Genomic DNA, 144,179 nt, shown 5'->3' with positions numbered 1-144,179 from the left:
GACGTGCGGTACCACGCAGATGAAATCTGAGGATGAAACCAAAACTGTAGAAATTATTAATTTTCATTCAGACTTGGTCATCTTGTAACATTACTGCTTATTCTGTGAACCAAGGTAAAAACATAGGAAAAACCTAGAACATCACACAACTCAGGCGAAAGAGAAATTGAAAAAAGAAAACTAATCGGGAAAAAATGATGGTTTGCAAAAATGAGAGAACTTGTATACCTGGGACTGGTATATAAGTACCCCCCACCCCCCTTGGTAACTCATGACAAAGACAGGACTCAATGAACATGGCTCTTTCGCCTTAATTGTGTGATGTTCTAGGCGTTACCAAAAACATAGTGATTGTAATTTGTAAACAAAACAATGTAAAGCGTTTTGAGGATCAGGTGTTCAATTATTTTTATTCAACATTATTTCATTCCAAGGCAAAGCTTTCCTTATTTTATGCAGGCATTCAAGTCAATTAAAGCTTTTAGGAATGGTAGCCTAGGTTAGTGGCAAGAATAAACAGGTCACTTGTGATAAGAATGATTTGATTTGATTGAATCTTTATCTTCGGACTGGGAAAACTTCTTGAAGAGCTTGATCCTGGCAGTTTTGCATACTTGTAGAGGCTTTGAATCACTGACGCAGGCCCGGTCACCGAGATTGGCAGAGTGAAGTGTCCGATTAACATGTGATATGCCAGGCCTATAAGGTATTTGAAGATAAGAGCAATTTCATGTGCTAATATTCAGAAAAAAGTAAATACAGAAGAACGTTTCTGCTACAAGTAGCCTACCCAGCATTCAATAAAAGGCAACTCAGATGAGCTATCAAAGGTGGATAATAAATGCTGCAAGTTACTCAAATAGGCCCTAAATTTTTCCAAAATTTGCTTTCATTTAATAGATTCCCTTGCATTTGATGTGCCCTTGCGCAAGTGCACTCTTATGTTTTGTGGTACAGGGACAGTGTGACATTTTGAGATATTTTGCGTTGCAGTGTACGGGAAGACATTGCAGTGCGGCAGCGGACAGGTTTTTCCTGCTCGTGCCATCACTAGTCAAGGATATTTATAATTACGGTATTGTATATAAATGTTGAAAATGAAATGATACGGTAATTAAACTATCAGAAATGCTATTTAGGCTACACCGAACAATTTTTCAAAAACAAAAAACTTTTATTGATGAGAATAAATTGAATGGCCTATGTGGATTCACAAAGGGCCCAACTCCATTTTTTTTTCATTTCACTTTTTGTGCATTCCGATTTATTTCAATGAAAAGAAATTTAATGTGTGAATTCAAAAGGGTCCTCCAGTTTTTTTTTCATTACACTATTTGTGCTTTCCAATTTCTTTCAATATCTTCTAAATGATAGCCTATGCTTCTTACCAGTATGTTTAAGAATATAATCATTATCGAAGTTTCAACACAAAAGTAAATGACCAAAATAATTAAAACGGTTGTGAAAAAACACTTTGTGGCAATTGGGCCCTTCTTGAATGCACTTATTCAATTGCATCCCACCTGTTATGTGTTAAATACATTTCTGCAGATCATGTTAGGCCTACTAACGTTATCGCATTTTAACTTTCTGCTAGGATAGTAATGGTGTTTTTAGAGATGTTTCAGTGTAGCAAGGGCCCAAATTTGAGATGTTTTAGTTTAATAAGACCTAAATCATCTTTTTAATGGATGAGTACACGCAGTGAACTTTAGCAGCACAAAAAAACTTTACTGAAACGCAAAAGTTTATTATTTGTGGGCCGCCTGAGATGGTGGGCCCGGGGGCCGAGCCCCTCTTGGCCCTCCCCTTAACACAGCACTGATGATGCCCTTCCGCGCCATTGATTGCATTTTTATCCTCGGACTGTTAAATCTTCTAGCAGAGCTTAGGCTATTCCTGGCAGTTTCACATAGCCTACTTGTAGAGGCTTTAGGCTAAATCACTGACGCAGGACCGGTCGCGAAAATTTTTTCCCACGAGATTTCTGTCTCATTTACATATTTTGGTAAAGGTTGTATTAAAACCGTGTGAATGCAACATTTTCTCCTTGGCACGGTTGGCTCAGTGGCTTCATACCCTGCCTAGTGATCGTGAGAACGAGGGTTCGACGCCTGTCGAAGTCAAACTTTTTTTTCTTTACATTAATTTTGCGGTGCACAAGAGCTTTTCAAAAAAAGTAGGGTTAGGGGAAGCTTATATTTTATTATCATTGCAGAATTTCATTAGCAAATAGTTATTTCGCAATCTGAATCAACCAATCTCTCAAAACACTTTCGGAAAATCTTACTTTTAGAGTGACTAAAATCAATGAGACAGAAATCTCGTGGGAAAAAAATTTCGCGGCCCGGTCACCGAGACTGACAGAGTTAAGTTTCCGATTGTTGAAGTCTTGTTTCCGGGGAATTATTCCATCCATTAGATGCCGCAGTCCTTAACGTGCGTTGCTCAAGCGCACACCCGGAGAGTCGAACCAGCGTCGCTTGATGTTGAAGCTTCTTCGTTCCAGAAATCACGCGCTAACCAACTGAGCTATCGGGGCGGATAGCTTTTGTTCTTTGTATACCGGACACTTGTATTATTACTGGATGATGAGCTGATGGATAAGCAATATCGCTATATCTTATCTCAAAACTTAAAAAAAAATTGGCCTTTCAGCAACAAAAGTGCCCCTTTTTCATAATCCTGCACCCCTCCCCCCCAGTCAAAAACCGTTCCGGCGCCCCTGACTATGCCCAAGGTCAATTGCAATGACTTCCTTGTTAGAAAAACTGAGTCACATTCTCACAATTCTACACAGCGCATTTTTGATGTTTCTTTTATTTTTTGTTTTCAACTTTTTTTACTTTTACTGTTAAATAGAAACAACAAACAGGTGTGCGCAAACTTACGATTCCATGCAAAACTATTGCAAGTTTATTCTACTCTTTAGTGAGATAAAAGCTTATTAGCGTTGCTATTGATGCCTACACACAAATATAGTTTTAACCGATCGAAGCTGTTGAATGAATTACTTCTTTAGCAAAAAAAATTTTTACAGCAATTACAAAGGGTCATATGCACCATTTGTATGAAAATTTACTCCTATATTTTCCTGATATTCTCCTTTGTTATTTGTCGAGCTTCTTCGAGTGATATCTTCATATCTGGAGCACAAACAGTAGCCTTTGCTTCTTGCACAAACGATGGATATGACAAGAGTAGCTAGACTAAGAGAGATGAGCACTGCTGCTATTTTTTGCTGATTCTTCCACCAGCATTCATGGTCCATTTCTGCAGGTGTTAAATCAGAACCCGAGCTTGTATTTTCGTTTGGTCGATTGTTTCCAGTTACTTCATCGTTTTCGTCATCTGTGATGTTGTTTCCCAACACTGCTGTTGTATTTTTGTCACGCATTGCTGGAATCGGGGTTGTCATTGTGGTCGGAGATGTGGATGGTTCAGAAGCAATTTCGGGAAAAACTGTAGAAACTTTTGCAACAGCAGTTGTTTGTTCCGTGAACGAATCCGTACCGGGAGTCCGGGAATTTTTAAAAAAATTTAGGGGTTCCTCAAAAAGAGGATTAGGTTGTGTAATCTTGATTGAGTCATCTTGAGGAGATATAACGTCATTCTCCAAAGTTTTAGTTGGATTGGACAAATTTTGTTCCTCTGAAAATGTGTTTGAATCAATATTTTCTGAAAGCAAGACAAAAAATCAACCGTACGGTACACTATGTTAGGATATTCCATATTTAATAAGTAGTCTATCATGAAAAAAATCGATAGGTGTTTGCGGGTAGCTGTTGTTAACTTCCCCACTTTTTCCTTTAGGAAACCTCCTACAAAACAAGTAGCCTTAGGCTACACAGTTTTCAAAACGCCAAAGCTACATTTTTTATATGCTACTTCACTTGTAGTCTTTCAAACATTGGCCAAGGCCAGTTTACCAAGATTGACAAATTAATGTTTTTTCTTGTTAAATTGTTGTTGTCTGTAGTTATTCCATTCAATAAGTAGCCCACCGGTGAATGGGAAAATGTAGTGTAGGCAGTGGCGTAGCTAGGGAATGTGCCGCCCGGGGCGGATTCAGATTTTGCCGCCCTTCAAGAAAAAGCATGTAAAAATGAATTTTTTTTAATTGACTTAAAGTGGAATTATTGTATGTTTTGAACCAGTAGCCTAATTTTAAAAGGGGGGGGGGGGGGTTTTAAGGGCCGACGGGCGAAGCCCGACGGCGTCCTCGCCAAAGACGACACCCAGCGGCGGGGGGTCTGGAGGGCCTCCCCCAGAAATTTTTGAAAAATTACTTTGGATTTGGTGCATTCTGAGAGCATTTTCAACAAAAATGTGAGTATAAATCCTCTAGTATAAATATTCCTGTAAAATGGTGCTGTCCGGTGGCATAGCAAAAGGATAAGATCATGTTTTCTTGGGAATTTTTCGTTAACTTAATAAAGCTAAGTCTCTATGTCTTCTTGTTGCTAATTCCTGGCTGAGATATTTGAATGTTTGGTATTGGCAAAACTCGCTCTTTTAATGGAGTTTCGTTTAAAATTAGGCAAACTTTGTTTTAGAGACATAGAGACTGAAAGCATCATTCTCAATATCGTGACGTCACATGCGTGCCAAAGGGGGGGTTGTAACCCCCAAACCCCTCCTCTCCCTTGGCTACGCCACTGTTTTGAACGTTGCCATTCTGTTTGCTTTAATTTTCCGTTCACTTTTGCATTATCAACAAAAAAAAAACGTCCTGTCTGAAAGTACCGCCCCCCAGACGTGCTGCCCGGGGCAGTCCGCCCCTCCCCTAGCTACGCCACTGAGTGTAGGCTACTTTGGTACTTGTTTTCTCACATCTCCAGAAGTCGCGTGCTTATCCAGCTGATCTATCGAGCTGATAGACATAGCCCATTAAGTCGCAATGTGTTTCATGAGTGCCGTAAAACCTTAGGTGGACAAAAAAACGAAAATAAACTCACAAAGAGGTTTAATGTTCAACAAGTTAAAGAATAAAATTGATTGATCCTTCAAATGTTGTTCATTTTAGTTAAAATAAATGCGCGTCATTTGTTTAAATGCTTTTAATAGGTTGGACAAATAGGCTTAATTCAGCATTCTATGTGACATGAAACTGATGCTGCATATCAACGACAGAAACAAACAAAATTAACAACTCACCTATTGGAGATGAAGTAGGCCTAGTGACTGGTTCGAAAAGAACTTTGGAGGAAATTGAAGTGACTTGTGGTACAGAAGTTGTTTGTTTGTGACCAGGAAGCGATGGGGAGGGTGTCGTTGATTCTAAAAAAGTTATTTTGAAGAATTAGGCTATGGTGGACAAAAGACATCGAATATAACATTAGGCCTATATAGTTATCACAAAAAAGTTTTAGATAGATCACATCGATTGGTAAAAGTTAGATCAGCGTGGTCCAACTTCTTTTCATCGCGGGCCAAAAACATTTTTTTTTATCGTGCGGGCCAATGTTTTTAAATAGCAATTCATAGGCTGATTCATAGTAGCACCTGGACTGGACACGCAGTGACCAACATGAGGCCAAACAGTTGGTACAACAGTTGGCCAACAGTGGGCCAACAGGGTTAGTTACTTGGCTGTTGGCCCACTGTTGGCCAACCGTTGTACCAAATGTTTGGCCTCATGTTGGTCACTGCGTGTCCAGTCCAGGTGCTACTATTTAGAAGTCCATGGCTGATTGCTGGCAAATTATACATAGCCTATGGCATATAGTTACTACTTTCTAAAACCTTTAGGCTACAGCTTGATTCACCCTAAAAGAGGGATCATCTTTAACTTTATCAACTTTAGATTTTAATTTTAGACAATAGCGTTGGTATCCACGAGAATCGTAGTTGTGGCCATGCGAGCGCAAGCGCAAAGAGCCTCGTTTCCAAGTTGATTTCGAGTTTTGATTTTAATGTTGTTCATTGCCGAAAATGTACATTCGCAAATGTAGGCTATGTACTTCCAAACATCGAGTGGCCTACAGGTTCAGAACAGCATCCTTTAAAAGGGTAAACTTCCCCTTTGACACTGACTTTCAAAAGCTTCTAGGATTTTCCATTTTCTTTGGCAGCAAAAATGGATCGTTCTGAAGTTCACATAATTGGAGTTGAAGCTCTGGGGGGCTGTGTAGTGTAGTGTGCATAAGCGTAGCCAGGGGGGGGCGAAAGGGGCCATGGCCCCCCCCCAAATTTTCAAAGTTTGGATTCCGAAGTTGAGCCCTTTGTTGAAAATATAATAAAATTTGTAGAAATTTATAACGTTTTCCCAGACATCTGGCTATTAACACCCCAAGGACTTGTTTTAGACACACAGAAAGACACCAATAAATTTTGCAAATCGTAAATCGCGCAAAATTTACTCGATTTACGTTTCTTTCAACTAATTTGTGAAGCAATTTCAGAATGGCTTACTTTGTTGGGTTTTTGTGTAGCTGAGTTTTTGGTGTTCTCTAATTTTAGCCGCAGATTTTGCCCGTTCGTGTGTAAGAGCTACCTTTAATAAGTTAATAGCTGTTTATCTGCTAATAAATTTCATACAAATATTATCCTAAAAGTGTTTCCAGAAAGCGCTATAATCCATTATTTAAGTGTAATTTTGCAAAAATTTTCAGGAGGAGCATGCCCCCGGACCCCCCTAGAATACGCGTGCCTTCGGCACGCTCTAACCCCCACCAGTTTCATTGCTTCCCCTTGCTCAAGCTACCAAGATACGCCACTGCACATCAGGTGGCGATGTCTTAAATCGAACACTTTGTCGTTCTCTTCAATTCATCAAATATTTGGTCCCCCCCAAATTTTTTTCCTGGCTACGCCACTGGTAGTGTGTACTAACTCTCACGCCCATGGGAAATTTTTTGAACAAAGTGGTATTGTTATGCATCACAAAGGATCATTCACAAAGCTTTTTGTCAATTACAATAACAAAGAAACAAAAATTGAAGTGACACCGGTAGCCTATTGCCAGAGATGTACGTAGGCTATACGCCGCAAATTCTACGCCGCCGTAGACTTGCGGCGTAGACTTTTTGTTTATGCTAACGCTTGCGGCCACATTTTTTTGGATAGTTTGCGCTTGAGGCTACGCCGTAAAGTTTTCGCGGTTTTTTAGCGCATAGCGTCAAGCCGTCAACGCATACTTTTTAATGTATTTTTTTCACTACAACACGCCAATACCTTCCAGTGCTGCAGTTGAAAGAATGTTTGCAATGAGCAAAGACATATTGGAACCAAAACACAGCAAAATGTCAGATGAACACTTTCAAATGCTTGTGTGTTTCTTCGTAGAAATTCAAAATAGAACTTGTTTGTTTCGAGTGGTATATACCGTGTGAATGTTTGGCACCTAGCAAACAAAATTAGTTTACGCTAGTGTATGCGCTGACGCTGACAACTTTTTTTACAAGTTACGTTGACGCATACGGCGTATGGTTTTTCGAACGTTTGCGTTAGCGCTGACGGCGTCAATATTTTTTGTATGCGCGTACATCACTGCATTGCTAGATTAAAGCAAAGCTGACTATCAGTTCGAAGGCCAAAAACATGAAACTTGCGGGCTAAGTTTGGCCCGCGGGCCTGCAGTTGGACCACGCTGAGTTAGATGAACGAAATAGGCTACTTTTTTTTGAACAGACCAAATAAAAAGCTTAAATTATGTAAGTGAAACTAACAAGCGCCGAATGAGCTTTTTATCTGTCACAACATATTTAGTTGACCATCCTAACCTGCAGCGGCGCTTTTATTTGTTTTGTTACGTAGGCTAAACTGTTTGTTTTTAATAGTTTGTCGAATGCAATGTAGCCAGGAATTCATAGAAGTAGTAGTAATTTCAGTAATTCTAAGTTATGAATTCTTGAATGCAGCCTTAAATAGGCTAGTCTTTTGTTTATATTCATCTTTTGTTTATATTGATGTAGGTTATAGCTGAAAAAACTTTGAAATTGTTCTTTAACTTGTAGCCTACTTTGATAAAAATAGATTGCTCAATCAGGCCCAACTTTATACACAAAAAAAACCGCAGCGCTGGTTCGGCTGTCGGGATGTGTTATTCATGCAGCGGCACCTAGTGGATAGAAAATTTCAGACAACAACATAATCGACAATCAGAAACCACACTTTGCCAATATCGGTAACCGGGAGTGCACCAGTAGTTCGAAGCTTCTGCAAGTATGCAAAACTGCCAGGAATAACTTTTCAGAAACTTCCTCCGTCTGAGAATAAATATGACAAACGAAACTGGCTGCTATTGCTAGCCTCATTGCCTTGTGTTAGCCCATTGCTTGAATTCATCTGCAGACAAGGCTATATTTATAAAGTAGCATGATGAATAACTCCTTTCTTTCGCGTTGCTAAAAATAAGCTTGCTGCAAGCCAAAGCAGAAGTTCATCTGCTTACACATCGTCTTATCACATTTATAGGCTACTACGATAAGCTACAAATGTTTGAGTGCACCCTTGTGTGGTAGCCAAACGTTAGAAATAATTGAATACTGTTGAATTTCATTTTAACAAAAGCTTACCTTCTGGACGCACCACAGAGCATATTAATAAATGCACTGTTAATTTTATCATTGCTTTTGCCATTTTGACAATTCAAGAGCGAGACAAAACTGATGTAACTTGTGTTATTTGAATGAATATGTTCATTTTAAAAAGATCAATAAACGACTATGAGTAGGCTACGGTAGTGAAAGAAACAAATGAAGTAGCACTTGACATCCGTGACTTTCATGGTTTGCGATAGTCAAGGGATGTGGTCAACGAGCTTTATGAGAGCCATTGACAATGTGCAACCTCCACAGATAAACACATTTTTGTTTTTACAAAAATAATTTTTCCTAAACTTTTTCTGTTTCGAATTGCAACCTTTTGCAAGAGCAAGATTAATTTGACGTATTGAACTTCATCACAATATGAATTTGTAGAATACAAAGTGGTTTCCGGAAATAGCAAACAAACGAAAAGCAATCAAGGTAGATTCGTATCTGTCAAAAATTAGGCCCAAATTTCATAAAAATTATGGCAAGAACTTTCAGCATGTTTCAAAAACTTCATTGAGATTGAATTTATTTTCGGTTTTTTGTTCAAATAATTATTATGCAAATGTCAAAAAAAATGCAACGGCACCCCCCAAACTATTCAATTGGTCAAAGAACTTTCAGCATGTTTCAAAACTTTATTAAGATTGAACTTAATTTTGATCTTTTGCTCAAATAATCAAAATTACACCAGGCTATTAGGAGCAGTGTAGAATTTTTAATAAGGTGGTCTATGCTTTGTCGCAAAAAACATTTGGGCGCGTTTAATTATATTTGTGCAAGAATTTTTTTGCACCCCCCCGAAAACTAACTTTCCCCAACGCCTATGGATAAGACATAAAGAGGCCTTGTAAATATCGTGTAAAGCTATTTGGGTGGGAGGTTGTTAGAATCGATATTGGTGTTGTGCCTATGTAGGTCAACACCAAGCATCATATTGAAGAAACTCAAAACATATGATCTTTGGAGAGCCCTAAAGTAAAAGGTAGCCTACATATCTAATAAAGATCGCAGTTAATGTTGGGTAGGGGAGGCGTGCGCCCTCCTATATCTAGTCGGTGACTTATAGAAACCGGAGGTGTATTAGTAATCTGCAGAAGATGAGGTTTATTGACCAATCCGAAGCCAAGATTTAACCTAGTTGAGAAAAATTCCACGGAGACAAGTTTGAGACCAGGTTTCTCACAACATGATTTGTCAAAATCGGATTGGGGAAAAATCACAACTTCAAAAGGTGAGTTTTGAAACAAAAGCACTACAAAAGTTTAGTAAATAAGGTTTGAATACAAATTTATAAATGACATTTTTTCAGGTAGGCTGCTTGTCAAATTTAACAAACTGTGCTGCTGCCATCCATATGAAAATTTCGACATCACAGGCAAATGTTGCGAGTTGTGAGCACTTCAACCTTAGTCACTGAGCAGTGTACCAGCACAGTATAAGACTTTATTGGTTTGGTTTGGTTGGTTTTGGTTTTGAATCTTTATCCTCGGACTGACAAAGCCTTGATAGGTTATTCCTGGTACTTGTTCGCATACTTGTAGAGGCACTTGACGCAGGGCCGGTTACCGAGATTGGCAGAGTGAAGTTTTCCGATTGTTGAAGTCTTGTTGCCGAGAAATTATTCCATTCACTAGGTGCCGCTGAATGGAGAGCAGTCCTGAAATGCGTTGCTCAAACGCACACCCCGAGAGTCGAACCAGCGCCGTGTGATCGCTTATCTCAAGCCATCACAAACTTAGATCAATTTCGAATGGATCGAGATTTGGATTATTTCAATTTGTTCACGAACCATGACCAAAAACACTTTTATAATATAGAGAGGGGTTGGTTCAAATTACTCTACTTTCCCCTCCTAAGCATTTACCCGCGAATTTTTTTTCAGCCATGTTAAATCCTGTCTTCTGATTGATCAAAATACCCCATTTGCTGCAGCGACATGCAGATCACAAACCGTAGTGTTTCAGACTAACATTGTGATTTGCATTACCAAGCTTGCATTCGTTTTGATTTTAGGTCAGGTGTGTTGATATCATGGTGACCTACATAGATCGCTATGGTTTATAACTTTATATGATCACAAAAATAAAAAGTGGCAAAAATATAGACTGCGGGGGCCACAGTTTCCCCAATTGCATACTCCCTTTCTCGCATACTCTTACTCCTTACTTACATACTCATACTCCCTTTCTCGCATACTCCCTTTCAACCATTAAATTAAAACTCTATTTCCTCCGTAAGCTATTTTCGATTCAAAACCTATACCTAGTCCACCATTCATGCTCCTTCATGCACTCTTGTAGGCCAAGTGTAACTTGTCCCTAATTGTGAATCCTCTTTGTGAAGCAAAACACAGTAATGATAAATCACGTTATAATCAGTAGCACAATCTATCGCATAAAAGCAAACATGGCGGTGTGGTTCAATCATGCATCATGTAAAATTTTATAATACTTGACATTTTAAAAACACAATTTAAAGCAAGACTTGCATCGACATCTACCTCAACACGAGGTAATTGGCTGGTGTATAGTAAACACATTCAATAAAAACGCTGAATCACAGTTGCAAAGAATAAACAGCTTTATGCCTTGTGAAATCGTGCTTCTGTGTGGCATATTAAACAAGGTGCAGCGCTAAACAAAACACGACTGCTATGCACTTCGTGGTAATAGCAGGAAGTTGAAGGAATAAAATTGCTTTTTACCTTACTGCAATTCAGCAAACTCAGCAACATTCAGAACAAAGGAGGTTAAAGCAGGTCAGGACGTGCTGACACAGCTTTCACATGACACACTGTTTAGCAAATCAGTTTTTATTGATTTGGTACATAAAAATCAACAACATAAAACCAAAGTGAATAAGCGATAATCAAAATGCAATGCTACATGCTGTATCGACATTCGTGCGTAGAAAGCTATCGTTTATGTTGATCGAGATGCACAAAAAACTGACTGCAAATAAAACTACAATTATAAACAGATTCATTTCAGTTGCACAGTAAAAACATTTCTCAGACTCACTGAGCACTCAATATGAAGCACATTAAACAAACGGCGATCGAATGTGACAGCTTTGCCATTGAGGTAAACGGACTTAATTGCAGGATCAGCGTTTAGTATGAACACTTCCGACAAAATCATATCAATTCCCGAAGGTGCTTTATTTACGAACGAATGGAGGGTATTGTTTTTCATAGAGAAATTAACCTTGAGATACATTCCATTTTTATAAGTATTTAAACTGTCCCCGTCATCCCAGTACAAGAACCCATCAGCGAGTCCATCTGAATCAGGGGCAACTGTTAGTGCAGCGGGATTGACTCGGCTCTTCGTGGTAGTTGTGGAAGGAGTTTGTGAGACTAAAATTGAACCACCTCTGACGTGCAGAGGGATGGTGTTAATAGGCGCACTCAGTTCCACCCACTTTCCATTTGATGATAAAAGTTTTCCAAAAGAACCCGCGATTTCGTACCAATTCCCAGCCGGAAAGTAACCGGTTACAACCGCAGATCCCTCGGTTAAAACGGGCGTTATCAGTAAGCCCGTTCCCCACATAAATTGCTGATCTACAGTCAAAGCCACTTTGTCGTTGGGAAAAGTAGAAAATAGTCCTCTGGCCACAGTGCCGCCGTTGATGTGGCTGTCAAAGAAGAGAGAGTAGAGATAAGGCAAGAACGCATAGCGCCACAATAACGCGTTGCGCATATTGGTTTGAGCTTCTGTGGAAAAATCAATCGGAGCCTGAGCCTTCGAGTGGAGGTTGTTGTGGTTGCGACTGAAAGGATAAAAGGATCCCAACTGCATCCACCTGGTACACAACTCTTCGGTTGTGTCTTTTATGAAGCCGCATATGTCTGCTCCTATCATTGGAACACCGAACATGTTGAAATTGATAACAGAAGCGATTGATTGTTTGAGGTCATTCCATGTGCTGGACACATCACCGTTCCAATGGCCTCCGTACATCCCCGCGCTAGGAAAAGTTGAGCGTGATATTATGAACGGTCTTTTGCCTCGAATTCGAGTCAACGCTGCATTAGTTGCTTTCATTTCAAGTAAGCCTGTTAAACTGTGGACGTCATAATGAGTAGCGTTATGGTGAAGAGCAGAAGGGCAAAGAGTCATAGCTGAAAGAGAGTTGCCAGTGATTTTTGGAACATACACTGGATTATCGAACTTGTTCCCACTTGGACAGCCGTGCGTTGAGCCTTGAACAAAGTTGGACGGTTCGTTCATATCTATCCACACACCATCAAAAGGCACTTGAGAATGATACGAACATAGCTGTTTCTCCCAGTACGTTTCTGCAGCAGGATGGGTGAAATCTGGAAAAACTGTTTTGCCTGGCCAAACCTTGCCTTCTATAGGCTTTCCATCGACACTGTCTTTAATAAAAATGTCACTTGCAATACCATCGTCGTAGGGAGCATACGAACCAGATGTTTGAGTATCCGATATACCAGGATCAAGTATCATCATGTAATGTTGACCGAAGCTATGTATATTGTCAACTACTTGCGGAAGATTTTCAAATGAAGAGTGATCGTATGTGAAATCGAGCAGAGATTTCATGTAATCGATGTCGTTCCATTGCACATCCTGCAAAAACAATTAGAAAATATTAATCTTACAAGACGTAAATTACACCAAGGAGAAGCCTTACAACAAAAATTAGTTATTTACTCAAATTTTTATCAACTAGTTACTAGTTTTGTGAACGTACGAAACAATTCACACCTACGCTCTAATGAGCTGATCGAATGAGCAAATGAAGAGATACTCAAAGAGACATATGTACCAAACCTGAGGTATAAAAGCATCTCTCATTCTCTGTGCAATCTCCAATGTTTTGTTTGCGGTTCCATACCCCCAACGGCACAAATGGAATCCCAGAGACCAATAAGGTGGTAAGAAAGGCTTTCCAACAACATCGGTGTATTCTTGCACAACTGATTCAAGGCTGGGCCCGAGAAAAACGTAAAAGTCCATAATTCCTAAAAAATAGAAACTTTCTTTGAGCGTTTATAACGCTGTTACAATTTTTGATCGAGCTCGAATCATAACTATTAAGTATGTTTATAGGTGAATAATTCGTAAACAGTTGTTCGTAAAATTAAATCTTCATAAAACCATTCTTCGTAAATCATTTCTTCGTATATATACATCAATTTTTCGTATAGGTGAATTGTTCGTAAACGGGTGATAGGTCAATGGTTCGTGAACAATTTTTAGTTGTTACTCAGGGGCGCCAGAAGCGGGGGGGGGGGGGGGGCAGGGGGCAATGGTTCCCTTTTAAGGTCATGTAAGCTACTGCACATTTTGCAATATAACAATTTCTGCTATTCGCTTTTACCCTAATTATAATCTTTCATATTTGCCTCAAAATGATAATCACGGCACAAAATTCTGCAACACAGTAGGTTATACAATTTTGGTAAAGAGGTGACTTTCTTCAACCATAAACAGATGAAACCAAGCAACCACACGGCATTTAACATAATATATTAAACTGAACATAAACTACGAACGTTTTCGGCCATACACATGTTAGCCCTTTTCAAGTAACGAAAATAACTGATTTTACATCTACATTGAAATAAATAACTGATCTACACACTAAATTGAAAACAAAATGCATAAGAATGAAACGGCAAAGCAGAGGAGAAAGGCACATGACATGGCGGTTAATTCCGCGAGGCAAACACGCATCATATGATGAATTAAGAAAATACGTTAAGCAAATAAGAAGCACCTGCGGCAAACAACTGCGTATTGAGGCTCTTTATAATAAAGCTGCTAATAAAATCATGCAATCCTAGCTAGACACCATTAACTATACATGGCCCATTTCGTGTTATCTAATTATAATTTCAACAACAGGCCTCGGGAGCCGCTTTATTTTAGTACAGTACATTTTATAAAAAAACATTTGCAACTTTATCGATAGTGTCATTGATCGACGATAATCATCAGCAAGTCAGAATAAAAAAAAAAATTAAGCCTGCAGTTTTCAGGGTGCACATTGGACACAATTCTCTAAATTATAAGTTAGGAATGATAGGTACTATAACCACTACACATTACAAAAAATATCTATGTACAACCTCCAATTGATCTCCAGGTTAAAGCAGGAGCAGGTTGGGTAACAACCTCTTTAGCGTTGCTGTTAAGAAAGAATACACCATGGCTTCTTCCATCCTCTTCAATGCCATAATAGATGGGATGATCACCATAAAGATTTCCTCCTGCTCTTGGAGCTTGATCGCGAGCCCAAAAGACATTTCGCTGCCACTCGGTGCTAATTATTGTATGTTCATGTCGTTCTCCAAGACCATATATATATTTTGATGAGAGTGCTGTAGATATCTAAAAAAGTTGAAAATCCAAGCAGTTAGTGAACAAATGAACATGATTGTGACAATAAATAAAACAGCAATTGTTTATGAATGGCAATGTACTATCAACGACACAATAAGGCTTGTTTAAGCATAAGCAGTTACACATACGATCAAGAATACAACTCAGCACTGTAACATAGCAATGCATCTCAAACATAATTTGTAATCTTTTCTCAGTAGAGTTTCCACCCTTTTTCTTTATGAAATAACTTTTGCAGTAACAAAATTGACAAATAAATCTTGACATAGGATTCAATTTTCTTTCTACCACGAGATTTGTTTTAAAATTGTTGTGAATGCAATTTTAAATTACGACAGACCATACCTGTAGAAATTGGTCAGCAAATATCATGGGAGCGATTGTGGTATTTAAAATAACAACACCAGAATCTTTTCTTGATATGATGATACCAAATCTGTTTGATGCTACTTTGACATCATACAAATTTGAGCTTCTTGATGCTTTTTGTATACTTGGTGTAGAAATGGGAACTTCATAGCGAGATTTATAAGCATCATAAATTTTAAATCGCAACCTTTCTGGAGTTTCCATATATATTTCCAATGACAACTTAGTAATCACAGGTTGAAATGGATGCTTCTGTGCAGCGCTGAGTGCCAAGACCCCACTGTAACCATAGCTGGTGTTCTGAAACAATAAACTAGCATGAAGCATTTTTTACCACGCAAATTGAACAATCATTGAAAAATAAAACATCTGGAAACAACACAAAAATTGTAACAAAACAGTAGAGTAGGGTGGGGTGAAATGAGTATATTTTTTGCATATTTTGGGCTGTGCAATCTTGCTATTGGTGGATCACCTAAATATTTTTTTGGGTTGTTACATTGGGTCTTTGGTGTAACTAATGCTATTGGCTAATTTTCCTAAAATTGAATATTAAAGCTGTAGTAACCATTTTTTTTTGTTCCCCCATATACCCATTTCCCCCAAAAAAGTTAAAGTGAAATGGGTATACAAGCAGTTTCCTGTAGTAAACCTATCATAAACCCTAATATACCTATTTTATGTATTCTAGTGGTTGAAAGGGGTACAACAAAACCAGTAAAAATAAAAATTGAGCTTTAGGAAGAAACAAATTTTTCAGAAGGAAATTTTATACACACAGGAAATTAGCAGTTATGATAACTCAAAATTAACACAAAACATTTGTACAAGACATGCGTACTTGCGTAGCTACAACCTATACCAAAATTAAATCAATATCTTAGTTAATTTTGTCTCCGAGATGATACTTCAATTTTGAAAAAGAAAATTTCGGTATACCAATTTCACCCCACGCTTTTAATAGCTTAAAAATATGTTTTATAAAAGTCACAGAAATTGACTTTCTTGTGTACTGATAACCTATTACAGGTATGTTACATTAGAATAGCAGTGGGTTATACTGGGGTGATTTTTCAAAAACAACAGAACTAGAGTTTAAAAGGTGCCTATGGACATACCTAGAAATGTTAAAAAAATTTTTTTTCATTTCGTGCAAATTCCGGATGGAGTCCGGACTTTATGTGAAAAATACAAAATGGCCGCCATACAAATTGACGAATCTGCAATAAATCTGCTTCCTGTCAAGCTTTTGGGCTGATTTTGGTGTCAAAAGAAGCAGAAAGTTGAGCCTGTTAGTGTAAAAGAATTATAAACACTTAATGTGTATGGGAACTACAAAACAAGGGAAAAAAAGTGCCTTTTGAAGCTTTTTTCAGCTTGTTTTCTGTCAAACTCTTCAAAAATTTTCACATTTTACTTCATTTCAGACTTTTAGATTTGAGTTATTAGAAATTGCATGTTATTAGCTTGAATAATAACATGAATAATAAATTGAACCCCCATCAGTTCCAGAGCAAGCCTCATCCCCAGTCAGCAAAAAGCCTAGAACTAAGGTGAACTACGAACGGTAAAAATATGTACTCCCATCACCAAAAGTAGTATCGACACACAAGCATGCCATGGCAATGTCACAAGAAGTGGATGCTGCCACCAGTCTTTTGGCTAAAGATGATATAACAAAGGCGACTCTCCACTATGACTCAACAACAAGGTCGAGGATCGAGGGTGAGTGGCCCTGTCTAATCTTAAACTTCCTCTCCGATGATACCTCCCACAACAAGATGATTCCTCTTCGACCCGTTCATTTTGCCTACGAAGATCGTCAGCAGATCATCAGCTTGTTTGTTGAGACATTTCGGCGTCTAGCAGTAGCAACTGGTGAAAGGGCTACTGCAGGTGAGCTTTGGGCAAAGATCGATGCTGTAATGACGGACGCCGCGTCAAAGAATTTGATGGTAGAAGGTGAGGTTTCGAAGAGGCTTCAAGCAACACATGTTCCTAAACACATACTGTGCAAGTCACATGTGTGTGAGAAATTGGATGAGTCATGCCTGCATGTCCTAAAATCAGCAGAAGACCAGATCGGTTTATGCCAGATGTTAGAGAAACGAGAACCGAGACTGAAGTCATACCTTCGAGTAGGCAAGTCAATTGTCGCCTCAGTTGTAGTCCCGGCTCTAGTGAAGCTTGTGGCTAGGGGTAGTGATGGCAAGACTACTTCCATGGCAGACGAGTTTAGCCTGGTGTTGGAGGAGAGTGGTACTCACAAATCCTTCTCGCTCTATAAAGACCACAGATTCACAAGATTGGGTCACACTGCTGGTGCGTTGGTTGATTGTGTTCTCCATTTCAAGAAGATGCTATCCAGAACTAGCAAGAATAACCTCCTTGTCAGAGCCTGTTCCCTTTACCTGGAGAATGAGTTCATTGTGGCATCACTAAAAGCATTGTCTCACTTCTGTCACAAGGTGACAATGCCTTACCTTAACATGGTAGAGCGTTGCCAACAATCCGACCTCGTCAGGATCCTTCCTAAACTACATAATGATCTTGAGAGGGCTAATCTTGAAACCCTGTCTGAGTTCCACGTTCCCTGGAAGCATGTGAATGCTGAATCACACAGCCCCACAACAAACCTCGACCACTACTTAATTACTGCTATGGCCAAGCAGAGTGCGCTTGGCCTCAAGATGCAATGCGGAAGAGAGTATTGGGAAGACGAGACAGAGAATAGTGAGAGGAGTACAAGAATCCATGCACTAACTGAAGAAATGAGGGTAAACCTCCCCACAGAGAACTTGCTTGCAGAAAGATACTTAGCCCGATTCGGAAACCTTGCAGGACTGTCAGCAGCACATTCAAATAGATACTTCAATGCAAAACGAATAAGAGATGATCTTATGTTTGCTAAAGATGCACCAATTAACAGTGAGCTTGCATCCCGCAAAGTGATAAAAAAGTTAGATGAAATGGAGATTGCATGGACAGAGACACAGAAAGAATTGATGAAAACTAAACTGAAGGAACGCATGAAAAAGAGCAGGAGGGAGGGAGATTTCCTCAACCACCTGGTGGATCAATGTAAGGTACATGGAGGGCCAATTACAAAAGTAGAAGAGCTCCGAGCTCTTCCAACAGCATCACCATCCACGCTGAAAAAAATCCTCCGGATGGAGATCCAGTACCAACGGATGATTCATCCACGCGACAGCCAGGCAAATCCCAGCCTCTACAAAGTAAACAGCTTGAATGTAGATACCATGCTGCTGAACCTAGCTGTCATTCTTGGAACTGAGGATGAGGATGTTGGGACCATCTTTCCAACAGAAGATGAGGTATATGCCATCTTAACCTCTACTGCTGCAACTTCCTCTGGTGACACAGATCAACCAGTGAAAATGTGTATTGCAGCAGCAATTCCTGAACTCCATAAAGAATACCCTATAGGAACAAATGTGGCTGTGGTGTGGGACGGAGAAAACAATTAACGTCAGTGGTTTTTGGCAAGGGTCTGCCATTTAAACGATGATGGCACTGTAGAATGTGACCACTACCAGCGGGTTAATGATAAGAACAATACCATGTGGAAGAGACCAAAAAGAGATGACATTCAGGATGTAAATCCTGTTCAAATCATCCCTGTCACAGTAGAGACGGAATGGGTGTTCCAAGGTGTGACGACCATTGTGTCCTTGTGTCGTTACTAAAGTGTATAAATGTTTCTCAAATATCTAGTGTATTTCATGACATTTTTATGTGAATTTCATATACCGGTAACAAGTTATGTGTATATAGTGTTGAAATTGTCATTATTATTCTTGGATGCAACCAGTAATCTCAAGTTGCTTCACAAGGTAGATTTAAACGATCTGTCTTAGCCTGATGCTGCGAGTTTGCTGTGGCAATAGTAAGTTGCGCAAGCTTTTGGAACACAGTTCTCTAGTCATGTGCTATCATCATAGCACATGACTAGGGAACTGTGTGCCGAAAGCTTGCGCAATTTACTATTGCCACAGCAAACTCGCAGCATCAGGCTAAGACAGATCGTTTAAATTTACCTTGTGAAGTAAGCTACGATCATGCTGCTAAAAGCGAAACTCAATCAATTGCAATCTCAAGTTGCACCAACAAACGTGAAAAAATTATGAAAAATATTGACCAAAATATAATAGTTTCAAAGTTTTAGAGAACATTCAAGCATGCTGGGCGTTTTGTTGCTCTTTTAAAGTAACAGGCTCAATTTGCTGCTTCTTTTGACACCAAAATCAGCTCAAAAGCTTGACTGGAAGCAGATTTATTGCAGATTTGTCAATTTGTATGGCGGCCATTTTGTATTTTTCACATAAAGTCCGGACTCCACCCGGAATTTAAACAAAATCAAAAAAATTTTTTTGCACGTTTCTAGGTATGTCCATAGGCACCTTTTAAACTCTAGTTCTGTTGTGTTACTTGAAAAAAGTCAAAATCACCCCAGTATAGCCCACTGCTAATTAGAACAGGAAGATCCTTCCCACTGCCTTCCTGCAAAAAGAAAATCAAAAGTTTTTCAAAAATAAAAAATTCAGAAATAATTTTTTTCCAAATATTTTTTACAATACACTATGAAAAATGCAATGATATAAATCAAATTTTTGATTATTAATTGGATAATGCAATGTGGTATTTCATGGCAAAAAGAGATCATTGTCCAATTCTTACAAAAAGTATATTATAATGGAGTAATTTGTACCGCATACCCAATACCCATTTCACCCCACATCACCTTAGCAATGCAATGTTAATATTACATAGGTCTACTGCTAATTTAAAGCAGTTTATAAAGTGATAAAATTACTCTGAATCACTGAATATATAGTTTTGCATGTAAGATATTTTTGAGTATCAGTTTTGAATTTATTAGACTTGATTGCAATTGTTGTTTCAGTAAAACGTTTCATAGAACAAAAAACAAACTTTAAATTGGTTGAGTTGATAAGTCGGATAGTTGGAAGGGTAAAAGCACCATGGAACATCATCATTCGTCTTATCATGTGGTTCATAGCAGCATCCACGGGACTCACAATGTTCTTGAACTTGAGGGACAGTTTCAGGATAGCAATCAATTCTAAAGTAGGAAATAAAATTTTATGATTGGCATATCTCAATATGCAAGTTTGGCATATTGAGATTCTAGCTCCATGAATAGATTATGGGATCTTTATTCTGGGACTGAGCAAGTCTCGTTGAATGCTTAATCATGGCAGTGTCGTGTACTTGTAGGGGCTTACAATTAGAGATGGGCAATTCAGAAAAATTCACTATTCCAGAATTATTCCGGAATACTAAACTGAATCCAGAATCGAATCCAGAATACCGAATCCTATTAACTTCCAGGCTCTAGCAACGCAAAAAGTAGAAAATTTCAGACACAAAAGCTACACAATCAAAGTAGGCCTACCAAAATGTTTGTTGCAATGTAACACATTAAGGAACTCTAAATGACTGCCAGCCAAACGGGAGCAGTGTTTCCAGATGATGGAAGCCGCTTGGCACCAAAAAGTAACTAAAATTTCACCAGATATTTACAACACCCTAAATAAAGCAATTTTGCCTAAAATACAAATAGTTTTTGACATAAGACACTGCCATCACGCATACGCAAACCTCTTGCAAAACGTTTTCTATACGAGCAGTCGAGCAGGGATTATTTGTTAAAAAGATTTAAAAAATTAAAAAAACTTTCTTGAAAAAAATTGAGTGGAGAAAATTTCACCAGATTTCACCAAAAAGTTATGTGGTTTCAAGGTCAAAAGCTTGGCACCAAAGACCTCTAAATTTCACCAGAATTTTTAATTTGATATTTTATTTCCCCATCTGGCAGCGCTGAACGGGAGCGCAGCTTAGTTGCCGTCAAACCCGCACTGGAAAAGCATCGCTCGGAAGATGCTGATGTGGCAGGTATGCTGGGATATTTCAGAGCCAACTCCTTCAGCAGGGGCATCTGTTACACCTACCAGTCAAACTATCGCAGAGCCGCATACGCATGTGGATTGAAAAAAAGCATTGCACGATTGTGCATGTGTACAAAGCGTGAAGAAAATTGCGCGCTTAATTTCTTTGATTGTTCATGCGAGTGAGTGACGTAGGGATGCATGCGCCGTGTGCACAACGCATGCAAAATGTTTTTAAAAGTGCGGACTGCGGAACTGAGGATGGTGTCAGTGCAAAGAAAAAAGTAAGAAAACCACATTTTTTCAGTTCACTGATCTCAAGCTGACAGCTTGCACAAGACTTATGCATATCTTTAATACCGAATCTTATTACCCGGTTTTATTGCCGTTTTGGATTCGGATAGTTTAGGATCCGAATCCTTCTGGATTCGGTATTCTGAATTGCCCATCCCTACTTACAATGCATGATCTACTATTGTTGTGAATTAAAGCTTTAATTAAATGCAAAGCTTACTGGTGTGGTTCTTATTTATACAAGAAGTTCACACAACCATGAACTCAAGATCATGGTACAATATTACACTCCACCTTCATTTTTCTGGACCTGGATATTCGGATTTTGGTTTATCTGGACAAGATCTAAATAAAAATTTAAGGAAGTGGCTATGCTTATGGTGTCGTAGATATAGCCGTTCCATGCCTTTTTTTTAATCTTTACGTCGCATTTACTGCACATGTGTGCTGTTGCTGCGCTTTTTTCTTCTTCCACCTTTTTTTTCAAAGCAATAAATTAACAAATGAAAAAAAGTGCATATATAACTTCTAAATTCAACTGTTTTTGCCAAGGGAATCAGTGGCGCGTGCAATCCTTGTCCGGCTCGTACTCCCAAGGATATGAGTTCGATACCACCAAAAGGTGTTTTTTTTTAAAATTAAATTCTAACCCGAAGTGACTCAATCGCTAGGCTGTGCATTTTTGTGGCCGTCTAGTTTGTTTTTATTTCTGACCATCACAATGAAAAAACAGTATATATATATATATGACAAACATAGCAGAGGTCTAGAAAAAGGTAGAAGCGACAAAACGCGGACGTTATAGCGTGCATGATATCAAAGCAGGACAATCAGTTTAAAATATGGCACGATCAAAACACCTTAATAAAATTTTTATAAATTTAGAAAACAGAGAAAAAAAGGCTAGTGAATTTTTTTCTTTAAAAAAACTCTAAATTTATAAAAATTTTACTAAGGTGTTGGGACCGTGCCATATTTTAAACTGATTGTCCTGCTTTGGTATCATGTACGCTATGACGTACGCGTTTTGTCGCTTCTACCTTTTTCCAGACCTCTGCTGTTTGTCACATACTGTTTTTTCGTTGTGATGGTCAGAAATAAAATCAAATTAAACTGAACGGCCACAAAAATGTGCAGCCTAATGATTGAGTCACTTAAAAAAAAACACCTCCTGGTAGTATCGAACTCATATCCTTGGGAGTTCGAGCCGGACGAAGATCACACGCGCCACTGATTCACTTGGCAAAAACAGTTGAATTTAGAAGTTATATATATATGCACTTTTTTTCATTTATTCATTTTTTGCTTTGAAAAAAAAGGTGGAAGAAAAAAGCGCAGCAACAGCGCGCATGCGCAGTAAAAGCGACGTAAAGATTAAAAAAGGCATGGAACAGCTATATCTACGGCGCCGTAAGCATAGCCAATTCCAAAATTTAAAGTCTGGATTGCTGACAAATCCTCACAAGATTTCATGCTTTAATCAATTTATTAATTCACACTTTGACCAATTAATTGATTTAAAAAAAAAAACATCAAGTTATTCACGTCTGGGTATTGAGGGATGTTCAGCTTGATGTCGGTTAAGGATTGGATTGAGTGCTGAAGAATTCCCTTTAACCTCATGCATCTTTTTGCATTGTGCTTTTGCTCAGAAACCACTAGTAAAAATGCAATTTTTGGTGTTCTTCCCAGCAGTCTGTTATACAGCAACAGATAAACCATTGCCGAAATGTACCAGTTTTTCTAGCATGAAGAAGCCTGGACAATAGTGGACATCCCAGGAAGACATGGGCTGATATTATAAATGATGACAGGAAGCGGTGGCAGATGACCAACACTAGCCCCCTAGCCCTAGATTGTGATGAGTGAAGACTGAGGATGTGCTTTGCCAGACCCTGTCATATACTGACATCCGCAAAATGACAACAGGAAGAAAGTATCAATTTTATTTGGATTACATAAGTACATTTGTGTTATCCAAACTTTTTCGTTATCCGGACTGGTTCCTGCACCAGTTATACCAAAAAAAGGTGCAGTGTATTTATCGTTTGTATATTTTTTACAAGTCAAATATGTTCAAAACTAAAAAAAGTTTGACAGCAAATTGCAGCAATAAAGCAAAATACCGTAATTACCTCCAGTTTGTGTAGACATCACACATAGGTGAAGCATGAACAAAATGACCTACACATATGAGCAGGAAAAACCTAAAAATCATATTCAATTTTCAACACTGTTTCCCTAATGTCATGAAAAGACACATTAGACCTGTAACAAATAAATTTGGCAAAGCTTTTAGTTAAAATTATATATACTGTAGGTATTGTAACAAATATAATTACTCAATAAAACTACTACAGCCTGTTTCACCACAAAAGGGGATCATTAGAAAGTCCTTATTCAAATAGAATCTATTTGATTCGTCGGCCCCAGAGGCTCACACAAAGATGATCAGCTTCAAACAACGTTCTTTTGTTGTTCTCTTTTTTGTTTTTATTTGTGCGTCTTGTTTGCATTGGTAGACACTTTTACGTATTGCACTGCCCGAAAAGGTAACCGCAACCATGCGTGACATACGACATCGTTGACGTTGGTAGCGCTATCATGCGTGACATGACTCAACACGTGATTAACTGGTCGTCTTTATCGAAAGATTTTGATACAAAGAAATTTAACTGCATGCATCGCCACAACCAACATTGCCTAATGGTTAGGGCAGAGGAGTAATAATTCGATTGCATGGGTTCGATTCCCACCCTCTGTTAATACTATTTTTTCTTCTTCAACTGAACTGAGTGCAAGAAGAATCGTAGTGACTGCAAACAATGGAGTTTATGAGAAAAGTTGTGACTAAAACACCAGTAATGTCATATACGATACGCATGGTTGCGGTTGCCTCTTCGGGCAGTGCAATACGTAAAAGTGCCTACCGTTTGCATTAGGTTGGTTGCACGACATCTAAGTGTTGCCAGTTTTAATTTAAACACAACTGGCCTCTGAGTGGCCGCCTATGTAGTGGCTCTGGCCCTGGCACCAGGTCATCTGTGTACTGTGTAGTCCACTATAATCACTCAATCAATCAATGGTTCATTTGCCAGAAACAAGAACATAGTATAGTGATTCCCCCAACCGCGAATTTTTGGTAAAATTACCCCGATCACGAATTTCAAAATAAACAGGCTAATATTTGTTCAAACTCAAAAACTGAAATGGCACAGGCAAGAAGATTGCTATCCCTATTTCTGCACTAAAAATTAGACCAAAACCGCTTTTCAGATTTTAGCAATCAGCAAATGTTTGGCCTAGTCCCAAAACCCTTTCCCTAAAAAAATTAAAACTTTCTGACCGTCTGCACTAACTTTGCTGTTAAATCTCTTCTAGTGAACCTACAATGACCATTGAAAGATTAATGAAATCAGAAAAGAATACTCTACCACCTTGCGGCAAATAAAGTTCGAAACAGCAACCACTACATAGCGATAGCAAGAAGCGCGGTTAGAGCAATTTTACCACTGCGCAATAGCGACCATGCTTTTTTCCAGGGATGCCAGGTTGGCATTTGTAATGCCAAATTTCATAAATTTGAAATTTTTTTATGTTGTTTGGCATGAAAAAAATCCTGTTAGGCATTTTTTCAAAATTGTTTTTCTGAAGAATACGGTACTCTCAAGAATGAAGATAGCTAGGTTGTGCAATAGCAGCAAGTGTAGGCTGAGCTTTTTTGCAGTTTTACCCATTTTTTACCAATTCCATTATTTATTAATGAAGAAACCTTTGATTTTGCTCCGATTTGCCTATTTGGCATTTTTTTTAGGTCATTTGGCATTTTTTGTTTAGTTGTTTGGCATTTTTTCCATAAGTGGACCTGGCAACCCTGCTTTTGTCATATCCGTTTTCTTCTTCGTCGTATGAGCTGTTCTTCCTGACTATATAAATATATCCGTTTTGATCAGGTCATAGAAAAAGTGAGGAAGTTGCATGCATGCACGAATAAATGCTTTGGGAAGAATTGTTTTACAAAGAATTAACTTTACGAAGAATTGTTTACGAAGAAAACGTCGGACACCGTTTTTGATTGATTGCTTGATTTTGATTGATTGTTTTTGATTGATTGATTTTGATTGATTGTTTTTCTTATGCTGTGTTGTTCATTTTAATTTCTTTAATAAATTTCTTTTTTCCACTGTTGCGTTGTGTAGTGGCGTCCGCCCGATAGCTCTGTTGGTTAGCGCGTGACTTCTGGAACGAAGAAGCTTCAAGATCAAGCGGTGCTGGTTCGACTCTCGGGATGTGCGCTTGAGCAACGCACGTCGCACGTTCACGACTTCTCTCCATTCAGCGGCAACTACTGGATGGAATAATTCCCAGCAATTAAGCTCTGCAAGGATTAAGGTCTGCAAGGATTAAGGATTAAGGTCTGCAAGGATTAAGGTCTGCCCAGGATTAAGCTCTGCAAGAAGCTTTCCCAGTCCGAGGATAAACATTCAATCAATCAATTGATGAGTAATGTTAACTCTGCTATTGTGTTCTCAAGTCTTTAAAATCTTTGGATTGATATTTTTTCACTAAATAAATAAAAATTAGGAAAATTGCGGATCCGAGGAAATTTATGCATATTTTCCTACCGACCAACATCGTTTTCGGGATCCATTACGCCAAGGTTTGTTCTTTTTTTCAAATGAAACTATGTGAAAATAATCAGTAGGTATGCAGGAGCTAACCATGTCAAATGGAAGCAAATTTATTACGAAATAAACGTGCAATTGAAAGATTTGTTGTATCCACGAATTTCCCCAACTGCGCATTTGCGCATTAGGGATTTTTCCCCTTCCTCGAAAATGCTTCCCCCATGTGACGCTTTTGTTCCGTCTATCCGAAGTTGATAGAGTTTTCGCCTGAAATAAATTGTTTTGTAAGGTAGACGCAACTAGCTAGAAGTGGATTACCACCAAAATAATATATCTTCAGAATTAAAGAGTGGGTGATGAAAAACATTTCGTGCTTCAAAAAAAAATGCGCGGTTGGGGGAATCACCATACATGTTTAAAAATGCAAGTAAGATACACATTACATAATGCAAAATTTTCACATGTTCCCATAGCCTAATCCCTAATGACAGGAAGACAAAGACAAGGAAACGACCATACGGTCCATTAGTCAATTGCCACTCTACAGAAATGACGATTTTGTCTTTAAAAAAATGTTAAGTTAAAGAAAGACACAACGTTAAAATACAAATAATAAAAAATACACACCAAGAAAAAAGTTGAACAAAGAAGATAACGTAAACACAAAATTCCATGAAACAAGTCGAGATTATTCAAGTTTCAGGTTAAACCTTTTCAATTGCATATGAAACTGATACCGGTACGTTGATTTTCATAACATAGCTTATCATTTATAATGCGCCATAGAGTTGTAAAATGAACGTTTTGATCTATTTTTTGAAACAGTGAAATGATAGTTTTTTCCAACTGCTTGGAACCTCCGACCAGACCACTGGTCCCAGTAGCCAGTGTTGTAGGGGCCTACGCGTCAACGAAATAAATTGACGCCGTCAGCGTCAGCGCGAATTGCCTAAAAACTTTACGGCGTAAAGTAGGCTACTGCGTAAGCTCGCAAAGAAATTGACGACGTCAGCGCTAATTTCTAGCGCTATTTTAGCTAGGGTCTCACAAAAAGGAAATATTTCAACTAAGTTTAGGCTAACAATAGCTATGAATATGCCCGCCCAGGGATATCTAAAGAAGGGGATACGAAGGCTCAGAGCGATTGCTTTATTCTCATGACACTAGAAGGGCGGTAGTTGGTACTGCGTTATACATGCGTTTTTTTTTTTAATTGCAGAAAGGTTTGTAGTGCAGCTGGTACACTCAGCTACACAAGACAGTTAGCAAGTGTTATGTAGAACATATTTAAAGAATACTTGTTTGAAAAGACAGTTGAAAGGTTACCAGTTAGCTGTTTTTTTTAACAAAACCTTTGCAATTGGCTAGGTGTAAAGCAAGTATACGGGTAGATGAATTAACAAGTAATTATGAGCATTCATTGAATATTCATACCTGGTGGTAATAGTGCAATGCAGGTTGTCATAACAAAGTTTATTAAATTAGCCTACTACCGGTGCCAATTGTTATTTTACCATAAACAGAGATTATTTAAGATAAATAGAAGCCCTTCTATTGTCAGACGTAATAACAGCTTTCGTATCCCCTTCTCTAGATATTCCTGGGCCCGCCATGCTGTATCGCTGCGGCCCGCGGAATGTATCAGCGTACAGATGGCCTATAACCAAAAATACTTTTCTTGAGGAGTTAAAGAGCACGAAGGCAAAAAATACTTTCCAGCATGGCCACCTGGAGATGCGGCCTGATTTGTCACATTTTGCAGAGTTTGATTACAGCTAATGCTAGTGTTTGACTGACATTTTCTGAGATTGATTTACTTATTGCTGTCTCCCAATGATATAAAAGCTTTTTGTTGCCTTGGGGAAGCAGTAACAAATGAGAAAAAGTAAGTTGAAAAACAATGAATCAGACTGTGATTGAAAAATTAACAGCCTGATTAAAATCTTCGAAATCAAATTTTCTTTGTTTTTCAACATCTGATAATGTTAAAACCTATTAGCCTATGCCATCTGGGGAAAACAGTAAAGAAAGCGTAAAAATATAATTTTTAGAAAAACATATTTAAAGTGCCTCTGACAGGTAAATAAATTCGCTAAATTTACCTAAGATACCAAAAAGATGACACTAACAAACTTCCCTGACCAACAAATCGTAAAAAATATCAACAGGCTACTAAGTTACACGCTTGCAAACTTTCGTTGACATCGGCGAATCTGGCACTCATTCAATTGCGAAAATAAAAACGGCAACACCGCTGTGAGGTCACAGTAAGCGGGAAGGATACATTCTTTCTATGTGATGACTTGGTAAAGTATGGTACGGCTACTGCAAAACGTGAATGTGTGGGGCTCTGTTGGTTTAAAGCATGTGCAAATTAAGAATTATCGAAATGAAAAAGTGAACTTATTATTACTATCAGGTTTCGATCAAATAGGTTGAGTTTACTTTTATCAAACAGCATCTCAATTCAATTGAAATTGCAGTTTCATAGGGCTACAATTTTCATACTTTTTTATTTGTCCTAATCTGGCTATAGCCATTTGCAGTGTAACAACAGTATTTCACAAACAGTACCTTTAATTTATGATTGAGGCAATGCCTACAAATTGCTGTTTATGTGACATTGTCAGTGACAAAGACCGTGTGCTTTCTTTTCCCACTTTCCCACAAAACAAGGTACTGAGAAGAAAATGGTCAAAGTTTTCTTCAAGTGTTCGAAAGTGGGATGGGCCATACAAAACTAGTCGTATATGTTCACTTCACTGAAGATGATTTTGTTAATAGGCCTACCACTCAAGTAAAAATGCCTACAGGCATATGTTGGAGTGTATACTACAAGGTGATGCTCTCGGAAGCAACAATCGGATTGTGATGCCGTCATGCATTGTTTGGCGAATCCGAAACAATTTTCCAGATCCAGATGACCGTTACACAGGATTTCAATGGCCAACTGAAGGTACATTATGAGAGAGAGAGAGCTTTTATTTATTTTTGAATAGTGATGATGAATTAAATATGAATGATGATTCGTACGATTTCTTCATTTTTCACTTCAAGTATATTTTAGGTTTTGTAGGAACGTATCCAGTACAGTTTTATTAAACTGCAAAAAACAATAAATCTTCGAAAAAAGCAACCGCTTGTACCAACTCCGACCAAACTGTGATCCACCAATTACATCTAAGAAGCGTTTGTTTCATCCGTCGCTAACGACGTCCACTTAAGATGACGTAATACCACCAAAGTCGTCCCAGAGCAGTGAAATATGGAGTTTCGCCTGTGGTGGCGCTGCGGAGCAGTCGTTTTATTAAATTACGCCCTAACCAGTCGAGCTACGAGGTTAAGATTAAAAAGTTCGCTAAGTGTAATTCTGCGCTAGGAAATGCTTTAAAAAGTTATTATACTTGGATCCAACCTGTCAGGGGCACTTTAAACATTCTCTCAAATTTACAAAAATCTGGAAATTTCTGCAAAATGTGACAAATCAGGCCGTACCTGTATCCAGGGCCCACAAGAGGGGGGGACAACCGGTGCATTGCACCGGGGCCCGGTGAGTTCAAGGAGGCCCGACAAAATGTCTAAATTCACGCGATAAAAAGATTGATTTCAACGATTTTGCATAAAACATTGTTTTTATATTAGTTCCGTATGTCAAATGGGGCCCCCTTATGAGTAGCCTAGGGCCTAGGTTATGCCTTTTTTTTTAAATTACAGAATTTTCAACTTTTTGAGTTTAGGGGGGGCCTGACAAAAAGTTTAAATTTGCGTGCTCAAGTCGATTTTGCGTAAAATATTGTTTTTTATATGAATGTTAGTTTTGTATCTTAATGTCATGAACAATAGCAATGCATTCATCCTAAGTTTGCTGCCCTAGTCTCTGCAGATTTCAAGGTCAGAAATGGTATTGTAGCTATGTTAATGTAAAGCTGTAAGCACACAGTCATATGACTCATATGCAATGCTATGTCAGCCATGTCGGATAGTATTGCAATTTTTATCTTCGAAATGGCTGATTTTACCCACTTGTTGCCATGGTTACAATCAGGTGTCGCCAGAGTTAGGAAGGGTTAGAGTTAGGAAAGGTTAGAGTTTTGATTTTTGCCCAGGACTAAAAAAAATATCCAAAATACAAGTTTTTGTTTGCAACAGCTATAAACTTTTCCTCAAATTAGGGCAGAATTTCATATCTGACAACGCTATTGAGGCTATATTTACACTATGTAGTGTTTTAGCTGATCGATAGATGTAGTGGCTGATCGATAAAGATGGACAAGTAATACAAACTCAAGAAGGAATAACCAACAGATGGCAAGAATATGTGTCAGAACTATGATGATGAACGAGACAATATAGAAATTTTACCAGCAAAATCAGAAGTTACAAAAATAATGTAAAATGAAGTTAGAGATGTCATAGAAAGACTCCCAGATGGAAAATCAAGTGGGATAGATGAAATTCCTGCGGAACTTTTGAAACAAGTAGGAGAAACGGGATTGCAGAACATGACTAAATTAATAAACAAGATGTATAATAGTGGTGAAATTCTGGATGACTTCACTAAGAGTATCTTGATCCCAATACCAAAAATAACAAAAACAATGAGATGTGAAGAACACAGGACTATAAGTCTGATTTCACACGCCAGCAAAATTCTGCTACACATTATCAAAAAAGGATAACCCCAATAATACAACAACAAATTGATGAAAATCAAGTGGGATATAAAAAAAGGATCCGGAACAAGAAATGCAATCTTCCTTCTAAGAACAACTGGCGAACGAAGAATAGAAAAAGGAAAACACACTTACATTGCATACATAGATTACAGCAAAGCATTTGACAGGATAAAACATACCAAATTATTGCAATTGCTCGAAAAACTTAATGTCCCGTTCTTGGAAAGAAGACTTATAAAAAACATATATTTTAAACAAACAGCAGCAGTTCGAAGTGGTAGCAGTCTCACAGAATTTTTCCCGATATTTAACGGAGTTCGGCAGGGATGTATACTCTTACCAATATTATTCAATTTGTACAGCGAAGCAATAATCAAGGAAATATTAACAACACTAAACAAAAACGGAGTAAAATTCAATGGTCAAATAGTAAGCAACATACGATACGCAGATGACACTGTCATACTCGCCGACACAGAAGAAAAACTACAAGAAAGCATGGACAAAATCAAAGAAATCAGTAAAAAATACGGAATGAAACTCAATTTGAAGAAAACAAAGACAATGCTCATCGAAAAAAGCAATGGAAATAATAAAATAAAAATTAAGCTGGAAGGAGAACAATTGGATCAGGTCACCACGTACACATACCTAGGGTCCCTCATTACACAAGATGGAAGATGCACCAATGATGTAAAAAGAAAAATCGGTCAAGCAAAAGCGTCATTTTGGAAATGCAAGGAATTTTTAAAAGGAGAAATAAATTTACAATTAAAACTGAGACTTCTATCTTGTTACATTAAACCAGTCATGTCATATGGAAGTGAAAGTTGGACCTACAGCAAAGAAATTCACAAAAAATTAATGCTTTTCAACTCGGGTGCTACAGAAGAATATTAAAAATATCATATAAAAAAACACATTACAAACGAAGCAATTAGGAAAAGAATTGAAGTGCAAGATAGATGGGCAAACGACTTGGCAAAACAAAAGATGAAATTCGCGAGACATATTTTGAGAGGATCGGCAGGACGGCTACATCAATTGGTTATTGAAGGTATGGTGGAAGGAAAGAGGTGCAGGGGAAGAAGGAGACGAACATGGGGAGATGACGTAATACAGTGGGCTGATTTGTCAAGCATCGGAGAAACAAAAAGAGTAGCGGAAGAACGTGACTTGTGGAAGAAAGTGACAGCCAACCTCCGGATCGGAGACGGCACGTGATGATGATGATGAGTGTTTTAGCATTTTACAGCATTTTATCTTTGTGTATAACTAGTGTGTATCTGTAAATTTATATTTGCAATAGTACGTTGTTTGTGAAATAATGGAGTGTTAATACTTTAACCTAATTTATCCCTTGTAAGAACGCGCAAAGCAAATTTTGCTTGTGATTGGTGAGATATCACGCGACATGTCGCGTTGGGGGGCCCGGCAGCAACATCTGCACCGGGGCCCGGCAGGGCTCTTGGAGGCCCTGCCTGTATCTTTAGGTGGCCATGTTTCCGGAAAGCGTATTTTCGCTTTGCATACGATTCCACCGACCGACCAATCAGATTATAGTTCTAGGTGGGGGTTGCTTAAAGCTATTCCAATGCGATGTCCACCCACACTGTCCCAGTGGTTGATTAAAATGTCTGTTTTTGAATTTCGTAAATGTCTGTGTGCATAGGGTTGCTTATTTTAAGTTTGCAAATGTCCTGTAAACACCAGTGTGCGTGCGTTTCATCGTTATTGTGTTTCACGAGCAGTGTTCTCTTTATGCAAGTTTTTGTTGGCAAAATAGATCGGTGTGCCAACTCAATTTATAATAAATTGGCAAAATATTATATATTAATTTAAAGACTTTTTCTGATTGTATTATGAAAATATTTAGCTTTAACTTAGTACTGCAAAATGTGTTTTTTTTAAAAGAAATATGGAACGCTTCACGATTTTGCGTGTCATCCTTGCACAGGGGCCATGCTAACCTTCTCTGTATCGTTCCAATTTTAGTATTGCCTAAGCATGTATTGCCGAAGCAAGTACTGCAAAATGTTGCTAATCAACAAATTCTTGCCACGCTGATATAAGCATCGCAAGTGACAGTTGTTTATAATAAAGGAAAGACGGTTTTATAGAATCTCACAAAAAAGATGAAAAACCAACTCATTGGTTTTTTAGAGTGAACACTGTTCATGAATCACGATTTTTCGGTGATTTCCACAAGCATTTGTTTCATGGTGCCTGGTTTCTTTCTCCTTGTTATTGGAGCCTATTTTTCTCTGATATGTTTGCAAGTCACTATTTGCCTATATTGCGATGTGTCAAACATTTCCTTGTTTACTGAAATTGTTAATTGCAAGATATCTTTTGTGAAGCGAAGTGACAGCACCACTCTTCCTTGGTGATGAATATTCTGATGAAACCGCTCGCCTCGCTGTAAGTACGCAAAACAAGTGGCCTCGTTTATTAGGCATTGTTAAAAAAGTCAAAAGTGTTGTAAAAGGAGCTTGGCCTGGCAGTAGCGTTGTTCGATTAATTTTGTTGCTGCGGTATTCTAACATAAATATGAACAACATGTAACGCTGGATAAGCTACTGGGTACGAAATGCATTCTTTTTTTGCATAAGAGTCAACCTACCTAAAATTTTATTAGTGCGGCCCGCCACAGCTTTCCTTAGTGCCAAAGTGGCCCGCATGCAAAAAAGGTTGGTGACCCCTGGTTTAGCATATATAGGCTAAATCTTTTAACGAGGTCCACTGCAACAAAATCGCTCTTTTCAGGGGCATAGAGCTCTTGAAATAAAATATCTTCAACCTCCGCGATGACATTCATTGATTTTTCGCTTTCTCTGTCTGATCCCTCGTTCTCGATAGGCTACTGCTGGCTGCTGTTCACGATATTAGTGATCATCATTTGGCGAACTTCTTCCGCTTGTATTCCAGGTGGCCATTCCAACCAACGCAAAAGACGGTAATTCGTTTGAATCATAGTGGTTGAATCGCGCTGGCCAAAATACACTGTGAAACTCTCATAGTGAAAAAAGATAACAAAAAATGACGCATAGCGCTTGACGCTTAAAATCGGCAAAATAGTTGACGGTGCTATCACTTCCGTCAATTTAAAAAAAAATGACGACGCTAGCCTCAGCGTCAACAACAAGTTGACGCCGTCAATTTGCTCCCGTATGACCACGTATGACACATCAAATGCTCCCGTATGACCACGAGAGTACGGGAGCATTTGAACTTTAGAGACTTAAAGAAAAGTGCCATCAAAGACCATATTATGGAGTGTTCCTTTTGCACAAATCGAAAATTCTCTGCTGATTCATTTAAAATTTTACGCAAAGGCAAATCCCAATTTGACACAAAAATTCAGGAAGCGCTATTAATCAAACGCTACAACCCAAATTTAAACAAACAATTATTTGCTGGCGGCGCGTCCATTCTACTAAACATTTACTAAGTTAGATGGATCACGTTCCCTGTGGTGCTAATTCGTTTGTAGTCATGTGTGCCTTTTTCTAATGTAATTTTGTTTTCCGCCCGTCTGTTTGTTTTCCACACTATTGCTTTTAACCGCTGCGTATTTCTTGATGCTTACAATTAGTTAGCTAGTTACCTTCAAGAAGTTGAAATTTATTGCATTTTATCAATATTTTCAGATTCCTGATGAGGGCTTAGGTTAAGCCGAAAACGTTTGAATGTTAAACTATTTTGTAAATATGTAAAAAAATATATACTGTTGTAATGCTCAACCCTGTGGTATTGTTGTGTCTTGCCTGTCTTTGGTATAAAAAAAAAACTCTCTCCCGAAACTATATTATCTAGATTAGTTAGAATATCATCACAAACGTATGAAACAGTTAACAAAGTGAAATATTGTGGTCTAAATCCGCAGTGATGTAGTGTGATCAGGTATTTTTTTGTTAGATAGTTGTAGGCTACATTTATTCATACAGGCATTTTTCGAATATTTTGATAAAAGGAGTTGAGCATAGAGTGGAGCCAGAGTTTGCTCGATTTGCAGAAAATGGAGTGGATTAGGAGTTTCATTTTTTACAAAAGTTTTAAAGTGGAGTGGCTTCGGAGTTTGGTTCAGGACCTTTGATTTTAATTAAATCAAATAAGTCCTGTACATTCTAGTTTTGTTTGGAAATGACAAAAAAAAGAAAACTGACCCCAGGATATTTGGCCAAACGGTAGGCCTGACGCCCATAAGTGTGCGCCACAAAAATTATTTGCGTGCTACTAAAGTTGACAAAAGATTTTCGCACCCTTGAGTTGTTTCGCGATATACGCAGGGGATGGAATGATCGAAAGACGTTTTTTCCATCTTCCATCCTGAGATTTTCTTCCATTCTATCTTCACATTTTGTGATCTCCGCGTTGAATATGCCACAAATAAACTAAAAACCATAGGCTAAATTTAAGCTAAAAATTTAACAGCAGTATTTTCCTAAGGATTACGTACCGTTTGAATTATTGTTTGAACGTACCGTTCGATTTATTTCATCCTTGACATTTTCCATCTTCCATCCCAAAATCTGTCTTCCATTCCATTTCATCTTCCATTCCATCTTCTCCCATTCCCCGGTCTATCGCAAGGATTCTATTAACTTTTGATAAAATTTATAGAAAAACATCAAATGAGCATATAAATTAGGCTACTGATGTCTGATCCTGTGTGCCAACATATATAGGCTAGCTCTTAAGTCATAACATAATTTCGTCAATCTCATCAATCGTCGTGTGTTGCGAATTCAGCAAATTCTTCTAAGTGTGTTGCTTCAAAACTTATGTAACATATGATTCCATAAGGAGACGCGATATACGAAAATTTCAAATAGAAATTTCTAGGGGTTCGCCAGGAATATCTAAAGAAGGGGATACGAAGGCTTTTATTACGTCTGACAATAGAAGGGCTTTTGTTTATCGTAAATAATCTGTGTTTATCGTAAAATGACAATTGCCACCGATAGTAGTGTTACGATATAAACCAAACTAGAAACATAACTTGGCTTTAATCAACTTAAATTCGTGCTAAACAAACAAAACAAATATAAGGTTAACTAAATATATCTACGGTAGACATAGTTCTGCACAATTCTATTCTCCTCGTTCTGCCAGTACAACTGCAAGATGAATCAGTGGCAAGGCTAGAGTACAGAACTAGAAAGCGTACAATTACCTAGGGCACACATGATTATGTAAGCGAGTAAACAAGGTGAACTACAGGCAAGCAATCATTACATTCCTCCCCGCTGATTTATGAACATGTTTAGAATTTCAATACTTGTTGTCTCAAGAAAATAGATACATCAATGTTTCACATAAGCACCATATCGGTCAGGTTCTTTTCGTACCCGAGAGGATCTGCGAAGGGCAGAAACCTCAACATCGATCACGGCCGGTTTGTGCGAGTGTTCAACAACCGGATTTTCAGGTGTAGACTTTGGAGATTCAAGTCCGGACTTTGGTGATTCAAGTGCAGGTTGTGAATTTAAATCCAGTAGTTCGGGTGAGGCGGTAACGTTGTTGTCTTCTGCTGGTTTTTCTTTTTGCGGACAAGGAGCAAGGTCTGTAGTCGATACAGTTGATTCTCGGCCATTTGGATATCGAACATGTGCAAAGCTAGGGTTCGCATCGAGCAATTCAACTTCATCTACTAATGGCTCGTCCTTGTTCCTGACAAACCGACGAAGCAGGACAGATCCTGGTTGGAGCAACCAACTAGGTAAACTCTTCCCGAGCATTGGACGTCGTTCAAACCTAAGAAAACGTTCGTGCGGAGTAGCATTTGTGCTGGTGCATAATCATGATCGCGCTGCATGTAGAGCGTCAGGTAGGACTTTTTCCTACCTCTCCTGTGGAAGTTGACGATCATGTAACATTAACTGTACGGTTTGCCAAATAATTTGATTCGTTCTTTCTACTTGTGAATTACCAGTGGGATGATATGGTGTGCTCCTACTGGTAGCCACACCTTTACTTGTAAGGTAGGTTTTTACATCATTGGACATAAAGGCCGAACCTCTATCACTATGTACGTATCCAGGAACGCCAAATAGTACAAAAAGTTCGGATAAACACTTTAACACTGTTGATGAGGATTGGTCTTTGCATGCGAAAGCAAATGGATAACGAGAGTACTCGTCAATAACCATTAAAATGTATGGTTTGACACCTTTTACTGGACCCTTAAAATCGATACTTATTCTTTCCCAGGGACTGGTGGCACGTATTAAATGTTGGTTTTTATCCAAGCTGTGATAGCGAGGCTTCACTTCACAACACGAACGACAGCTTTTGCAAACATTTTTCACATCATCTAGAGAAAACGGCAAGTTTTTTGAACGAGTGAATTGCCAAAGACGAGTAACTCCCGGGTGCCCAAGTTGGCGATGAATGTCTTTTAGATTGGGTTGTTGAGAGTAGCTAGCGATCACTTTGGAGCGAGATAGAGTGTCAGGAGCAACGTTATCGACTCCTGGCCGATGCTCTACACTGTAGTCGAAGCAACCCAATTCTGCTCTCCAAAGTTGAATTTTGGCATTTTTGACTTTACCTTTGCTAGTTGGGTCAAGCATAAATGAAAGAGCTCGTTGATCAGTAATTAATTTAAACTTTTTACCATGAAGATAGTGACACCAACGTCTAACTGCTTCGATTATAGCTAAAGCCTCTTTTTCTACAACAGGGTACGCTCTTTCGCATTTTGAAAGTGTTTTTGAGAAAAAGGCTACCGGTCTCCCCCCTTGGTTTAAAGTTGCAGCTATTGTATGTTCAAATGCATCACAATCAACCTGAAAGGGCAAGTCATCACGAATAAACGATAGACAAGTATTCATAAGTCCTTGTCTTAATGATTCAAAAGCTTGTAACGCCAGTTGAGATAAGGGGAAGGTGTTTCCAGTAATTGCGAGGTTTAGTGGACGTATCTTTTGTGAGAATTGAGGTATCCAACGAGCGTAGTAAGCGAACATCCCAACGACTCTTTGAAGTTCAGTTTTACACTTTGGAACGGGTAAATCCAGTAGTGGTTGCAATCTTGTGGGATCGGGTTTGATTACTCCATGAGAAACCCTGTAGCCAAGTACGTCGATTTCGTATTTGTAAATAAGAGATTTTGAATCGTTAAACGTTAAACCTTCTTCATCAGCAGCTTTCAAGAGAGCTTTGAGCTTATGATCATGATCTTCTTTACTTGTTCCAGCAACTGTGATGTTGTCTAAATATGCATATGTCCCTCGGAGTTTATGCTTACGGATAATATCGTCTATAATTCTTTGAAATGCTGATACTCCATTTGTAACTCCGAAAGGGAGTCTACAGTATTGAAACAGTCTCCCTGCGGCTTCGAATGCAGTGTATTCTTGATCTTCCATGCACAGGGGAACTTGGTAATAAGCTGACTTTAGATCTAATGTGCTGAATATCTTTCCGTGGGCAATGGCATTCACTTGGTCATCAATTCTTGGTAAAGGAAAGGCGTCAAGAAGTGTAAACTTGTTAATGGTGCGAGAGTAATCTATTACCATCCGCTTTTTATGGCGTCCGTCATCTGCGATTAAAACTTGAGCTCTCCAAGGTGAAGTAGGCCTAGAAGGCTCTATAACACCATCAGCCTGGATTTCCTGGCGAATAAAATGCTGATCTTCTGGATTAAAACGTTTAGACTTCGTCACGATTGGTCGGACTCCTGGATCCAGATTCTTGAATAGACGAGGTGCTGTGACTTTAGCCGCTGCAACACTACAGTTTGAAGGTGTTATTATGATATCCTCTTTTTTTACCATTGAATTCAAAAATCACCCGTCGATGCAGCGCCATGAAGTCTTGTCCGAGGATGATGTCTGCACAAAGTTCGCGTCCAACTCCCAGTTGTAAATCATATTCGCGATTAAATAAAGGCATTTTAGCAGCAGTCTTTCCGAGACACTGAAAATTTTGAGTTACGCGAGCTAGTAAAACTGAAAAAGTGGGTCTTGATGGAGGATCCAGCCCAAGCCATTTCGCAACCTTCCAGTCAATGTGGTTATGAGATGCCCCGGAGTCTAGAAGAGCAGTGATGTGTTTTCCGGCTATTTCCACGGAAACTGAAGAAGACGACAAACAGGATGGCACACCGGCTAAAACCGACAATAAATAAGAAGAAACTGTTGAAGCGACAATGCCATCTTCGGATCCAGACGATAAGTGCTGATCTCCCAGTATTGAAGCAGATGTAGATTGTGCTTTGATACGATTGTTTTGTCTTTTTTGTGATTTTAAACAGGCTCTTTCGAAATGACCCCTTTTTCCACATGCTCGGCAAGAAGCGTCCCGAGCAGGACATTCCATCCTTCCGCCCGGGTGCAGTTTTCCGGAGCAAAAGTAGCATTTCCTTAGTGGGATATTGGCATTTCTTGACGATGCAGCGACGGAAGATTGAAGAGTAGTTGAAAGACATTCGGGTTGTTTGTGCGCTTGTTCGAGTAATTCAGCCTTAGCTATAGCATCCTCAAGGGTGAGTGATTTTTCTTCTAGTAGTTTCTGCTTGATAGCTGAAGAAGAGATTCCAGTAATAAATGCATCTCGAGTTAACTCCCTTTTGAAATCTCCTGCGCTGACAGCTCGCCACTGACAATCTCGGGCAAGTGCCTTGAGTGCTCTTGCGTACGATGTGATAGTTTCATCATGCTTCTGTTCCCTGGTGAGTAAAAGGTGACGGGCAAAAGTTTCGTTTTTCTCCTGTAGGCTTTATCGAGTACTTCCTTTGCTGCGTCGAAGGTAGAACAGTCCTCAACAAGGTCGTACACTACAGGTGACAAATAGCAGTGCAGGAATGCTATTTTATCTACTGCTGAGAAATTCTGAGAGCTTTGGTCGCCTTCAGAGGGTTCACGGCTTGGCACAGAACGCTGAACTGCTTCAAGAAAGGCGTTAAACGTTTTCAGCCAATGTCTGTAGTGCTTAGCAGCAAGTGCGTCACTCGGGTCAAGGTCTAGCACTTTCGGTTTCAACAAACGTTCTATCACCAGATAAATAAGTTGATTAAATTGTTACGATATAAACCAAACTAGAAACATAACTTGGCTTTAATTAACTTAAATTCGTGCTAAACAAACAAAACAAATATAAGGTTAACTAAATATATCTACGGTAGACATAGTTCTGCACAATTCTATTCTCCTCGTTCTGCCAGTACAACTGCAAGATAATAATAATAATAATAATGTTATGGTTTTATTTATTGTCGCTCTACAACAGCTAAGGTCTTTTAGCGACAGGGCTTATTTTTAATTTATATCAGGTTTACGATGTTATCACATTATTACCCGACTCATTCTCACTGCGCTATGCAGGATAGAACACAATCAGTACCGTTTTTAAAGTCTTCGGTTTGACCCGACCTGGAATCGATCTCAGATCTACCAGCACCAGAGCCGAAGGCGAAACCACTCGGCCACTGAGCTGGTACAACTGCAAGATGAATCAGTGGCAAGGCTAGAGTACAGAACTAGAAAGTGTACAATTACCTAGGGCACACATGATTATGTAAGCGAGTAAACAAGGTAAACTACAGGCAAGCAATCATTACAAGTAGTTTAATAAATCTTGTTATGATAACTTGCATTGCGCTATTAGCATCAGGCCTGGATCTTCACAGCATGCTCATGGTTGCTTGTTACAGTCAGCTACCAAAGACAGTTAGTAAACATTACATAGAGCATATTTAAAGAATACTTGTTTACAAAGACAGTTGAAAAGTTACCAGTAAGCTGTTTTTTTTTTTAAACAAAGCCTTTGCAGTAGGCTAGATGTAAAGCTTAAGTATATGGGTAGTTAAATTAACAAGCAACCATGTAATATTTACTAACTGTCTTTGGTAGCTGACTGTACCAGTTGCACTACAAAATTTTCTGCAATTTTGAAAAAACCTTGTGTTTCACGCGCTACAAACTACCGCCCTGGTAGTGTCATGAGAATAAGGCAATCGCTGCGAGCCTTCATATCCCCTTCTCTAGATATCCCTGGGGTCCGCGACCGCTTCGAAAGCACCAAAAAGGGTCCACCAAGACAAAAAGGTTGAGAACCACTGTTGTAGAGTGACAATAAGCATTATTACTGTAGGCCTCTTTAGTCTGCATTATTACTGTAGGTCTATTACTTTTATAAGACTGTCATTGACCCAACTTTACTATGTCTCAAAAACGAACTCAACCATGTGTTGTATCGGGTTATAGGCAAATTGTTCGTAAACAATTGTTCGTAAAGCAATTGTTCGTAAGCAATTGTTCGTAAAACAATTGTTTGTAAACTGTTTTTTGTAAAATGAAACCCGTAAAACAATTCTTCGTAAAGCATTTCTTCGTATACATCAAATTTTAACTGCATGCATGAAAAAATGCTTTAGGAAGAATTGTTTTACAAAGAATTAATTTTACGAACAATTGTTTACGAACAATTGCTTACGAACAATTTGTCGGACACCGTTGTATCGTATGTTAAATTTTTTATCAAAGCTTATGCAACCATATACATGTCGCTTTTACATAATCGTGTGCAAACTTGTATCAGATACAAAATAATGCAGTGTTTAGGGCGAACTCTGCACCTTGAGGAAACATTGCAAAATTTAAAATAGAGCTCAATAGTACAATCACCCACAGTTTATTCAGAGAAAAACACTGTTCAAAACATGCGTAAATAAAAAAGTAAATGATTCAACTTCATTTTACACGTCGCTTTCCGTGTAAGTGCAGACGTAGATTTAGTCTACTGTGGAATAAACAAGTAGCCTACCAACAGTAAACTGTTAACCTACACGTTCTAACTATGCAATTGTGAGTTGAATCATAACCACTTTGGACTGTTGGATGTTCAGCCAGAACAACGTTTCAGTTGTTGCTGATAATTGTGTGACTCGGCAATAGACAGCAGTCACGTGTTTGAGAAGAAGTAAAACCAGACACTAGCAGACGTTCTGATCAACCATCCTTGCAGTCGACGAGCGTTTGATGAAAAGGATTTTTTCAGAGAGGAACTCAAGAAACAACGTTCTCCGAGCCAGGTTAGGTGTAAAGAAGTGTTGATCTCTGTTTCGTGTTAGATTCACCACACAGTTGCACGAAAAAAAGGTGAAAATATTCATAAAACGAACATTTACAACGGCCAAGCAATGATAAACAATTCTGAATAGATACTTTTTCCTGATTCATGCAGTCTAGCTGCTGAAGTATAATTTGTCTGCCAGAGTTTGCAAAATACATGAGCGAGGTTATTACAGACAACTTGAAAATCGTACATGACATGTAGCCAATGCAATGAAAAAGTTAAAGGGAACAATTACTTTGTGGAATATACTGAGCCTTGTCAAAATATGTATATAACCTACGTAGAGCTGAGCTGTCAAACGTTGCAAAGCCATAAAATGAATTCATGCGGGCAGAAAGTTGTAGGCTGCTAATTGATATATTTTATCACCTTTGATATAAAGAACCAAAGGAGCACTGCTCAAAGTTGCTGTGTTTAATCACAGAAAACTGCACTTTTTCGAGACTTACACTTTCATGCTTAGGCTACTTTCCATATAATGAAAATGACATCAACACACACAGTAAGTATTACTGCGAAGGCGTAGATAGATTTTTAACACGAGTTTTATGAACAAACTATCAAGTAGTCTTGATGACAAAGAGAGATGTGTACAAAAGCGAAAGAAAAAGAAAACATCTAAAACACTTGAGAAAACAAAACTGCATGACTAGGCTATTTAACAATTTCTTTTGGAGAATAATAAAAATAGAAAGATGATTGGTGAAACACCGTTACAGATGGTTTGTAGGCCTATAAAGTACAAGAATCGTACCAAAGCCCAGACATATTTCAGCACTATTAGGAACGTGAAATCAATGTAACGACAGCTCACATTCTTTTCATGTGTATTAACAAGAGTCAATGTTATTTTTGTAAACATTGCTCGCTTGGTTTGCTTTGTACATTGAAGTTGCAAAAAGACGTCATTTTTTGACGGAGTCAAGTTCCTTCATCAGTTACAGGCTACTTGCCAGTCAATTTCTTCAGTGAGCGTTCAATCGTCAACCGATGTCCTACTCTTGTCACTCCCAGTTCTTGAAGGTCATCTTTACCCAAATCAGGCAAATGGCTTCCTACAATTTCGTTTTCTTCGAATATTTGAGCGTGGACTCCAAGCCCAAGGTCGCTAAGCCACTCACACACGTCATTAACGTTCCACTCCACCACAGGTTTATTTTCATAATCGCTCTTTGTCGCCGCTGTCGCGTGTGCTTGCTTGGTATTTTTGGATGCAGGGCTTTGTATTGTTACATCCACTCTGTCTGGTTTGTGCCTTGAGCCATCAAACGAAGTAGGCAATGATTTGGAAGAAATAAAATTGACTTTGGTTAGCATCATTTTGTTGTCAGGGTTTTGTAGAGAGGTCTTATTTTTCTTCAAGTTATCTAAGTAACTGTTGCCAACGTTATGTTCAGAATTACTTTTCGGATCAAAAGATAGCGATACGCCAGCGTCAGAGCCTTCTTCTGACGACATAGTTGATAAACTCGACACTACCGATAGCGTTTCGTGGTTATTTCGATTGTTGGAGCCAACATCGTCAACTCCAGAGTCGGCAATGCTTACGGCGTCCAATCCGTTCGAGGACACGGAGTTTCGTTTGCTTGGAGAAGCTGAACGGTGGTCTGAAAGCATCAAACAATAACTGCTGACAAACAGATTTGGCTATTATGAAAATGGAAGATATTGTAAAACATAAGATAGCGCATATAAGCGTATATAATAAACCAACAAGCTAGGAGTTATTCAAATTTTTTCTGAGAAGATAAAAAGAAGAACAGGTAACAAAACAATTCACAAATAAAAAATTTTCGTTTACGCGTTTCAATGCTTGTAAATATTTGCTAGTTGAGTCCAACTACCAACAACTAGATTGCTAGTTTAGTAAGCAGCGGTTTATCTTTTTAAGTGGAAACTATTTCCACAGCAGTGGTGGCAATGCTCTGTTTTTCTACTAGCCTACTAACTCAAAGATATGAAGGTGAAACGTATTTTAAAGCAATCCATTGCTCACCTTTAAACCGTGACGGTGAAAGCATCACAGAAGATGACTTCGCAGATTTTGTGTCATCTGAAACAGGAATGTGATAATAAAGCAAAAATGGAAAAAAAATATGCAGGAAACAGTTACAGATCCCATTATTATTATCGTTTGTATACTGTATACTGTATAGGCTGTTAATTGTAGCAGTACATCTTTCAAGGGAATTCCCTACAGCAAGTATCATTCATATACGGCAGTGGTTCTCAACTGGGGGTCCGCGGACCCCTTGGGGTCCGCGAAGCGATTTCAGGGGGTCCGTGAAAGCTTGCGAGTTTGCAGCATGATTGATAAATTACGAAATGTAAAAATTGGTTGGTTGTGCTTTATTTGTGTATTAGGCTACCGTGATTTTCAAACTGTACTTCCCAACGAACCGGTGCGATGTCCTTTGAAAGTTCAAAGGTTTGGTTTCTAACTAAAAAAATATCATATAAATGAATTAATTTTTTAATAAGGCTATGTTCAGCTTAATTTTTTTGAGACAGTAGTCTATTGGTCAATGCTTAACTTAGAAATACAAACGTTGGTCAGCAGTCTATCACCACTCACAGTTTTGCGATGACAAAGATTATAACGAATTAATATTGATTAGAAACGAAAAAAGGAAGAAATTGTTTGTAACGGTCGCAAAATTCTATTGGTTTTTGATAAATTTATAGAAAAACATCAAATCAACATAATTATAGATTATATAGCCTACTGATTTTTGATGTGCCAACATAAAGCTCATAACATAATTTCTCTAATGTCATCAATAGTCATAAGTGTGTCGCGAGTTCACCAAATTCTTTTAAGTCGTTTCGAAACTCATAAAACATTTGATTCCATTATAATTATAGAAAAAGCGATATACCAAAATTTCAGATAAAATTTTTTTGGGGGTCCGCGACCGCTTCGAAGGTACCAAAAGGGGTCCGCCAAAACAAAAAAGTTGAGAACCACTGATATACGGAATAACCTAATAGATCATGCGTCACAAAATCACTTAGACGTCTTAGTGATGGTTTAGCAAGATTTTTTCTTTGAAATGTATAAATTAATCATTTTTGCTACGACTCTGGTGCGTATGGGGAATGTCAATTGTTTGGCAATGTTCTGTTTCATCGTCATCGCTCGATATATTCAGGCATTTCAGCAAACGTCACAGCAAAACAACGTTTGAAGTGACGTTCCAAGCCGCCACGAAAGTTAGTCACGAATCATCAAACCAAGAAATGATCTATGCTCACAATAGACTCAAATGTTTTTATAGACTTGCATAAAATGAAATTAGAAATTTATGCTGAACATATTTTGATTCTTGCATGTTGTTTTTCGCCAATATTTCAATTTCCCGATGCACCAAAGAAAATAATGTTAAACGCCGCTTTTACCACTCATCTTACTAAACAAAAACCCTTTTTAACCCTAACATTAGCATAATTGGCACAAGAAGATGCTTCAAATATTAGCAGATGCTCCTGGGAGCTGAGAATGTTGGACCCGTCATATTTTATTTTATCGGTTGACAAAAACTACCTTTGGCGTCTTATTGGGGAACGAAGAAAAGCCGTAGCCTAATTAGCATCACGTTATATTTCAGCAGCCTCAAATATGTTGAAAAAAGTTCTGTTGATATAGCATTCATTTGGTTAGATCCAACTGCATCGTCAAGAAGCGTGATCAGTCAATAAACAAGTGTAGCTATTTGTTTGTTGATGTTTCATAGGCTTTTTGTTGCTTACTCATGGTAGTTGAAAATTTAGATGAACAAGATGACAAGGAAGTTAATCTTTGTGTCCACCTTTAGTTTTGCCTTTAAATTGTCCTGCTTAAGACACAGCCACATGCCGTTGGGCGGTGTCGAACTGGCCCCCTTTTAAGCGTCGTAAGCCTAACACTCCGCTATGCAGTGGGCATTTAATGGCTGGTCTAGCTTTATCAAAAATTCAGTTGTGACTACTTGATAAAACGTTGGAAAAAATGCAAACTATTGTATTGCGTTACATCATGATTAAAGGAATAGACTGACTTATACTTGTCACAACATTTAATTTTCTACAAGAAAAACAAAACTGATTACATACAGTATATTCAATTATGTTTAAATTCAAAAAAAATTTGGTGTAAAGGAACCTAATTAAAAAGCTCAATTAAAATAAAAATGTAACTTTTTAAGTAAAACTGACTTGAAAAACTTAGAGGAGGAGATGGAATTGTGGTACTGAGCATGATGTCAGGAGGAGGAGGCAATACCATCTCGCTGTAGGTAGAACTTTGATTCGGTTTATATGCTAAAGATGGTGGGGGAGGGAGATTGTGAACACTTGGTGGTGGAGGAGGCGGAAGAAAATGCACCAGCTCTCTATGGTAAACAAAGAAACAAATCAATCTGTTATTTTGAGAAATAAGTTGTCGTTGACATTCCTTTGTTTTTGAATGATTCACATGGCTGGACGAAAACAAAACTACCACCTGCAATAAACGTTACATCACGTTTATGAAAAGTAACGATTGTAAATTTTTGCGAGGTTTAAAACCTGCATCAATAGTTACTAAAATATGTCAAAATATATTTAGCCTGCAGTCGCGAAAACCTCTTAACTCATAACGTAGGCTAATATGGTACACATAGTGCTATATCGAGTAAATGTGATTACATATTGCATTTTCCATTGGAGTACTGTAGTCTGTATGTTGTTGTGTAATATGAAAAAGCAAAAAACGTAGCCACTATATCCGAAAACGATAACCTACAACAAAATTGAGAGAACTGGTTGAAGGCGAACATATGGAGTGAGTTTTTATTGACGCAAAAACTTGTTGTTTTAAATAAATCATTATAAGGCTGCACTATGCCAATAGTTTAGCATACACATGAAGATGACATCTCCAACGTTACCTCATTTCTTCCTGAGTTGGTTTGGAATTGGTTTCGTCAGGCTTGATCTGTACATGTGATTCTGTCCGGCTCTGTTGTTTCAAGCTGGCTTGCTTTGCAGCCAGTGCGATAGACAAAGCCGAATTTCCGCTTTCATTCACCTGTTCGGCAAAAGTTGACTTCATTTATTTTGTGTTGGGTAAAATTTTTCTCAAAACTTACAAACGTAGCATTTGTTCTTTGTGCGTTGATACGATTGAATTATTCATCACGTTCATTGTTATAAGCTGTCAGTCCACACGTTTGTGATGGTGCGTCATTTCACATTTAAAACCTACCATAAACTAATTGTGTTGGATAAACAGGCATATCAAACCAAAGTACTGCAGCTTACTGTGCTGTGAGAGTTCAAATTTCTGTCGGATTGTCGGGCGACAGATGACGATGGTTTTGTGGAAATGTTGTGACTTCCGCAGTCGGAACTGCCACTTGAGCTAAGCCGCCTCTGCCGTTGTTGAGCCTGCACAGCCACAGCTGCTGCAATCCCTGACAAACCGGGTTTATTGGAGCCTCCACTGAATCCTTGCCTGTTGAGAACAAGCAGAGAAAATTAAGAACGTAAAGATACATTCAAGCAGTCAGGAAAGGCACCCAAAACAACTTCACAAATACTCAACTTTTTCGAAAGAGGCAAATGAGCAACCGAATGTTCAAAAAATAGTTTTATTAAACTTCACAAAGTTAACCAGTTTATAGTTCGATTAACAAATGACACTTGGAGCTAACAGAATATAAACTACAGTAACACAAAAGCTTACCCTTGAGATTGAGTGACCGATGGGGATTGGATTCGGGGAGCACGATATGTTTGTGGGGACGTTTTATGGGGATTTTGAGTGTGCGCAGTGTCTTGTTGAGGACGAAGAGATAAGGAAGTGGATGGAGTAGATGGAGCTTGAAAAGATGATGGAGGAGCTTGAGAGTTGGTAGTGAGGCGGCTTGTTTTTCTTGTAGGAGGAGGTGGCGCCCCTTTTCTCGGAGAAGTAGCTAACAATTTAAAAAAAAGTCATACAAATGCGACACTATCATTGGGTGCCAAACATGGCACTTATTTTACTTTCAATGGACCAGTGGTTTTCAGCTTTGAGCAACACTTTTACCTGGCGGCTCTCTTTGCTTCCTTAAAATAATGGAGAATTCTATCCATGTTTAAAAAAACAAAAAAATCAAAAAATGACCTGAGTTCAGTTCAGTTTGTTTTTATTTTTGACCATCACCACGAAAAAATAATATATGACAAACATAGCAGTGGTCTAGAAAAGGTAGAAGCGACAAAACGCGGACGTTATGGAGTGCATGATACCAAAGCATGACAATCAGTTTAAAATATGGCGCGGTCGCAATACCTTAATAAAAATTTTATAAATGTTTTTATAAACCTACAATTACTAGTCTATATAACATTTAAATCAGCACAGTGCTTCTGGGTTACCGTATATGATAACTTATCAGTAAGAACCGGCATTGGCTAGGTCGCAATATTTTTATACATTCATAAACCGCATGGCGTTCTAGAACAAATCTTTAAAATCAGATGACGAGTGACCGCACGAATCGCTTCCGCGTAACGCGAATCTTTGGGAAAAGTACATCAGGATTTTGTCTAGGCTTAACACTGTGGTGTCATATTACATGTATAACCTAGTATTTTTAAACCCTGGTAGTGAAGTTATCATTTAAAAACAGTAAAAATATGACTTATTTCTATCAGGCTATGGGGCTATTCTGTTTGGATAAATCGCAGGAATGTTCATGCACAACAACCCGTACTTTGATCGCTTGCCAAAAGACAAATTTTGTGTTAAGCAAGAAAAAAGCGAACTATCTGGAAGGAAAAAAAGATAACATAATTTATTAGTTAAGGAAGTTAAAAGATGTTGCGGGGACCCTTTGAAACTTCTTCACTAACTTCAAGGAGTGCGCAGACCCCAGTTTGAGAACCAGTGCCATAGACTATACACAAGTGATCATGGACGGGAGAGATAAAATAAATTCAATCCAAAAAAATTAATGCCTTCTTACAAATGCAAAGCCTCTTTTGCACAACATGTCATATCAATCATTGGTTCCATGCAAAGTAGGACTTGCAACGACCCCACTTCACACAAGGCATCATTAATGAGCCTAATTTCGAATGCAGATTAATTGATTAGAAGGTCCACTTATAAGCTCAGTTCGTGACAACAAGAATGGGATTGGAAAGCACGTTTGCTGAACATCGTTGACAAGCCTACTGAATGCAATATAATCAACTGTGAAATTTCCAAGTTTAAATTGGTTTACAAGAGTCCACAAGACTTTCTATGTGAATAAGCATTTAAGTTGCTGAAAAGGCCACACATGTTATTGTATAGGCTACATATAGTGAAAACTCTGAACAAATGTTGAACTCGACTTACAAGACACACTAGCACTGTCAAAACTTCCAGACGTTCCATAAGAGTTTGATGACGTCACTGGAAAAACCGGTGAACGTGACGTAGCACTGACGTTTGCAGTGAATGTGTTGCTCCTTCCTAGAGTCTTGGAGGAGGGGTACGTACTCCCACTGTGGGCTATCTCGTCTACAACCACGCCTGAAAAATATCAATGGAAGATTAGAAATTTTTGAAGTAGTGTTTCTTTTTAAAGTTCAATTTAGGGGCTGTTTGAGGTTTTCTTTTCTGTTTGCTTTTACAATGTCTTAGGCAAGCAGAAAAGTCTGCTTAGCCAATTTTATTGCTTTTGCGACAATTTTACGTAATGTTCAAGTTTAATTGTAAACAAGAATGGTAATATTCAAATTAAATAACACCATTTTCATTTAAACTTGATCGTTAAACATTAAACTAGTTTTCAAATTTCGTAAGTTCTTCACCGACATAGATGTGCTATTCTGATATTTGGTTTTGAACTGCACAAACAGAAAAAGTAGCCAAACTGTATCAACATTTTCAGTAAGTTGAAAATGCTCCTTGTTGTTTTATGATTTTGCTGTAACAAAACTGAACGATTTCCTCCCTAAAAATGTATTTTCTTCCACTAAAAAAGACACTGTCTCAAACACAACTATCTTCACCTAAAATCACTACTTACGTCCATTGAATAACAGCACAGACTTATCCTTCTTCTTCTTTTTGCGAAACATCGTCCCTGCTTAAACCTTTATTTCTCAGCTGTCTTCTGATCTCTGATATAGATTTTCATGCATTCGAGTAAATAACTGCATTGCTATTAGAGTAGCTGATTTTCGTGACTCTTACACAAGTTTCCTGTCAAGAATCGTGACTTGACAATACGGACAAAGTAACTCAGTGGCTTATTACATTTTTTCAATGCTTTTTGACGAATAGCTAATGCAAAAAACTGCATTTTAGAAACGTAGACTTGCCTTAACCCTTTGCTTTTCAACGTTTTTTTGGAAGTTAACTGCTCAAGGGGGGGCCGTTTTTGGATCAAATTCAATCAGCTGTTACGAGTTATCCGCTGATGCTATTTCAACAGAAGTTGCACTGGTGTAAAAACAAATCATTTGTCTATAAGTTTGAAAACTCATTATTTTAAAATTTTATATGTTAAACTTGATATTTCAATTTTTGCAAAGGTACCCAAAAACGACAATTTTGATTTAACTTGCCGCTATTTAATTACCGTGCTAATCCGATTTCATGCAAACTTCTAAATAACAAAGAGCTCGATCGAACGCACGAAGTGTGTGTGCGGTGTGCCGAATCATTGCATTGATTAGAATTTACGACTTGCGAGCAAATCTTATTGTAAGCTACTCACTGATTCTAAAATAGTTACAATCAGAGTAATATTGTTACACGAATTTGAAAAAACAAAACTGCGTTTGTTGTCTTACATTTTTATCCTAAACTAATGCATTCCGAAACTCATGGCTAGCTTCTAGTTTTATGGAACCAAATTTCTCATAAGTAACACCTTAGCCTGCTTGAATAGCTGTTTACATCTTCGTTTGTGTATTTTAGGTCTACAATTGAGTTTGTAGAATGAATATTTTTAGTAGAAAGAAGACAATTGAACAAGTTGTTGAAATAATCTGAAATTTCTAAGTTCAAATTAGGTGCTTTTGAAATTGTGGATTTGTGTCAAGTCGCAACACAAATATCATGCAGGCCACATCATAAGTCATTTCGCTTACGGGTGTTTATAAACATGACTCATAAATTACATCCACAAAAAATACAGCATTTACATCAACAAAGCTAAGTTCGAAGCTCACTTTTTATTGAAGATTGTGTCAATCAATTTGAAAATACATTTTTAGTCAGCCAGCGTCGAAATAATGCAACAGCGAATTGAGGAATATGCGTAAACAAAGGAAATGTGAAATAACCCACAGTCAGCAAATCTACATAAATTTAACGTTTACAAATGTTGAATCAATGTAAAAGAACTGGATTGCTGACTGGGTCCTTATTGTTTGAAGCACTAAAAATACGCGTAAAAGTGACAACGTCAGCAAGGCAGCGATTATGTTTCTGGCCAAAAAAAAACATTTTACTGAGATACAATAAACATAATCATTTTGTGCCAGATTGTGAGAAGACTTCCTAGATTCTTTCCAACCATTTGCATGATTGCAAATTATTTTCTATAACTTTACATTGCTAAAAAATGTCTTCTTTGTTGAAACAACGTGGCTACAATTCTATAAAAAATTCTTAGGCCTACTACATTGAAGTAATGAAATTTTTTTTGTGATTTTGCTGATGACGTTTTACAATATCCGAGAAGTCAAAAATAATAATGATGAATTATTTTACAAAACCGTGGTTTGCAAGTGCTTCACAAAAAATTGTTGGGGGAAAATTTACTATTAGACGTAAAACGTTTGTAAAAGAAAATTGTCGGTTTACGTATTTATAATGTTTATTGCGCTGTTATCGAATTATAAACTGCCTGTAGGCTATTGTCTACCTTTGTGGTTGCCGGCCAGCTTAGAGCAGCATGCAAACTAAGCGTTTATGGTATTTGCATCGTGTTATGATTCTCGAAAATTTCCCACAAGGTCTTTATTTTTATCGTGATATTTTGTGCCTCTTCTGTCCTAAACTTGAAGTTATTGTGCAGCACTATCCACATCGGTTTTTAGACTCAGTCTTCATTGAAAATCTTTTGTGTGGTGCATCATTTCAAGTAGTGTCTTCCCCTAAACTGTTACACAAATCGCCTTGAACCAGGTTGATTATTATGTATCATGTGTGGAATTATTACTGTAGATGTCTGACTAAATTCATGCCAAAGTCGAGCAAATTCTGCTTTCGGGATCCTTGCCGTTATTTACTGTATTTTTTGTTGATAAGTTTAGGCAGCATTTTTCCAAGATAAATGAAGACATCGGTATTGTTCGTCACTTAGATTTAGTTTTCTCAGCATTATTTATTCATTCTTTGATCCACTAGTTTGTCCCACTTTTGGTATAATCGGATCGTTTATAAATGGCGGGTCTTCACAATAGCCGGCCTCTTATACATTGGCGCAACGTATTCAGATGTTGAATCAATGATGAAGAAAGCTGATTTGTTGTTTGTCTTATGTGACGCCTAAATTTATGCCTCGTCTACAGTACAAAATATTTTGTAATGTACATTGTGTACATTGTACATTTTGTTTGTAGGCCTACATTACAAAATATTTTGTAATGTAGATGAGGCATTATCATCTTTATTTTGCGCTCTTTGGAACAAAACACAGTGCACTGTGAAACAAAAATACAGGACATAACAACAAGTAGGCGACATAAAGCAGTGAAGGGACGCCATCGAGTTAGCTGCTACGTGTAAAGGGAGCCTATCTCATAATTTTGAGTGTATCTCACAATTACTGTTTGCAAAAACGCTATTTCTCCGGCTTCTCCCAAAAGCATTTGCAGTGATACATTTCCTCAATTGCAAGTTTTGTCAATGAGAGCATTTCCATAGAACGTTTATTTCGAAACCAGGTTTTCGTGTCTTTATCCAAGAGAAGATTTCTTATTGTAACGTTTTTTATTCGTCAATGAATATTATCTGCTTGAAACAACTGTTTTGAATAGTTTGTGGCCTCCATAGCCTACTATTTTGATCGTGGATTGCTATTCTTCTTTGTAGAGCTGATAACGCAAAAAAGCTTGCTATTATTGTTTCTAATTAACAGCTTTGCGATCACTGGCTTTTCTTTGTAGCATAAGAAATAACGCGCTTTGTATTATTGAGGTCAAACCAAACAAAAGAAAGCAAGAGGATGCTTCTCTCTGCTCGCGCATATCGATACACGAAGCAATTATGAGCTTATGGCTTGTCATCGCAATGTAATCCATTTCACGCTTTGCTGGAAGTTAGCTAGAAATAGCAAAAATTCACCAAAATCTTGAATTTACAAGAAAACTACACAACTTTTAGCATCAAATTTAATATCATCAGATCCGCCTGGCAATTTTAGGAAAAGTCAAGAAAAACCAAGTGCATGGCGTTACTGTGCTTCAAATAATTAAAGGAAATATGAGGGGGGGGCCAAATCTGGCCTCCCTTTGAGGAGCAAAGTGTTAAAGTTGAAATTGTTGACAGAGACGTGCCAACAGCCGCTCCACACGCTTTCTTAAAACTCAATTGAAGCATCGAACTTGGCATCGAAGAGTTTCGTCTTTAACTTCATTCTCGGCTTATTTTATTGATTTAGTTACCAGCTTATTCAAAGGAGAAAACTACCAATTGTCTCATTTTCTCAATTGAACTGTTAATACTGAATTCAAACTCAAATAAAAATTGTTCGTATACTTATACTGTATAAGCCCAGTCAGCAGCATTCAGTAGGCTATAACTATCCCTCGCTACCCGAGTTCAATGCAGAGGCAGTTATATTCAAACTGCAACAACCATGTCTTCTGCTATCGTGACACAAAGAACAGTTGGAAAAACTATCCATTTTGTCAATTTCCAGTAGACCTTGTTAATGCAAAATAATTAACATAATTATAAACAATCACCCAAACAATGTTAAGGTCTGTTTTATGTTGCTATGCAACGATCAATTTTTCATAGCGATTTAGTGTTTTTTGTTTGTGACGCTTTTGTGGGTACAGTATATCCATGCCCTTCGCACATTTACTATAACGCCAACTTGTTATCACTGTTTAAATAATAAAAAGATGATTTACTTGAATTACATGGAAGAGCTGGAGGGATCACGTGAAGGAAACGACGACCTGAAGCAGCTGAAAACGTCTGGGCTTGCTGAGGATGCGATTGACTTGATTGCTCATTACGAGCAAAAATATCCTGCGAAGAAAAACGTTGTTGCTGAAACACGATAACAAATAAAAATTTGCGGGAAATTATACACGAAAATGAGGTAAAAACCCTTTTTTTTTTCGATGTAAAATTAAGAATACTAACCTGGAGTTCTGGAGAGCGCACCCTTCGATTCGTAGGACGGCGGCGAAGGGTAGCAGTTAATTCGTCGATGTTATCGTCACAGTCTTCCACAGCCAGAATGTTGTCAAGTTTGCCTGCATCAAAAACCCGTAACTTAACATTGTACAATGGAAAAGCAACGTGGAGTTGCGTAAGATTGTTATTGAAGCGCGATACAATACGTAGGAATGTGATGAAGGAAGTGTTGATGAAGTCTTACCTATGGCAGATCTTATCGAACCAGTTCGGTGCAGCTGTGAGGAATATGGTTGCTGACCTAAAGATGACGTGATTGATACGTCACTCAGGGAACTTGCTGACCTCATGCTGCCATTCTCAGAAGGTTCTAAAAATAGATAATACATTTTTTTACAGCTCACCGCAGCAGCAGCTTAATAAACATTAATTTGCGGAGGTTGTTACATATGTGAAGATTTAATGGAGTATACACGTCAAAAACAAATGGATCATCATCGTTTGATTGTACACTGCACAGATTAAAAAGTGCATTTTTATTCTTAAAATTACATGCCCATGCATATGATAACAAGTAGGCTACCCAGTAGATAAGCACAAATTATATTTTTATTTGGAGTACTCGGCAGGCGAGAATTTATGGCAAGGATAGCATTATTAGATCTTGAGTATTTGATAGAACTTTATGAAATTGCTTTTAAACTTGTGAGTAGATTCTGCAGTACGTGATAGCGGTAACATCAAAGCAAATAAAATGTAACGTTTCGTTTTGTATAACTTAATGTTAAAAAAATTATGCTCTTTTTCTAAACTAAACCAAACTATATCGTGCATTTTCAAACTGATACCATTGGAAATAAAAGCCAAGCTTAATGTGGTTTTGCTTGATAAGACGACCTGATGGTTTTAAGAGGTAAAATATCCAAACAACAAGGTTTGTTTATTTGCGCTTTAGAAAATATGAGGATTACAAACGAACAAAGCAACTGCACACGCACTACGCAGTCGAACAATGCTAAATGTTTCGTTTTACTGTACTTTATTTTATTATTTCAAAACAACTTTTCTTGCAATTTTCCGCATAAACATAGTATTAGGTATTGATTTTTGGTTATGATAATGACAGTCAGTGTAGAAACCACGCACTTCCAGATTTCTTTGACATTTTTCTAAAAATTCTCAAACTTGGCCTTTTCTTTTTCCCATAAGGACCAGGAACACTTCTGTTACCGGTACCAGACATGATTAACACGATTGTGTGCTACGACTGTTTACGTATTACTGGATATGCTAAAGCGAAAAAGAACTACAGTAACAAGACAAAATATAAAAAACAAACTTATAAAAGTGGAAAAATATATTTTATGACGTTTAAATAAATTTATCAATTATTCGAATAATTATAGTCTACTCATGGTTCTTCTTATATTGCTTAGCCTATACTTTTATATAGTTCCGAAAACAGCTTTACTGTGAAGAATTTCATCTTTAAAAGCTTGTTTCTAAGAGTGATAAATAAAGGAAACAAATCATACTCCATTATTCTTCAAAAACACCACAAAGCTTAAGCATTTTTTAAAACAACGCATTTTCGGTTGTACTTTGTATTAGGCTATACTAATTTTGATGGATAAGCTTTAAACATTTACACGGTTATAAAACTAAGAACGTTAGTTTTATAAACTACAAACAGCTACCTACTACACTAAGGCCACTTTCATTCAATCAACCTATGCTCAGATGATCGTAATTTTCATTCAATTCAACAGAGTGGATCGTTTATTATATACAGTGGGCCTAGGCTTACGTACTGTACGCTTTGTCGTATAGATATAACTTTTAAAATATGCCAATAACAACTTTATAAGCATCAAACTATTGCATGACTTTGAACTAAAATGTTGGCTCTTTGTTGCTTTATTGTTAAACGACATTTAACAAACGCAACCAAAACAGCATCACAATTGCAAACGATTGGTCCGAAGCGTCTTTTATAATTACCGGAAGCCAACATTTAATATAAAATAAATAAAAAAAAAACACGTTAAAACTGTGATGCAAATAATTGCGTTAATCAACAGGTGCCTGTTTGTTTTTATTCGTCACTTGATAATTCGTTTGTCAAAATGTTATGACATGTCAAGTACACATACGTAGAACAGTGACTAATTTATAGTTGAAATTGTCATCCAAAAGTCAGTTGTTAAATTTAAGTTTTTTTTAAAGGGCATTTTGTTGGTTAAATCAAATTTTTTAAATAGATTTGTGTCCGAGGCAGTTTTATTGCTGTATTGTCGTCAGACCTGCTTGTGATTAGCAACACAACAATGTCATAGATAGACGAAAAGCACGTTTATTGCAGCTTGTGTACAAAATATTGGGCTAAACAGTTTTTCAAAGATTTGGACTGAACTCGAAACAAAGCTTATACTTTTACATTGGTTAAAAGTCTGTTGAGGTCAAGCAAGGAAAAAAATATAGTTTTGTTAACTAGTCTTGAGTGACTTAGCATAGCTTAATTTACATAAAAGAGAAACAATAAACATTATTTTGAAATTTCAAACAACAAATTAAGAATACGTAACTGCTTTTTTGGGTAGCAAAATGTGTGGAGTGAAATCTTAAGTTTGCAGTTTAACGATTTACAAACCCAAGGAAAACCCTAATGCAGAATTTAATGCATACATGACATTGCAGTTCTTATTAATACATGTTCCGTAACAAAACTTGTCTTTGTCTTCAAAGAAAGGAATGACTAATTAAAATGATTGTTTGACCAAGTCATAGCTTTCTGGAAAAGCAGACAAACAACAAAAACCTTGGGCTTAAATTTTTGAAACGTTGTTTCTGCCAACACCTGGGACCTAAAATACAGAAAGTTCTTGACAGCAGAGGATCTAGAAAAAAAAAATGGAAGTGCACCAGAGTTTCAACAACGAAATGATGCCAAGCGAAGTGAACAACGCAAATATTGAGATCTGAAACGCGAAAAGGTTGAGAGGGGGTCTGAGGGGAGAGGTTTTCCCCCAGACAATTTTGGCAATTTTTGCCTTGTTTTGGTCGTTTGTTGCGTGCTTTATGTTCTCGTGTTAGATTAGGGTATTCACCCACTTTAAAACTAAATATCTATAATGCTACAAGGTTTGGTTTTGAATTTAATTTAAAGTTTCAATTATTTTTTTATGGCTGCAGAACGATTTCAATAAATTATTTTATAATGAAGTTTTTATTCCAGACTCGTAGCCTACTACAGTGTCATAGTCTTTCAGAAAACATTAACTTAAAAAAACATATAGTCCTTTACTCAAAACAAAGTTAAGCGAAAAGCAGTGTAGGCTACCAGCAAATCGACGGCCTAGCAGTATCTGCTAGTTGCGGTGCGTAAGTGCACGCTAGCAACAGCTTCTAACTTGTCCTTTGGCTGCCAAACCAAATTAATTAAACAAAGAGTCAGAGTTCAATTCTTCTACAGATTAAAACTGCACTTCAGCTTCAAAACACAGCAAGTTGAAGAAGATTCAACTTTATGCGTTAAAAAGATGATAATTTGAGCTAAAACAATTACTATCTTTCTGCTCTTGTCCTGAAAGCTCCAACTGATTATGAAATTGCAATTCATTCGATGGCCAATTATGACGTAACAAAAAGGAACAAGTGTTCGATTTCCATAGCTGATTTGAACTATCATGGATATCGCTATTTAAATTTACGCTTTTATTACCATTAATCACGTTAGTGCAATGTAAGGTCTTGATTTTTTGATTCCATGTCTAGCTGTCCTATAAATAGCTATGCAGTGAACGCAATGATATTTCCATCAGACATGTTGCGTAGCTTATTAAATTATTATTCTTGCATGATTTCTTTGCCATCAACGTGTTCACTTCCAACCCAGCAACATGGCCTTATTGAGGCAATGAGAAATATGCTTAAGACGATGAAGTGTAAAAATAACTTTCGGACAAGCATTGCATTAAGCCAAACAATGTGATAACATGTTGAAAAGAGTAAACTTGCCTGATTAAGTCAGGTATCAAGCATCTTTCAATGGAACAACAAAATCATAGAGCTGTTCGAAACAAAAATGTTTTAAAATTCGAAATATTCGTTTTCGAAGAAAAATTTTTTCATATTTGTTTTATATTGGAGATATTTGTTGATGAAAAATTTTGTTTAAGTTTTGTTTTCAAAATTGAAGTATAACTTCGTTTTATGACGCCATAGAAACAAAAGTCACACTCAGCAGAACTTTAGAACGCAAATGCAGTAGTTTTGTACATTTCCAGGTGAGTGACTACAGAAATGTTTATCAATTATACGGTCTTAAAATGCAGAATGTAAACAGTAGCTTCTACAAATTTTTGGTCATGGCTTTGTTTCCAGATTCAGTATTGGACAATATTGTTTGGCTTCGTTTCAAAGTCGAATCATTTTCGTTTCGTTGTGACTGTGAAAGAGCAAAAAAGTAACGTGTAGCACAAGAAATATGGAGCTGTTCCGATACGATCTTGATATTTCTTCGTTTCTAAGTCTATTATGAAAAGTTTTATTTCATTTTAAGCCAACCTCTTAGTACGTGAAATTTCGTTTTACCCCTTCACAAAAACAAAATGATTTCAAACTCTTCTACTAGATCTTCTCAAATAATTAGTCATCAACACCTACCTTGAATTAGATTGCAACGCTAAACTACGATATGCGCCTTTAAAGACAAGGCTTGAATGCACCAGTTTAAAACACGCAAAGGAAGTGTTGCTCCTTATGATTATGATGTGAGAGTAACGCATATGGTACAATGTGATAACTTCCTATAGGCCACCTGCTTCGTTGTCCCAGCCGTAACAAGTTCCTTATCCGACAAAAGTAAATCAACAGCTTCAGCCTACTTTAATATTATTTTTTCAATTTTTTTTTTCATTTCAAAAAACGAATAGTTTCTTCAAATGATAGTGCAGGTAGGATTTATTTACATTACGATAATTTCCATTAATTAAAACAGCAGGTGCTAAATACTTTCATTGTAGGCCAAGCAAAAAATAATTTTTACATTTTAGGGTAACCGATTTTTGTCGATAAATAAAGTTAAGGCGGTGAGATGGCGTAGCGGATAAGGCGTTGGGTTTCCAATAATGCAAACCTGGTTCGACACCCGGCAGCTATTTGTTGAGGAATACCGCTCACGGCTCACCTTTACCCAAGGGACAATATATTAAGTGGGCATAGTTACTGAACAAAAAGCGGCTGAGAAAAAGGAACTGACCAGCCTACTCTCGTTAGTGCCAAAGGCTTAGTGAAATGAAAACTTTATCTTCTTTTTCACCGAGACCCATCAGTAACTGAGCATGGGCCCACTTTTGTTTAAAGTTTAGGATGACGCCATAGCTCTGAAAGTGACTGCAGGTACGACTATCTTTAAATGAAAACTTTTAACATCAGTGAGAATGTTTGAAAAAGGTTTCGTCCGTCTGCCAAAAATTATAAGCTTCATATTCTCAAATCTTTAAATTAACACAACGTTTAGCCAGGGGGATACTTTATTATTAGACTAGGGTGAGGCTAAACTTACACAAAATAAACTCAAATTAGACTATATTAATAATGTGTTTCTGGTGCCTCTTAAACCTCCGTTTTGACTTCTCGTTGTTGGGAGAAATGCAGATTTAAATTTTGTTTGGATCCATGTTTAAAGAATACAGCCAAACGAATAAAATCGGTAAATAAAACAAGCAGATTTGGCAACTGAATATTTTATTGAGTTGCCAAACCTGCTTGTTTTATTTAGCCTAATGATATCGACAAATAACTAAACTGATAACTCAAAGTTTATAGCTCAGAATTTTATAAACGTTTATTTTCCACAAAAGCTGCAAAATTTATTCCTATAAAACCCAATCCAAGTTGTCACAATTGGTTGAAGTTTTGCACTGAAGATATCGATTTCCATTAATTGATTGTATAGATTGTACGTCATCTATGATAGCATGAGTTGCTTCATATTTGGCCTATTCAAATATCTTTAAACCAAATTTTTAAATTCTTACTTTTGAACTTTTCAATGACAGTAACAACTTCCATGTGAATTGGATCTTTGCTTTTACGTATGATCTCTACCGTCTGCTTGTGCCCCAAGTAAATTACATTAATAGAGTTGATCTAAACAAAGTTAAAATGAACAGTTAACATCAGAGAAAAATGCTGTGATTGTGACAAAAATTAAACATTTAAGTTTTTATCCAAATCCATAACAGCATCGCTGAAGAAAATTGTTTCAACATCTCAATTCTATTTGTATAAACTCAACTTAACATGACGCAGAGTAGCCTAGAAAAAGTGCGCACTCACTATTAGGCTACAGCGATCCAGGTAAATACAGGTAACGTTTTTATAGTTTTACCTTCAGTACAAAGTCCCCATTGCGAAGGCCCGCGCGGTATGCACTGCCATCAGCTTCGACTGATTCCAAATACTGCAAGCCTGGCTGACGAGCTGTCGCTGAAAACGACCCCACCACCGTATCCGCTACAAAAAAGGAGAATAAATAAACTTAGAACAGTAAAGAAAAGGGGATGAAGTTTGTCTATTATCTTGAAAGTGGGAATAAAACTACTTTGTATTTTCGTCATCGCTCTCCGTTGCAGTTGCGCCTGATAAGATCACGCATGAGGAGAGTGAGCTGCATCTCAACATGTAGCTTGTAGCCTACCATTAATAGTTATTGAATCAGCATATCATCATGATGCGAAAATAAAGTTTATATTTGGCTGGCTTGGAAGTAAAATGTACGATAAAGTATCAAAAGTGGCAGTCACCAACTCACGGTCGGAGGCATAGGTCTACTAGGGAGACAATAAACCAACACTCTAGAAACCTAAATGTCAAAACCAGCACCTTTTATTGATCACACAGATTTTGTGAGAAAAATGCAAACAATGTTCCAGTAGGATAACTTTATGTATGCCTCTCCCCTCTGGAAACCCTCTAGCTTCGCCAGCCTCGCCTCTATAGCTTCTTACAGTTGATTGCCATGTAAACATGTTAACGTTCATAGGGCCAATCGCATTGGTTTAGTGGATGAAAAAGTTTGTGTTATGAGCTATATTTGTCGGTGAGATTTCATAGACGTAAGAATGAAGAGTTATTTTCTACAATTAGTTTACATTCGACCTGACTAGCCTACAACGTTAGGCTATGTGTCGTTTATCTATTCCAGAAATGTTGCAAACAAAAGTTCTCTCTGTGTCAAACCAGAGCCAGCAGCACTAACCATAAAAACTGGCTGAAAAAAGTGAAACGCTACCCTTTGCTTGCTGTTGCACCGAGCAGCGTGTGTTATGTTGGTGTTATCACACCATTTAGCAGATGTCTTCACTGCATGACCAAGTGCGTTTTGTCGCACAAGGCGCCATCTACTGCAAACCATACAGTATTTTTCTATTCGCTTGGTGACAACAAATATTTTATTTTTAGACATGATTTGACATCCACAACAGTCACAAAAAGATAAACTGCAAACAAAGCAAAAACGTGCTTTATTTATTTTTGTCGCATCCATGCTTACACCTACGCTTAAAGATCTAATTAAGTTGAAGGGAAGTAGCCTCAGAGTTTACCTTCAGGCACGTCTTGTCTTACCAAAGACACAGCCACATGCTCTTGAGCGGTGTCAAACCGCAGCCATTTTATATGTCGAACCAGTGCTCTCACCACTCGGTTATGCAGCCAACGAAACGGTAATCAACAAGGGATATTATCAAAAAAACAATAAATATATTACCAGATGTAGGTCTATGATATTATCACACAAAATGCATTAATACCAAACATAAAAAACTTACATTTTGCTCCCTTCAACACAAATCCGTATCCTTCCGCAGTTCTGTATAAAGTGACATCACGCCGACGGTGGAAAACATCAGGATGTGACGTGGCTTGCAATGTGACGTCAAATACTTCGTTAAGCATTGCGTCATTTGACGATATTTCTGAGCTTTCGCTATCGCCACTGTAAAAACTAACAAAATATGTCTTTAAGTGTAAAAATCAAGAAAAAAATTATTACGCAAGTTGAAGTATTAGAGATACTAGCCCTTGCAGTTTGACACCATCTAGATTGGTTTGATAAGAACAATGCTAAGATCATAGACACGCTAGAAGTTAAACAACTTCTAGGGTAGTTCGGGGCAAAACAAGTCGTCGGGTAAAACCGGTCAGTTTGATTTTAATCAAGCACAACTTTTTTTTGAAAATAATACACTCAAAAAAATGCTTTAGAGCACTTAGTGGTTCTTTTGTGATGCGACAACAGCAACTGCTGTGCAGTTTTTGCTTGCTGTCTTGGTCTAGGCTGCGAAACGTAAGTTGGTGTAAAATTTTACCTTCATATTTTGGACTAACTTTTTTTTTGTGGTTTCGACTAAACAGAGCATTACACTATGAAAATTGTTAATTAAACCAAGACTTTCTAGTTTAAACAAAATTACAATTATTGTACTTTGTCTCAAAACTACTCATTTTGTAGTTCTTTTTTGGAAATTAGTTTTATTGGGTATTTATTTTTGTTCAGTCATGGCTATTTTGGTTGGGGCAACACAAGTCAGTCACGAAGTGCTGTGCCAAATTTTTGCCTCAATTGGTGAAAATGCTAAATTCTTTAACCAAAGAATTTAGCATTTGGTTCATAGGATATTATTTGCCTATTAAATCAAAAATCAGCTTATCCTAGTGTAAGCGAAGCATTTAGTTTTGGGGGGGGGGGTATGCCAAGGGGGCACGATTTTTTTGATTTTTGGCCATGTTTGAGGCCCTATCACTGCTAAACCAAATTAGGTAACAACCCAAATTTTTTACAGGTGATAGTACTTCTGCCAAATATTGTAAAAACAACATCGTTTACTTTGTCACTCTAAAAGGTCAAAGGTCATAGACATCCAAAGTTGGTCGTTTCCAGCTCTCGGCTAAGATTTTCCAAAATTTAAAACCTTGCCAAGACCTCATTTTTGATTGGTTTTAGCTGAAATTTGGTAGAAATGTTGTTTATAAGATTCTCGATGAACTGAGAAAATATCAGTACAAAATATTAAAAGGTTTGGGAGTTTATTTAATGTGAAACGTGGGTCGAAATGAAAAAAAAAAAGCAAAAAGTGGGGTCCTTTTAATATCTTGGTTGCCCATGACCCCAGTAAAAATTTGCACTGAAATTAATTTTGTCCACTTATTCACTAAGATGTGGTAAGTCTACCATGCAAAATTTATCAATGGTTTTCAATGTTTTTTTATAGAAAGTGTGCGTCAAAGTTTGGACAAAAACGCAAAAAATCCCAAACGAAAGATTTAAATTAAATGTAACAATATTGAACTAGGGCTAGGCTATAGGCTACTAGAAAACATTTGAAGTGTATTTTTGATTGTGTTTCTATCAATTGTTCACAAAAGCAATTGTTCTAACATTTGGCAACTGTAATGTACCATGTGGACCTCATTGTCAGTGAACAAAATGGCAAATTTTGTCATAATCTTCCTTGCTCAGTTTGTTTTGTCGTCAAGAAGAACCATGGTTACTCGGCACAGCAACTGAACAAATAATGTCCTAAAATAGAATCCAGCATGTTTGCTGATGTCTGTTCTGAACAAATGTGCTGCAGCAGTGCACTTTGTATGTGTAACTGCACTTTTTATGTGTAAATATACTTTTTCCTTCATCAAAAAAACGCTGACCTGTTTTACCCTTACTTAGGGGCAAAACCAGTCATTTGACTCTGTCGTAAAAATGATGTTGTATTAACATAACTTAAAAATAAATCTCACTTTTTTTTTGCTATCTTGTTTAAGGAAGCCTTAGTACAACTGTTTAACACTAAAAATTGAGACATTTTTAACTTTATGTGAAGATATACACAATAATACCAAAATGTGACTAGTCTTGCCCGCACTACCCTACTTGGGGCCCACCAGCGCAACCCTTCGGAGACTATAAAGAAAGTTACATTTTCCAACATACGCATCAAACCTCAAGCGAAGTTGTGCAACATGCAAGATGCTTGGCTTAGTGTTAAAGTTGATGAGATTCAAAACTCTGCCTATCGACACGACGCCTTAAAAACTGTGTATGGCCCGACTACCTCCAAATCACATTCTCTTTCTAATATCCATAGATCAACTCCACAAACAAGATCCAGATTTTAAAATTAGGGCTGAACAATTGCATGACGATTTCAACCACCCACCAGATACAAAATGTACAGCGATTGCTCTCTTCTCTCAGGTGTGCATCAACCTTGACCTTCTCCCGACAGTTGATAAAGTTATCAACCTACTATCCTTGATGAAAGTGCCCGAACTTGATTTTGTTCCAGCAGAGATTGGCGGCAGAAGAGTTGGTGTCAGTCTAACTGATTTCTTCCAGTTGATGTGAGAAACACGTGTGCTTCCCCAGGATTTCAAAGGTGAGTCTATGGTACACATTTTCAAATGCAATGGCTATCCTCGATTGTGCGTCAACCATCATGTAATCTCCTTCTTGTCAATTGCTGGAAATGTTCTATAAAACCTCCTCTTGAAACATCTTGAGCAAAGGTCTGCTTCTTGAAAGTCATTGTGGATTTCGCCAGGCTAGAGTAATTGTGGACATGATCTTTGCGACCAGACAACTTTATGAAAAGAAATGCATGGAACACACCGACACCTCAGCACTGTCTTTGTTCATTTGACTAACGCTTTTGGTAAAATAAGCAGGAAAAAAACGCAGAAAATCTTGCATAAATACGTATGGCAAAGTACATAGCCTACATCTCTATTGTGAAATTTCTCTGAAACCTTTTCTTTCACAAATGGCGTGAAACAAAATTGTGCCTTGGCACCCAACTCTGTTTAGCATGATGTTTTCAGCTATGCTGACAGATGCTTTGAGAGATGCCTGAAATCTCTTGGAGACACAAAGGAAAGACATTTCCAGCTTTCCTGCTTCAGAAAATTCATCGAGAGATGATGATAGGACAAAGTTGCAGACACAGATGTAGAGCAAATATGCTCAGCACTCTTACCATCATACAGAAAGGGTATAGGGCACGTCCACGAAATGCAGAGAAAACGCTTCAAAAACATTTATGGTACAAAGACACTTTGAAAGCTTTCAAGAAAGAATTATCCATCGAAGTTCATTGTTGGGAAGGCTTAGCCACAGAACGGCATTGGGCAGTTTTATTCTTAAGAAGCAGTTTTATTCTGAAGGCACAGAATCATTCAAGAAACAGCGTACGCTATCTGCTGTCAAAAACGGGAACAGAGCAAGGCCCTTGAATACAAATTCCAGTCAACTGCCCTTCTCATGTCTTTTCTGCAATAGCGGCTTCACCGTGCAGATAGACCTTGCCCTTTTTGTACCCACACTAATGTCATGGAGTAGTAGGCTACCATGTCCCTTAATTCAAAGAAACAACATGTAGTGGCATAGAATCCCTGACATGAGATAAGCCATCTGCTTTGTGGACGTGTCATCACCAAAAGAGTTGGAGTGGTGAACTCTAGGGATCACCTTACAAAAACACCACTTTGCAATCCACACTTTCAAAACGGTTACGTATAGGCAACAAGTTTTAATTTCACGGCACTATAGTTTCATGACTGTGGTGAAAACATACGTCTCAAATGCAAGGTTAAGAAACTTTTAGATTTCTCATCGACTAAATTTTCTTTGCTGTTGCACAGCTGATAATTTTCATATAATTTTGATTTATCATATATAAAACCTACCAAAAACACTTTAAAGAAAAAGAAAGTAGCAGACACAATAAAGTACCACGCACAAACTTATACGATACATCAGCAAACTAATTAAAGGGCGGGGATACCCAGATTAACTTTGCGAGTTTTTTGTTTCAGCGTGATGTCATTGTGTACAACATGCGTTTTAGCAATAAAAAAATCCAAATTTTGTTGCCCTCGTCTCGCTAAGGCCGCTTTTGTTTGATACCCGTTTGCGAGGTCTCGTTGCGCATCAAGCTGTGATGCTGTTCGCTGTGACGTCACAAGGTACATATAGTTGTGGCCAAAAGTTTAAGACCAGACTTGATTTATGACGATTTTTGCATTACTTCAAAATACTGCATCAGATATAAGATGATGCATAAAGATGATGCAACTGAAACAATATCTGATGCATTATTTTAAAGTAATGTAAAAATGGTCATAAATCAAGTCTGGTCTTAAACTTTTGGTCACAACTATATGTACCTTGTGATGTCACAGCGAACAGCTTCACAGCTTGTTGCGCGCAAGACCTCGCAAACGGGTATCAAACAAAAGCGGCCTTAGCGAGACAAGGGCAACAAAATTTGGATTTTTTTTTTGCTAAAACGCTTGTTGTACACAATGACATCACGCTGAAACAAAAAAACTCGCAAAAAGTTAATTTGGGTTTCCCCGCCCTTTAACAAGGAGATATAACGAAACTTTTAAGCTATAACGAACCATTTTTAATATTTGCTTTTTACGTGGCCTAGAAACATATACAGCATTGCATTTCGACCAACACAACTTTGTTACAAAAAAAAAATGTATCAATTGGCCTCTAGACTGAGCTAAAAAACTATTACTTGACACACTCGTATGCAAAGCACAGGCAGTGCCTCTCTACGACCGTAGTAAACTTGTATGCACGAATCACTTCTTTACAAGGACAAAATACACCATGATATAATTTTCAGGAAAACAAACGGACATTTTTAGTGACATGTTACATTACATACTTGCACCTCTCAGAAATATGCATTGTAACATCGCCATTACGTCATTGTAACATCGCAAATTCGCTGTCACTTTCAGGACAGTTTAATTCAAAGCACTTCATTATGTTCAAGGTGTCTAACAAATAATGATACAAATAAATACAACAAGGATTTTTAAAGAAGTACATGACATTGGGAGAGTAGATGTAATACTTGTAAAGAAAATGAAACACAAAATACGTTCCACTGACGCTTTATAGCCCAATGTTGCAAATTTGAAAAAAATACTGTAGGTAACTGCAAAAAAATAGTTGTGCTGCTAAATATTCTGTGTCGGCTGGACTACACGTTTTAAGAAACAATCTGAAAATTTGATTTTTATTGTTGGTCGTTACGAGGTTAAACGATTGAAAGACTGGTTATAGGCAACATTTTATTTTTCATTCCATGAAAAAACAATAAAAAGCTTTTTTAATTACCTTTTCAGAGAAAGTTTATCAGTGTTTTTGTCTCCGTCTCGATCAGCTGTAGAACATAAGAAGATGAGTCAATGAAGATTGGCTTATTATTGCAGAGCAGGCCTTGTTTCTAACTGTCCTAATATACATTTAAGCAAAAATGCACATATCAGCAGTTCAGTTAGTTCAATTTTGGTTGCCGTGTAACAAATTTTACGTTGCGCTATCAAATTGTATGATGTTTCTTGAATATAATTTTGCACCGTCAGTTCAGAAATTTAAATCATTATTTACTTCCAAAAATATATGTGTGGACAAATATATTTGCAGCTTCCACAACCTTCCAATCTTGACCGATCCAAAAAACCACATGCTCCTTTATAAGTTTACATCAGTTTGAAGTCGATGAAGAAATACCAAACTCTGACCTTGACGAAAACTTAAAGACTGGTATCGAACTTAAATAAAAATGAATCAAGATTGCAGACCTGATTTTGCAGTGAGTTAATGTTGTAGTAATTTCAGTTAAAGTTAAACACAGACTAGGTTACTTACAGGAAGAAATCCTTTGAACAGGTCTACCTCTCGTTGACTTGACAGCTTGAATTAAGCTCAATGGTATGAAGCCTGTTCGTCCTTCAATCTTGGCTTTGCAGAAACCTTCTGGAGCCTCGCAATCATCAAATGACGAAACTAAACACGTAAGAGAACTACTTGCTGTTGCAACAACATAGTAACACATTTTAGGTTTTATCAATCCAAGAAATTCATCACCAAAATTAGGGGTAGGCAGAGCAAAACGGACATGTGCTTTTTAAAAAAAAAAAAAACTACAAATAAAAATAATACTTTTTTCTCTATCTTCCAAAAATACTTGAATGAATATTTTACACCAAAAATTGGAAACTTTCGTGCTACACTCGGCCGCCAAGAGGTCGAAATAGTTTTCTCAGTATTTTGTTATAAAAACTTGTCAACTAAAATGTGATGATATTTAAGTGTTTTTTGAAAATTTCTGCTTCTGTTTTGGTTATGAACATAGGTGGACAATGGATCACTATCCCCTAAAAAAGCAGCTTTCTACATATTTCAATGTTTTGTAATTATATACTTTTTTAGGTAACTTATTTAGCGAAAAACGGCCAATGGATGACTGAGGCAAAACGGACATGTCTACATCACTTGTAACACAGCCTAAATGAAACAATACTTTTTTGACGTGAAAATTGCTTTCAAACAGATAGATAGTTTGCTTTGGATAGCTGAAACACCAAAGATGCATTGCTTCAAACACTGACAAACAGTTAGTGTGATTCTATTTGAATAAGACTACTAAACAAGCTGGCTTTATGGCGGTGAAAGCTTTATTTAAATACATTTACTGGTTACCAAACCTGACTGTTTCTATCCATAGATATTCATCCTAACAAGTTTACAGAAAATCGCTGGATCTTAACAGTTAATTAACAAAATGAACTTTGAGGCAAAGCGGCCATACACTATGTATGTTTTGCCCCATGCCCGGGGCAAAGCGGTCACCCAAAATAAAAATCACTTTTTGCAAATAAACAAAAAAGAAAAACACGTTAAGTTTCATACTCTGGGCAGTTGTTATCCAGTGACATGTTATTCCAAAAACGCAATAGCTCAATGACATATAATTTGTTTGCTCAAATAGAGCACTTTAAAGTTAGCATGTCCGTTGTGCCCGCCTTCCCCTACAACACCATATTATAGTCAAGCAAAGTTCTCACTGACGACTAATGAAATTAAAGTATAGTTTGTCTTATTATGAAATACGTTCCGTTGGTGTAGATATTTGTAACTTGTGTAAGTAGGTTATAAGCTTTCTACACAAATGCAACATCTAAAAATGTATGTGCCAACCGTCAAATAGGAAATTAATCAGCAAGTCAGGTTGTCGCTAAAATATGTTTAATGCATCAAACAACATGGCAAAACGGTAAAGAAGCTTCATCATGGGATAATCATGAATAGAAAAACAACTGGCGACTTTCGCGTGATATTGAAAAAAAAGAGAAAATTGAGCGAGACAGAAAGTCAAATCTTGTTCAACAAGCTTTCATTCTCTGCTGGAAAGTTAATTTTATGTTTCGTTGTGGTCAAAAAATTGAACCAAAATACTTGTTTGTTCCTTCAATAAGCTTTAAAACATAACAGCTTTACTCAAACACATGACTTCTGTTTGAACATGCATGAATGGCGATGAAACTTAGTTTAGCACTGATGTGTTGAATGGTAGTGGTTGAACACGGCCTGACTTGTTTGAAAATCATTTCAATTTTGAACATAGGCAACATGTACATTTAAAAAGTCTATGGCAAGCGGTAAACAGTAATGATATGTTAAACCAATCAATTACATTTTGCATTCACCATTATTCTCATAAAAAATTGGATCTAAGTAGGCTACTACTACTCAAACTAACACATTTCTTAATATTTCTTAAATAATTTTGATCACTCCGTTCCTACTGTAAATTATTCAATGCTTCACCGAGTGTAAAATCCTATCCTGAGCTAGTCCACAGACGTAGCCTCTCACAGAAATGACGAGTGAAAAACAATTTCAAAAACAATCTTAAAACCATATGCCACGCGTAAGGCTACTGAACAGGTAAGCTGCTAAGCTACCCAGACAGCAAAGTACGGCATTATTACATTGATGCAGCGTCTGCAGACGTTGAATCAATGTAAAAATGCCGGATTTTGCTGTCTGGAAAATGATAATAATAACAATGTTGCTTGTTATCAGCAAGGGCGCGTTTTGTGTGCTAATGCAATCGATAATGGTCACGTGGATGTTTAGTTTTTGTCTAAACCGACTAAGACTCAAATTAAGCTGAATGTTTTGTTAGGAAATGTTCAAATAGCCTACCATACCAGCTCTAGAAGGTTATATCTGAACCGCCATATTGCGTAATGTAGGTCTACATTAGATTGACAACACACGTCATACTGGCGTCACATAACGACGAAGAAACGAAACTGGGGTCACATGGATATAGACACAGCCGTTTATTAGAAAAACAAATGGTAGGGGCATTTCTTTTTGAAAACCCTCGACAACCCAGTTCAAGTCGGTATGTCTAACGTTTGAACTGGGACGAAATGCCATTGACATCAATTTTGGTACTTTAATCTTTAATATGTTAAATAAAATGAATGAAAGTGGTGTTCAACAGCACTCAATAAGTCAATAAAGCAATAATTTAACTTACTTGGTGACTAATACATTAGGTCTACAAAACCATTATATTTAAATTCCACACAGATTGAACAAGGTACTGTAATTAAATCTGCATTGGTGGTAAAGTGTACATCACCGACATTAATAGTTTATTGGCTGTTTGATGGCTGCTTGCTGACACATACACAGGTGAATTATTCATAAGGTTAAAGTCTGGAAATAAATTCGCGGTGAATGATGGAAACAAAATTGATTCATTTTGCAACAAATCACTGCTTTAATATAAAAGAAAGGACAGGACGAAAGTAAACGATTTTACGAAATAGGTAGCTTTTAAACATAATCATATGAACAAAGCTATCTGATTAATTAAAACCTCAGGCTATCACTTTTGACTTTAACCGTCTGAATCTAACCTCGCTCAGTAAAAAACATTTTGATAAAGATGACGATGATGTTGTGAATTAACTTAAACCAGATTTTAAGCAACCTTCCAAGGTCACATCTGCACAACCTTCAAGAACGTGCATCTTTGCCCCCGAGCGTTACGTTTGTTGGCCATTGACCAAATTATTCGATAATAAACTGATGCCTTGTAATGCAACTACTGTAAATCAGCACCAGCAGGCCAAAAAGACAAAATATCGCGCAGTGCACTTGGTTGTGTACTAGGCTGGCGCAAAATCTCGAAAAAAAATTTTTTTTTTTTTAAACTTTTCGTCAGTTTGGAATATTGTTCCTTTTGGTAAATGTATCTCCTACACCAAATTTCACAAAAAAATATTAACGTTTGACCCTGGTTCACCTGGTTTGAATTTTTTCAAAATATCGAATTTTCGCTTATCCCTGAAACTGCTCACCCGCTATCTTCTACTGCACTCTAGCATCTTAATGGACACAATAAGAGGCAGTAACATAAACTTGTAGCAAGCAAAGTGGTTTTAATTAGCAACTCCATGAACACTGACACGTGGATTACTCTCAAAATGTCGAATTCTACCACATTTCAGACATGATTTTCTTTGTGCACCCTTCACTGTAGTAAATATCTACTGATTTCAGTTTCTTGAATCATTTGACGATGTTTATCGATTTTCACAGGCCAACAAAACTTTTTTTATATAAAGGCAGTCATTTTAAGGTCATTTTAAGGTATTTCGAGGCCCCTTATTCTGAAAATGCACTAAGTTTTCTCGAATTGGCTCTAGTTTTTGAGTTACAGTAAAAATATTTTTTTCGTAATTTTTGCTGTATTTTTGCAATTTTGAGACACTATAGATTTAACGTCGTGTCGTTTACTACATAGACAAAACTGGAAGTAGGCCAATCCCAGGCACATTTCTGAGTTGTATAAACGCTATTTGGAACCAATCACGTTGATTACAACCCAAACAAACAGCTATTTAACGTTTACTGGCCTAGTAACAATCAAAATATGATGTGAAGTAAGCCTGAGGATACAAGATGTAGAATATATAACTTGCGTTTTGTATTAATATATTTGTTGACTTCAACAGTATCAGACAAAATGCATACATTGTTTTGCTAACAAACTAGACAAATAAGCAAAACAAAGCTGTCGATGAACAAACGCAACTCTTTATTATGATTGGCCTACTGAGCAACACCCCATCAAAGTATGAAGGCCATTTATATAATTACAGATTACAAAGTTATGTTATTCAGTAAAGTAGCTGCTTAGAATTTTATCCTTGCTGCGGAAGAATGTAATCTTGGCCTTGGAGTCAAGAATGCCATGTTGATCGAGATGAGGAGCCAAGATTTCAGCTACCACTTTTGATAGCTAAATCTTTAACTACTACAGTAGGTGGTAGAAATGGTTTTGAGAAAAAAAACTTGACTTTACTCCAAAACACTACTGAAGGTATTGAGGTTACTCTCAGTCATGCCCGTTTTCCTATTGTTTCAAGCAAATCACCACTTGAAACTAGAGAGGGCAAACAAAAAACAGAAATAGCAACGTCCATGCAATGACTGCCTTGCACACTCCATGTAAACATGATGTTCCAACTTTCTTCGAACATCCTCACCGTGCAGAAGTATCAATTTTCATGGTGATTCCACGGCTCTCTTTATGCCATGGCACTCTAAACTTCTTAGCCTTGAGCCCAGAAACGGGTTTGCGTGCAATGTTTGCATACTTTATAGGAGGAACCCAGAACTTATCTTGATCACCCAGTTTCATGTCAAAGTAAAAATAATAATAATGCTTGTTTTTATATAGCGCTGTAGCCTATCTATCGCAGAATGCGTTGGTCCACTGCGTTGCCTCATTAAACATGATGTTCCAACTTCCTTCGAACATCCTCTCCGTGCAGAAGTATCAATTTTCATGGTGATTCCACGGCTCTCTTTATGCCATGGCACTCTGAACTTCTTAGCCTTGAGCCCAGAAACGGGTTTGCGTGCAATGTTTGCATACTTTATAGGAGGAACCCAGGACTTATCTTGATCACCCACTTTCATGTCAAAGTAATAATAATAATAATGCTTGTTTTTATATAGCGCTGTAGCCTATCTATCGCAGAATGCGTTGGTCCTCTGCGTTGCCTCATGCAGCAAAATATATCTGGGGTGTTTGTACAGCATCCTACTTGTCAAAGGCATATTTTATTGGCCTACATGCCATTTATTTAGCCTATTGACCAGAAAAAAATTTCTTGCAGCAAAGACTTGGCCTTAGCAAAGGCTTAGAATAAAATTTCATTTGTACAGTATCCATTTCAGTAGGCCTACCTTTTCAATATGAAGCTGCATTCATAAACACATGACTTTCGGGATATTTTTCTTGTGAGGTAGGCCTACTGATTCACAACTGTTTTCATTGAATATTTATGTCTCCTTTACGTTAAACACAGTTCATTTCAACCTTTGCTTGCGTTTTGAACTTTCGTGCAATATGAACCAATTGAACTAGACAAGTGCAATTATGACATCATAATGGTAAACAGGGCTGAAAATAAGTGAGTTGCTAATTGAAAGCTTTTGAGTAACGATTTCAAAAATATTTTTATTGTCGAATATCTCGAAAACTAGAGCCAATTCGAAAAAACTAAGTGCATTTTCGGAATCAGGGGCCCTGAAATACTCTATAATGACTCTCATCTTCTGTGCCAAATTTGTTTTGTTGGTCTATGTTATAAATTCACTGACTGCTAAAAGGCTGTAAAATCAATTGAAATGACACTAAAAGCATGCACTATTAGTGACTCTCAGACTTGGAGTAGGGTGAAGATGTTCCACGTGGAAGTTAACAGAGGAAGTGACGTCAAAATCACGTGGCCAAATTTTGAGAAATCCCCTTTTCATATACTGCTAAACCACTTCGAAATTTACTAATTTTTCAGAAAAATTCAGAATTTCTCCTTGGGTGAACCAGGGTCAAAGGTCAAAACCCAACAAAAATTTTTGGTTTACAAATATCAGTGAGCAAAATGGAACGTTATTCCAAACTGACAAAATTTTTGAAGAACATCAAGGAAAATGAGCCACCCTATTGTGTACTTTTATCGTAGTATCTCATTCATGATTATTTTTCGTCACCGTCAAATAAACGATAGGCTATGGCTGCCGTTATAAATTATTTCATAATATGTTGGACAAAAAGTAAATGAACATTGTTATATAATGTTATAATCATCAGCTGGAAATCAACACAACTCGCACTTTTGAAGTGATTGACGTTGTATTACTTTAACTTTTGTGAGAAACAAATCACCATATGCTTGCGTGGAATATGACACCTCAACGAAAATGCCAAACATTTTATTTCAACCAAAACCGTGTAGGCTTACCACGGAACATACCACGGTACCACCTATAATCAGCAAAGTGAAGGAAGGTGTACGCTCAAACATGTCCACTCTTAGGTTTGAAGAAAAACCTGGCAATCATTGTCAAATGTCGTCGTATCTAGGCTTTCGCCCGGTGGTTGAAGATTTAGATTAAGTGGACGGGAAGGCAAGAAAGCCAATCTTCGTGTCCACCTTCAGGCATGCCTTTTAGCGTCCTGCCAAACACACAGCCGCATGCTCTTGAGCGATGTCGAAGCGGCGCTCTGTCGAGCATCGTGCCAGTGCTCTCACCACTCGGCTATGCAGCCGAATTATTGTCAAATAGCTTCTAGGATGAAACTTTGATGCAACTGTAAAGTGCATATCACACAAAAGATGTCTCCTGCAACATTTACTAGCCGACCAGGTCTATGAGAGCAGGCTATATCAATTTTGTTTGAAAACTAAGTAACTCAGGAAGAGGTAATTAGACTATCAGTGTTAAAATCGACTTACTGTAGTGTAGACTAAGCCACAAAAGCTTCTTTAACAAAGGTGCCTTTCACTGCAAGGACTGATTTAAGAACTAACTTCAAACTATTCTAACTTTTAAGTCAAAACTACAGTTGCATTGATGAGCTTGTGTGCGTTGTGAGCAACTACCGGTGTTGCAGTAGACTAAAGTAGTGACAAAATGTTGCAGGCCTGGACAATCATAGTTTGTTCCTCTATTTTTCCAGATAGAAATGCACCAAAGTAAAACACACAGTAAAGAAAAATTTCTAAAAAAATTAAACACTTAGTTTTTATACTTCGCTAGGAACGTTGAATTTCGATCATTTAGCGTCAAGAAACGGTTGCTATACTGTCACTGGTTATTTATTATGTAACAAGAAAAGGTGATTGCATAGCACAAGGCGCAACGCATTTTGCCGAACAGGCAAGTTGAAACATATTGTACTATTAGACGTACAATGTAATTTCAATGATGAAAGTTTGTGACAAGCTTTTATATCAAAAATAAACAAGTAAAATTATAAAAAAAATGTTGCCAAATAGGATATGACTAGGGCAACCAATTTTTTGACCTTAAAACTTGAAATTTTGACTTTATAATTTACAAATTTTGACCTAATTTTGACCAATAACTTTCTGCGTTTGTAACCCAGATGCGAAATACAAAGCATATTAGAAATCAAACCGTTAGGTAAGGATATCTTCTTTTTCTAATGAAATATAAAAAAAAATGTGGAAGACTCAACACTACAGCTAACGAACAGGTAATGAAAGTAACTCGAAAAACTGCAAAAGATAAATATGGAGTGTCTTTAAATATCCCGAAATTACTGAGAAGGTTCTGCAGTATTATACTTCAACACCAAGTAATGTTTCGCATTATCGCCTTTGAAGTTCCTGTCTTCTTCTGTCATTCCCCTTTAGGTGTTGAGGTCAACTCAGAAGTGTAATTATCTGATTAAGCAGTGTATTGCAAACTTTAGAAGAATTTGGTTGTGTAACCTTAGGCATATTTATTGGCTAGCTAAAGACAAATTTGAGAACATCAGGAAGCTAAAACTCAATAGCCTACTATGTGTATAATGGTTTGAGCCATAGGCGCCGACTTTTATTTTTGCACGGGGTGGCGAATAGCACAATATGGCAACCTAAACACATTCAAACTGCATGTTTTTGTTTGATTTTTACTAAGCGTGTTTCGTAGATGCAATTGTCTTTTCACACCTGATTTGTAGCTCGATAATTTACAAAGCAACTTTAAAACAAAGCACAGGAGGTATGTTGTGAATTTTATTGTTACGTTGCTGCTCTGACACTTAACATTTGGCAAAGTATTTTTGCGAACAGCAGCTCTGTCAATCCAACTGTTAATCAACTGGTCAAGTTGTAACCGTGAAGCTTCAGCTAGATAAACATTTAAAATTAGGACGTGGTTCAATCGCTGTTGCGTCATGGTAGATCGCAAGTAGGTTAAAAATTTAAAAAAAAGATTTTTGAGGGAGACAATGGAAAGATCGTATTTTATTGATTAATAAATCCCATTGTAAACCTAACAAATGTAACAATGACTTATGCCAAGTAACAAATAAAACGATCGCAACAACAACAAGGAAAAAACTCGTAGCCACGTGTTGCGTAATCTTCACGTAGCTTGCTTGTTACGCGAGTATCATGCTTGTGACAAAAACAATCATTTTCTTTGCAATACTGTATTGGTTCACCTCTTGCTTTACGTTGACTTAAAGCGAAAACCAATGATCAAAAAAGATTTAAATGTCCGTTCAAATTACATTTATTTGCAGTACCGTAAGTAATGTAACCTAAACGGGTGGCTGCCACCCCGCCACAGTGGTTACGGGGTGGCGTGGCCACCCCGTAACCCCGTAAGTCGGCGCCAGTGGTTTGAGCATTCACCTAGTCAAGAGCAAAGACCACGTTACCTGCCTTCCACGCCTATTGTCAGTAGTGGGCGAAACAAGATTATTACCTCAGAAATTGTAACAAATGGATTATTACGGCAGAATAGCAACAAGAAATCAGTATCTGTGTAGGTTTAATAAAATATCAATAGATAGAAGAAAAACTACGTTGAAAGAAAATTTTGACCTAACCATGAAATTTGACTTTTTTTTTACTTAATAACTTTGAAACCTCTCATCGTGTCAGCCTGAAATTTAGTTTATGGACGTTTTATAAACATTGAACAAGGCAGAAAAATTTTGACTTTATTGACTTTTGGTTGCCCTAGATATGACGAATGTCGTATTTTGGCTTAAGCCCGTTGGAGAAAGATTTATGATTAAGTGTGCGAGAATACAGCCAGCCACTTTTAGATATATCGTTAAGCGTCCCGCCAACGCCACAGCCGCATGCTCCTGAACGCTTTCGAAACGACGTCTTCTCCGCTGTCCAGCTAGGGCTCTCACCGCTCGTCTATTTAGCAGACGAGTTACAGTTACAGAGATAATATTACATCATTAGGTTGGTGGTTTTAACTTTTAAGTTATGCGCAAGGCGGTGTCAAACCTGCAACAGCATCCCCAGCTTTCACAGAGAGGTGATCTGAGGTGGTAGCTTTGTAGTCGCGGCCTATCACATACAACAGTCCACCGTCGCTGCTAGAGGTGGAAAGCTTGTTTCTGACAACAGACGTTTCTGCAATGAAAATTTATTTAAGAGAGGTCTAACACATCCAGATGTTGAATCAAAATCTCAGTTGTCAGTTAGTGGAAACAGTTGTTGAGATTGTGGAAATAAATAAATCTCTGTCTTACTGTATACGCTCAGATGATGAAGAGTTTGCCCCCCAGAATACAAAGAACACTTATAATGTAGATTGCACGCGAAATTGCAACAGTTATACTCTCCGTTTTCCATCAGGGGTTGTCGTTGAGAAATGATATAGAACTTTTATTAAAATTTCTGCTTAATTTTTCCGTTGCAAATGATAAGAACGACGGAAGATCTTTCAAGATATTTTTTTTCTGCCATAATGAAAACAACAAGTGAAGATCCAAGGCAGGTGACAACTCACCTGTTTGTTCCGGATCAGGAGGCTCGTAAATATCTTGATATTTTGAATGTATTGACTTCGACCGGCGGAGTCTGGATGTCGTGGTTAAGTTTTTACTTTGTCTATAGGTAATAAATCTTATTTTGTGAGAACGATCATAATTTAATCGATTTCTTGGCTACGTCTACTCAATGCTTCTTTGTAACACAAAAAATAATGCTCATGAAATAATACATGGTATGAAAAGCAGGTAGTAGCTACGTGGATAAGCAGTGAGGATCAATGGGACGTCGGTTCGACGCCCACCGAGAGCATGTAGTTGTGGCATAACGCTTGAAGGGAGATAGAAATATTTGATTGCTTAATTCTTATCCACTTTGTATAAAAACCATCAACCGACACAAGCACAAACTTGCATAAGGCGTAAAGAGTCGTGGCAAAGCTTTTTTTTAAGCATGTAATAAGAAAGTGTTCAACCTCCTTGAGGAAGCACAATGGGAAGTTTACTATGCAAGATTTTTACACGTAAAGCATGAGCAGAATTGTTATATATTTTTTCTTGAATTTAAAACACGGGCGTTTGACTGAAAGCTTTTCGCAGTAATAACTTTGCGCATTAGTTACATACAGTGGAAAAAATCTACACATAAAATTGGCTTGCAGGAGATCCACAAGCAAACATGAAAAAATACTGATGTCATAAAAAAGTAAATTTACTTCAAAGAAAGTTGCTTGTCTTTTGAAAAAGGGTTTCTTCTCAACGAAAAAGCGCGATGTATCTGAAACAACAAAAAGTAAAATCTCAAAAAGAAGATTATAACAAGAATAATTTTGATAAAACTTTATGTTAATGATAATAAAGAACAACTGCATCCTATGGCTTTGTTACCTTATTGACTGTTGACGGTTTTGCTGAATGACGTGGACAGTTATCATTGGTTGAGACTGCATTCAACGGATCTGAGTCCAATCGATGGATCCATGACACCATTTCTACATCAAAACGACGTGAAGTGAAAATGATATTTTTGCTTTATTACACCATAAACACATAAACTTGAATTATGAAGGAAATTGCTAGTGGATTTAAAAACAATAAACAGTCGTTGCTTCTTTTCCTTTTTTTGTCGTATCCAGGGCTTACGCCTAGCAGTTGAAGATTGAGATTACGTGGAAGGGAAAGCAAGGAAGCCGGTGTCTGCCTTCACGCATGCCATTATGTGACTTTCTAATTTCTATAAACACAGTCACATGCTCTTGAACCGTATCGAACCGCGCACTTTCAGATACCGAACTAGGGCTTTTACCACTCGGCTACATAGCTGACAATAACACAACTTCATTACAAGAACGGAGAAAAAACAACAAAGGATACTGTGGGATGGTGATGGGCAATTTGTGGACCGAGACCTTTTCCACTTTTGTGTGGCCTTCCCTATTCTTCTAGCTAACATTGATATGCACTGTATATATTTTCATTCACTTGTGTAACATACACATGGGTACTATATATTTGCAATATTTCGTATCTACATCTTCTTTCAGTGATTTGCTTGTAAAAGCTGAAAGTATAAATCAGTGTTTATTGGCAGCAGTAGGATTGACAGAGGGGTCCAGGGAGTGCTTTTAGACCCGGGCAGGGATAATTTTAAGGCCCCGGAACCTTTTCATGTGGTCTAGAGACATGATGAAACTACAACGTATTCTTTGGATGCAGTTTTTTTCCTATGAATGTCTTGATTTGCTGCCAAAGGATCTCATTGGCATCGGACACAAAATAACCTCTCAACGGCCCTGATTGGCAGTGCTGTGAAAAGCTTTCCTAGTCCGAGGAAATATATTCTTAAAACCAGTTTTAAATCATCTTTTGTCATTTAAGTGTTTTTACAATGACTTTTTTGCAGGAAATAGTCTAAATAGGAAATCAGAAAATCAAACTACCATTTAAGTGAGTCATAGTGAGTTAATTTTTAGTCCTGTTAATTTTTATTTTCATCTTTTAAAGTTGTAGCAAATTTAAAATACTGTTTTATCACATATAAAAAAGTGACTCGGTTGGTATTTGAACCAATGGCGTGTTGAGAGACAAACATAGCAAGCTCGCTTCACTCTCTGATATTCAAGTTGATCAAAATTGTGTTTCCATGATTTGTGGTGAATTTAGCCTATGTTGCGCCACTTAGCAGATTCCAATTTGGTGAGACAAAGAAATAAAACAGCGAATTCTCTGCACAAAAACTATATTGCCGCAGTGAAAGTTTAATAAATTCAAATTTTTTAATAATCATATTTAAACAATTTTTGAATGTAATTTTAGGTCGTTTATTATGTCTCAAGTTTTAACAACAAATAAACTAGAAATAGATTATGTACCACAACGTATTAGTGACGTAGTGGGATTGCGCAAATATTTTTCATGATGCTTCATTTTGTGGTTTTGTTTTATAACAAACAAACGTTTGTTCATTGGTTTAAGTGTTGCTGCCAGATGGCGTCAGGCACTTATTCGTCACAAAAAAACGAACAGCAAAACAAACAAAAAACACTTGAAAAAGGCAATCCAGAATCTTTAATAACGTTAACAAATAGCAACACATTAAAACATTAAGGCAACCGGGCAACAAATGACGATGTTCTCTTCATTTCAGCGTCCGATGTAATTACGTTGAGGTTGAAATGATGTGAAAGCAGCAACTTTATTTGCTGAATGCAGGCAAACCTCTAATAATTAGCCTACTTAAAATTACTTGATTTGGTTTCACTTTAGAAACTCAGATATCAAAATGCGATCGAGAACGCTTAAATATTTACAGTAGCAGTAGGCTAATAACAAGTTAACAACATATCAACACAAACTATGTTGAAAAAGATCTAAACCACGCCTGCGACTTGAGTGTCTTAGATTATATATAGCACATGCTGATTACTTAATTCTATTCTAGATAGAATCTAAATCTTTCCTTCGACAAAAACTTATTTCGAACAGTCTCAACCCCAGATGACGTATTAGCTGCCGTAGAGTTTGAGCTGAAGGACTGATGCGGTCTCCGCTGCTTGGACCATTCAGAATCAAAGCAAACGAGTTCGCAGTATAGTGTAAGGCAGTGGTTCCCAACTCGTTTTTAAGGCGACCCATTTTTAAAAAAAATTCAGTTTGGTAAAATCTTGCGACCCAAGCAAATTGTCGTAATATTTTAAAAGTCATAGAAGACTGTGTTGCAAACAAACAGCACTACAAAAGCAGTAACTTTTTTCAAAAATAATATGTTTATCAAATCACTAATGAGATAGCTGTACTGGCTTGCTGTCAGTGAGTTTTTGAAATCGAGGCGTTATTTTGCTTAGGCATAGCTGCATATCGGTTTTAACTTCCAGCCGGTTTCGCTCTTTAGTTTTCAATACACACTTGGAGCTAAATCCAGTCTCACAAAACCAAGTTGTTACAAATGGAATCTGTTTTAGAATCACTAACTAAATTTGAAACTGTGGGATACACTTTGTACATGGAAGCCCAAAAGTGGATGTTTGCAGAATCTTTGGGGTATTTGTCTTTGAAGGACGCAAAAGAAATACGATTTGCTGCTTCTGTCGTTATGTCCATAAACTGTTCTGCAACATAGATGGGAAGATGAGGCAGATTTTTTCCAACAAATGAAACAATTATCTAATCATTTTGGCTATTAAGTGTTAGAGATTCTCCATAGTAGTGCACCAACTTTTTGGCAAACTGTTCCAGATGTCCAATTATGGTTTGCTTAATATCAACTTCCTTGCCACAAATAGGCCTATATTGCGTTAGCTGAGGAAATATATCGTACTCATCTCTGGTGACATAACTTTTCTAGAATATGAGTTTTTTGTAGTAAGCAGAAACTTTTGCGGCGCGATCAATCACCGTAAAATTGTTGTCTTGCATATATAAATTTAGAGAATTCAAAGAGTCAAATATATCGGCAAGGTAAGCAACTTTTACGTTGAAATCTTCTTGCAAAAACTTCTCGACTAATCTCACAAGTTCTGTTGCCTCAGGAAGATGGCAATCTCTTCCCGCAAATTACAAACTCGCTTCAGGATACGATCTCGTGACAACCATCGCACTTCTATGTGCAGCAGGAATGCTTGATAATAATCAGAATCCATGTCAGAGCACGAAGACGAAAACAAACGCCGATTTAGTGGCGTTGCTTTGATGAAGTTTACACACTTCACAACATCATTCAACACTTCGTGCCGCTCTTGAGACAGCTATTTTGCAGCAAAGGCCTCTCTGTGGAGAAAGCAATGAGTCCATACAGCACTTGGGGCTTTGTCTTTGATGCGTTTTACCATGTTTTACCACATCAGACTATGTGTGGCCCAACGTGCGGAAAAATTTGTCATGGTTTGTCCTACATGGTGTTTGTGACATAGTGCACGTTACAATGTATATCCCGTAATTTTGGCAAGTTAATTTATGTTTGAGACTGAAATTTTGTTGGGTTTACATTTAATAATAATATTAACAATAATAAAAACGAAAACTGTTAAAACTTCTTACACTACGATCATGCTACAAAGCTTTCCGATGTCTCGACATGAAACGCTTCATGACTTGTGTTTATATTTTCCAGTTTTGTGATCGATCTCTTCACGTTTTAAAATTTTTTTATTGTTATTTTTTCGCCAAGATACAATATGCCTGAAAAACAAGCGACCCAAAAAAATAACCAAGCGACCCATGTGTTGGGAACCACTGGTGTAAGGGATTCAGTATTTTCTAAAGAATCAAGAAAAAAGGAATAAAAAAGACGAATAGACCGTCTCAAAGTGGGCACGGTTTAGGTTGGAGAGTGTGTGGAACCGGTGCTCCCAGGATGGTTTTGTTGTAAAAGAGTATTTTTTCAATTGGGGCACGTTACTAAGTGCCTCTTTACAGATCGGACACGTGTCACGCAATCTAAAATTATCTGAAAAGGAAAAAGTTATCACTGAATGTGTTACTAACCCTGTTCGTTTAGATTGGGATAATCTTTGATGACAGTCGCCAGTCTGACGTTTCTTGCCAGAATAGCTACCTGCGATTAGAAAAGTCTCGGTGAATGAAATTAGCTGTTTGTTTATTTAGCTTTCATTTCCTTTTGAAAGAAGGTTAAGGACAAAACAACACATTACAGTAAGTGATGGTGGTCACGAGGTGGTAAGAATCAGTGAGGCAGATGAGGTCCAACCAGGGCCGGATTTAGCTGATGGGGGGCCCGGGGCACTTTTAGATCTGGGGGCCCCCCTGCAAAAAAATTTTTCGCGCCCACGGCGCGAAAATCCACCTCTACGTCTACAATAGCATTAATTCAGCACTGCACAGCAAATTGCAGAAACTTTAAAGACTAAAAGGAAAAAAATAACACAAAATCACATGTTTTCCACGTAGGGGGCCCTTCAAAAGTCGGGGGGCCCGGGGCACCTGCCCCCTCTAAATCCGGGCCTGGGTCCAACATGATCATGGGTCCAACTTGCCGAAACAAGTGTTTCGACCCACTTTTCTTTCATAGTCAACTGCCAATATTCATGGAGTTATGTTTATCACTCATTGCAAAAAAATACATCGCAGCAAATCTAAGCATGGTAGATCTAATAGTCATCTCACTAGCCGACGGATGAAAAGTGTTGTTAAGGAAAACTTTAGGCTACAGCTTTTTTAAGGTGGTTACCTGAGAAACAGTTTCTCCGCACTTTCACCTCACAAAGCTGGGAAAACGTCGTCTTACAAAAGTTATATTTTTACAATAAATAACGCCCGAATTTAGCAAGTTTACAAGATGTAAAACTGTAAAGCAATCACAGACAATTTAATTGTTGCATGATTTCAGTAATTTCATTGAACATTGTAAATACTAATATAAAACTAAGCATTAAGTATTTCAACCTGAAAAGCATCTTGATGAGAATAGTTTTTCGTTTCTGTTTCAATTCCATGCTTTAGTAAAGTCACCAAGCATCTTTCCTGATTGTATATCGCACACACATGCAAAGCAGTGTTGCCACTCTCGTTTTGAGAATTCATAACCATTTTGTCGATGTTCGTTGACACCAAAAGCTCCAATATGACTTTGAGGTGGGATAAGCGACCATAACGACATACCTAAAAGTTTAATAAACTGTGAGTTAAAACTAGATTGTTATAACAAAGTAATAACAACTACCCCAAACACTTATTTACAGCTTAGCACCACTGGATATACTAGAAGTCAAAACTTTTTTTTGCAAGTGTTGAAAACGTATGCTCCTAACTGTCAACAGTCTGGCAACTTCAAGCCTTTTGTATTAGATTTTTATAATAATGCAGTTATTTAGCTTCCAGAGAGTTGATAGTGATAGCTAGGTTACCTGATGCAACATTGTCCAGTTTTGGGAGTTGGTACAATCTAACCTAGCGCCTGCTTGAATCAAAGGGTTAATGCAACCAAGCCCTTCGTCCGATAGACAACAATGATACAAAGGTGTCAAACCGCTGCTGTCAAAAACATCTGCCAGTGCTCCAAGGTCAAGCAGTGTCTGGAAAAATAAACTTTTAATCTTATAGCAATAACGAAACAAGGCAACATGAGAACATAGAAATTCAGATGTTAAGTTACCGCAAGCCACATAGCTGTATGATGACTAGGGCAAGTTTTTATCGACCTAATAATTCAAAGAAATCGACTTTAAAATTCACAAAAATGGACCTTATTGACCTAACGAAAATTTGGCTGAATGAATCATTGTTTCTCCATTTTACATTTAAAATAAGGCTTTATCAATACAAAAAGAAATTTAAACCAACAAAAAACATTAAAATCTGCAGCAAAATATATTAGACCCATCTGTAGCCTATAAGCAGGCAACTAAATCTACAACGAACATCACGTCCACCAAGACAAGAGTTGAAATGTGACATCTTGTTAAGTTCAACAGGCTATAGCCCTAGAAAGGGCCGTAGGAATTTCTCCCTAGAGCAGCTTTTCGCTATATATATTTCATAATCACGAAATAAATCAAGAGCTATTGTCGAAGGGGTGCCACTGTGCAATCCACGGCGCACCTTTCAGTGTCTTGCCATAGACACAGCCACATGCTCTTGAGCGGTGTCGAACCTGCGCTTGATTAACTTTCTGGTTTTTCAATGATCATTATTTTAGAAATGTCATTGCTTTGCCGTGTTTTTAACGTAAAGATGCTAAACGAAGCAAAAATTTAGATTAATGAACAAGAATTTGAGTATAAGTTGTTCTCGTTTTTATCTCAAGCATTCGGACTGGACGTGTCAATTACATAAAATTGACTGTACTGACCTAAAATTAAAAAATTGACCAAACAATAAGAGATTGATTCTTTATTGACTTACCGCATTAAGATTTTGAAACCTACTCCTTGTGTCCAGAACTCTTATTTAAAACCATACTGCAATAAGTTACTAAAAAGAACTTGACTTTACTTGCCTTAATGATCACAGTTTGTACAAGGTGTTATTTTTTGTTTTATAGGTTTAAACGAAACAAAAAATTATTCGTCAATAGACAAACTGAAACTCGATGCAAGCATAACATAAGATAACGTAGCCAAATACCTACAGCTTTAAACTATTGGCAAATTACCTTCAAAGCGCAGACGTTGTGTGTCTTCACTGCGACGTGCAAAGGAGTAATACCCTGCTGGTTGCGGAAGTCCATGTGTGCACCACCTGCTACCAATGCAGTTATGATGGGTGACGAGGAACACACCCCCATCTGCTCTGTATTGTCATTTTCCACAGCTAGGGTCAACGGGGTTTCTGAAAAGCATGTGACTTTGTTCAAAATCAAAGGCAAACAGGTTATCAACACACAATATACAAAGTCCTGTCCCTGACAAAGTGTATGTTGTGTACTCTCGTAAAAGCAAAGCCCTCATAACGCTTGCCTATTGCCGCTTCCATCTTTTTCCTGACACTTGCTGTTTTGTATTTATTGCAACTGTTTGCTTATAAAATTCAGAAATAGCAATGAATTTAAACTGAACCGAGCATGCCAAAGCAGGTTGGATCTTCATCAGGATCTTTTTTAGTTTCCAGTTAGAAAATTCATTTGTGGTATCTGGAACTTACCGTTCCGTGTAGAAATTACACGGTGTGTGTTGATACCTATGTGTTGGCACTGGTCAAGCGGTCATACCAACGTGAGTGAATGTGCAACAATGTTGAATCACATCATGCATTTTGCAAGAAATACATTTTTTCAACATTGTCACGAAGCTCGCTTATGTTGGTGAAATTAATTCAGCGCGACAACTGCGACAACAAAAAATGTTTTGATCATAATTAAATAGTTTTATACATTAATATAATGCTCAATTACGTTCTTCAAAATATAAGTTAAAATAACTGCAAGGTAAAAACATGTATATAATAAAAAAATACACAAACACCTCCTGATGAAGATTCGCAAAAATTAAGTTCCACTCCTTTCCTAATGAGGATATTTATCTTTTCCACATTGTGTTGGCGGACAAATCGCATCAAATCCTTCTTCTTTGTTGAGCCTTGCATCTCGTAGAGAGATAACCTTGAAGTTTAGTAATAAGTAGGGCAACCAAATTTTTGACCTAAAAACTTAAAATTTTGACTTTATAATTTACAAATTTTGACCTAATTTTGACCAATAACTTTCTGCGTTTGCAACCCAAATGCGAAATACAAAGCATGTTAGAAATCAAACCGTAAGGTAAGAATATCTTCTTTTTCTAATAAAATAAAAGAAAAATGTGGAAGACTCAATGACACCACAGCTAACGAACATGTAGGCCTAACGAAAATCACTCGAAAAACTGCAAAAGATAAATATGGAGTGTCTTTAAATATCCCGAAATTACTGAGGGGTTTCTGCAGTATTATACTTCAACATCAAGTAATGTTTCACATTATCGCCTTTGAAATTCCTGTCTCTCGTCAAATTTTTTTCTAAAATGGACAAACTTCTCACTACTGATACAGAAGTTGCTTGGGAGTTCCTCAGCAGGCTATATAAATGTGGTGAAATATCATCTCGTCCCATTTTCCAATTTGGCAAGGCGAAACAAGACTTTTACCACAGAAATTGCAACAAATGGATTATTACGTCAGAATAGCAACATAAATTGCAACAAAAAATCAGTATCTGTGTAGCTTTAATAAAATATCAATAGAGAGAAGAAAAACTACGTTAAAAGAAAATTTTGACCTAACCAAAAAATTTGACTTTTTTTTGACTTAATAACTTTGAAACCTCTCTTCATGTCAGCCTGAAATTTAGTTTCTGGACGTTTTATAAACTTTGAACAAGGCAGAAAAATTTTGACTTTATTGACTTTTGGTTGCCCTAGTAATAAGCTATTTTTATCAAAACCCCAACAACACTGCAACAAAACCTGTTGATAACAATGGATGTTTGCATTTTGGTCTTTTGAAGTGCATATACAGTTTGGCGCTTATATTCACGGGGAAGGGAGAAGATATTCCCCCTTTCAGCTGACAAATCTCTTGTGATTATTGTTAAGTAAGCTACTGGCAAAGTGGTACGTAAATACTGTAATATAGTGTAGGCTAAATCTCGCATACTAGGTACATGGTTGCAGTCTATGCTCTACACGGGCAGAAAAAATAACTTTTCAAAACAAGCAAAGAATACTAATGTCTGGCAAAATAGAGAAAAAAGAGCACTATCAAGGAAACAAACATGAAATATCCATCACTTCTATTCCGTAGTCCTTTACTCGTGAGTCGTGCCATTCTCTGTAGCTGGCAAGTCCATGGTGTTGTAGTTTATCTACTGTTTTGTTTAATCATAAGCACTGATCAATACCTACTTTACGTACATTGAACACAAAAAGAACAAAACAACCCGGTCTTTAAGCGGTTGGATTGAGAAAGTCTCAATTGGAACTGTATTCACACAATCTCGCATACTTGCCGAATGACGTTAGCAACAAATATTTTCTTTTTAGCAAAAAGTGCCGCTTGTTTCGGAAATATTTTTTAAGAAACTGATAATTATGCAAAACATACAATTGGTTCGAGGAACACAGCGGTAAATTCACCAGTGTTGTCAGCCAACATAGTGAAACAGTTAGGCTGCTCAAGTATTCTTGTTTGGTAAAAAACAATTACATGACACTGTCAGCAAGCAAAGAACAGTTTACATGTACCAACTCAACATTAGGTGCGTCATGTATGTTGCAATAAATACTCTATTTCACAACTAATTTACCGATTTACTTTCCACTAATACACTGTAAAGCTACATCTTGAACCCAACACTTCATCAGGCTGTTTTTAGACATTCCTGAAAAGCAATAAACTGGTGCAGCACAATATTGTTCAGCTACAGCATATATACATGTCGTTAGTTCATGTCAACTTGTCATTTACCTCAAGCAAAAATACGAACCTTCTTTTAAGAAATAAAACACCAATCTATAGTTTTTTTCAGCTTTTTAAAGACATGACTTCACTTTTAGCGAACAAATACGGTTCACTTCAAATCAGTTTCGGCTGCTTTATGGAATGAGCTACATTTTTTGACCTGTTTGTTTGCTTATGTTAAAAAGGTTTGTCGTTAGCCTACTTTGACTGACGCAAGCTTTTGTTCCGCGCTAACATAGCTACCTGCAATAGCGATGGGTTACGTCACTTCAATTGCCTTCATATCAAAAAAGCACATGAAAAAGTGCAAAGTTCACTTAAAGGTCATTGGGATCAACACACGTTTTGAAAGTGTTTTATAAAAAAAACAAAATACTCGTAACCAAAATTGTTCAAGTGTATGACTTTAAAACGCGCATATATTTTGTAAGTGTTCGTTCTACCGAAGATTTTTGAAGAAAAATGTTTTAATTTAATCAAAGTCGTATCAAACACTTTTGGAATACAGGAAAGCAGCTCGCTGAAAGGAATGATAACTTTATATACAGTAACTAATCAGACAAGAGACAATAACTCATGTGTGCATGCCACGAAGTACGAGCCCAAGCTTTCAAACACAAGTCTATTACTTTTACTTCATTCGAAGAATGAGTGGTTCTTGACACCGCATTGACCGGTTGTTTGAAAAGCAAAATTTGGTCTGCAAGTGCCACCACAAACAAATCACTTAACGCTGCATGAATTTAACGTTATTATGGATTGATCTGATGTAACTGTCAAGTCGTTTGTGTCAAGATTCCGATGCATTTTTACGAGCTGTGCCAGCTTTGACGCAACCTTCATGCTTCCACTTCCTCCTTTGAGCAAATCAAATAACATTGCCTACAAGCTCCAATAACTTTGAAATTGAAATGCATTGTGCTTGATAAATGTCATGGTTTTGCATTGATGCTCCATATTACTGCAGGCTGCATCGATCTATAGGAGGTAAGAACGTATCCAACCTGCGGTATGCAGATGACACTGTCTTGTTGGCTGGATTAACCGAAGTTCTCCAAAAAAATTTTAGAAAAAGTAAACAATATTGGAAAGGAATGAACATGAAAATTAACACAAAAAAGACGAAAAAACAACTTTGTGAAAATGAAAAGGACATTAAGAACAAGTAAAATTAACATCAGCACTTGATATTAATGTGCGTCCACTAGTCCAGATATAGAATTATGAAATGCTATATCTGGACTGCGTTACTTTACAATGCAGAAACATGGACACTGCCATCACAAATGGTAAAATGACTATAGACTCATTTGAAATGTGGGTTTATAGAAAAATGCTTAAAATTTCATGGAAGGATAAAAGCACAAACGAAAATGTACTATTTTAAATGCAAACCAACATGGAGGTTTTAGAAACAATTAAAATAAGAAAATTATGGTCATATGGTTCGCAAAAGTTCTATTCAAAGACAACTACTCGAAGGGAAAACGAATAGAAAACGAACTGGGGGCATACCACCAAGAATTTAGACTAATGATATTAAAGACTGGTCAGGACTTGATTACAAAACTGCAAAACAAAGATTTCACAACAGAGAAACTTGGCACTTCATTGCCTCCAACTCTCGACGAGAGGAAGGATCTTAATGATGATGATGATGATTACTGCAAGCTGCATCGATCTATAGGCTACAATATAAGATTTTAGTTTTTGGCATCTTCCGCAAGATTAGCAGTCACAAACATCCACGTACAAACTTAAAATACTTGGATGGAACAGCAGAGAAATCACATTTTCTAGCGTTATAAGTCGGACACAACGTTCACTTCACACAAATAAGCTAACTCAAAAATACTTTACGCTGAATGCTCAACTATTGTAGTTTTTACTTTATTGCGTCTCGAGCCCAGTTGTGCATCTTTTGCATCAAAACACCGCAATAAAGTTTGACAAAAAATGTTCGATTCAGACATGTTAAGGACAAACTCGACTACCAGAAAGTCAGAATTATTATCAGTTTACTGCGCTGGGGTGGAAATAACAACCCAATGACTGGTTTATATGCAACTGGAATAATCTAGCACTCTTTATCCTCTAAAGTTTCTTTGAGAGCTTAATCCTAGCTATTTTGCGTACATGTAGATTGTAGAGGGCTTGGACTACTGACGCAGGCCTGGTCACTGAGATTGACAAAGTAAAAATTCCACCAGTTGAAATGTTGTTGCAGTAGAATTGTTCCATCCACTAGGTGCCACTGAATGGAGAGCAGTCCTAAAATGCGTTGCTCAAGCGCTCATCTCGAGAGTCGAATCAGCGCTGCTTAATCTTGCAAGTTCATATTTCCACAAACCCGATGCTTAACTAACTGAGGTATTGCGGCGGGCAAATTGAAAGCGTAGTTCTGTAGTAATGACATACACAGGTCTTGTAACGTAAGATTGAGAGAACTTGTAACAGCGGGTTCGACTGACTTGAAACTTGTTTACGCAGTACACAAAACTGACTGATTGCATGCGATAAACGGTATCACGACAATTCAAAGCAGATGATTCAAAGCCGATAATTCAAAGACGAAATTTTAAGGCAGGGATCTCTGAATGAAAGATCTCTGTTCTTCAGAGATCCCGAGGTTATGGTTAGGGTTATTGTCTTTATCGTAAATAATTTACCGGCTTTGAATTGACCGCTTTGAATTATCGGCTTTGAATTGACGCATAACTGTGATAAATACAACGCTTCAAAAAAGAAGAAACCATCCACTGTCAATGTTCCTGTAGTTGACAATTGTACATTTTAAAGGCTACCAGTACGCAGAAGCAGAAAGGTTAAGCAGAACTTTCCCTCTCTGTTTGAAAGTGGCTTTTTATTTATGCTTACTTTGGTGTTTTTCCAAAATATAATTTTTTTATAAAGTTTAAACTAAATTATTTTCAAACATAACATTTTTAAAAATTGACTAAATTTATCAGAGTTGTTCGTAACAAAAATGGTCAGCAAGGTTATTCGGTGCTGCCAGTCCTTTCTGCATTAGGCTACATACGTGTTCCTTTGTGTAAAATAATTCGATTTTTTTCTCGTGCTGGAAGGGCAAATAAAAAACATTTTTCTCTCTATAATCATCTGTTGTCTATAAAATTCTAGTGAAATAGACCAAAAACGCATTTAAATATAAAAAAACAAAAAACTTTCTTGCAGCTTAGAAGCACAAACGTTTTTAAAGATGTATGGACTCCCATCAAAATGTATTTCATATTCCTCTGTATGCTACTCAGCATGGAAAAACTAACTTAATTATCCGATAGATCCGACCCGATAGCTCAGTTGGTTAGCGCTTGATTTCTGGAACGAAGAAGCTTCAAGATCAAGCGGTGCTGGTTCGACTCTCGGGGTGTGCGTTTGAGCAATGCACGTGTTAAGGACAGCTCTGGCATCTAATGGTTGGAATAGTTCCTAGCAACAAGACTTCAACAATCGGAAACTTCGCTCTGTCAATCTCGATGAACGGGCCTGCGTCAGTGGTTCAAAGCCTCTACAAGTATGCGAAACTGCCAGGATTAAGCTCTGGAAGAAGCTTTCCCAGTACGAGGATAAAGATTCAATCAATCAATAACTTTCACTACTTGATTTCAATACTTAATTGTTACGTTTACGGTCGTATGTAAAATTATCATGTACGGAAGACAAAATTACTACAGTATTATGATAATGAGCCCAAAATTTGAAAGAATAAGTTTCAAAACTTTGTGGCTTTGTAAAAATCATAGATTAGCTATCAATTAAAACCGTGTTAGGTTTACTAACCTGAGCAGCCAAATTTGTACTTTTCACCTTTTTAAACCTGGTTTTGAGTCCAAGTCAAGCGATAACGAAGACTTGGAACTTTGCTGATTGCGTTCAGTTTTAAGTAGTATTAATAGTTTAAGAAGCAAAAGCAGAAAATATCACCTGGTAAACATGACTACAGAATGCAGAATATACATCACAAATAAAAGCGCTCCGTTTCGAAAAAACGATGCTTGCTATAGAGAAAAAGGAATAAATCGTAGCATTAGTCTCGAAAACCTTTTGTTGGTATCGAGAACCTTTCGAAAAGCAGTAGGCTACACAAAGTGTTCACAAAATGTTTAAAATTTGACCTAACGGGGTCAACAAGACCTTTACAGTGTCATTCCGTAGAACCCTTTGAATTGTTACTGTTTTCATTACTCTGAATCGACACGAAACTCCAAGAAAACTGGCCTGCCTTAGGTGTCAAAGAACAGCAACAAACATAATCGTATGAATGACAAACAAATGTTAGCGCTATCACGACTTGATTGGTAAGGAACTAATTTAAGTTGAGACGGAGGGCATCTCATCTGCCAGCTGTACACGACCATTTCGTATAATAGTTTATGACAATTAATCAACATCGGAAAACATTGTTTGTAGGCCTACACAAAAGATTGAGTAAGTGCCTCATTAGCTATTGTCCATTTCAACAATCCGGTCATAAAACAATTAACATCTAACTTGCTGTCCACTTATTACTTTTAGGCCATTGTTTTACAGTAGCCTACTGAAGCAGAATACAACCAACGTCTAAACCTTAAAGTTAATGAAGGTATATTGCATTCTTCTTCACTTGCCTGGCATGCCTCAACCTCATATCTATGGCCTCATACAAACGTGTGGTACAAGTTTTTTTTTTATATTAAATATGGAATTGTTTCTGACTTACTATCTTCCTCTTCACATAACATGGTCTAAAGCCCTGAAATGAAAGTTTTAAACAAAAACAGCGAAGGTCTACACCAGAATAAATTGATTTGAATAAGCCTATGAGACATCATATTAAACGCGGTTTTAGTTAAAGCACTTTGACTGGCTTCAAAAAAATTTTATAAATGTTTTTTAATATTACTTATCTGTTTTACTTATCAAAATGCAATTTGATTGGTTATCGCCTCTCCTCAATTTTACAAAGAAAAATTTGATTTTGCATAGTAGGCTAGCCTAAATGAAACTGTTATCCATGGCAAGCAAAACTAAGAGCGAGGTAACCGGAAAAGTCATTTTTTCTTAAGTTTGCAATGTCATAGTTTTCATACCATATAGCATTATGTAACTGTTTTTTAAGAAAATGTGCAGTGATAAAGATTGCTTAGAATTAAATATGCAAGGACCCTTTTAAAGGATCACACCTGTAGCCTTCAACATTTATAAAAGTAAGCTTTAGTGCTTAAATTTAGTTGTTTTTTTTAAGTGTAATGCAATCATGGACCCTAAAACATTTCAGGGACCTGTTCAGTTGGGAATGAATCCCCTGGTCTGCACCAAGAGAATGGAACGCTTTAGAATTAAAGTTTGTTCAGTTGTGTGTTTAACTATTGCAGAGAAACTTAAGAAAAGTATTCTTTGTTGCAATTAATTTTTTCAACCCTTCAATTTCCTAATTTATTTGCCTTTTTACAATAGCCAGCAGTACCATTTTGTTTCCTATTTTCTGAATGCTCTATCTGGGAATCTCTATTTCTCACAAAACAGTTTCCGAAAATGTTAACAGTAGTTTAACCAGCTTCCTTCAATAAGCATGCAAAAATCCCACAAATGTCTAAACTAGATTTGAAGACGCATGTCTTGTTGTAAAGTCATCTAATGGTAACAACCAGGAAAACTAATCAGACAAAACAAACTATTAAGCAAAGGCTGCCTTGCTTCAAAGCTGTGAGGAAAACGCAGGGCTACTTTCTCACTTCTCGCAATTTTCTCTGATCACATGTTGCAAGTCACAATTAAAAGCCGTTTTTCTCCAAGATGTGTTCGCTCAGGAAAGTTGCAAGGTAATGCGAAAACGACGTCAAAAGACATTAAACAATGTAAAATTAAGTGTTTAGTCTTGTCTTTATATTGTCACTGTCAGCATCAACCTTCAAATTGTTTTGCATACGCATTTTAAACGTTGGTAGTCATGTGAACAATGTAGAGAATTCAACAGCGTGATTACGTGCTAAACTGAAACAGCTGTAGCTTACCTGTGCCTTACAAATTATACTAATCAGTTAACTTGAATTCAATCAAAAGTTGGTCATTGCTTTTTTACAAATTTTTGGTTCTTTTGCATCAGATTTTTATAAGATGCTTATACTGATTACTTGATGGGACAAGCTTTTGCCACTGCGGTTTGATTCAATTGTGGTTTCGTTGGGGGGAAAATAAGCATAAAGCTTGGAGAAAATTCGAACTTGAGCAGGCGATTGCTACTTTACAAAAAATGTAATGTATTAAAAGCCATTTTTTTCTTGTCCGCAATAAAATGAGAAATCGTTTTGTATTTTTATTCAGCCCTGTCATCAATATGCTTGTTGTTTGAAACAAAGCATTTTAAAAGTTGATCAAAAGTTGAAACGTATCTGATTGAAAGCTACGTTTGGCAAACATAATAACACAACTTGAAGATCACGCAAGTCACGATCCAGATAAGGCTTGAAATTAAGGATTCTTATTGGTGTAATGTTAAAAACGTCCACTTCTAATATCGATTTTCGGTATTTTTGCAAAAGTAGTAAAGTTTGGTTGTTTCAAAAAGACAGAAAATAACAAATGAAAAATATTGCATAGCATGACATGCCCGCCACGATAGCTCAATTGCTTATCTCGTGGACGACGAAACTGCAAAATCAAGCGACTACTTATCTATTCAGCGGCAACTGGTGGATGAAATAATTCATAATCAGCAACACTTTCACAATCGGAAACTACACTCTGTCAATCTGGATGAGCGGTCCTATGCCGCCTTACGTTAGTTGTTCAAAACCTCTACCAGTATGCGAAACTGCCAGGATTAAGCTTTCTCACTCCGAGGATAATTATTCCCACAATATTTCCAGTCGTATCCAGTTGCAGGTTTTGTTTGTTACAATGAAGTTTCATACTTCTATGCTTCATCGTGTTGTTGAAGGCTGCAAGATAGTCGGTGTGTAGGGCTCATCTATGATCGCACGCGTGTCAGGCAAGAGAAAAACCATTAGATCTTGACATTAAGTAAGATTAGGAGTGCCTACGCAAGCTTGTCATGTTTTATTACTGGTGCAATAGTAACTCGGTACCTTGCCAAAACGATGTAGGCCTAGTACAAAAAATCAGGAACTAAACTTGAGTAATCAAGCATGTTATGAAGACAGCTTCTCTTGTGCTACTAAATTACCTGTGAATGGTTGTCTGGACCTGAACTGGTTTCACTGTTTTGTTCTAAATACTGTGTACTGTATAGTTCATTAACTTTGCTCACCTGAAAACCTATCAGATAACATTGGTGATGAATATATGTTTGTAAACAAAGTCAAAAAAGGAACATGTAGTCTACCCCTAAGAGTTTATTCAAAACTCCATCGAAGGTCAATAAGACATTTCAGACTGTGGACGATTCGATTATATTCAACCAATGATAATTATGAATAGATTGGTAAGTCAAGGCTTTGTGACCAAGTGCAACTCGGCACGATGTGTTGTTCACACGTCACTAGTCCCGAACTTCAAAGGGAAACACAAGTGACTGTTATAGAAAATATAACAACAAAATGTATTAATATAATAATAAAAAATATCTATTGTTGATATTAACACAAGTCTTGTAGAATGGAACAACAGACTTAGTCTTTTAATGGCCTAGCCTAAATATTTCAAAAAAAAATGAATTGTTCGCAAAAACTACTTGTTCTGTGTTTTTTTCTTTTGGATTTTATGACGCTTTATGCGTAGGCTACAGAGTTTTGTATGATTTGTCTCAATGTTGTTTCAAGTTCACAAAACCACATAATTGCTTTGGTTATGAAAGGAAATGAAAACTTTTTTAAGAAACTCTGTTTGAAAAAAAAGGAAAAATCAACCATCATAGAATTTTACCTGAAACAACGAAACAGTTTTTTTTTTTTTGAAAAAGTTTTGAAATACCCTTTGATCTGATATAGGCCAAGCCCAAAAAAGCAGTACTTTCTACACAGAAAAAAATTTATCCATTGCATTCCTCATGAGAGTACCTACTAAAAACCAAAATCTTTCACTAGACCCATGTGACTCAGTCGACGCAAGCATCTGCTTGTAGGCTTTGGACATGCGCAATGCTGCAATTGTGCTCAAATTTCAGTGATTATCGCACGACACGCTAGGTGTTCTTTGCAGCTTTACACTCAGACTCAGGCTACACGACACTTTTACTGGTTCTAACACGTAGTCGCAGGCCTTTTATACTGTAAGTCTGTATGTTCTAAACTCGTATAACGTCAAAAATACCTTTTGCGACTACAGCATGGTTGCTAATTTACTTCCACTAAAATTAAGCATTAGGTTTTGATATTTACAAAAAAGTAACCTTTCAACATGACTACAAATGAAAGTATCTGGCAATATTTGAGTCTTAAGTTTTGATACTCTGTTCACGGGTTGTTCACAGTTGATCTAAATGTTTTGAAAAGCTCCAGATACGTCACAACATGATCATACCATCAATTTCTTTTCCTTACGCTACGATTGATTGATTTGCACCCCCGTGAGCAAGTTGGCTTCCGACACGGACGATCAACCGTAGATAAGGTCACACTTATGACCCAAAACATTGAGGACAACTTTTCGGCTAAGAAGAAAGCTGGAGCCGTGTTTGTTGATCTCACGGCTGCCTATGATACCGTATGGCATAGCGTCCATACCTGCAAGTTACTCCGCCTGCTCCCTGACAGACACATGGTTCATTATGATAGTAGAGCTTGCACAAAACCGCAGTAACAACCGGTAGCGGTCGTCGAAGCAGACTACGCCGACTTAAAAACGTCGGCCCACAGGGCTCAGTTTTGGCTCCTCTCTTGTTCAACATATATACCTACGACCTGCTCCCCACGACCCGGCACTCCGACCAGGCACCTGCCCCCCAGACAACCTGGCACTCCTGCACTCAGCGGGAAACTGGCAGTTAGGGGAGAGGAACCTCAGCCAAGACATGCAAACACTATCAGTATCAGTATACCTCCAGAAATGGATGCTACAACTCAGCAAGGCAAATAATAGATTATGAAACGATTGGAGAGAGTTCACACGAATAACACAGAAACTCACCATCCGAGAGGGGAGGTTCTATCCTCTTCCACTTCCAAAAGAACCTCATCAGGTAGACTCCCCCTAAAATGAGAAAATAAAAATAAATAAACAAATTGTATAGTCTCAAAACAAAAAACATTTAGCATCTATTTCAACTTCAAATTTTAAACATTTACTTTAAGATTTATTTTAACATTTATTTCAACTGTAAATTTTTTTGTTCAAATATTCCGTATTTAGAATAACACAGAAACTTACCATTCGAGAGGGGAGGTTCTATCCTCTTCCACTTCCAAAAGAACCTCATCAGGTAGACTCCCCCTAAAATGAGAAAATAAAAATAAATAAACAAATTGTATAGTCTCAAAACAAAAAACATTTAACATTTATTTCAACTTCAAATTTTAAACATTTACTTTAAGATTTATTTTAACATTTATTTCAACTGTAAATTTTTTTGTTCAAATATTCCGTATTTAGAATAACACAGAAACTTACCATTCGAGAGGGGAGGTTCCATCCCCTTCCACTTCCAAAAGAACCTCATCAGGTAGACTCCCCCTAAAATGAGAAAATAAAAATAAATAAACAAATTGTATAGTCTCAAAACAAAAAACATTTAACATTTATTTCAACTTCAAATTTTAAACATTTACTTTAAGATTTATTTTAACATTTATTTCAACTATAAGTTTTTTTGGTCAAATATTCCGTATTTAGAATAGCACAGAAACTTACCATTCAAGAGGGCAGGTTCTATCTTCTTCCACTTCCAAAAGAACCTCATCAGGTAGACTCCCCCTAAAATGAGAAAATAGAAATAAATAAACAAATTGTGTAGTCATTCTTTATTACAAAAATACATGGAAAATCAGCGGAGCCCTATTGGCATATGCATTTCACTCTAACTGTAGAGTGTAGAGCATCATTAGTGCCTTATTCAAACAGAACCTTAATGGAAATCAATATATGAATTGTGTAGTCTTAAACCAAAAAACATTTAACATTTATTTTAACTTTAAAATTCTAACATTTATTTCAACTTCAAATTTTAAACATTTACTTTAAGATTTATTTTAACATTTATTTCAACTGTAAATTTTTTTGTTCAAATATTCCGTATTTAGAATAACACAGAACACATGAGATAACCTCTACGATAAAAAGATAACAAACAACATATCTACCAAATCTCCGATCCGCGTGCTGTTTGCACAGCTTCTCTCATCTCAGGTTCAGGAGGGCGGTGTTTGTTTTTTATGTGGCGGGTCACTCCCCATTTAGTTTTAAATGAACACCCACAAGTCGGACATGGGTGGTTAGCTGATCTGTGCTTATGCAAAATTTTCTCCTCTCGACTGAAACAACAAAACAAACGCGATCAATGTGTTTAATGATAAACCATCCTCTATGTAAACACACAACCAACCTCTGGAAAGAAATATCACATTTGCGACACACCCCGCATGCTTTTTCGTGCCGTTTCGCTCTCCAATTTGAAGCATGGTTTTTAGAACAGAACTGACACTTGAAACGCGAGTGGTCGTGCGGCTCTTTGCTTTTCACACTATCAAGGAAAAAAATTATTATCAACTACCCACAATTTCATTTTTCATGAAAAAAGATTGAAATTGAGGGAAATTTGGAAGAAATAAAAAAAATATTAATTCACACTCCTAGTCACAACACACATCAAAACAAGAAAAATAAATACCTTCCAAACATTACCCCACATACACGACAGAAAAGATACGATAACTCCACATGCGACTGGAGAGATCACTCTTCTTTAAATGTTTTATAACACTTCCACATTCAAAATTTCTCGAGAAATCATCTAAAAATCTAACGAAAGGAATTTTAAAAAACATACTGAATTCAAATACAAAAAAAAATAATAATGCAACTCACCTGTTAAACAATTTGGATTCCATAATTCTACACCTACTATGCTTTTACCAAGTAGCCTACTCCTTTTGTGTTTAAATACAAACATCAGAGTAAAAAAATTTAATCTGCTCACTCTTTATAGAACACAAGCTTTGTTCTGCTCGCCTCCATATAAAATCTCTGTTTTATAATATGTTATGAGCATTTTTCAATTCCCCGCTTATTTCATAATATGGCGCCTTTTTATCAGTATCTTATCGTGAGAATTTTGAATCGAACCCGGTTACACAATTATATCGCTTCAGAAATACGAATGTGGTAAGCTAATTTCTATGAGAGTGCCATTTGTGGGGAAGCGTGACCTAAGTTCAGTGAGAATAGAATTTAAGTTTTGAATTCTGACATAAAATCAAATGTGCTTGTGGCACACGGAGAAATTATAAAATCAAATGTGTTTGTGGCAACTAGCGTCACTACTTAGCGTCACTACCTTTACAGCTTGTATCTTACATTTACTTACTACTACAGTGTCGGCGGTCTTCCACCTTAACAGCAGGGAGGCACAGCGTGAGATAAACATCAACATTGATGTAGAACGTCTGCCCTACTGTTCCCAACCTACTTATCTTAGCATAACCCTGGACAGGTCACTCACGTACTGCCGACAGGAGTCACTGTGCAAAAAACTATCTACACGCGTCGCACTTTTGAGACGATTGGCGGGTTTCGGCTGGGGAGCTGGTGCCAAAACTCTTTGTACAGCTACCCTAACCCTTGTTCATTCCACCGCTGAGTACTGCGCACCAGTCAGGTGCGTAGTTCTCACACCCACCACATTGATACCGCCATCAACGATGCTCTGCGTACTGTGACTGGATGCCTGAGTCCCACTCCGACGGACTACCTACCCATCCTAGCAGGCATCCAACCTGCTGAGCTACGTCGTAAAGGAGCCACGATTTCTCTAGTTTGCCTCGCTCTGGACCCCCCTCCACTCCATGCAACATTCAAGCGACCACCACCTATAAAGCAGCGGCTGAAATCAAGACGCCTCTTTGTATCTGCCGCACAAAAACTACTTAAGAACGCAGAAGAACTTGGTTTAAGTGCGGAACACTGAACGAACCACAATATGTGGAACACGGAGTGGAAAAATCACTTTCCGTGACTTTATACCCGACGCCAATCCCCGTCCACCGGAGATGTCCCTCGCAAGGCTTGCTTTCAAGTTTTCAAGATGCAATGGTGGATAAGTCTTCAGCATGTTTCTAATGTTAAAATCATTTATACAAATCTGCTGCAAGTGTCAAATCTGGCAACCTTGTTTTAGTAACATTGTTTTTTTGTTTTTTCATATCTTTATCCTGCATTGCGGGAAAGCGGACTTGAGCGCTATCCATCGGTGAACGCCTTCCGACGTACACCTGACCCACGCTGCAGCCGACGGCAATGTCTGTTTCCGGTTGTCTACTCTACTTATGACTTAAATTTGGTACTACCCATTACTCGAATTCGATCACAGCATAGTTAATAAATATACCTAGTTCGCCAACTGAATACGAATCTTGCCGTTTAAACTCGGCACGTACGCCCTCTGTCGGTGGTTAATACGTTTTGCTGACTCAGCATAAACCACTAGAGAAAACCTTTAGAAAATTGGCGAATTGAATGGTTGCGGTGTTTGTTAGGTGAGTTTGGGCTGCTGAATGGGGGGGAATAACGCTAGAAAGAAGAAAATGTGTTACAGAAGTGCTAAACGTTCCTTTTAGGCCTTCACTGTGTAATTTCAATTAAAATATAATACTCCATATGCACGTTTTCCTCAGAGCATACCGTAGCTCAGAATGCTTGCAGCACCAAGTTGATCCATATAGACAGAAAGCACGCAGAAAGGCACTGGTAGCATGACTAGGCCAACAAGTAGTTAAAAGATGATGTGAGTTTTCAAATTACTAAGGAATTGAATTTTGGCTTTTTCAGCAGAAGACCAAAACATACTGTAGGTGGCCTAGTCATGCTACCATGCTAGTCATGCTACTTGTTGGCCTAGTCATGCTACCAGTGCCTTTCTGCATGCTTTTTGTCTATATGGATCAACTTGGTGCTGCAAGCATTCTGAGCTACGGTATGTTCTGAGGAAAACGTGCATATTTATATTTTAATTGAAATTACACAGTGAAGGCCTAAAAGGAACGTTTAGCACTTCTGTAACACATTTTCTTCTTTCTAGCGTTATTAAAACCCCATTCAGCAACCCAAACTCACCTAACAAACACTGCAACCATTCAATTCGCCAATTTTCTAAACGTTTTCTCTAGTGGTTTATGCTGAGTCAGCAAAACGTATTAACCACCGACAGAGGGCGTACGTGCCGAGTTTAAAACAACGGAAGCTGGCGAACTAGGTATATTTATTAACTATGATCACAGGGTAGAGGCAATTATCGTAAAGTTTCTTGCCCAGAGAAACAACAGTAAGTGCGGGTGGCTGGAGTCGAACATGCAGGCTCTCGACTGCGAGCCCAACGCGCTAACCACTCGGCCACTGCTGCCGACTGGCAGTAACTTCTGGACTGGCAGTAACTTCCAGACCGTGTATACGCGGTCCAGAAGTTACGGTAACTTTCAGACCGCAGTAAATCCTGGAGTCCTGGACCGTTACACCGGTAATTGCCACTAATTACTTTGTTCAGTACGAGTTCTAAAAAATACCTCTATCTACGAAGTAAACTTTGAAATGAAATGATATTGATTTTATTGTTCTTCAACATCAAGATCACGTAAAAAAAGTGATCTTAGATCAAGATCACCAAAATAAAAGTCATCTTTAAGATCATGCCATTTCTGGATATAGCCTACTATTGATTAAAATACTCTCAAAATTCGCAATTTTAGGGTTTTTTTCAACATTTTTTTGGGAAGCCTCCCATTTTCCCTCAATTTCGAGATCGCTGCTGGGCTCACTGACATGTGCGGTAATATTCATTTATCCCACCAAATTTTGTGCTGGCTACGCCACTGATGTTACTTCACTCTATATGGCCTTTCCTGCAAAGTCCGCCCCGATAGCTCAGTTGGTTAGTGCGTGACTTCATAAACAAAGAATCTTTAAGATCAAGCGGCGCTGGTTCGACTTTCGGGGTGTGCGCTTGAGCAACGCATTCTAAGGACAGCTCTCAATGCAGCGGCACCTAAAATAGATTTAATAATTCCCCGGCAACAACACTTCAATCATCGGAAACTTCACTCTTGCCATCTCGGTAACCGGCCCTGCGTCAAAAGCCTCTACAAGTATGTGAAACTACCAGAAATAACCTATCAAGACTATGTCAGTCCGAGGATAAAGATTTAAAACCAACCAACCAATATCATCAATATGTTTTGTTTTTGTCATCAATATGTTTTGTTTTTGTTTTTTTTGTTTTTTTTCTGCGTATGTTGTTGTTGAAGCGCGGGAACGTTTCAACGTTTTATTTTTTCTCTTGTAAGCTTACTTTAAATGGCAAAATCGTAATTTCCGTAGGGTGGCAATTGACAAGTAGACCGTATGGTCGTCTCGTTGTCTCCCTGTCGGTATGGGAACTTGTGTAACTTTTGTATTGTGTATATTGCATATTTCAAACATGTACCTATGTTCCTGTTACTGACAAATAAAACATTGATTGAAAAAAAAACAAAAACCAAACAGTGTGGCATTAGACTTGTTGCAAAATACACTGTAGCTACAGTAATTTTGTTGACTTCTTGTCAGAGTAGCTAAGATTGCTGTATAATTGAACTAACGAGTAATGACAACAATAGTTGTTACTTTGCAAAGAAATGTGTTTCTCTAACTTGCGTCGTTGATAAATATATTTAATTCAGTTTCATTCCTGACAAAAGTTCCTTTCTGGCTCGATATTTTTTATAATTCATGCTTGGTTGATTTTTAACTTGCTTGAGTGCAGATGCTTAATAACAAACTTTTTAATTTTTGGAGTTGCCAGTTGTATTTTTCTTTGCTACATAGCTGTGGGCTTGGTCAATTAGCCAGGGCTTATCACATATAGTTGTGAAATAACTTTCCTTAAAAGAAAAAGTAGCAGTAGCATACCAGAAAAAGTAGCGTAGCCTTTATTTTATTTTTGGAAATGAGATAAAATTTATCTCAGACTAGCAATAAAAAATTTTCTAATTGAGCTTGCAACAACTTTGTATCAATCAGCATATCAACATACAAGTTACTTTTTGTATTTATGGTCCACAGAATGAATAAGTTTTTTTACTACATAGCTTTGCTTAAAACCAGTCTTAAGGTATGAACCCTTTTCAATACATCAATTTATAGGCCTACCAATTCCCAACATTAGATAAGTGAATTTTTCATACTAAACTAAGTTTGAAAATGATCTAAACTAAAATTTTAAAGAATGGAAAACAAGTGTCATGTATATCCAATTTGATAATAGCAAAATTTGCTACCATTCCAATTAAAAAGCAATACAAAATGTATCTACAGACTATCTCAGGGCAAAGCATTTTCATTGTTTGAGGTTTTGTTTGCAATATCCTATGTACGTTACTAACGTTAGTACAAAAGCCTAAATGTATATTAGGGCTGTTGGCACTGTACTAGTATGCCTTCATTGCTTTTTTTCACCACCTTTGTTCCTATTGTTTACATTAATTCATTTTGTTTTGATGTTTTATCATATTATCTTTTTTTAGATTTTATTACTTCATGGAGTCCGACGCTGTTGGCTATGAATTTTATTATTGTTGAGCACAATTTGGATAGAGTCATTGGCATCAATGAAAAAAATATAAAACAAACAATTTTATGAATGGATACAATGTCTACATTGACTTTGTTTTAATAATTTGACACCAATTTGTGATTTATCTTAGATCGCTTGTCAATACAATAGATGGATGGAACAGAGCTGGTGTACAAGTCTCTGCCCTGGTTATAAATGGTATGATGTGATAATTCATCAAAGATTGGAATCGACCAAGGCATGTCGGGTAAAGTATGTCAACACTGAACAGTATTCAGTCAAGCGAAAGCTATTTACGCCTGTACTAGTTTCCTTTTACTTCGTTATTTTCTCACCCTAACCTTTTGGGTTAGATGAGGGTTTCGGTTGGGGTTAGAAAATAGTAAAGCAAAGATTAAACAGCTACTTTGCCCTATATTTTTAGTTAATTCCAATCTATGACATCATGGCATTTTGATTAGGGCTGACACTTGCTCACCAGCTCCAATGAAACAATGTTAAAATAAAGCTTTTAAACTTTTGTGTACATTGAACTCAAATTCAAAGACCCTCTACGTACAAACCTTAAAAAATAATATTTGCATTATGGCTTTCAATGTTTCAGTTGGGCTATACTGCTTTTAAAGTTCTCAAAATTTTATTTTAGAAATGGCTTCAACAGGTTAATTAGGCTAGCCTAATTTGTATAGGCCTAGTTACCATGGCTTATGTAAAACATTTTATCATCAACTGTATTGAGTTATTTTATCGTTCAATCTTTGTACAAGATGCGCAATAGCTGCTTTCTTGTTAAAAAGAAAAAAAAACTTGCATTTGTTTGCTGATTTCAAAAGTATTTGTAAAATATTTTGAATGTAATCAACCACCCTTGCAGGAATTTGAAATGATATCTTCTGACAACCAAATTTTGCAAGACTCCAAACTAAGGAAGCTTTCAAATCAACCCAAAGAAACAACTATTTATTATGTAACTACCATCAATATATAAAAATGAAAAGCATCATTTTTAGTTTTTGTTCAGTTCATGTCAGTTTAAACAAACTTGTTTAATTAATGCTGTTTGTATGAAAAGGTTGGTGTAGTTACTTTTAATCTTTCAGAAAAAAGTTTAAATTTGTTTCAATATTTCCAGGTAGTTATTTTTATGAAACAGCACAATTCATAATTTGTATTACTTTGACATGATGTTCATGTTATAACCATCACAAGTGTAAGGGTAATCAATCTAACTATTCTTTATAGACATTTAGTCATGAATAGCTAGTAGTAGTAGATTATAATGTTGTATGAGGTTCTGTATAAAGTTTAAGTTTAGATAAGTGGCAGTGCCTATAACAAAAGTGCTTGAAAGTGGAAAATGAAACATGAAAACTTACGTTTGTATGTATAGTGTACACTGTACAGTGACATACTTGGATAGATAGCACAAATTTCTACTTTAGAATTTTAAAAATTACCATGACCACTGTGTACTTTTTAGTTTTTTTTGCATTTTCAGGTGAATAGTCAAGATACCTTACGAAGCATTGCTGTGACTTGCAGTACCACTACATCTGCTTTAATGAAGCTGAACAGACTGCCATCAACATACATATATCCTGGCCAGGTAAGGAAACACTGTTTTTTATTCTTTCCTGTGAGACAGGTTTGTTCTAATTTCATGGCAGGTGATGGACAGCCAAGTTAGTGTAGCTTCGATCAATCCTGCAATGCCATGCATTCCATTTGGTGCCTTGTAAAATGTGACATCCAAGAACGACATGGTCAGTAGTTTGTTTCTAAGCACACATTTGCAGCCCGATGAGGCACCCAAAATCCACTTGTGCATAGGCTATTGTTTTTTTATTGCATCTCAAGAAGCAAATTATTGGTTTTCACTTTAGTGATGAAAATTTTTTTAAAGAATTTGTAGGCCTACATAGTGATAAAATGTGTATATATATTGTTGACTGTAATCGAATGGGCGAGTTTTTTGGTTCAGTAGTTACAGTAAGTTATACTGTATAATAGACCTCCCCAATCCCCGGACCTTTTTTTGTTTTCATCTATATTGTGACTTTTCTGCATGGGTTTTCAATGCTGATTTCAAAAATATTCATAAAATTTTTTTTCGATCCACGTCTGGGAAGTTATTTGCTGTTGCTTAGCAACAACTTTTCATAAAATTACAAAAATCTCCTTTAAAACCCCTTTACTTTTAACCTGGTATCCTGATATCTAGATTATCGGAAAGCATTTCTTCTGCTGAAGAATTAAAAAAAAAAATTATTAAAATTGGACAATCGGTACCAGAGTTATGACTGTTTAAGTACCCAGATTATGCAGTCACGCATGACTGATTTTTGTTAATTTATTGCCAAATGATATACTAGAAAAATGGTGAAAGTTGCTGTCAAGGGGTTTTTGGGGGTAAGGAGTTCAAAAAATATATTAAAAAGTGTCTCAGAGCAACAGAAAAAAAGTTATTAAAAAATTGATACGAACAGTCATGCATGAATGATTTTGTCGCAGTCGCTTCATTCCTACAATGAGATGTATTCCTTAGGCACCACAAACGTTAAATGCCTGGAGTCATATACAGTATAACGTGGAGCCGATCATCTCAATGTAGCTAATATCTGGGTATCCATTGCACTTGATGTTAGAATACACGCTTCATTGCTCGGAAAGAGCTCTGATCAAGTGCAAGATGGTCACAGTCCGCCACAATTTCAATAGCATCTCTCACCCAGCATAATGTAGTCTATGTATCTAAATCATGTGGCAAAAAATGGATTAAGTCAGCTGAACTTAACGATAATCTTCTGTAATGCATTTCAGGTTTCACTATTGATCAGTTAGCATTTTCTACTTGTATCTTGTATGATTAATATAGCGTATTGTATACACTTCTACTGTCTAATATTCCGTGTGTATTCATGTATCCATCATGGAGCTGAGGAAGAGTAAAATAAACAATGGTGGTTTGCTTGGTAATTTGCAGCCTTTAAAACATTTTAAGGAAGGACAATTTAGACCAACTACTGGAGATGTTCTTCAGAAATACATATATCATCTTCAATTAAATCCTCGTAACCACCAGAGTGGGAAGCTCGCAGCTTGAGATCCAGCAGTATGTCCAGTAAAAGTATGGCAGCCTGCTTGCATTCCACTGATGACAAAACAAAATATCCAAAACAAAATTATTCGTTTGGTTGATGAATACAAGAAATACAAACATGACAAAAAGGAATCTGCTGCCTTAATTAAATTTCGAGAAACACTGACAACACGATTTAGGATATCTGCTAAGAATGCCGAAAATCTTATTAACAAAAACAAAACATTGCTACCAGAAGATAAGGCAGAAGATATACAGTTTCTTAAATTACTTGAAACAAACCAACCAGCATCTCTTGGACCCCTTGATAGAAAGAGGTTGAAACGCTTCAAGAATTATGCATTGAAGAATCGAATAAAGGTAATAAAGTATGATGTATGTTTATTCCCAGTATGCTTAACAGCCTAATGATTTTTAAAGTAACTTACCTATTAATTTTTGATACGGATGCATAAACAAGACATTTTTTACAGATAAATGCAGATTCTCAGTGCAGATTCGACTTAATTTATTGTGAAAATGACGAAGAGAGGAAATTAAGTCCTGAGGTAGATGACTGAGAATCTGCATTTATCTGTAAAAAACGTCTTGTTTATGCATCCGTATCAAAAATTAATAGGTATGTTACTTTAAAAATCATTGGGTTGTTAAGCATTCTGGGAATAAACATACATCATACTTTATTACCTTTATTCGATTCTTCAATGCATAATTCTTGAAGCATTTCAACCTCTTTTTATCAAGAGGTCCAAGAGATGCTGGTTGGTTTGTTTCAAGTAATTTAAGAAACTGTATATCTTCTGCCTTATCTTCTGGTAGCAATGTTTTGTTTTTGTTAATAAGATTTTCGACATTCTTAGCAGATATCATAAATCTTGTTGTCAGAGTTTCTCGAAATTTAATTAAGGCAGCAGATACCTTTTTGTCATGTTTGTATTTCTTGTATTCATCAACCAAACGAATAATTTTGTTTTGGATATTTTGTTTTGTCATCAGTGGAATGCAAGCAGGCTGCCATACTTTTGCTGGACATACTGCTGTATCCCAAGCTGCGAGCTTCCCACTCTGGTGGTTACGAGGATTTAATTGAAGATGATATATGTATTTCTGAAGAACATCTCCAGTAGTTGGTCTAAATTGTCCTTCCTTAAAATGTTTTAAAGGCTGCAAATTACCAAGCAAACCACCATTGTTTATTTTACTCTTCCTCAGCTCCATGATGGATACATGAATACACACGGAATATCAGACAGCAGAAGTGTATACAATACGTTATATAATCATACAAGATACAAGTAGAAAATGCTAACTGATCAATAGTGAAACCTGAAATGCATTACAGAAGATTATCGTTAAGTTCAGCTGACTTAATCCATTTTTTGCCACATGATTTAGATACATAGACTACATTATGCTGGGTGAGAGATGCTATTGAAATTGTGGCGGACTGTGACCATCTTGCACTTGATCAGAGCTCTTTCCGAGCAATGAAGCGTGTATTCTAACATCAAGTGCAATGGATACCCAGATATTAGCTACATTGAGATGATCGGCTCCACGTTATACTGTATATGACTCCAGGCATTTAACGTTTGTGGTGCCTAAGGAATACATCTCATTGTAGGAATGAAGCGACTACGACAAAATCATTCATGCATGACTGTTTGTATCACTTTTTAATAAATTGTTTCCTGTTGCTCCGAGACACTTTTTAATATATTTTTTGAACTCCTTATCCCCAAAAACCCCTTGACAGCAACTTTCACCATTTTTCTAGTATCATTTGGCAATAAATTAACAAAAATCAGTCATGCGTGACTGCATAATCTGGGTACTTAAACGGTCATAAATCTGGTACCGATTGTCCAATTTTAATATTTTTTTTTAAATTCTTCAGCAGAAGAAATGCTTTCAGATAATCTAGATATCAGTAGGGGTGGGCAAATAATGGCATTTTGATAATAGTATTTCCAGGACCCAATTTTTTTATGGCCATTTTTCTCTTTGAATAAGAATCCGATGAGTTCTTTTGTCAATGACGTCATTTTAGGTTGGTTCAGCGGCAATTTTCAAAATGGCCGCTGAAAAATTGATATTTTCCATCAATCAGATGAAGATTTGATCATATAAGTCATGTAATATGTCTAAATATAGGTTGCTTGGGGCGTAGATTCCTAAAATTAACTCACTTTTGCGATTCACTGCATTGCTGTGGCGATATCATCTGAAAGTACGAAAAAAAACGCTTTTTACATGAAAAATTAAAATTTTTTGGTGTGTTTCACCATCTAACAGAAAATAATCACATGAATATCTCATTGACAATCATTTCCGGATAATTACACATGCCAGTTCACATAATTCTGCTCAAAAGAGAGTCCACAGTCGTCGTAATGTTGGATACTGGCTTTAGTACATTTTTAATGAAGGACTTCAGTTCTTCTGCACCAAATTTTTCAACCCGGTATCGTCCGTCAGCCGCCTTAACTCGTCTCATTTGTCGAATTTCGGGTGCTATAGTTAGTCGAAGATGGCTAACTTCGGCTAAAAGTTGTTTTCCACTCAAACATTCCAATAAATCAAGCAATGTACCTATAACTGGACCGCCATGCAACTTGCACAAGTCGATCTGACGTAAGGTCTTCAGTGTCTTCTTGTTCTTTAGATCTGCTTTTTTAATCAGTGAAAATTTTTTTGTTGCCTCGACAGTAGTCAGAAAGTCCGATTCCAGTTTTTTCACGCTGTTGACTTCTTCTGAGCATCTTGCCCATTTCCAGCGTGCTTTCTTTTCCAATACAGATTTTTGTTCAAAGCTAGAGTCCACCAGTAAGCCATTTGTGAAAACCACATTTTTCCGCGAGGGTGTAGTAGCCCAACAGACGTACTCCCACCTGTAACTCTTATACGATTGTCAAATTTTGCAAACTGTGACTCGCAGCCCAAATTTGTCAGTGGTGCCTGCTTCAGTGCTTCTCTATTTACGCCCAGGTTTACATCTTGCCACAGGAATTCGACTGCCGAACGTTGCCTCTCCACAGAATCAATAACTTCCCCCATCACTGCAGCTTCCAACTTATCCAGACCACTTGGTTCGCCTTTTCGCTTGGCCTCCATCACTTCTTTCATCACATTCAATTTTTGATAAAAAAAAAACCTTCACTCCATTCCAATTTCTGTCGTCATGCCGCACCTTGTTGTCAGTCTCATCAATGCCCAAAAATTGCATCAGAGGGAATATGATTACATTTCCCATTTTGGTGTAGATTTCTGAGCATCGCGTGAACCATTCATTCTGAACGTATGCGGCAACTGCAAGCACCAACTTATTGCTGTTGATGTCTACCACTTAGTTAAAGAACGCATCTATGTGCACACAATGTTGCAAATACAACCGCGCTAAATCTGCAATACGCCCAAATCGGTTAGATACAAATCCTCTGAATCCTCGGTGATCAATATTAGTATCTTCCATCCACTGTGTATAGTCATTGTAAAGCGAAACACTGTGAGACGCATGACTTGGCGAAAACAACTTAGCGAGTGCTGTGAGTCCTAAGGTATGAACTGATGTGCCATGGGAGCCGAAGACTTTCTCACCAACAGTTAGTGGTAAGAGATTTTGCAATCCAATTTTCTGCTCAGCATTTTTGTACACTTTATCTATGCCGTGGTCAACACACAGTATTATGTGAGCACAATATTTTAATCGCTTGTAGGTGTCTATGTCCAGTTTGTCCAGTAAAACATTACAATCCAGCCGCCCGGTTAGACATCCAAAAGTCAATTTGACTCTTGATATCCTCCACAGTGCAGTTCGCGAGGACAGCTAAGGTTTTCAATTTGAAACTGTACGCTTTCGCTCCGTCTTCACCGGAATGACTCAAATTTTCCACGTAACCAGTAGTAAATGACCTTTTATCACCAGCATTTCCAACGATTGTAATGCGATCTGTTTGAACATCGTAATGACGGTGACCGGCAGCTTTCTGTGTGTCATCGAGGCCTGTAGTGATAACTTTATCATCTTTATGCAGCAGCTGTCGCGCGACTTACTCGAGATTCAAATGCGATGCATCTTCGAGATAACGCGATATCGTACGTCGACTTGGGAGTACGTAAGTCAGATCACGTACTGTTTGGTCAGGTTCATCATCATTATTGTCATCGCTATGCATTCCATCATCATATTTGTTCCCGGCATTGCAGTTTTCCTCGTTCTCGGTTCGCCATTGTTGACCAAATATCATATTAGCTACGTTGACGATTAGTTTGCATATTTCATTGGGCGATGCGGCCGTTTCTGAGAAACCCCGGACCAAGCAATGTATGACTGTCTCATTGAAAGATTTTCGTCCAGTCCACACCTTCGCTGACGGGAACTTTATTTCTTCTGATGTTACGGTTTGTTTCTCAGCTGACTCTTTTGACCAACGAAGCTTTCTGTTGGGAAATGTTATTTGGGATGTCGATGGTTCAGAAGCCTCGTAGCTGACATCCTTGTCTGTATCGACTGCACAGTTCATTGCTTCTATGCTCTCTAGATTATCCAGTTCTCGCTGTTCTCTCTTCCTTTCCTCAATCGCAAGAACCTGGACCCAGCAAAACAAAAAATCGGGATGAAAGTTTTCTTGAGCTGACGGAAGTTCGCGCGCTATTTTCGCTTCATGTGTGAAGTTCAGTGAACGAAGTTTGCGGAAGTTGACAACAGCCACGAACTAAAAGTACAAAAACGAATATCCGTGAACTTCCATGCAGTTTGAAAGTGCCTTCTCAATCTTCCTGGTAACATGGTTGCATATAACAAGAAGCTCAAACGATCATTGGCGTAATAAATACACAAATAATAACCTAAAAATGATCTTTTCTGCAGAATAATACAAGAAGGTGTCATGCCAGGTAGCTAAAAGTGCTTTTATTGTAATTTTTGACCCTCAAAACATATGTTTAGACATATTGCACAGGTATATTCGTCTCACTCGTATGTCCTGAGAGCAAAATAGCCATTTTTGGCCGCCATTTTGAAAATGGCCACTGAACCAACCTATTATGACGTCATAGAGCAAAAAATCAACGGATTCACATTTACCAGCCCAAATGGCATTAGAAAAAATGGGTCCTGAAAAATCGACTTGAATTTGCCCACCCCTAATATCAGGATACTAGGTTAAAAGTAAAGGGGTTTTAAAGGAGATTTTTGTAATTTTTATGAAAAGTTGTTACTAAGCAACAGCGAATAACTTCCCAGATGTTGATCGAAAAAAAATTTTATGCATATTTTTGAAATCAGCATTGAAAACCCATGTAGAAAAGTCACAATATAGATGAAAACAAAAAAAAGTCCGGGGATTGGGGAGGTCTACTGTATAATGAATTGGCCAACAACAATCATGTTTTACAAGTATTAGAAGCTTGTTAATGTAATATTAGTCATTGCTATGAGATGCAGCTGTTACCTATGATATTTTTAAAATTATGTAATTCTGCCAATTTTTCAAATGGCACAGAGAAATGACCAGTAAAAACAACTGAAAATATAGAAGGCCATTAATAAATCATCCATGAGTTTGTAACTTTGTGTCTGAAGTATGAACTATTTTGAGTGATAAAAATATTGAATTAGTGAGTACCTTACATGACATTGAAGGACAGTCTCCTGGGCGCATGTCAGCTATACGGCCTACTGTGTTGTCGGGAAAATTAAGGATTGGCACACTTTATCGCATGATTATTTAGGGTTAGACACTATTCTCAGTAAAGTGCATTTTATTGGATGCATGGTGGTTGTGACAGTATGGCGTATTATTCTAACTGGTGATATTCAAGTAAGCATAATAACTACATGGAACATTCTTTAGAAAGCTAAATATCTATCAATTGTAATGAAAACTGGAGAAACAAACTCATATGAATGTACTAATGTATTGGCAATTCATAGACAAGGTCTATCACAATAACATAGCGATTTTGTGTTTGGAAACCGGCATTGTTAGCTAAAGCCATTGATGTTTCCTCTTTCTTTGTTTTTGAACAAACCTATTGATTTTATAGAATCCCTGCATTCCATGCGATAAAAATGTAAAGAAAATCCTGCATATGCCACTGATTTACATAGACCTAGTTGCTTTTCATATCTCATCGGCTCCTGACGCAGTTTCCTTTTACAATCCCCGTCTGAGTAACGTTAAATCAATGAGGAAAATAAAAACAGAGAGAGACTGTTCACCAGGCATTTCATAATTAAAGTAATTTGCGTTCTTCTGGTGACTATTTACTAGGTTACCTCCTGATGTTAAAGATGATAGCTAGCTTTATGTATTTCCGACATTTCCTTTGTTTTCGACATTTCCGACGTTTTTTTTGTGTTGTGCCATCGTTGCTGAACAGGTTGTGTTAACCTGTTTTAGCCACCTTGACAAAGTCAGTCGTGCTGACTGACGAAACGTCGGAAATACATAAAGCTAGTTATCATCTTTAACGTCAGGAGGTAACCTAGTACATAGTCACCAGAAGAACGCAAATTACTTTAATAAGGAAAATGTTACCATTTTTTGTAATGTATAGCTATTACCAATACCAGTATGTTATATGAGCGAATAGATTTGTTTCTGCAGTTTTTATCACAATTGTTGGACATTGTGCCTTTCTTAAGAGCGTTTCATGCTGTTGCGTTGCTATTGGACTTACCTGTTGTGTGTGATCGTCACCTGTTTATTATTAATATATACTGTTCTGTCACAACCACCAAGCACTCAATAATATGTACTTTACTTATCGCACAGGGACACATTGAGAACGTCTATTTGGCTTACGCCTAAGTGACTGCACTTAAAAGGCATGCTATGAGATTACTAAATTAAGAGTGTGTGTATTTGTATTTTCTTTAATTGATGAATTAATGATCTTTAAATAACAAATAATGTTTATAGATTCTTTTCCTTCCAAAAGTAGAGAGGAATAATTCGGAATGTAACTCCCCAATCAATTCAAGTCCAATTTCAAATGATCTCATTGGTGACGAATTCTCTTTCTTAGCTCCTCTTTCTCCTTCCATGTCTCCTCTTACAGAAGCGACTCCCAACGCCAAGAAGGTGTTTATGTCAATATTTTTCTTTGCTACCTTAATAACCTAATTAAAAGTCTCCGTTGGTTAACATTCGCTATTGGTGCTGGTTAGTCTGTCATAAATAATTTTTGAAGCCTGTGCTGTGCGAGCCCAGGCTGCCCAATGATCTTTAGTTTCGGATAAGTGTGTCTGCAGTGATTCTTTGCTTTTGTTGTTTTTGATTTCCTCACAGGATATTGCTTGACCAACAGCAGAGGAGTAGCAATATGATGCTATTCAGTGATATTGACCTGACGTGTTTCAAGTGAAGACCATTACCAATTATGCGCGGGATAGAACAATTTGCAAACGGTTTTAAAATATTGACAAAAGTTTTATTATTTTCTTTGTATCTTTATGGTACGTTTTGTTCCATGCAAAGTGGCTTGTGACTGGATTAAATCCACGTCGTACTTAGGAGTTAAATGTGCAATAAATGACCGTGAATTGCAAGAGATTCAATGATATATAAAACTATTTGTAAACCACATATATATACATTAACTTCTTGCACCATATTTATTGTTTATTTTCAAACGTTTCCCTCGCTTTAACATTTTGACCTGCTCTAATATCTGTGGTTACTTTTCACAAATAGTTCCACGACTTGGCTATGGTCTCAGCTCCTGATCAATGTATGCAGGCCACAAAGGAAAGCCTCAATCAAGTAAGTGGGTTGAAGTTGTTCACACTACTTCCTTCATAATAAAGCATCTAGGCCTAGGGTATAACATAATATTTTGTTTTGATTTCTTGCATTTATGTAACACCGTATTCTTTCATTCGATAGATGTCGTATTCTCGTATGTACAGAAATTAAGGTTATAAAAACTACTGCTGAGTTATCAGTTCTGTCATTTTTCTTTAGTGTTTTCTTGTACCATGCCTGTTTCAGGCTTAGCTGTTCATGTACAATTGTTTGAAATAGAAACTAAGTAATAAGGAATTGAATACTGAATTTATTTGCTTTCTTAAGGAACCACGTTGTATTAGGCGTACAGTTGACTGTTGAAATAATTAAGACCTTTACAATTGTCGCTTGAATTTTGAAAAGTATTTTGATTTTCATCATTTGCTGAACTGCAAGGTGGCAAGTTGAGTTCTACTTTGTTAGCTCTGAAATATGCGTAGGCCTACTTACACTTGTCACACAACTGAACGGCTTGTAATTAACTTTTGAACAGTTTCCACCATCCGTAAATTGCAATGGCATATTGGAAGGTGGTTCGGTGGTGTCCAACTTGCTGGCTTCAACACAATTTTTCGGTTCCCACGGTATGTTGTTCGTATTGAATACTTTGTTTATAAGTCGCTTGCAAGGCCTAAAATCTCCTTCCGTGGGCAGTTCTTCTCTCAACTAGCGAGGAAAGTGACTTTCTAATGTATTTGGAAACTTAGGTGTAATGTTCATCGTTGCATTTCAGCTTTGCTATTGCTAGTGAATATTTATAACTTTTTAAGTTGTAAGTTGCTGAATACAACCTGATTATGTAAAGTACTTGCTAAGTTGTTGAGTCCTCAATGTTATTTTATCATACTGTAGCTTATGAGAAAACCACCAAAAATGTATTGCTTTTGTGTGAAAAATAGTAGCCTGCACATATAGTAGTTTAACTTACACACATCTCTGCTCCTTTAACGAGTCGCCTGGTTCACTGCATTGTCTCTGGCTGGTAGGAAAAGCTGTTGATGTCTTGAACTTTTATGTTGTTTGCGCAATTGGCAACGTTACTTCTACTGCGGGAATGCAGTTAGTCTTGCAGATAAAAGTTGGTTTTTGTCGCTTGGCTGATATGCAGGTACTGTATGATATACTGTATTTTAATAGCTTCATGAAATTCAATCTTTATAACTGACGTGCAAGGACAAGTCTTTGTTTCTGTGACAATCAACACTATTCTCAGCCCTTTTCATAAAGTCTTTATTCCTAAAATTCAAGCTCTTTTTTAAACTGGAAATTACCGGTTCGTGCACGTATTGCTTCAGAAGGAAGAAATCTGGTAAAGACTTCGGCGCAATTCAACAGGATGTCATCGCACGAATCAATTCACTTGGCAACGTTTGAAGAAAAGTTCATAAAAACGAAAGCGCACTTGGTTACTACGTCACAGGTAGCCTATTGTAGCAGTTACTTTATATTTCTGCGTGCTCGGTGATTCATCAAGGTATTTTGTTGATTTAACGTAAAAACTGATAGGGTTGCTTTTTCACTTATATACTTTTTCGTGTTTAAAAAATCAAAGGAACATTTTTTTTTGTAAAACTTTAATGATTGGAAACTTTGTGGATTGACAAAAGAGTGAAGTTTAGCGTTTTGTCGCTTCTACATTTTTTAAGCCCCTGCCATGTTTTGGTAACTACTATTTTTCGCTTTAATCTTCACATTACTCTACGAAATCTTTGCTTTAACTTGGCGACATTTTTGGCGGTTACCCAAGATCCTAGGCTTACCATTTTACATGTAAAAGAGCAAGCCATGATGTGTGTCAGCGCTAATCTGTTAGACGCTGCAGGATTTTGTTCGAGGTACCTTTCTGGTCACCCTCTCGTCTGTGATGTTCGACCCCGATCAATGTGACCCTCTCACCATTGAAAATGGCTACAAAGCTTACGAAGTTATGCACAAAATCAAAGACATTGACTCCGCAACTATGTATAAAGGAACAAGACGTTTGCAAAGCCGTGGGTGAGAGTTGACTGCAGCAAAGTAGTTGAGTTGTTTACTAATATAATTTTTTTATATTTATATCGACATATATTGTAACATTATCTCAACAGTTGAATATGTGTAACATTGACATGTATCTATTACTCTCAATCGCATGATATAGGGTCACACATTTTTAAACAGCACTTAGTCGTAATTAAAACAGGAAATTTTGAAATTAGAGAGCACAGCTATGTAAGATTGCTTCTTTATGACGTATGCTTTTAGTGACATGAGCTACATGGCTGTGCACCTTTGTAAGGAGCGGGCCTTCGTGAGTCGTGACTGCCATTTGTGGAAATTGAAAGATTGCCTAGCTTTGTTTACATGCACGCGCTCTTGTAGCAAACAATCCAGCAGCAGTTGAAGTCAGCGCACGTTTCACCCGATCAGTCGTTTGGCTTTCGTTACTTCACTTCCTATGTTGCATACGCCTCCATGCTTTGTATTTCCTGTCATTGATTTTGAAGTTTTAAGAAAGTTTTCTTTTTAAAGACTAAAGCCTTTCGAAATGGCAACTTTTTTATACCGTGGTCATTTTTGTGATTTATTTTCATATTTTTAAATCATGTGTCGTATTTATTTTATAAATTGTAAATGTAATTTTCTGATATTGCATAGCTCAGGGGTCGGCAACCTGCTGCTCCGGAGCCGCATGTGGCTTTTTAGCTCCTCTGAAGTTCCTCCCGTTAGATTTGATTAAACTTGAAATTTAAATTTGCAAAAAAACAGTATCAAAGCAATGTTTAATAGTTCTACAAGATGGCACAACAATGAGACCTCATTGAGTAATACTGTCTGTCACAAAATAATAGATTTTTGCAGTTTTCTTATTCAAGTTTTTACTGGTCAGTGGTCAGTTTATTGCTTTTAGCGCGAACAGCATATCTTTTCTATCAGTAACCATGCAAATCAAAACGAGAAAGGTTTAAGACGAAAACAGAGGATTTAAGTTAACATGAACAGATAACTTTGCATTCAATGTCAATGATGTTGGCATACCTGTCCTGTATGCAAATGTCAAGAAAAAATACGAAAACAAAAAAAAATTGACGGACATAAAGATTTTCTGAAGGGCATATAGGGCATTTGCTGCAAAGTGCCTCATAGGAGGTGGGCCGAAATAAGCAGCATTCAAACTAATGCAAAAAGCATAGAAGAATAAGGAAGCTTTTAATAAGGGGGTAAAAGCCCCATGCCAAACCAATGCTGCTAGTTTTGTGGCAGGTCAAGAGATTGTTAAGCGTAGAAAGCCGTTCACAGACGGAGATTATATAATAATTAATCGTTTCTTATAAGGTAGCAGAGAAACTGTGTTTTCATCTGTATTTGCAGAAATACCTGCCACGAAATACGTATATTAAGTCCTGCCGCTCTTTACTGGACATATCTGCTGAAAGATGTATCTAGCAAAATGGCTCTTTTGTTAAAAAAGGTTGCTAATCCTTGGCATAGCTCAATGGTTCGTTACATTGTACATATGTTGCTGTATGGAAAGAGATCCAACCGGTTAATCTTCTTTCATCATAAGGACATTCTTCATGTTCCATTTATCATTCTTCGTTAATCACATTATTGATAATACGATTTGATGAATATACAAGATAAGAATCGATTGTTTTCTTTGCAAGAATAAGAAAATTGCCACTGGTTTTCGTTTTACTCAGCGAGTAGGGTTTTACAGTTTAATAGCTTCTAGTGGCAGTGACCGTTTTTGCACCACTGTACTGTGTCTATTTCATTCTACTAATTTAAAATATTTTTCCAGTTCAAATTCAGGATTATCTGCTTTAGCAAAGAAAGTGAGCATTGAAAACGACGATCCTGCCGATGTACCTACGAATGACGTAGTGATGACGTGTGGTGATGTAACTACTGATATCGGAACGAGTTCGACGTGTTGCACACAAAGCGGTAATGCCCTACATTTCAACTTGTTTATGTGCCGCACAAAGTGATGCAATTCCGCTCAAATCACGCATGTTTAGGTTTATTGCGAAAGTCCAGGCTATGATAAATTGATAGGTTGTCGAAAATACGTTAACGGAATGTTATGCGATGTAATTTTCTAGTTTTCAACTTGTGTTTTTGTCATTTTAAATGGCACAACTTACCCTGAAGGATGTTATTCTATGTTAGAACTGAACCACCAAATTATACCGTCAACAGACACTTCACTTTCAATTGTGTTGTGTTTGACAATCCTGTGTTCATGTGCATTACGTGCATTCGTGCATGCGAATTTGTGATGGACATGCTCATTGCTCAACACAGGCTGCTTAAACATATGACTAGTTTTGTTGGATTGGAAACATCGCTGTTGAATGGAATTGCGAAATACCAACACATCACAGAATAACTTGTATAATGACGTATATGTCTACAACTCTACATAGATGTATTCTTCTCGTGTCTAGTTCCATTTTGCGCTGTGTGCCATTGATTGATTTTCAAACGTTTCAGATCATCATGAGAAGCTAAATTTTGTTACCGACGATGATAATACGTTGTCATCTCCCGACTTGAAGGAAGAGTAAGTTTTTTAAACTTGTTTATTGTACAACTACACAGCTATGATAGACCAGAATCGATGCTTTAGTGTAAAACACTTCTTAAATTTCTAACTTTTGAATAATTTTATTGTTGGCTGTTTTGATTCAAAGCTTCAGAGGTTAGAGATCTTTGGTGGGATGACGCAGCGGATAAGGCGCTGACTTTCATGAATTAGGTGAGCGTAGTTGCTGAAGGAAAGGTGGACGAGAGAAAGGAACGGCTGTCGTTCGTGCCGAAGGCCGAGTGTAATGAGAGCTTTATTGTCTCACTCCCCGAGGCTCAGTAACTAATATGGAACCTTTATGTTTTTAGTGATATTTTTGTGATATTTAGCTTCTAAGGTTAATTCTTAGAAATCAACCAGTTTTTAATGTATTTTTTTTTAATGGCAGTAACTTGTCTTGTAGCTAAGGGGCAGCTAGAAATACAGCATTTGTCTTCCATGAAATGCTTTGTATTATCATAGTTATTATGTTCTTTTTTCTTGTGCAGCTCAATTTTGCAAACCTCAATACCTTTGAAACTGCTCTTTGACAGCCACAAACTGCTACATCAACTGTATCCCCGTTGCAAAAATGTATCTGTTTATCGACATTGTTTTGATAGGCTAATGTAGATCATGAAAACGAGCAAAGTCACTCCGCTTGAAATTTTTCTTTACGTTTACTTTAGACAGGTCATATTTTACGTGTAGGATTTTGTGCTAGATTGGGTAGCCTTTCTATTTAAGCCAAATCGTATTGTTTAGATTGTCTTTGTGGTAAAACAAATGATATTCAGTAGGACACAAACTGCGCGGATGCAATCCTATGCGGTGCTATCCTGAAGATGAAATGCTGACTCATGTTAATAGTTGCAATATCCTTGGTGCAGGTAGTCCACACAAGATTGCTTGTCACGTTACGTTAATTGTTTCATGATTGAGTTTCCCTGAAACCAGTGCGAATGCGTGAACTACAATTTTGAACGTGAATGCAATTTTGAACGTGAACAGACGCGCGTTCTGTCGTTATTGTATTGCTCTTAATCTTCTTGCTTATGAGGCAGCAAATCAGGCAATATCTCCCAATTGATGCAACCAGTGCAGTGTCTTCATATCAGGGTCTATGAGATCCACATACTATGCAGGTCGAAGCACTGGACATCATAAATCACTGCTTTTAGTCACTCTTTATTACAAAAACAATTTTCTTTGAAATGCTGAGATTTTAAGCTTTTCATTTCGATGAAATTCGAAAGAGTGCCAAATACGGCACCGGATTACTTTTATAGTAGTGACGCGGTAACCTTACTGTAATTTTGGTCTGGTCTGCTCCGGGCAAGAAACAGCAAAATCTGGGCCATTGTAAAAAAATGTTGGTATGACCCGACTTGGAACCGAACTTAGATTCCCAGAGGCACTTTCCGCCCTGTTTTTTAGCCCATTGTAAGACCGTAAAGTACGTATAGTTGTTTCGAAAAATTTCCCTCTCTTATGCTTATTCTATCCAGCAAAGAAACTTCTCTTTTTATATTTCTACTCCAACGTCTGTTGACAGCTGTGGAGCTTCAACAGATGGCTTGAACTTCGTAGTAAGTGAAATCTACAATGCAACGCAAAAACGACTTATTTGCTGTTTTGAGGTTAATCTTAAATCTGCTTGCAACAGCCACCAATTTTGACCAATCATTTCATGTCTTCTCCATGCTGGTTAAACACGAAACATTTATTTTATAAACAGAATTCACGATTCAATATCACCAAGCGTTAAATCAACGCAATATTAATGTTTATTGGGTAATATCGATTGCAACAAGGTGCAAATCCTTCATGCTTTTAATTGCTCACCAGCACGCACAATTTGTTTTCCATGTTCAGCTGTCTGAAATCAATGCTGCCAAATTAAAAAGCGCAATCGGACAACTGGAAGATTGCCACGAAGATTGAACATAAACAATCTGTTGTTTGGTTTTAATTGTATGTTTTATTACATTTATTTTTAATTGCATTTATGTGCTTTCAAAGTCACCTTAGGTTTGATCGCAAACCTATATCGAGAGCTGTTGTGGTTTGCGTTTTGGTGGAATCGTTAAAATCGTACGTGCTTGCATGAATGCAAAATGCCATGGGGTTAAAACATAGCAGCCTATGGTTAAGATTTCATCTTGTTGCAATATGGTAGCCAAATATAAATTGTTGTTTTAGCAAACCTAATTTGAGGGGAAAGTAGAAGAATAAGCTATGTGAAGAAGCCAAGTCCAACAAAACCCAAAATACACGATATTAAGTTTACCCCACCCGGCACCCCTCCTTGCGGTGCCACTCGTTGCATAAAGCAAAGGATCCGGCAGTAAAGCCTTCCTCATTTAAAATTGTTACTGTAGCAAAGCTTTTACAGTTAGACAAGTGGTTGGAATGAAACTTTGCAGCTAATGACTTGCTATTTATGTAGAAGAGAGTGGGGCTAGTCGGAAAGTGTTTTTTTTTAAGTAAAATTTAAAACAATTGGTACATAACCTGACAACTTGAAGCGGCTTAAATTATCATCTATGGTGTCCTCTATCATACAATCAAAAATAAGTATTGAATCAATTCAGCTTTTAATGAAAATTTAAAATAAACAAACATACAATTGATTTTTCAACAAACCCCATACGTGGGGTTAGTTGAAAAACGTCAGTTCACTGCCCACTAATGAACTGGATACTCTTTTATCAACAAACATTTGCATGGGGTTGTAAGCAAATATGTTTACTTGCTTTAAAATCAAAATGCAATGAATTCTATACCTAATCACTGTAATACCTAATCACCGTCTTTTTTAATAAAAGCGTTGTTAAAACTTGTGATGTCATATATTTTGCTTTTTCCAAGTTATTCAAGTTAAAATTTTACCAGCATGTCCGCTTAAAACAAGTACATTGGAGCTTATACTACTTATTATCATACCACGACGATATACTCGTATCATGCTACATAGTCATACTGTTAGCAAAACGTTTTCCAACTAACCCCTCCCACTATTTTCTAACTAGCCCATTAGCATATGTTTCAGTTTCAGATGAGTTTGTGTTTGTTTGCGAGGTGCTCGCTTTTCAACAATTATAGGCTACCAGTTTAATAGAGATGTTCTAGTCTTTTTTTACTGCCGAATGCAAGCAAGGATGTGTTTTTTGTATAAAAAAGTTAACACAATAGGGATTTTAGCCGTACAATTCCGAGCGCCTACCAGTCCTGACATGCCGCACTAAGTAAGTATAACGATAACCATACGATAACCCATGATAAAAGGCGATTTGCACAGCGACTTCTAGTAAAGCCAGATCAGAAAACGTAGAATATTTTATTGCCGCTACGTGGCAGCAACTATCTTTCCTCCCACTCGTCTTTGCATTTGTTGTGTATTGAGTCGTTGTTGCCGCGTGCGGTCAGAACGTCAAACATTGACGCACGGCACGTAAGGTGACGTATGAAGAGAAACGATGACGTTGTTGTTTAAACAAAACTGTACAGACGCTCTCACGTTCTTCGGGTGCAGCTCAAATTGTTGTGGAGTGAAGAATTTGCATTCATGAAAGATCGTTAAGTGTTTATTGCTTTGTTTACAGAAGGCAATGTTTGCAAATGTCTATTGCGAAATCTGTTGCTGTGGTTCATCGTCATCAATGAACAAAGTGACACAGCTCATCAATTGTACCAATAACCGTATTCTTGCTAGTACCATCAAGAAAGTTAAAAACGCGCAGATTTCGTAATCTTTGCTGAACTTTTCGGCATGTTGGGTCATCTTCTTTTTATCCAAATTTTAGTGCAATTTTATATCAGTTTGAGTACACATATTTTTGTTTTATAAATTCATTTTTCAGTCTCATTCACATGTTAGATTACCGTACTCTGTTTGGCAACATACGGCTTAGATTCGTCGCCCTTAGTGTGTTACCTCAATATTTCTAATATCAGCACCATGTAGTGATGTCATATATGTGCATGAAATAGCAACGGCGCTGATCAATGTTTTTCTCCAGTAATTCTATTAATATTTCTCTAATGTGAACAAATTACTGAAGACGGATTGTCGGCCTCCTCGTAACACTGGCACAAACAATTGTATGGTTTAGACTAGACTCTAGTCTAAGTGACGAGTTTATTGTCATAAAAGCCTAAGGTGATAGATTAGGAGGCCAACCTGTGACAGCATAACTTCTTGTTGAACCTTGAAACGTCGTTTGTATTGCTAGAAAACAACGCTGCATGTGAGACTGTTGACCTACTCCTTGTTGGAAAGTGCTGATGTTTTCAAACATGAAACAATGCTTTCCACTACAAGACAACATTATGTTTGTTGGCTTACTTGTTGCTAACAAAGGACTTTTTTCATACAAAGGTTATTATCTGTTTACTTTGTATTGTTCATGAAGACAGTCAGCTTCTGGTGCGAGGGGGGTGGGGTGGTTAATCTTAGTTGCCTACTGAGCTGGGCCACTGGTCTGCGGACGTGATACTTTGTTGTTGTCAGGCGGCGTATGATTCACATAAGTTTTGTTTCTCGACCTCATCCGAGACGAAAAAGTGGCACGACTCAATACACCGGTGCCGTGTGCCGTCTGGAAATGTGGTTTATTTTCCTATAATCTGTAGGTGTTGATACCACGAGAAATTTTACTTCATTTTCGCAGCCTTTTTATGAAAGCGAATCTATTAAAATCCAGTTTCGGTCAAATACATTATTGAATCACTGCTGTTGGTTCATTCGTTAGGTTGGTAAAAACAACTTGGAAATCACACAAAATATTTCGCATTTACTTGCGCTCGAGCACGTTGGTGTGGAATAGTTTTCTCATTAGCAGTTGGCAAATATTGTGCGACTTCCAATCGATTTCCCAATATTATTATGTTTGCGTCTGCATGTTTTCGCACGCCTCTCGTGTCACGTATCAGAGCGTCACGTGACTTTAATGTTTGAATTGTCTCGTTTCTGCAACCGACTTCATTTTTTCACCAATCCAATGAAGGAGATGCGTTCCCCAAGCCACCAACTTCGTGGAACTTCTCCAAGAGCCAACGCAGGTTTTTTTTATTGTTATAAACAACTCCTAGTTTGACGTCGTTGGTTGGCTGAATAATCAGCCAATCATATCCCTTAGATTTCTGGTCACAATGGTTACTGCTCTGGTTATCGTGAGATTGTTTTTGTAAACCAATTTGGGCAGATCTTTGAGGTAGAACATAGCATTCTTACTGGCTGGTAAACTGTTTATCATTTTACTTGAAACGTTCTCACTGGAAGAGCGTATGCAATTTCCGCTACTTATTTATCATTATTTTTGAAATGTATAATTATTTTTTTCTTTTATAGGATTGAAAAGGACTGCATGTATTGTCGAAAACGTTCGCTTTATTTTATTTTTGTGTTACAATGTTAAATATCGCATTGTTGCTTAGCCATGCCTGTTAATTTAACATTCCCAGACAGAAAAAAAAAAAAACGATTTTTAGTGAAAAGGAACTTGTAGCGATTTGTCCAGCGATATGATTCGAAACAAACAGATGTGAAACAAAAGCTTGTTTTGGAGGAACGGTTTCATTTTGATAAATTCCAAGTTAAGAATGTCGTTTCGATCAATCAAAATCTCAATTCGTACACCGTCAGGTTGTTTTCTTCGAAATTCGCGGTGGGAGTATTTAAAGCGTCGAGTTTGTATGAGTAATTGACAATCGGTAGTAATCTTGTGTTTGTAAATAAACATGAAAACGGACAGGGATTTGACTGTTGGTTACCAAGGTAGCATCACTTTAAATACCTGTGCAACTTAAACCTCTTATCGCTTCCACCAAAACAGCTTGATAGATTTTCAATAAAAGTCAGAAAACAAAAACACGACAATTTAATATTTTAAGGTTGTCAACAAAACTTTAACACAGTGTGACGCGTTTTCTTCGATTGCCGCATAAAAATGTTGGTCTTTCCAGGCATATGCTTAGTATGGTGAAATTAAAGATTTAAATGGTGTGAGAATTAAAAGGCTATTTAATTCGGATGGGTTGTTATCAAACCATATGCATCATGGAAGTGATTTGCAGCAGCAGCACACTGATTTCAACTTTTTCTGTTGTTGATAAAGTGCTGCCACTACTTCAAGTTTAAACAAGACTCATGTTCTGATGTAACTTAAAGCTTGGTTGTTACTCTCCAGCTGGCTAATATCGTCCTTTGTACATTGATCTAACGTTAGCAAACACTGAGTTGATGTAAAAAGTATCAGTTTTGTCAGCTGGTTGTATTGTGTAAGAGCTTCTCTTATTTTGCAATCGAGTTTGCGCAACAAAGTATCCAATCATTTAATGTTTCAATGAATCGATTGCAAAATCTAGGTGACGATGTTTCTGTGTCTTGACATCACTGAGTCAGACCAACGAAAAGGTATTGGACTGTTGGCAAGATGCAATTTAAAAAACTTTCCATATTGCTAACAACGACTGCAATGTCTGGTTTGCAAGTCTACTCAAGATTACACTCGTATGTTGAAACAATGTTAAGATTGCAACTTTGCTCCTGAATTTCTTCCAGTTTGTTGAAGCTCATGATCTCTTCAATGACGTACTGCACTGTCTTGTGTCAATTCGACGTTTTTAAACATGTTTGTTGTTTTGATGAAAGCCTTGGATACGGGCCTTTCAAAAGCTTCCACCAATTTGTGAAACTCGCTTGCTGAGGCGCGTTGTAACTTGCAACGCCCACTTTAGCTTGTAGATTGATAATAACAATGTCCTTGCTTTCTCAAACTATGAGCGTCATTGCTACACAAGATCAATATATAGATAAGTTGTTATAAGTTAAAAATTATTTGTTGTTTGCTTAGAATCTCAATCTTTATGTGTCCACGTATTTTTGATTTCAAACTAAAGTTAAAGGTACAGAAAACTAATGTCAGTATTTCTAAACAAAAATATTTTTACATTCGAAACGGTTGGTTTCGAGGCAAAATTTTTTGTCACCGCTTCATTTAGAAATAAATTTTTGATGAAGAAATGTGTTTAATTTTGTTTCAAAATTTTACCATTTTTGTTTTTTGGAGCGTTCTGAACGAAGTGCACTGGGCTTGAAGTACAGAAAGGGTTGATGCATTCTTCAGTCAAGTTGCACCATACTTTTTTTTTAAATTTAAGCATTGTAAGATTAGACCATCAACGAATTTTATCATCGTGTTCAACTTGTGCCGAAACACGTTCAAAACTATTGCCACTTGGTTAGCCCTTGTCAAGCCGAATTGAAAGACAGCTTCCAAAATTTAATGTTTTTTGTAAGTACGCGGTAGCCTATTTTTATTTAAATAAAAATTTCAAACGCATTTGAAACAAAATCTGTTTTCAAATTTATTTGTGTGCAATTTTGTTTCAGGCGTTTTTTTTTATAGTATGATTTCGTTTGATTTCCCCACAAATCTTTTTCCAACAGCCCTAATAGAAATGCAAAAAATAACAATGTGTAAAAAAATCTTGAAAAGTCCAGCGGCCGACGCCAATATTTGTGGTTTCCTATGCCAGGTTTTGAAAACAAAGACTGAAGAAAAATCTCAAAACGCTTGTTGTTGTCATGGCTGGTTGTGCCGGCGAAATCTCTTGAATAACATCACTGTGGACGTCATCCAGCCAACTGTGTTGCTGAAGCTGCAAAAACAGAGGTAGCTTTGATGCTTTCCAGATTAATCAACGATTAACAGTGTGGGTGTGTTGGACTGGGATCACCTTCAATGGTTTGCTAATGATGAATAGCAATTTGCGTCGATTCTACGCACAAATAGAAGATATTTTCGCTTGAGACTTGACGATGTTGTTTTCGAATTTACATATTCATCCGCCGGCTACTCCGGGTCCAATGCCGATTGCTGCAAAATGTGTTTGCTTTCAAATGAACTTTCTTCAAACATTTTTATTATTCATTAAATCAACTATTTTTAAATGAAAGGTATTGGAACTTTTTGTTTTGCGGTTATGCATCACTAGTCTATTTTTTTTTGGCGGATGAGAAACTACAAAAAAATAAATAGAAGAAAAATGCGTCACACCTTCATCCAGAGGTTTCACATTGCAAAACATCATGGATCGTCGCGTCTCTTGTAAACAAAGTGAAACATCTACGTCTATTAGATGTTAGAGAGACGTAAAATGAATGGCATGGAATGGTTGTGGATGTGGAGCAATAGCCAATGGGACCTTTTTGTTTTTCCGTGAGTCATTTTTATAGACTATTTTCTTGGAAGTTAAACCAGGTGAAATGAAAACAGTGAAAAACGTTAATTTTACGATAATGTCCATTTCTTTGCGCGAGAAATTGATTTTGGTGTTCACTTCCAAACTAGTTATTTTCAGTTTGCCCCACTTGATAATTTTCCCAGTGTTACCACAGCGGTGACACCGCCATCCACAATTGACGGTTTGTTGAATCGGGAAGACTTGCAATTAGCAGAAAAACCTCAACTCTAGGAATAATAACCCACTGTCAATCACATTCATTGTCTACGGCTATTTCGTTCATCTTTTTTACTGTTTATCTCATCTTCTATCAGGTCTAAATTCTTACGTGGGATCGAGGTTGGTTTCCGCAAAATTTATGCAAACTGGTAAGTTTCAGCATGTTTTGTGGGTATCCATCCCAAATAGGGCAATTTACCAATCATGAACAACATGACTAGTATGGGTTTTCATTCTCACACGAATAAGCATTATTAAAAACCATTATTTGAAGCCTTTTTCTCGTTTATCTGCGACAGCAGATAAACGTTATACATCTGTCGATTAGTTTGTTCTCATTGTAAATTGGAAGTAGTTATTACTGAGTATAGAGTCACATTTATAAAGAAGTGTCCGATCGTATAATTATCACAAGTTTGATCTGAATATAACCTGGCTCAAGAGATTAAGATGTAGTTACCCATCTAGCAAAATTTGTCTTCATCTGCATACGTTTAGTCAATGTGAATAAGACCTGGGTTTGTTTTCTGGTCGCTATGATTTGATACACGTGCTTAGCGACCGCACGAAACGGCTTACATTGAATTAGATGCCTCGTGTCTCCAATCAGAGGGGTACGACCCGCTAGAGATGACCATGGTTATCAAAACTCAACTTCGCTCCCCGAAAGCCGGCTCAGCGTAAATGAGGGAAGACAAATGGAGTAATTGAACTTTGACTTCTAATCTGAATCACCAAATGTTCGACTATTAGCAGGGATATCTAGAGAAGGGGATATGAAGGCTCGCAGCGATTGCCTTATTCTCTTGACACTACCAGGGCGGTAGTTTGTAGTACTTTAAACATGTGGTTCTTTTTTAAATCGTAAAAAGTTTTGTAGTGCAGCTGGTACAATGAGCTACAGAAGACAGTTTGCAAATGTTACGTAGAGCATATTTAAAGAATACTTGTTTACAAAGACAGTTGAAAAGTTACCAGTAAGCTGTTTTTTTAACAAAGCCTTTGCAGTAGGCTAGATGTAAAGCAAGTATATGGCTAGTTGAATTAACAAGCAACCATGAGCATGCTGTGAATATCCAGGCCTGATGCCAATAGCGCAATGCAAGTTATCATAACAAGATTTTTTAAACTACTATCGGTGCCAATTGTCATTTTACGATAAACACAGATTATTTACGATAAACAAAAGCCCTTCTATTGTCAGACGTAATAAAAGCCTTCGTATCCCCTTCTTTAGATATCCCTGCTATTAGTCCACCGGCATTTTGATTGCATGTAAAACAAATGAAAGGCTTGTTTTGACACTGTTTTATGATTTTCTGGAACATACATAAACAGCATGGTAATCGAGTTAGATGACATTCAAACAAATGACAAAGTTAACAACAAAGTCGAACGTTTTTGGTGCCGCACTGTGTCCTACTCAGTAAAATAACTAACAGCAGCTTTATTGTGGGTTTCTAATAGCTTACTCACCTTTTTATTGTTGGATTTAAATGCCACAACTCTGATAGGTGTTTCATATTATATACAGTTATTATTGTTTTTTCGACACCAAGTTTATTGTTTCTTGAGTACGGCGTAGTACTACGCCGAAAACATTTGAGTTTGTTCTATTGTTCGTTTTATAGTGGCTTGAATTATGTTATTCAACACTATGTTACTTTATTGCCAATTAAGCTATCATGTTTGTAAAAAAGAAAGATTACCTTCCTCCCATCGATTGTTTACATCGTTTCAACAATAATTTTCTCTTGCTGGGATTCCCTTTAAATTCGTTCAACTCCAGAACTTGTAAACATGGGAGCACACCACAACTCCATTTTTATTTAACTGTTTGGACGTTCACGTGACATTAACGTTAACGGACGTTGGTTCTATATAATTTGACTAAATTGCTACATTTCTATTTGCTACGACTGCTTAGACCAGCGGCCGTAGCTTGGCTTGGTCGTCACGTATTGTTTTGATGCTGCTGAAGTTCAGTTAAGGTTGCTGTCTTTCTGCGGGTGCTTCAACTGACAAATGCTTCGATAGCGCTGACAGAAACTCTAAACTGGCTTTTTATTGCAATGTTTTATCGCTTTCGTGCCATCGTGGTTGCCAATTATGAGTAATTGACAATCGGCAAACAGGATTTGTTTGATAGAGATTTGGAGTTTAATTTTCAGTACACCGTAGCTTATGATTTTATGTTGAACCGCTTGACTTGAGTGGATTTAATCGATATGTCCTCATTTACTCCCGAAAGTTTTCAAAGATCAGTTTAGCTTCAGCAACTGTTGATATAAAGAGAAATAAAGCAAAAGTAAAGAATTGAATTTGAGAAACTTCAAGGCGACAGAATAGTGTTGATATGTTTTGTCTCAATTTTGCCTTTTTTTTCCATTTCTTGTTTTATTCGTTCATTTGTTTGTCAAATCTACGGATTTTGTTTGAATAAGATACTCATTAAGCCGCCTTCACGGTGGCGAAAGCTTTATCAATAAATTATACAAGTTTCCGAACCTGGCTGAGTTTACCCACTGCTTACGTTTACTTGTTTGGTTGCATCCTACATGAATGATCCTTGTTTAACTTTTCATCTTCAATAACATCGAGAAACCAGAACAGAGGAAGACATCAGTGTCTACATCATCTTTTATTTCTCAGGGTTGCATGCATCAACGGGAGATCTTTCATTCGGCCGAATAAGCCAATAAAATTAGTTTGAGGTTGAAGCTGTTTTGTTGTGGAATGCTTGGTGCATCCAACGCTACAAACATTAAGACATTTCAATAAAAAATTTCTACGTTATCTCCAGATTTTGTAGCAAAAACAAATAAAATCAGGCAATTTCTATAACCACTATAATTATATTGTAAATAAAGCTATAACCATTGTCTTCAAAAAGTTCTTTATTGTCTTATTCAAATAGAATGTCTGTGTTTTTTTCTTGCCTAGTTAGAGATGAATTTTCCTCGTTGAGAGATAAAAATAACTGCTTGGAAAATAATATTTCATTCACACAAAACATATATTAACTGCAGTCAGGGCGTCACTATTTCGACATAAAAATCTCACCAGATATTGGCGTGTAAAAGATTATGTTTCTGAAAAGAATGTGTTTGAAAAACTTTTTAGTTTGAAAAAGTATTATCAAGTCAACTGTAGAGCGGAGCCTACTTGATAAAACGTGTCAGATAAAAATGTCCACTTTTATCTTTCCCGAACGTTCGACACGGTGCTTACTTGTGGTGTTGGCACTTTGTAGGTTTCGTGTTTGTCCACTGGTTTGTGGCACTCCAATAAAACTTTATAGCGCGTGCCACCTGCGACCAACCTTTTTTTCTTTGTGCACTTGCTAACTGGTTCTTGTATTAGTCGTTTTCACATTGATCCAACGTCTGCAGACATGTTGTGACACTTATTTTCCGGGAGAGTGCCTTTTACCTCGCCGGCATTTTACAATCATGAAGCTATGACTTCTTTAAATGGACCTGCCAACCGGCGTGTAAATGCCACTTATTGAACAACGTGCAGGGCAAAGGTTGACCACTTGCCCAGTCACTTGTTCTGAGATGAGATCTTGCGCAATTTTATGGCTGATATATTGCTCCGAGCGGTACGTGCGTGGAACACTTGTTGATTGTTGCCGTCTCGAAAAACTTGATTAATTCACTCAAACGAATTGTCGCTGAGCTCACTGCTCGTATGCGCACTCCAACAAGCAGACAGCTGATCACTGTGAAGGAGCAAAAGTGATAAAAAGATTTTGAGTAAGCAAATTTAGTTGGTTAAGACCTGAAAAATATTTGGTGTCAGGAGAATGCAGATTTTGCAGAAGTTTTCAAGAAGCTACGTCATACAAAATCAAAATTATTGTCATAAGTTTATACTTATAGCTGGAAAATTCTCAATAGAATCACGTGTTAAAAACTGGTGGCTAAGTTACTACAATGTCAACCGGAAAACATGTGCTTAAAAGTTTATATACAACTACGCAATCTATAACAAATAAACAATGGGGAACAATGCGTTGAATGAGACATGACCAGATGGTGTTTCAACATAACATGTGAGATGACGATAGCATAGGGGTTGGATTTACTATCACGCCTTTCAGTGTCATATCAAAGTCTGTTGACTGTTTCATTTGCAGTGGTAATCGTGTAGATGTGATATAAAAGCTCATAGTATGACACGGATTGATCACAGTCGACCAGATACTATTAAGGAAGTTATAATGTCTTCCTGAAATATATTATTGGTGAGTGGCAAATAGAAATCTTTTGAATAGAAAATGTAAAGAAATTAGCAGTAGACGAAAAGAGCGGAGGAAAATCCAAAGACCTTGAAAAGGATTATGAATGAAGGTCAAGTCTTGAAACAGACACTACCATTGAAAAGCAATAAGTTGTTGGGAGGCGCAGTTACAGGATAAGTTTAGATTTGCTTATCAAGTCTAGTTTCATAATTCTAATTTGCTAATCTTTTATGTTTCAGAGATTTTAACTACTTCTATCTTTGTATACAAACCTCTGTGATGAAAATCTTTTCGTTTATTAACCCTGCCACGAAGTCTCGAGAAGAGCAGAATGATCAAAAGAAGCCCAATGTGAAGAAAGAAGTGAAGCGCAATTGCTTCGAAGTGCCGGAAAGAAGGTGACTGCCAATTTAATAAAATATTGCGATGATGTCAACATTAAGTGGCAAACTTTGACTGAGTGGTCTGAGAAATTTGTGAATATTTTAATTAGTCTTAAATAGAAGTTATAGCTCAACCGTAATCGCCGCCTTTTGGATGTGTTCAAAGTTAAAACACCATCTCACCTGATTTTATGCTCACATTGATATGAAGTTTTCCATTGAACCCATATTAAAGTCAGTGCAACAATCGCTTGATTGATTGCGGGAATCTTCGAACTGAGAAAGCTTCTTTGATATCTTCCTAGAAATTTCGCAATCTTAAGCTTGAATCATTGAAGCAGGCAGGCCTGGTTACCGAAATGGACGGAATGAATTTCCGGTTGTTGTTGCCTGTGAATTAATTATTCCAACTACTAAGTGCAGCTAAATGGAGAGCGGTTATTAAAATGCGCCCCCAAGTGCACAGCACGAAACTGCCAGCCCTGGTATCTTTGTGCAGTGGATGGCCCAGCGGATAAGGCGCTCGCTTTCCACTCATGCAATCCTGGTTCGGCTCCTGACTAACTGGTCACCCTACTCTCGTTAGTGCCAAAGGCTTAGTATAATGAGAACCTTATGCTCTCATCCCCTGATGCTTGGATCAAGTATGGGACTCATCTTTACCTTTACAAGTGCACAGCACGAAACCGAGCCAGCGGTGGTTGATATTGCGTTTTTTTTGTGTGCACAAAGTCGAACACTCGACTGAGCAATTGGAGTGAGCTTCAAAATGAATCAATTGGAACGATTTCTTCAAAAACGCCTTTTGGGAAAGTAATTTTTTCTTTATTGCGAAACCCTGCATAATTTTAATAATATAGCTAAATCTTGTTGTGCTCGATAAAATTGAACACTGTTGTATCGTCTCTGCGACTGCTTTCAAATTATAAAAAAATTATCACTGCACAGGTGTGACAGCAACCAGAAAAAAATTGCAATGCGATTGTCTGTGTTTTCTTCCCACATCACTGCGATAACTTGTTCAGGTTGATGGTCAGTTTACAGTGGTCAAGACGGTCAATTGACAGTTTCCGTTTCTTATTGTCAAATGTCATGAAATCAACGTGCATTTTTGTAACAGCCTTAATATTTCTGTTGCCAGGTCAGATTCACTGCTTTCCTTTTTCATGCAGTGGAGCCCTGATAACTATACGCTGGATTTCGCTGAACAAAATGGCTTCATAATAACAGAGCCCATCAATGAGATGGATTTGCCAAAACGGAAAGGTATTTCACAGTTTTAACTCTACAAAGCTCTTTATAATTTACTCTCCATTTCATCATCATCAACCAATTTTGATTATGCAGGCCACGAATTAATCCGCATGTTGCAACGATTTTAAATAAAATATTCTTTAAATTAACATCGTTGGTTGTTTAAAAAAAGATAGTCAAGCTTTGGTAGAGTTTTATTTCATCACAAAACGTATAGAATAACGCTTTACGCACTGCCTCATGTAAATCGACACAAATCACTTGAATTTCACCACAATGTGTCCGAACAATATTCCCACGTCATGTGACTGTGCTACGTCATTGATCAACATGCTACACGTGTGCTTGTAAAAGGGGACCCTAGGACAAATCAAAAATTGTTACGAAATGTTTCTGAGAGATTTCATAGGTCAAACCAATGGTGTGTTATTTCCTAATTTATAAGGCAACTTTTATAAAGAGGTTGGTTAACTCTGTGCTAAGGTTACGTGGAATGAATTGCAAATTATAGAATATTGCGTCACAAGTATTAGTTGGTATATTTATTAAAGTCTATAAGTATGACGCAAAGTATTATTTGTGTTGCTTCAAACGGTCTGTGGTTTGACCTTATGTCTGAAAACCAGGCCACGTCACTTTATGGCAAACCAGACGTTTATTGAGGGAGTTTTAACATTTCGCACAGCCAGCAGCGACTTTCCTCGGCCTTTAACTTCATTTCTATTTGTTTGTTTCAACAGCAACGCAAAGCAAACGCAGCAAGGAACGAAGCCGTTCTGACAGCGACAGCATATCGGGATCCACCGATAGCTGCTTCTTGGATGAGAAATACTTTGAAAAGGAATGGGAGGTGAGAGGAAATGCGTTTGGCGTTATTTACTATGTACTTTCTTTCATGCGAATTAACATCTTGATATAAATACCAAACTACTTGACCCTGTTTTCATTTTTTGTCAAGAAATATTTCTCTAAGCTTTAGCGGAATATTCTTTTATTGTAATTATAGCCTATACAGTATTGTAGTTCCAAAGCATAATGGCAGTTTTTGCTCCTTTTTGTTTCTCAAAATAACGCAGACAAACGCAAAGTCAGATCACAACACTCAAACGGTAGCCAATAAATAAACTAGACATATATTTTTCATTAAAAAAACGTAAAAAATGAATGAATAACATAAGAACTGCGCTAAAGTGCTACAATTGTCGCCGTATTGTAAAATTCCAATTTAGCTACTGTTGGTTAATTCTGTTTTCAAGCTGAAGTTATTCCGTCATTTAATTAGTGAATTGTGCAAACTAAAATTTCCCAGCGCGTTGCTTGTAGACACATTTGAAATCGCTTTGAAAACTTTCCAATTCCCCCGGTTTGATTTTTCATAATGCACCACATGGCACGTGAGGTGTGCGATTTTGTTGGTTCGTCATCTGTGATACTTTTTTAGCTTCTCATAATTTGTTGACAAGCTTCCAGTTAGAAAAGGTTAATTATGAGTGCGCTATTAACAGCTGGCCGCTGCAACCCGAGCCAAATGTGGTCATTTTTGATGCAAGCAAATGTTCAAATAAAAAATCTTTACTCAATAATGCTGTCGGGGACTTAATTCGTGACCCAGTCGCTTTTTCACACGTTTATTTCAACATGCGTCAGAATTCAAAGAAGTAAAAAGTCTGAATTTTGTTGAAAAGTAAAATAGAACTGCCATTTTGCGCTGTTGAGCAACTTTCGTACAAGTGCGGTTTGTTAACATGCGCATATAATAATATCGATATCGGCTTTTAGCACCAGTTGTGGAAAACACTTATTTTGTTGTTTTTACAAGTTCAACAGCGTTCGTGGTCTGAAGTAGAAAACCATAAAATTTTGGCTTAAACGCGAGTAACTTTTAGAAAGTTCTGCACTGTTTCATTGGAACAACGTGTTTAACAATTTCTAATAAAGTTTTGAACGTAAACGATGTGAGATGAATAACTTCCACGGGCGATCCTATTTGACAGACGGTGGAAGTAGGTGTGTTTGGCGCTCCAATCGGATTTGCAATAAATTGGTTCTAGCGATGCAAACGATTAATGACTTGTTTGCAATGAGATTTTCATTATTTTTGCCAAAACCTTTTACACTTCAATCGCAAACGCATTAATTTTCTTTGCTGCTTCTGAGCTTTGGACTGCGATAGCAAAAACTTCTGTCAAAACTTTGGTTAAGTTTTGTAACTTGTCATTTTCGGTGCCAAAGCCGTCACGTGACCTGGCCAGTCGTGCGTGATGACACGTGGCAGAATTGGATATGTACGATTGGCTTTGTTGCTTAACTGGATTACAACAGTTTTATCCTTTCAATACAACACTTTGTTAATTTTTCTCATTTTTTCCACTTTCCCAGATCATCAGCAGTGAGGAAGCGAAGAGACGCTCCTCCATGAGCCTCATGGACATGGCAAATGATGACTCCTCCATCATCCCGGAGCTGCTGGATCCCTGTCCTTTGCTCAATGACGACACTCTACTAGCGGTATGTTTAGTGACGTCATTTTCAACTACGCTTACGTTAAATCAAGCAACTCTTGAACAATCAAGTGTTCAGTTTAACATCAGCCGCTACTTTCGATTTCCCGTAGATTATGATGGTTAAGTTTTTCACTGGAGTATTGATTGATTGAATCTTTATCCTCGGACTGGGAGAGCTTCTTTGAAAGCTTAATTCTGGCAGTTTTTCATACTTGTAGAGGCTTTGAACCACTCCCGCAGGCCAGGTCACCGAGATTGACAGAGTGAAGTTTCCGATTGTTGAAGTCTTGTTGTTTGTCAATTATTCCATCTATTAGGTGCTGCTGAATGAAGAGCAGTCCTTAGAATGCGTTACTCAAGCGCACACCCTGAGAGTCGAACCAGCGTTGTTTGATCTTGAAACTTCTTCGTTCACGAAGTCACGCGTTACCAACTGAGCTATCGGGGCGGACTGAACTATATTATATGAATTTAATAGCCACTTGTTGTAATCTGCAAGAGAAATGAATGCCGACCGGCGTTGATCATTTTTTTAAATCAAGTCCTCTGTTGCAGCTATGCAAGCACCTTCCTCCCCGGTCGATCGGCTACCCCTGGAAGCTGATGTACAGCACCAATGAGCACGGAATGAGCCTCAAGACGTTGTACAGAAATATGAACCCCCCTGAAGACGACTCCCCTTGTTTGGTTCTGATTCAAGATGTCGAACAAAATGTAAGTGCTATTTCAACTAAAAAAAGAAGTGATATATTGTACGTTATTCTAATGTATGTAAAAGGTTTCGTAAAATATTTCGACATATTTGATGTGAACCTGTCAGTTAACAAAGATCTAGTATCTAGACAAATCTGAAACAAATCTAGGCCGTATGTGGTGAATGTAAATTAGGCTGTTCTTGTGAAAGACAAAAATTAACTGAGTCCCAGGTACTTTCTTGGCGAGAACTTACATTTCAAAACCATATCTTTGATATTTTTTAGATTTTTGGCGCGTTTTGTTCCTCTCAACCACGCATGAGTGATCACTTTTATGGCAACGGTGAATGCTTTCTCTTCAAACTCTCACCAAGTATTGAATTCTATGATTGGACGGGAAATAACAACTTCTTTGTCACGGGAAACTCCAATTCAATAGTGTTTGGAGGAGGAAAGTAAGTCGACGGTCTTTTAATGTAGTTGTTTTATAGTTTTGGTTGAGCAAAAGCGTAATTTTATTTTTAACTCCTATCTCTGTTTTCTATCATTTTTGCCAAAATGTTTGCACTTTATGAAGTTCATATGAGCACTTTTTGTAGTATTAATAGTTTTCATTGTTTTAATCTATATTTTATATGATCGTTATTGACGCTTTCATTACCTTCCTCTAGCAATCATAACGTATCTCTTTTGGTTTGCAGTGGCACCGCCGGTCTTTGGTTTGACGAGAAAATTCTCTACGGTCGCAGCCAGCCTTGTTCAACATACAACAACGCAACTCTTTCTTGTCAGGAAGATTTTGTCATCCAGACCCTTGAAGTGTGGGGTATTGATGGCTGAATGGTTTATGGGGGCGTATGGGTGTTGGAAAAGTTACCCACTCTCCGCTGATGGACAGTCCTAGAGAGACGTCGATCATGAAAAGTCAAATATACGAACAGGGACAGATTGAGCAACTTCAAGAGGGCGCGACGGGCTTTCAAAAGGTGTATCTGACAACAAATTGTTCCATGTCGATTGTATTTAAGTTGATACAGTCTGATTTTTTACTTGTTTGACATGATCAAACGTTGGGGTCAGACGAAATATTAGATTTTCATGAGCTGGTGCAAGTTTTCACCAAACTACACGCTGGATCAACTTGCAGTTCAACACAACGTTTTCATCAGCATCAATCTCCGTCTAAACAAGCGCACACATTTTACTCAAGTTCAACATTAATTTACGTTGCGCCAATCTAAACTTGCTCGCGCCTTGGTTTAATATTTGCTGCTTCTGCCAAATTATCAAAGTTCACAAAGACTTCTCAAGCTATCCGTTGTTTTAACGTTACTTACCGTTACTTTAACAAAATCCATCCAACTCCCGCTGCAATGTACATGTCATGATCACTGTGAGCAGAATAAATCTGACTTCATTCTTTATACGTCACAATAAGGTCCACTGTTGCGAAATAATAAAGAGCATTTTCTCAATTTAAAGGATTACATCATTTTTTCTATCAAGTCCACACTTGATGAAAATAATTTATGTCACCAACTTGTATACAAGCGTGAGATCAAGACTACATTTCCTTCCTAACATATTTCACCAGTGTTTTTCTATCTGGTGCAAATGCTGCTTATGGTAGCGAATTAAACAGTGTTTGTCTCACACAACAGTTTGCTTGGAAATCAGCTGAGATGATCCTGATCTTAGCTCAATGGATCCCTAAACTGAGTGTGTGTACACCGAATAGTGTTTTACTTTTTAATTCTAAAAATCTGACGCTGGCGTTGCATTTTTTTAAACTTCGATCGGCTCAGCCGGACAAACCAGATGTCTGAATTTATATTTCTCATTTAAGATTTTCAAGCAAATTGCTTCTTTCGTTTTTGTTTCATTGCGCCACCAAGCGGCCATTTTATTCTTTGCATTTTTATTTGTTGAAGTTTATTATTTTTGTTATGCGGTGGTACAAAGAGCCCGCAGCAATACCATGCTTATGCCATTGTGTTACATGTCTATGTTTTACTGAGCCGGTCCTTGTGTTGTGGCTGCTTTTAAACACTTCACTATCAAAAGCTGATTTTGTCATTTCAACGCTGTTGGTTTATGTATAAATTTTAGCTTTTGCTATCTGGGTTCTGTATTTTTACATCGTTTGTCAAGTAAACAACGTATAAAAACCACATTCGTGTTGATCCAAGTCAAAGGTGGTATGGATGTTTTTTGACTTTGGCAATTATCAGCAGATCGCCGCAAGTTTTCTGCCATGCAATGTTCAACCACAAAATAGAGCTTGTGTGATTTGAAACATTCTTCATTGGATCCTGGGCTAGGATACTTGACCATTGAGAAATTTGTTAGTCTCATCAAAGTAACTTCCAATCGACCTATCCTGTGAGACGAGGTGCAATTTTGTACAAAAAAGCAACCTACGAACGGAGCCACCACGTTGGCTTGTATCAGAGCCTAGTAGGCTACTGCTACGCTAGTCTTAACCATAATTTCTTAACCGAGTTTACGTCACGACTTTCCCAATCTATCTAAATTTTGTTTATTTTTCTTCAATTAATTAGCAATCCGTTAAATCTGTTGAACGGCGCGCTGTTTTTGCGACCACTTCTGTCCCTGATGTTGAACCCTTGAAAGTTGCAAACCATGCAAATAATTGTATGTGCATGAAAATGACGTGGTTTGAATCAAGGTTTTCCAATTTGGGCGACGGCAGACTGTATAGTAGGGGAGATGCAGGACCTATTATACAGCGCTGTATTTTCCTCACTTTAAAATAAATGTTTTCAGTTTTTGCGGTTCTGGAGTAAGCTTTAGTTTCAATTGAATTGTGTAAAGTTTCGTGTGATAAAAGCTTCCAGTTCAAGAGAAAAACAGGATTTTAAGTTTAGAGGTCAAAAAGTAAAATTTTGGGAGTTCAGTAATTAGGAAATAATTTTTGTTATTAAGGCTCTTCGCAAACGTCTGCATGTATTTGTGGTAAGTTGTCACAAAATTTCAAAGTGATTGCTTGTGTGAATACTTTTTTAATCAACTAGGATTTAAACAAGATGCATTGAAGGACCTATTATGCAATGAGTCAAGGTACCAAAAGAATTAGCTTTTGTATGTTTTAAAAATAAAACTTAAATTTCTGGCAACATTACATCAATTTAATCAATGCAAATTTATTTTTGCAGTTTGACGAGTTTATACAAACTTTTTGAATAGTTTATAATAAGCTCGTCTAACTGCAAAAATAAATTTGATTCTCAAGATATTTAAACGGTCAATAAACATTGACCTAAAACTTTTGTGTAATTTTAATATAAGCTGAAAATAAGAGAGCAAAAAGGATAAATAATGTGTAATAGGTCCTGCATCTGTCACTAATATGAATCATGCCATTCAAAAAAAAAAACGTAGAGTAGACCACAGTCAACGCAGCATAAAATGAATTATTCGACAAGGCACAGCTTAAATGATTGTGACAGCGACCAAACAGCCTGCCCAACACGGCCGCCAAACAAGTTTGCTGCACAATCAAACAAAGTGTGCTTGTTGGCTTCTGCTTATGTTTCCACACGTAAAAACTGATCATTATGCGCCATAAATCAGAAATAAACATTGACGAGTATCGAAGGTGCACTTCTTTTGTGAATAACTCTTTGATTCAGTTGTTAGCTGTACCTCCACTTATTCTTTTTTCCAGACGTGAACTATTGATCGTAGTAGGCTATATTCGTATTATCGACAAGACACAGCGAGAAACAACCATTACTTTTCTACTGTAGTTGCAAGTCCAAATTTTGGGAAACCGCTGGAGAAATTTGGGGGACCGTTTCGGTCCCCCAAAACACCTTAAAAAAACACTAGTGTACGTATACGCCAAAAATTCTACTATTTGTTTACGCCATGGCGCCGTGGTTTACGCTAACGCTTACGGTCACATTTTTTTGGATAGTTGTCGCTTGAAGCTACGCCGTAAAGTTTTCGCGGTTTTTTAGCGTATAGCGTCAACGTATACTTTTTAATGTCTTAGCTGTTGCTTGCATTTTTTTTTTATCAAACTGCGAAATGTTTTTTTTGCTACAACACGCCGATACCTTCCAGTGCTGCAGTTGAAAGAATGTTTTCAATAGGCAAAGACATATTGAAACCAAAACGCAGCAAAATGTCACATGAACACTTTCAGATGCCTGTGTTTCTTCGTGGAAATTCAAAATTTAGTTAACTTTCAAATCTAATAGGGGGAGGGCAAGAGTTTCAGTGAGAGGGCAAAACTATTCAGGGAGAAATTGCCTCCACTTTTTCCTTAAATGAGCCCTGAGTATGAGTGAAGTGCTGAAAACAGATGCAGTTTTGCCTTGGCTTTCCAGGAGCTTAATATTATTATAAGAGAAGGGTTATTGTGCCTGCAAACGTCTGTTTACTTTTGGCATCCCAGCATGTCTGACAAAACAGCTTCGCTCTTTTACTCATTGATATGACCAGTGCCGGTCTTTGGGGTGTGCAAACCGTGCGATCGCACAGGGCCCACAAATTAAGGGGCCCGCAATTTACTCAAAAAATGTAGTGATTTTTGTCATTTCCATTGGAAAAATTTCGATTCAATCCTTGAAGTCAGTTTCGGCTTCAGCTGTATTTCCGAAAAATGCCAAAGAAAACGTGATCTTATCGTTTTGCTATGCCACCGAACAGGGACAGCACCATTTTACAGTAATATTCATACTCAAATTTTTGTTAAACATGCTCTCAGAATGCAACAAATACAATGTAATTTTTCAAAATTTTTGCCCGCCGGCCGTCAACCTCCCCTTTCTTTCAAAATACCTAGCTACACTACTGAATTGGATCATTGTCATTGGGGCCCGCAAAGGATATTCCGCACAGGGCCCGAAATACCCTAAGACCGGCACTGGATATGACTTATAACAAAACAATAGCTTATTATCTGATCTACATAGGCAGATATTCGCTGAAAGCTAACTGTTGAAGAGTTTTAATAATTTTTACTTGCATGATTGAAATATTTTTGCAGCATTGTGGATTTTACAATGAGTATTTTGTCACACGCAGTACAGATATTTATTAAAAACATTAGTTCGAGTTAGGCTTTGACTTTTGAAACGCGTCATATTGCATATTGCGCTTCATTGTCTGTCTCGTCTCTCACATGTGATTCCAATGATTCCAATGTAACTTACATGTCACGATCACTGTGACCAGAATGAATCTGACTTCATTCTTTATACGTCACAATAATACGTTACGAAATATTCATTTAACTTAACCCTTTAGTGCCTAGCGTCCTCAAAAGTGGACACTTTTTAAATCAAAATATCTCACTTTCCCCAACTCATTCTTGAAAATGTTTTTACGTGCAGATACCAAAAAAGTTGTGCTTTCCTCAGAGAAATCACGTGGAGTTGTTTTATTTGGTGTTTTGTATCAGCATGGCATTCAATTCACCCTTTTCGACAAAGTAAATTCGACATACCGTCAGCCGTACTTTGAAATGTAGAATGGCTTGCTTTTGTCAATTTTGTATAAAACATATTCCTGAATCACTGTTATTTTATAGACTTAAGTGCTAATCTTTGGCACAGTTGCTTTCATTCTTGATATAACTTCCTATTTGTGATGTGTTCTCAAAAGTGGACACTGGGCACTTGACTTGAGAGATCTTAAAATGCATGCATGCATTTGAATACGGTACCGTGAGAGAAGTTTTATTTACAATCCTTATTTTTATTAGGATTTGGTGCATTATTTGACTGATTTGTGGGACATAATCCCTTGTGAAAAATGTGGAGCTCCCCCTCCTGCTCGAGATGTTGTGCACGAAGCAAACTTTGGAGAATGTGAATCTGTAGTGTTTCCGTTAGTTGATGACTTACAAGGATGATGCTTGCTCTCTGCCGGAAGAAATATAGCGCAAGGAAGTAATAGGCTGCATGAGAATCTTTTTATACTTGCAAAGTATTTCCATTTTAATTTTATGGTGTAAATGCAAGCACATCGGAGGCATATTGTTGACATATGCTTGATGAATGCATGCTCTTTTATCTGAAATGACATAAAATTTATTGATGTGTCAACAACACCGCATCCTCCTCATAGATCACTTTCTGCACAACATGTGCAATTGTAGATAGACAAAAGGAATAGCTTACCGACGCACTTATGAACTTAGTTGAGTTGAATGAGAATGTTGACACGTTGACGAAGACGAATGGAGTGAGGTGGTTTGGACATGTAGCCTATTCAGAAGAGATAAAAGATTATGTTTTGAAAAGAGCGTTGGAATTACGAGTGGATAGTCGTAGAAAACAAAAAAGACCCAAGAAAACGTGAAAAAAGCAAGCTGAGAAAGTAGCAATATTGGCTTAACAAGAGAGGGTGCATTAGACAGGTCGATGAAGAGGTAGGGTGTGAAGGCGATTGCGGCACGTGAAGGTGGATCCATCACCCATGGTAACGGGAACGTCACCGGATTAAAACTAGACTACTACTAATACTACATGTTCTTTAGGAATCCAATTCTACCACTGACCAATGCACATAGAAGAAAATGCAATAAGTTGCGAAGTGTCTGGATGCAAGAGAAAGCTCCAAGTGTCAGTTGTGTCTGTGCGTCGTAGTCTCTTCAGATTGCTTTATCAACTTTCATGTAAATAAAAGGTCTGTTTGGTTAAATTGCGTTTATTTGTGATCAAGGTATGTTAACAAAGATAAACGCTTTAGATGTTGACGTAATTTTCATGTTGCTTCTCTTTTATAGCAATTATACACGAATAAACGCACTACCAATCTAGATTTACAATAGAAAATTTTTGTAGCCTCAAACGACCAATGTCCAGATATGTGGACAATTTCCAACTTCTTTATTTTGATAAATTTCGTCATTGTAAAAGTCAAAATCACGTCACTAAGTGCGTCAAACTTGATCGAACGTGTTGAAGTGAACCCAAAATGCCAAGAAAGTACCACAGGCACAAAAGGGATATAAAGCCTACATGTCTTTAAAAATAAGCATCGTTAGTCCTCGCCACACGACTAAACACTAAACAACCGCCTAAGCAATACAGAAGTTTTTAAGGGACTTGCAATAAGACGTAAGTTATTTCTACTTTGGGGCTAACCGTTTATGTTGCCGAATCTCTTTTGC

The 144,179-nt window shown here is 37.3% G+C and overlaps 5 protein-coding genes and 1 pseudogene across 7 annotated transcripts; 1 reads left to right on the top strand and 5 right to left on the bottom strand.

The window, feature by feature from the left end:
- Positions 1-2,822: 2,822 nt before the first annotated feature.
- Positions 2,823-8,672, bottom strand: LOC145770814 (uncharacterized). 2 transcript variants are annotated; one of them, XM_082582541.1, is made up of 3 exons: positions 8,520-8,672; positions 5,158-5,280; positions 2,823-3,651 (listed from the first exon to the last, which is right to left on the bottom strand). In XM_082582541.1, the coding sequence occupies exons 1-3, from the start codon at positions 8,581-8,583 to the stop codon at positions 3,044-3,046; spliced, it is 795 nt and encodes a 264-aa protein (XP_082438667.1). In that variant the 5' UTR covers positions 8,584-8,672; the 3' UTR covers positions 2,823-3,043. The 2 variants fall into 2 exon arrangements, with proteins under 2 accessions (XP_082438667.1, XP_082438666.1); XM_082582540.1 differs by having other exon boundaries at positions 2,823-3,678; positions 8,520-8,669.
- A 2,227-nt stretch (positions 8,673-10,899) lies between these two features.
- LOC145770346 (lysosomal alpha-glucosidase-like) lies at positions 10,900-23,780 on the bottom strand. 2 transcript variants are annotated; one of them, XM_082581960.1, is made up of 6 exons: positions 23,646-23,780; positions 20,240-20,390; positions 15,263-15,586; positions 14,644-14,905; positions 13,343-13,533; positions 10,900-13,138 (listed from the first exon to the last, which is right to left on the bottom strand). In XM_082581960.1, the coding sequence occupies exons 1-6, from the start codon at positions 23,726-23,728 to the stop codon at positions 11,522-11,524; spliced, it is 2,628 nt and encodes an 875-aa protein (XP_082438086.1). In that variant the 5' UTR covers positions 23,729-23,780; the 3' UTR covers positions 10,900-11,521. The 2 variants fall into 2 exon arrangements, with proteins under 2 accessions (XP_082438086.1, XP_082438087.1); XM_082581961.1 differs by lacking the exon at positions 20,240-20,390 and having other exon boundaries at positions 23,646-23,778.
- Positions 23,781-32,726: 8,946 nt separating this feature from the next.
- On the bottom strand, positions 32,727-32,822 carry LOC145771438 (U6 spliceosomal RNA; annotated as a pseudogene).
- An 8,617-nt stretch (positions 32,823-41,439) lies between these two features.
- Positions 41,440-55,500, bottom strand: LOC145770749 (uncharacterized). The gene is made up of 11 exons (XM_082582453.1): positions 55,365-55,500; positions 54,463-54,588; positions 54,225-54,337; positions 53,987-54,107; positions 49,245-49,421; positions 47,604-47,832; positions 47,180-47,372; positions 46,807-46,946; positions 46,094-46,269; positions 43,896-43,952; positions 41,440-43,506 (listed from the first exon to the last, which is right to left on the bottom strand). The coding sequence occupies exons 1-11, from the start codon at positions 55,459-55,461 to the stop codon at positions 42,845-42,847; spliced, it is 2,091 nt and encodes a 696-aa protein (XP_082438579.1). The 5' UTR covers positions 55,462-55,500; the 3' UTR covers positions 41,440-42,844.
- A 3,145-nt stretch (positions 55,501-58,645) lies between these two features.
- On the bottom strand, positions 58,646-99,324 carry LOC145770943 (SH3 and multiple ankyrin repeat domains protein 2-like). Its single transcript, XM_082582684.1, has 21 exons — positions 99,302-99,324; positions 98,578-98,748; positions 98,129-98,191; positions 97,889-97,951; positions 97,649-97,711; positions 97,409-97,471; positions 86,350-86,486; positions 85,542-85,717; positions 84,295-84,462; positions 83,900-84,049; positions 82,916-82,985; positions 78,821-78,924; positions 78,649-78,710; positions 77,953-78,053; positions 77,445-77,573; positions 67,954-68,091; positions 67,420-67,465; positions 62,054-62,220; positions 60,613-60,737; positions 60,260-60,371; positions 58,646-58,665 (listed from the first exon to the last, which is right to left on the bottom strand). Exons 1-21 carry the CDS (start codon positions 99,322-99,324, stop codon positions 58,646-58,648), a joined length of 2,151 nt encoding a protein of 716 aa, XP_082438810.1.
- A 5,783-nt stretch (positions 99,325-105,107) lies between these two features.
- Positions 105,108-137,885, top strand: LOC145770755 (oxidation resistance protein 1-like). The gene is made up of 15 exons (XM_082582462.1): positions 105,108-105,642; positions 114,063-114,224; positions 114,837-114,905; positions 115,423-115,513; positions 116,225-116,349; positions 116,752-116,924; positions 118,714-118,859; positions 119,409-119,478; positions 132,436-132,594; positions 133,721-133,845; positions 134,574-134,683; positions 136,213-136,341; positions 136,893-137,051; positions 137,318-137,487; positions 137,734-137,885. The coding sequence occupies exons 1-15, from the start codon at positions 105,598-105,600 to the stop codon at positions 137,870-137,872; spliced, it is 1,872 nt and encodes a 623-aa protein (XP_082438588.1). The 5' UTR covers positions 105,108-105,597; the 3' UTR covers positions 137,873-137,885.
- The last annotated feature ends 6,294 nt before the right edge of the window (positions 137,886-144,179 follow it).

The sequence above is a fragment of the Aplidium turbinatum genome, chromosome 5 (genome assembly GCF_918807975.1).
Source record: "Aplidium turbinatum chromosome 5, kaAplTurb1.1, whole genome shotgun sequence".
Classification (NCBI taxonomy): domain Eukaryota; kingdom Metazoa; phylum Chordata; class Ascidiacea; order Aplousobranchia; family Polyclinidae; genus Aplidium; species Aplidium turbinatum.
Note: the sequence above shows the minus strand (reverse complement) of the source record. Positions and strands in the feature narration are given on the sequence as shown.

Coding starts and splice junctions, on each gene's coding strand:
- LOC145770346 (XM_082581960.1), bottom strand. CDS start 23,728: ATGATTTTTAGGTTTTTCCTGCTCATATGTGTAGGTCATTTTGTTCAT. Junction 20,391..23,645: donor GATGTCTACACAAACTGGAG/GTAATTACGGTA, acceptor TTCCTACTTTAG/AATTGATTGCTATCCTGAAA. Junction 13,534..14,643: donor AACCTGGAGATCAATTGGAG/GTTGTACATAGA, acceptor TCTATTTTTTAG/GAATTATGGACTTTTACGTT.
- LOC145770749 (XM_082582453.1), bottom strand. CDS start 55,461: ATGTCTGGTACCGGTAACAGAAGTGTTCCTGGTCCTTATGGGAAAAAG. Junction 47,373..47,603: donor TCGGTCACTCAATCTCAAGG/GTAAGCTTTTGT, acceptor TGTTCTCAACAG/GCAAGGATTCAGTGGAGGCT. Junction 43,953..46,093: donor TCCTCCTCTAAGTTTTTCAA/GTCAGTTTTACT, acceptor TTCCTGTTTCAG/ATGACACAAAATCTGCGAAG.
- LOC145770755 (XM_082582462.1), top strand. CDS start 105,598: ATGAAGCTGAACAGACTGCCATCAACATACATATATCCTGGCCAG. Junction 116,925..118,713: donor AGACGTTTGCAAAGCCGTGG/GTGAGAGTTGAC, acceptor ATATTTTTCCAG/TTCAAATTCAGGATTATCTG. Junction 136,342..136,892: donor ATGACGACACTCTACTAGCG/GTATGTTTAGTG, acceptor CCTCTGTTGCAG/CTATGCAAGCACCTTCCTCC.
- LOC145770814 (XM_082582540.1), bottom strand. CDS start 8,583: ATGGCAAAAGCAATGATAAAATTAACAGTGCATTTATTAATATGCTCT. Junction 5,281..8,519: donor CTCTGTGGTGCGTCCAGAAG/GTAAGCTTTTGT, acceptor TAACTTTTTTAG/AATCAACGACACCCTCCCCA. Junction 3,679..5,157: donor GCCTACTTCATCTCCAATAG/GTGAGTTGTTAA, acceptor TCTTGCTTTCAG/AAAATATTGATTCAAACACA.
- LOC145770943 (XM_082582684.1), bottom strand. CDS start 99,324: ATGGAATCCAAATTGTTTAACAG. Junction 97,952..98,128: donor AGAACCTGCCCTCTTGAATG/GTAAGTTTCTGT, acceptor TTCTCATTTTAG/GGGGAGTCTACCTGATGAGG. Junction 85,718..86,349: donor TTGCGAATCTTCATCAGGAG/GTGTTTGTGTAT, acceptor CATGCTTTTCAG/AAACCCCGTTGACCCTAGCT.